The sequence below is a fragment of the Neofelis nebulosa genome, chromosome 7 (genome assembly GCF_028018385.1).
Source record: "Neofelis nebulosa isolate mNeoNeb1 chromosome 7, mNeoNeb1.pri, whole genome shotgun sequence".
NCBI lineage: Eukaryota > Metazoa > Chordata > Mammalia > Carnivora > Felidae > Neofelis > Neofelis nebulosa.
This window is the reverse complement of record NC_080788.1, coordinates 533,294-672,903: the sequence shown is the minus strand read 5'-3', so window position 1 is coordinate 672,903 and position 139,610 is coordinate 533,294. Positions and strand designations below refer to the sequence as shown.

The 139,610-nt window shown below is 50.1% G+C and overlaps 4 protein-coding genes and 3 long non-coding RNA genes across 10 annotated transcripts; 6 read left to right on the top strand and 1 right to left on the bottom strand.

Annotated features, from left to right (window-relative positions):
* Nucleotides 1–1,503: 1,503 nt before the first annotated feature.
* Nucleotides 1,504–7,814, top strand: CRABP1 (cellular retinoic acid binding protein 1). The gene is made up of 4 exons (XM_058736287.1): nt 1,504–1,638; nt 2,167–2,345; nt 4,284–4,397; nt 7,520–7,814. The coding sequence occupies exons 1-4, from the start codon at nt 1,569–1,571 to the stop codon at nt 7,568–7,570; spliced, it is 414 nt and encodes a 137-aa protein (XP_058592270.1). The 5' UTR covers nt 1,504–1,568; the 3' UTR covers nt 7,571–7,814.
* Nucleotides 7,815–10,496: 2,682 nt separating this feature from the next.
* On the top strand, nt 10,497–27,961 carry LOC131515878 (uncharacterized). Of its 2 annotated transcripts, none has more exons than XR_009263724.1 (3): nt 10,497–10,652; nt 22,486–22,564; nt 24,147–26,226. It is a non-coding gene; the product is annotated as an uncharacterized LOC131515878 (long non-coding RNA). The 2 variants fall into 2 exon arrangements; XR_009263723.1 differs by lacking the exon at nt 24,147–26,226 and adding an exon at nt 27,699–27,961 and having other exon boundaries at nt 10,547–10,652.
* A 183-nt stretch (nt 27,962–28,144) lies between these two features.
* LOC131515879 (uncharacterized) lies at nt 28,145–39,317 on the top strand. The gene is made up of 2 exons (XR_009263725.1): nt 28,145–29,255; nt 38,111–39,317. It is a non-coding gene; the product is annotated as an uncharacterized LOC131515879 (long non-coding RNA).
* A 20,698-nt stretch (nt 39,318–60,015) lies between these two features.
* On the top strand, nt 60,016–108,020 carry IREB2 (iron responsive element binding protein 2). Of its 2 annotated transcripts, XM_058736286.1 has the most exons (22): nt 60,016–60,153; nt 61,394–61,483; nt 74,956–75,121; nt 76,666–76,803; nt 77,740–77,958; nt 81,029–81,098; nt 81,540–81,723; nt 82,452–82,591; nt 86,036–86,207; nt 88,036–88,136; nt 92,374–92,490; nt 93,687–93,846; nt 94,855–94,990; nt 96,106–96,190; nt 96,565–96,721; nt 97,384–97,508; nt 98,568–98,672; nt 98,767–98,909; nt 101,402–101,549; nt 101,636–101,758; nt 103,721–103,906; nt 105,012–108,020. In XM_058736286.1, the coding sequence occupies exons 1-22, from the start codon at nt 60,135–60,137 to the stop codon at nt 105,120–105,122; spliced, it is 2,895 nt and encodes a 964-aa protein (XP_058592269.1). In that variant the 5' UTR covers nt 60,016–60,134; the 3' UTR covers nt 105,123–108,020. The 2 variants fall into 2 exon arrangements, 1 of the variants encoding a protein (XP_058592269.1); XR_009263722.1 differs by lacking the exons at nt 86,036–86,207; nt 93,687–93,846; nt 94,855–94,990; ... (7 more) ...; nt 103,721–103,906; nt 105,012–108,020.
* A 3,860-nt stretch (nt 108,021–111,880) lies between these two features.
* On the top strand, nt 111,881–127,197 carry HYKK (hydroxylysine kinase). 2 transcript variants are annotated; one of them, XM_058736285.1, is made up of 5 exons: nt 111,881–112,014; nt 115,517–115,867; nt 116,908–117,047; nt 122,360–122,543; nt 126,499–127,197. In XM_058736285.1, the coding sequence occupies exons 2-5, from the start codon at nt 115,522–115,524 to the stop codon at nt 126,957–126,959; spliced, it is 1,131 nt and encodes a 376-aa protein (XP_058592268.1). In that variant the 5' UTR covers nt 111,881–112,014; nt 115,517–115,521; the 3' UTR covers nt 126,960–127,197. The 2 variants fall into 2 exon arrangements, with proteins under 2 accessions (XP_058592268.1, XP_058592267.1); XM_058736284.1 differs by having other exon boundaries at nt 115,498–115,867.
* A 2,459-nt stretch (nt 127,198–129,656) lies between these two features.
* Nucleotides 129,657–130,829, bottom strand: LOC131515873 (uncharacterized). The gene is made up of 2 exons (XR_009263720.1): nt 130,131–130,829; nt 129,657–129,896 (listed from the first exon to the last, which is right to left on the bottom strand). It is a non-coding gene; the product is annotated as an uncharacterized LOC131515873 (long non-coding RNA).
* Nucleotides 130,830–131,964: 1,135 nt separating this feature from the next.
* PSMA4 (proteasome 20S subunit alpha 4) lies at nt 131,965–139,398 on the top strand. The gene is made up of 9 exons (XM_058736282.1): nt 131,965–132,097; nt 133,429–133,454; nt 133,697–133,739; nt 134,130–134,292; nt 135,806–135,883; nt 136,386–136,474; nt 136,918–137,048; nt 137,774–137,897; nt 139,009–139,398. The coding sequence occupies exons 2-9, from the start codon at nt 133,452–133,454 to the stop codon at nt 139,161–139,163; spliced, it is 786 nt and encodes a 261-aa protein (XP_058592265.1). The 5' UTR covers nt 131,965–132,097; nt 133,429–133,451; the 3' UTR covers nt 139,164–139,398.
* The last annotated feature ends 212 nt before the right edge of the window (nt 139,399–139,610 follow it).

The following is a 139,610-nucleotide window of genomic DNA, read 5'->3' as shown; positions in this document are numbered from 1 at the left end:
CGGGGATGGTCTCTTTCCCCTGTCCTACCCTCAGTGGGTTTCTAGGACAGCTCCTCAGGGCCTCAGGGCCTCAGGGCCTCAGGGCCTCAGGGCAGGAGCCCAACCCCAGCCACCTCCAGAGGTCCAGGGCCTGTTCAAGCAGGGAGTGGGCACAGATTCCTGCAGCCCTCTGGGGGACCCCTCCCCACTTCCTCAGGGCTATACAACACTTACACCCTCTTCCAACCAATGCTTATTTATGGAGCCCCACCTGGCTGAGCTTGAGTGAGAGAGGACAGGTTGATGAACGAACACTCGGTCACTGCAACGCACGAGCTCAGTTTATGGCGGGATGAACCTGAACAAGAGCAAAGCCAAACGAGGATCCTGTGGGTTGAGAGAAAAATCATCACATCTGATTGGGAACGTGAATATCACAAAAGAGACGGCACGAGGATGGATTTTAGTGACCTGGAGAGGAGAGGAGAGGAGAGGAGAGGAGAGGAGAGGAGAGGAGAGGGGAGGAGAGGAGAAGGGCATTTCCAGGACAGGGTTCAGGAACAGAGGCATGGCGGCTTCTAGAACCCCAAGTCATGCAGGCTGGCTGAGGCACAGGCACGAAGGAACAGCGGACAGAGACCGGAAGGAAACCTCGGCGTCTGGCGTGGAGGCTCACAGGGCTGGTGGAGTGTCTGTGCCCCTTGCTGGAGACACTACGGGGACTTAGACGTGGTTGGTGTGTATTTGGGAGCAAAGGGAGAAGGGGGACTTCCTTTGTACTGTGCAGAGCCACACTTCTGGACAGAACAGGCTGCTCCTGCCTAGGGCTCCGGGGTCATTGTGTCCAGCCCTGGCGACCGCAGTCCGGTGGCGCTGCGGCCTGAGCCGCCTCCTGCCCTGGGCACGCCGACGGTGAGGGCCAGCAACCCCGCGGGACCCCGGGTTCCGCGCAGGGCCTGGGCCGCGCGGGGCCGGGCCTTTCCCGCCACTCGCTCCCATTGGTCCTGCGCCAGTGTTGTGTGGGGGTGGGGGTGGGGGGGTGCGGAATAGGACCCCGCACCGGAGCGGTAGGAAACCGGCTGCGCACACCCCGAAGGCACGACCGGGAGTGGGGAGGGCGCGGCTCCCAACCCAGACAGCCCTACCACGCACTTTATTTCAACTTTATATCATAGTTACTCTCAAGCATGCACACAAGTACACAGGCTGATGCAATGCTTCCCCCACGTCCCCACCGCCCGGCTGCGGCAACTGTCCGCTCCGGGGCCAGTGCTGTAGCGTCCGACGCGCCCCCAGGGCCCACCCCCGGCTGCAGGAGAGCGGGCTCCGGGGGCGCAGCACCGAGACCGGGGTGCCGACCGCGGCGCGAGGCCCCGCGGGCTGGGAGCGGGGGAGCGGGTAGGGCGGCGGGGGGCGGGGGCGGGGCAGGGGGCGGGGCGGGGGCGGGGCGGGGGGCGCTCTCCCTGGGACTTCGGGCGCGCGGGCTGGGCGCAGAGCGTCAGTCTCCGCCCTGCAGCTGGAGCGAGCCCGCCGCGCCGTCGCCGCCCGCAGCCGCCCGCAGCCGTCCGCAGCCGCCCGCAGCCCGCGCCATGCCCAACTTCGCCGGCACCTGGAAGATGCGCAGCAGCGAGAATTTCGACGAGCTCCTCAAGGCGCTGGGTAAGCCGCCGCGGTCGGTGCGCGCCTGCGAGGGCGAGCGGCCCCGAGGCGCTCCGGACCCGCGGGGGTGGGCTCCGGGACCGGCCCGGGCAGCGGGGAGTCCCCGGGGCGAGGGCGAGGGCGAGGGCGAGGGGAGCGTCCCAGGGCCACCCCGTGGGAGCTCTGGCGAGGGCAGCCCGGGAGCCGCGCGCCCCGCGGACGAGCGCTGGAGGCTGGGCGCCTTCCCCGACGGTTCGGCCTCGTCTCGTGCTGGAGCCGCGCAAGGTGGGGGGGGGATCCTCGCCGGAGTCCGGGACGGGTCAGGGCCTTTACACTGGGAGACTCGAGTTCACCGTGCTGCTCGGGAAAAGCCGCTTACCCCACCCCAACCCCCACCCCGAGCCTCAGCGTCTCATCTCGGAAATCCGGGCGAGGGTCGGGAGAGGAGTGGGTCCGTCCTGAGGTCCCTGTCTGTGGTCGGAGGGTTTGGAGAGTGCCGGGCCGGCCCTGGGACCTGAGCCCGCGGCGCGGCCCTCCGGTCCCGCGCAGGTGTGAACGCCATGCTGCGGAAAGTGGCGGTGGCGGCCGCGTCCAAGCCGCACGTGGAGATCCGCCAGGACGGGGATCAGTTCTACATCAAGACTTCCACCACGGTGCGCACCACCGAGATCAACTTCAAGGTCGGAGAAGGCTTCGAGGAGGAGACTGTGGACGGACGCAAATGCAGGGTGAGGCGCCGCAGCCGGGCGGCGTTCCGGATCCCCCCATCCCCACCCCCACCCCTACCCCCACCCCCGGGCCGCCGCAGCCTGTGGCGCGCTTTCCTTGCAGCGCGCGCACAGGCTGTTTGCAGGGAGGATTTGTGCGAGTGGGTTGCCCTGGGCTGGGGAGAGGGTCTGCCCTCACCCCGCCACGCCACCCCACCCCACCCCACCCCACCCCCGATCCGCCCCGCCCCGCCGCGCTCGCAGCCGCGCGGGAGCTGCCGGAGACCCCGGGCGGCGGCGCCCGCAGCGGGTGCGGGTGCGGGTGCGGGTGCGGGTGCGTGCCCAGGCGCTGGCGCTGCGGTGCGGAGATAGCTGCAGGGGCCGCAGGGCCGGGTTGTGCCGCCGCCACGTCTCCTGTCGCAGGTGGAGCTGCAGCGCTCGCCTCCCGCCACCCCCCCCCCCCCCGGGTCCCCGGGCCTCCCGGGGACGCTCCGGATCCAGCTTAGGCAGCTTTTTGGGCAGGCACCTCTCCCTCCGGCCCTCAGCTTGCTGTCTTAAAGGAAAGGCGGAATCCTTCCAAAAGCAAGGCAGATTCTGGCGGGAAGAAGGGCTTTCTTAATCCTCAACAGCAAGACTTTTGTATTTCTACGTATATCGGCCCCAGGGATGAACCAGCGGACTGAAGCTAGCGGTTGTACATTCCTTTTTTAGATGGGCAAAAATTGCGTATCATTAATCTCTGGAATAGAGTGGGGGGACAGATGGAAAGAAAAAATCGCCGCTGCTACCTTTTCTTTAAAAAGTCTCCCTCCTATTACAGTGTTAACAAAAAAAAAGTTGGGAGAAAGTGAGAAATTGATTTTCACCTTTCCTGAGTGTTGCCTATTTCGTCTGCAGAGTGGGACTCTCTGGGCACTGGGTTTGAGAGAAGGACCCAGAGACGCAGCCCCCAGGAGGTGACCCACGTGACAATATTTGGCCCACAGAATTGGCGCGGCCAGAAAACGATGTCCGGGGTTGGAGCTGCCAGGATCTGAGCCTCTAGTCACTGTACCGTTTGTAAAAAACAAAAGAGTGGGTAGAGGTAGTAACAGTGAAGGTCTGGGAGTCACTGGGAGACAGCCTGGCAGTCAGCAGGGCTCAGCTGGGGACATCGGTGGTGGCTACTGCCAGTGACAGTGATTCCTATAAAAACTCAAAGGCTCACGCAACAGCCTGGAAAGTTGGGGCTTTTTGTTCCCCAGATGCTAGTTAGAAAGTGAGTATGTGAAAGAGTATAGAAAGTGAGCACATTCCATATCCCCCCCCCCCCCCCCCCCCGCCCTACCCGGCTGTAGAGCATTTTGCTTTGTGCAGATACTGGGGAAACTGCAGGGCACGCCCCTTTCACCTCCCACCTCCAACATGATTCCATGTTCCTAGAGGGATGTAACCTGGAAAGTGGCACGTTTTACCCTCAGAGCCGGAGATCCCCGGGTTTATCAGAGCGATCTGAGGGCAAACAGAAAAGAAGATGTTATCCCAAAACCGTGCAGGGAGGAGCACCTGGCCTGTTCGTTCTGGGTGTGGTTATAAATATGGTGTCTCGGCAATTCTAAAATTGTATAGTTCGGATGTGAAGGTTCTTGTCCTTAATATCCCAATTGCTTGAAGGGCCAGTCCATTTTGACACAAATGAAACCCTGCATCCTCTAATTTTATTCCTGGAGATGTAAAGCATGGGTCAGTGGCATGTGAGTGTGAGTGCAGGGGTGGGATACAAGGTATATTTATACCCCATAAAATCCGTGACCAGCCCTCTGGATCTGGACTCCACAGAGTGCAGCACAGGGCTGTGTGCCCCGCTGACAGGGACCATGTGTTGCTTTTCTCCACAGCAGTGACTCTGGTGTTCATTGTTGTCTCTGCTCCTGCTGCCAAGACCGTAATTAATGTCACTAATGGTTTTCCCACCCGCAGAGTTTGGCCACTTGGGAGAATGAAAACAAGATCCACTGCACGCAAACTCTCCTCGAGGGCGACGGCCCGAAAACCTACTGGACCCGCGAGCTGGCCAACGACGAGCTCATCCTGGTGAGGCGCTTGGGCCCTAGATCGAGCCGGCAGTCCCCAGATGACGCCCACAGCGGGCCGTGAGAACGCGGTCCTCCCTCACCCAGAGGGACTCCGTTTGCCCTGGGTTAACATTGGAGCGGAAAGCTTGAGGTGACAGTTTAAGTCAGAGGAAATCATTGTTACGTGTGGGAGGAGCACAGTGCAGAGGCAGAGCAGGGCCAGAGGCGGGCTGCAGTGGCCGCACTGTGCATCCCCATGGCGACGCGGTGGCTCGCTCTGAGCCAGAGTGCTTGGGCTCTGGGAGGTCGCAGGGTGTTTCACTCTGCAAAAGAGTTGTTTTTTTTTTTTTTCCTTCCCCCTCCTCATCCCCCATTTTGCTGCCGAAGAAAGATTTCAGGAATTTTAATACGTCAGCACTGGGAGCCTTTGAGAGCATTTTTACCCCTAGACTTACTTACAAACTGCATTGGCCTTAGGGAGCCCCTGCACGTAATGCTAATTCGGGGAGTGTCCGAGTGTAAGTGTGACACAATGTGGCGGTGGGGCTTTAGAACTGGAAAAGGTGGGCTCAACTTAAAGATATTCAGATTAAAACAATTTAAACATTCCTGGCCACACAAAATGTACCTGGTGAGGCCAAGTTAGAAACCCCTGTAGTTTAATCACACACCTCCTTCTCCTTTACTTTCGGTGTTGGGGGCAAAGGAAGACAGGGAGGACAGGGCAATGCTCATGTCACTGTCTCTTTATGTTTCAGAAGAGACCAAGCTTTCCCTGAAATAACTCCACCCCCCACTGCCTCACACCCCCCCCCCCTTTGTTCTCTATCATGCAAATTGTTACCATCTCCCCTCTAAGACGGCTCCTCTGCTCCTCGGGCCCGTCTTAGCAAATGTCACCCTGTAGTCTCGGGTAAGGAGCCAGCAGAGTGGGACAGCACCCTGTGTGACCTGGGCGTGGTCCTTCCCTTCCCAAGCTGTAGAATGAGGCCTTACACTAACACGTGACCCCGGTGTCGCCCTCAGCCCTGAAATTGCATGTCGATCTTGTCTCTGCTACTTTCATCGAGGCTGCTTGAGCTGGCTTCTCCTGTCCTTCCCCCGCAACGATCCAAGTACTTTCTGCTTTTATGGAGAAGGCACTGGCTTCCTTTGCAACCTGGTTAATGCTGTTTCCAGGGAAGGAATACTTGATGGGGTTGGGGGAGCAATCTGAGGCTGACACATGGGAGTTTAGGAGAAGAAACAAAAGCGTCACCGGTACCAGAGCCAGCAAAGACCTCCAGAGTTCTGGAGCATGGCTGAGGGCCGGCCGGTTTGCTGTACAAGAAAGTGTGATTTTATTAACCTTGTAACATCCCAGCGGCCAGAGCACGGTCTGCTGGAAGGACTCCAGCACTCCCACCCCCGCCCCATTCCGCTGTGCGTCCTTCTCTGGCTCAGCCGACGACCATGAGCCTCAGAGGGAGCATGAATTCTTGGCATCTGAGACCTGAAATACGGGCTTTTGTTTCAAGGCCTGTTATCATTAATAAACCAAAATGCAGGGAGATGCTGTCTCTTTAACAAGAGGCAAATTATCCTAGTTAAGTTGAAATAAGCTTTTCCAGTGCCAACAGCAAATTGTCCCCTGGGGCTGTAAGCTGCCTTCTGTGAAACAGTATCTTCCCTCAGACCACTCCGGAACATTCTAGAGTTTCTTTCAGGAACCTTTCAGCATGGCTGCAGGCTGAGAAAGACATCCCAGATGTGATTGGAAATGTAATTTGCTTCTTGAATCATGAAGCCACTTGTTGGCCTGGGTGAGGTGTCAGATGCTAGGGTGGTCACAGCACACGGAAAGAGTCAAACCCCCAACCACTCCGTGGCCGTAGAGTTGAAAGGTCGGCACATGTAGAGGTGAATTTCGGTGGGCCCCCTGCCCTCCTTCCCCGGACAGAGAATTGTCTGCAGACAGAGGAGGTGTCAGAGCAGGGAGCACAGGACAGCTGTGCCCATGTGACCAGGAGCCCCTACTTGGAAAAGAAGTTGGTGATGGGCATTTGCTTCCTTAGTGTCACTCATAACTGGTATTTCCCTGAAATGCACATCAAGATAATGTCCTAGCACATGTTCCCTGAGAGCCATCTCACAGTCAGCTGATGGGCCCAGACCTCAAGGCCCGGGTTTATCCAGGCTCTCAGTCTCTCTGGGGCCTCAGGCCCCTCTGAGAATCTGAGAGATAGGAACCCCCCCCCCCCCCCCAAAAGTGTATGTCTGCAGACATGCCCACATCAGGTCTTCAGACTGGAGAAATTTGTTTTTTGGTTTTCTTTGTTAAAACATACTGCTTTCCCTGTTCTGACCGCTTGTGAGAGCCCAGGAGGCAGGCCTGTGAATAACTGCTACTTTGGGGGAGAGTTAAGATAAACTTAACTTATGGGTGATACCATCTCAGGGCCCAGAAGGAAAATCTCTGTCTGTGGAGCGATTTGTGCCCTCCCCATAGCAAACATAAACAAAGAGCCATAGAATTTTAGCTGGAAAGAGCCTCTGGGGTCATCTTGTTCTATTCCACCCCTCCCACTCCAAACCAGCAAAGGAGGCAGGGACGTGCGTGCCCGGCTTTCCCAGCCATGTGCTGCAGAGCGGGGTCTGGAATCCGCTGCTGCTCAGACCAGTTCTCTAGCTTGCAGGTGACTGAGTGTGGGCAGCCACTTCCTGGAAGCTTCTTTATACCCTCCAATGCTGTCCTGCCCAGCTGTCCCCCGTCTCCCCCCCGCCCCCCCACTGGCTACAGCTGTCCTGGCCCCTTGCTCTCCTGAGAAGACGGAACCACCCCTGAAACGTCCAATATGACTTCTCCCCGCTTTCAGTTTAATTTTTAAAACCAAAACATTTCTTAAGTCAGCATTCACAGGCTTCAGAAACAAAGGAAAACTGCGCACAATTCTGCTCCCCAGCTGCCTCTCTGCCAGCATGGAGCTTAAGAGAGAAAAACAGAAGAAAAAAAGACCTTGGCCGTTAGCATGAGCACATGGCACAGGAAATTGAATGTCTGTTACCAAGAGTTTTTAACAGGGCAGTAAGTGGCCTTATTAGCGATATGCTTTAAACAGTTTTTCACAGGCATCTGTTCTGATGGTTTTTCCTTTTCTGCAGACTTTTGGCGCCGATGACGTGGTCTGCACGAGGATTTACGTTCGGGAGTGAAGGTGGCCGGCTTCCTGCTGCTTTGGGGGTGGGGTGCATGTTTCCTGAGAAATGTCATAGGTCTGAGCTGCCAGTGGACCTTCCCTTACCCCATATCAACGTTAGGTGACCCCATGTTCCCTGCGACAGTGTGGTAGTGTTCCCCCCCCCCCCCCCCCACCCCGAGGCCTCTGTACCTCTGAGTCCCTGGCGCTCCGTAGTCTGGCATCGCATGGTTTGTCAGTCATTAAACTGGTTGGCCACATTTCAAGGCTTTTCCTGTCTCTGAACTGCCTCTTCAGTTTCAGCACGGCGTTACCGTGTACCTGCTGTCTTAGCACTACGTGTTCTGTGTCGTGGTTGCAGCCTCGGCCTGCCACCTAGTCCCGTGCCGGGTGCATACGGCAGGGGTGGAAGCTGGGCCCCCTCCACCTGGGTCCGGACTACAGGTCCAGGTGTGCTGGGACCTCATGGCATTGTTTTCTAATTGGATTAGTCTGTATACTGGTGGTTCCCAGCAGGAAAGGGGGAGCACATTCAAAAGGTTAATTGAGGGGAGCTCAGAATAAAGGGACTGTTTACACAGGCATCTACAAGGACAGGATGAAGGGAATCGACAAAGGACAGGGCAGCACTGAGATTGGAACTGGGGGAGCCATTACTCCCTTGCGCCTGGAACAGAGGGGTCCCAGACCAGAAGAGCTATAGCCTGGAAGGGAGACCACCATGTGGGAGCTGTGGCAGTGCACAGAAGAATGTAGTCACTGCCCAACCATGGCCCCCATGTATGGGGGTGGGGGATGGAGGGTGGAGGGTTCAGCTTGGCTTGGAGCTAGGGGGTTAAGTATCCTGACCTCCCAGCTTTCAGTCTCTGATCTGCCTATGCTACCCACTGGCCAAACACAAGTGGAGCCTAGGGGTGCTGAGGGGCTGTCCCCCCCCCTCCCAGGACAGAGTCAGGATATGTAGGTGGACAGCACTGCACAGCTGCCAACTCTTACATTGTAAAATCAGATTTCACATAAAACTCTGGGTTTCTATTTCCTGAAGAGAAATTTGGGAAAGCCTGACATTCCGGAACCAACATTCCCGCAGGGTCACAGCTGACAACTTCCCCCCCCCCTTTTAAGTGGAACTTGTACAGTCCACCACTCCGCGGACCCTGCCATCGTCGTCCCTGCCCTCACTTTGTTTTCCTGGCTTCTTGGGCATCTCTCCTTGCTGTCCTAGGTATGTGGGTCTTGGTGGAGCCAGGCTAGAGGTAGCTGACCAACAGGGCACAGGTATGGACGAGGCCAGAAGGTGACCCCCAAAGAGCTCACGTTCTCATGAGGCAGACCCTAAGGCCCAGGGGCCACTACCTGAGTGTAAATGAGGACAAATTTACCTAAAACCTCACACCTCCGAAGTCCAGGGCCCCACTTTGCAACAGGGGAGCTCAGCCCCTCCCTAATACTCTGCTGCTGACACGGAACTGTGTGGGGAGGGCTCGGTGGAGCTCACATCCGCAGCCTGCCTGTTGGCCCTCTGTGGACTTCCTCTGTCGTGCTGCCCTCCACGAAAGCACCAGTGGCTCCATTAACAGCCCTGCTTCCCAGGCCCTGAAGTATCAGAGCAAGGGCTGGCCTGGGGTCAGAGGAGAAAGACTGACACTGGGCCGTACACACTCCCGGGACCCGAAGCCACCTCTGCATGTCCCCAGAACTTCTCAAAGCCCTTCATGAAAACAGCCCCAGTGCCCCCTCGACAGTGGATGCAGACGCCAGGACACTCCTTCCATTTTGCTCTTTGGGGCTTAAGCACTTGCTAGAGTCGGCCAAGCGCACACTCAGTACCCTGCACAACACAGTGTCCTGTGCCAGAGAGCAAGCGCTAGAGACGTTGCTTGATGGCTTCCTGTGGAAAGAGGGTCTGGAGTGGGGCCTGTGAGGGTGGGGAGGGTGCCGGAACTGGTACGCAGTGGAGACGAAGGCCACGTGGAGGGCCAACCCGCCTGCGAGGGTGCTGGACTTGAGGGAAGTGAGGGGACCAAGCTGGCGGCGCGGACAAGGGCCGGCCCGTCTGGACTCCACCGGCGGGTACTGAGTGCTCCTCCCTACGGGCGGACTGGGCAAGGCCTGACATCCTGGTACACACACTTCCTGGCTCCTGCTGCAGCACCGGCTTCTCCAGACCTGGATTTGCTGCATGAGGGACACTGCCCCCGCCGTTCGGTGCCCTCCCGCGTCCTGGTTGACGGGAGCATCCATTTCCGTCCTGTTCTTTAGGACACGTCCCATAGGGCACGTGTGTTTCCTTCTGATTTGTCTTTTCGGGAGATGAAGCACAGGTACAGTGACGGAGGCTACCAGCTGTAACCCCCCCACGTCAGCCCACAGGCACGAGGGCACGTCCGTCCGGGTGATGACGTGCAGTCACAGCACCAGCGGTTCACTCAGAACATCGCTGTAGCCTCTTTCTCCTAAGTCCTGTTCCTTTCTCATTTTCCAGGAAAAAAAGGCACAGCGTTTCTCATTCCCTCTTGGCACACCCTGAGGGGACACTGGTGTTCCAGGGAACGCAATCCGGGAATTGTTGCTGCAGTCTTAAGCGTGTGCACACCTTGCGTAGGATACAGAGTTTACATACGTGTAGGATGAAAACCCACACAAAGATCACTGTCAGCGGACTCATCTCACTAAAAAAAAAACAACACTGCACGTGACACTCCGCCGCTCGGCAATCCCCGGGTCAAACAGCTGCCCGGCATTCAAGGCCTTCCCCGATTTGGCCTCACCCGGTAAAACAGAAAACACAAGGGCCGCCTCCTGGGCACACCTTCAGTTCGCAAGTGCCAGAAACCCCCCTGCAGCCAGTCTCAGCAGAAACGAACGTGCTCTGCCCAGACGTCGAAGACGCCGAGCAGGCGGGGCACACAGTGAAGCCAGCTCAATTTTGGCTTTCTGCCAGCGGTTCCGGTCACATGACCGCGTGGACCAATCACCGCTGGAGGCGGGGCGGGGCGATTGGCCAGGCTGCATCATGTGACCGCGCCAGGCGGGGCCGAGCCTGTCGGGGAGGCCGGAAGGCAGCGGCAAGTGGGCCGAAGTTGGCTGGACTTTGGGTAGGTTCTCCCCTGGGGCGGACGGGAAACCTGCCTGGGCTGGTTGGGGTGAAGGTTAGGTCAGTGGAGGTTCGCGGGGGGCCGAGGGCTTTACCTACACCAGTGAGCCTAGCCCTGCAGCCGCCAGGGTCCCAAACCCCTCCCGCGCCTGGGCCTCTCGCACCGTTCCGGTTTTAGTGTCCGCGATGGCCGCCCTCGGGGCCTCACCTCGCTGTCCCGGCCCCGCGCCAGCCTCGCCGTTATGGCCCGCCTGGGGCTCACAGGGCTCCTGCGGTGGTCCTGTGCCGTCACTGCACATTGCCGGGGTCTCTGTCCTGTTCTGCCCGCCTGTGTGGTCCCCGAGGCCAGGACGGCTGCTGAACCATCTCTCCGTTCCTGCAGCGCTTGGCGATGGGGGTGCTCTGTAAACATGTGCTGATTATCTGACTGATGGGAAGTCGGAATTTTCTGCAACATCCAGGCCTCCCTGAACGGATGTCCTCAAGGCAAGGCAGACGTGGGGGAGCACGTCTTTGACAACAAGGCTAGCCCTTCAGGTGGGCACAGCGCGCCGTTAGTATTCGGTCTCAAAGGCAGTCGGGCAGGGATTCCAAGCCCCATTTAAAAGAAAAGTGAAAATGTTGCCTGCCGGGTCTCTTCCTAGCCCCTCTCCCTTGCCCGCCTCCCCCAGGAGAGGCCCCAGAAAGTCCAGGCTTGTTTTTCCAAACTGCTCTGTAACTAGAGTTGACCATGCCACAGTATTTCGGCCAGTGAGATTTTCTGGGAAAAATGTTTTCTTCCTGAGAAGAGAGGAGAGCCCGAGAAGCTACCTGCTGCTTACTGCCTCTGAGCCTGGTGTGAGATCTCAATGCCTGGAGCTGATGCAGCTGTCTTGTACCCGTGAGGAAACGGCCAAGAGAATCTCGGAGATGCCAACCCAAAGTCGTTGGGATGATACAGTCCCTACCTCTCTGTGGAGGTATTGCTGTGATTAAAAAGAAAGAAAGAAAAAAAGCCCTTCTTTGTTTAAGCCAGTTATGCAGTGGCTTCCATTCTTGAAAGTAAAAGTGTTCCTAACTAATAAACCGAGTCATGGAAAGAGGGACAGAGGCCTGTCTTGCTTGCAGATTTCTAGGAAACCTTGTCTTCATGATGACGACCAGTGCGACGGAACACCGGCACAATGTGCCATCCTGCTCAAAGGAAAAAGTAATGTTGAAACATTTTATGCAAGATCCACTTCATTTTGTGACATCTTTCTCAGTCCCCTCTTACTTCAGCCTCTTATCACCATAATCGCCAGTGTGTGGGAGTAAACAAGGATGTGATCGGAGAAAATGTGGGGAAACAAGCCTGGAAATGCAGCCTTCACGCTGCCAACCTAGCCCACCACACCTTTCAGAGACATCAGCCCTGTACGAGTGCTCTCCAGGGATTTTCCTGCCTCCGTGGCACTGTTACCGTAACCGCGTAGACAGCAAAGCCCTCAGTTCTGTCAAAAACATCCCTTGCACCTATGTCTGCCCTCCCTACTGTCGAGGAAACACCGTGCCCCAGGGTGAAGGAAATGCAGTATGTCCTTGGTGAAAATGAGTCTTCGTGAAGTCCGCAAAGAGTTCATAACATGCAGCCCAGAGTGCGTTTGGAATCCCCTTTGACTGCAGACTCTTTAATTGGACAGACAGCTGTGCTTCTCCCCATCCATCAGAGCCCCTCTGCGTTTAAGCATCTCAGGTGTGGAGAGAGGGAACCCAGGAATTGAATCACCCAGGGTCGTTTCGGGTGCTTATCAAGATCCGTGGTGTCCCCCCTGCACTGCCCTGTCTTTTTATTATTATTATTATTTCTTTTAACTCATAGAAAACTTCGAGCATATGTAACAGTAGAGAGAATCATAGAATGATTCCCTATGCACCCACCACTCAGCTTCAACAACCTTCAAGGCCAATCTTGTTTCACTCTTTCCTCTCTTGAATTATTTTGAAGCAAATCCTAGACATTTTATGATTTCACCCAGAAATGTTTCAGCGTATGTCTCTAAATGTTGATAATTACCTTAAAAATAACTATAACGAGGGGCGCCTGGGTGGTTCAGTCGGTTAAGCATCCAACTTCCGCTCAGGTCGTGATCTTGCGGTCCGTGAGTTCGAGCCCTGCGTCTGGCTCTGTGCTGATAGCTCAGAGCCTGGAGCCTCTTCAGATTCTGTGTCTTTCTCTCTCTCTCTGACCCTCCCCCATTCATGCTCTGTCTCTCTCTGTCTCAAAAATAAATAAACGTTAAAAAAATTTTTTAAAAATTACAATGATCACACCTTAAAGATTAAAAATAATTCCTAATGTCATCAAATATCCTGCCAATATTCAAATTTTCCTGATTGTCTCATAACTTCCTTTGCCTGATTATTCAAATCAAGATTGGAAATAACCATATTTTGTGATCAGTTGATTTTCCTTTTAAGTCTCTTTTGGTCTATAAGTCCCCCTCTCCCTCATTTTGTTTTTTATGTATATTTTTAGAGAGACTGGTTGTCCCATAGAGTTGCTTGTAGTCTGGATCTTGATGATTACATTTCCACAGTGTTGTTCACTGTATTTTTGTAAATTGATAGTTAGGTCTAGGAGTCCAGTCAGATTCAGGTTGGATTTTTCCGGCAAGAGTATAGCAGGGCTGGTGTGCTATATTTCCTTGGAGGACCGTATGTCCAGCTCCTCTCTTTCTATGATGTTAGCAGCCGCTGGAGAGTAGATCCATGTGTTTGCTAGAGGTTAAAACATGGGGATAGGGGCGCCTGGGTGGCTCAGTCGGTTGAGCGCTGACTTCGGCTCAGGTCACGATCTCGCGGTCCGTGAGTTCGAGCCCCGCATCGGGCCCCTGTGCTGACAGCTCAGAGCCCGGAGCCTGTTTCAATTCTGTGTCTCCCTCTCTCTGACCCTCCCCCATTCATGCTCTGTCTCTCTCTGTCTCAAAAATAAATAAACGTTAAAAAAAAAAAATAAAAACAAAAAAAACAAAAAAAAAAACATGGGGATATTCTATCATTTCTTCATTTATGAGCTACAATACTTCCATAAGAAGTTACTCACCCTCATCTACTGTGTGGTAATCCTGAGGTGTAGTTTAATAAGAAAAGCACAATAGATGTTTGATTCTTTCCTGTATCGACTGGTTTTCAAAGTAATAAGTTGGTTCTCCTGGCATTCTTCACAGGTGACCAATGTGTTTTGGGTTTTCTTTTTAATCTTTTTCTTTGGATATCACTATGAATTTGTAGGTTGAAACCTACCTGACGCAATTCACTTCACTACAGTTATTATCCTAGCGGGTGTGAGAGGTGGTCCGTATTGGCCAGTGGGAGCCTCTTCGAATTCACTCTTCAGCCTTCTGGTAGGACCGTAGTTTTCTTTGATGACTTCCTTGCCACTTGAGTGACAAGATGCCCCGAGTTCATCTGGTACGTTTCCTGCTTCGGACCTGGTACCAGCCATTTGTCCTAGGAGCCCTGCTTTTAGGAGGCACAATCGAGGGACCAGGAGAGGGGTCTACTTTTGATTCTAAGACCGAAGCCAGAGTTTTAGGACCCAAGAGGCAGCTCACCAACAAAAGAGCCACTCCATAGTCCTCTGTTCCCTTTGTCTTTTGCCCAGGACGATGCTAAACAACATTCAGATGTTACCAACACTGGCCGGCCAGCTCCTTTCCTTTTTACTCAGAAATCTGAGCGGTTTCTGAGCAGCCCCTCTGTGACGGGATGGGGTGGAGGCAGGAGACTTGGACACATTTGCAGGCGGCTCAGCACGGAGCTCTGAGGGCAGTTGCGTCAGAGGGTGTGACTTGACGGACAGTGGTCGCTTCCAATCAAACTCTCTACCTCATGGGAGGTGGGGTTACTGTTCCATTTCTTGCTAGGAATATTAAGCACAATTTCTGGGCAAAGAGCAAATTCTCACAAGAATTCTGCATACATTATGTGTTCTATCTCTGCCAACTGGGTAATTTATCTTTCTGGAAAAGATACCGACAGGACTTGGAGAAATTTACATAATGAAAAAATAGATGACAGTCACAACTTTTTAATTCCATTTGTTCCACAAGAGAGGAAACTCCTCACTTACGGTGAATGAAGGGCAGGGACTTGGGGTGTTCCTGAAGTGGACTTTGGCTCGGTCTCAGAACAGTCACACTCAGCGGAAGGGGGATTTTGGGATGCCAGCATAAAAAAAAATTAGCTTCAGAAACAATGGGAAATATTTATTGACTCACGAACTCTTGCAAGGAATATAATGAAAAATGAAAACTCTGAGAAAGTTCGAGCAAAAATTCAATTCTCAAAGATACATGGAATAATGTTAACATTGGTTGTTGTTTTTTTTCTCTTCCCTAGTATCAGGAGTAGGTTCAGAAAAATATTAAGTTCCCTGTGACCATTTAAAAAAAAAATAAACCAGTGGTGTGATTCAACGCCAAGAGCACATCAGAGACCAGAGCTGTAAACCCGGCTCACTGACCTGCTGTGTGATCCTGGCTGGTCCACATCCCTCCTTGGGCCTCTGACTGCCCCTCTGTGCCATACAGAGGACAGAGGCTGGACTGGCCGCGTGGGATCCGCCAACGAGAGCCCGCGGTGTCCACCCATAAGGAAATGGTTAAGTCAACCACGATAAGCCCAATCATGGAATTCTCTCCAGCTGTTAAACAGAATGAGGTAGTCATATGTGTGCTGGTGTGGAAAGATGTCCAAGCTATGTTAAGTTTAAGAAGAAAATGAGTGATGATCTAGTTTTATGGGAAAAAATAAAAACTATATGCTTAGCCCTTTCCAGGAAAAACAAAACCCTAGATGAGACACACCAAACCGTTAATAGCAGTTACCTCGGAGGACTGGCCTTTTTTACTCATTATTTCTGTATCATTGGAATTCATTTAGAATGGGCATGTATCACTTTTGAAATTTTAAACACATTTTTCATTTAAAAAGTGAGAGAGTCGGACCCTCTACGTGTGGGTTGGAACCCATGAATCTGAATTTTTATGAATTTTTTGTTTTCTAAGTGATTTCAGATAGAATGACTGAACCAATGTCCTCGAGTTCTGTTGCAGCTCCAAGACTTGACCCCCGCCCCCCCAAGTTCATTTGACTTGTGACCTTGGAAATAGGAAGAGAAGGACCAAACAAGTAAAGGAGACAGCAAGACAGAAGGCATAGTATTGGAAGCACGAACAATGACAGCACTGTTTCAGCTCCCCGTTTCCAGCGCCCCCTTCACACAGGTGCCCCGTGTGACACACACAGCAGTCCTGGGGCAGGACCGGCATTACCGGTGTCCCCGTTTGCATGAAGACACTCAGGCTCAGAGTGGTTAAGTCGCCCAGCTGATAAATGGCGACCATTTACAACCTCAGGCTGTCTGGCCCCGGAGCCAGTGCGTTTTCCACTGCATCCGCCATCAGGGACGTGAAATATTTTCCTTACTATGGTCATCAAGGATTGCGTTTGCGGTTTAATGGTATCGATGGGAAAAGGGGGGAAAGGAGGGAGGAAGAAGGCATAGCATAACTGACGTTTACTAAGGGCTCTCTGTGTTCCAGGTCCTGTGCTAAGCACTTTTCATAGCATCCCTTTTTAATCCTACAGTAGGCAGCCAGGAAGGTACTGTTTTCACCCCCATTTTACAGATGACCAAACTGAGGCTCAGATTAAATAAGTTTGCCCTAACTGAATAAAAGTAGGTTAGTGGGACTGAACCCAGGTCTATCAGCTGAAGGCAAGCCAAGAGCAGGGAGGTGGGGAGAAGGAAAAGTGGAAACGTTCCTCAGGCTCCACGGGGGCGCCTGTGTCTCAGGGCTGTCATCGCCCCACACAGCAAGGAGTCCCGGGGGCAGCCTTACCGCCCGGCTCAGCCGTGCCGGGACGCGAGCCAGCCTCCCTCCCTCTCGTGGTGGATTTCCTTTGCCTACAATGATAGGTATCCAGTTTCACCAAGGGCCCCCAGCTCCGGGATCTGGTTTTAATCAGGAGCTGCAGCTGAGCCCTAGCGCGGTTGTCCTCGGTGAGGCCCAGATGGAGCCCAGCCACCTTCTCGTCCCCAGAGGTCTCCTGGAGAAAGAGCTTTGGCCTCGGGTAGTGGCCCTCTGGAGGCGCCGTTCAAGGCCCCTTCCTCTGGGCAGTGTCTCCAGCGGCTGGGCAAAGGGACACGGACAGAAGATCCAGGGGATCCAGCCAACAGCCTCTCGTGACCAAAACGGAGGGCTCACATTCCTCTGTGATCGTCGCACTGTTGTGCTCTCCCCTGCACGTCCTCCGCCAGCCTGGAAGGGCAGCTTGGCCAGACCTGCTGCTCTGGTGGAGTCTGTCTCAGGCCAGATGACACAGACGAGGAATCACATCGGGACAGCTGTGTGGCCGTGTCTGAGGCAGAAGCCATGAACCTGTGGGCACACGAATAACTTCTGACGTATGGCCGCCAGTTCACGGAGAAGTAGGCTTTTGAACTAGGAGATAAAGGGTAAGGAGGGTTCACGCAGTACTGAAGCGCCAGGTCAAGGGAAGTGTGGTAGACTTGGTGGCACCCCAGCAGTAGTCCACACGGCCGCCTCCACTTGAATTAGATAGAGGGGCCCCTTCTGGGCAGACACAGAAGGCATCCCGTCCCCTGACTGTGCAGTGCGCGAAGTGTGCAACTGGGCCATGACAGCTAAATTTTGTCTTCCTCTCACGTTTTCTTTTCCCCTTCTGGTTGTGGAATCCCCCCCCCCCCTTTTTTTTAAATGAAGTGATTCTGTGTGGCTACAGTGAGGCTAACTCTTAACCCCGACCTGGGGTCAGCATTTGATCCCGTCAAAGTCAGTCAGAATACCGCATCTTCATGGGCGGGGTGACTGGTTCTGGGAAGGGCATGTGATCTAAGTTAGGCCAATTAGAACCCTCTTTGGGGCTGCAGTCCAAGCCTTCAGGAAAGAGATGCCCTCTTTTGACTTTTTTGGTTTGCCGGCTCTGCGTGTTAGTTAAGCCTGGAGCTTTCGAGCCGTCGGGTGTTACTTTTGGGGAGACGCTGTCTGAGAATGAAGCCAACACAGAAAAATACACAGCTGAGAAACTGAGAGAAAGAGAGAATTCTGGTATTGTTTGATACTCTTTAAACTAGCTCCTAGAACATTCCAGTTACAAGAACCAGTAATTTCTCTTTTTTGTTTAATCTAGTTTGAGTTTTTATGCCTACAATCAGAAGAACTAACCATTATGGAAAGAATTGCTGGGATTCAAGCCAGTGGACCCAGAGCCTTTAGTGCTTTGAAAACCCAAACCAAGAAAGCTCTGGCTGGGGGCCTCGAGGCTTTCTACGTTGAGAGCCGGGGATGAGAACATAGGGGTGGGGACCGGATGGGGCTCCACTCACAGCCCTGCCCAGGTGGCGACTCCCTGTGCGCTCACTGCCGCCCCAGAGCCAGGGGAGGGGGGCAGGCAGCTGGGACGTGGGCTGGCTACTCCACCCACGATGGGGCTGAGCCTCAGCTGAGGGGCTGGTGTCTGAGCTTGGGGCGCAGCAGGGCCCCGGTGTCTGGGGAGGACCAGGGGCAGACAGCTGCCTAGTGAGTCAGCAGGAAGACGGTGTTTGGTGAGCTCCTGGGAAATCTGATGCTCTCGTTTCGTGTAAGGCAGTCCACTCTCATGCCCCGGGGCCTTTGTATGTGCCCATCCCTCCGCCTGGGACACCTTCCCCGCTTTGTCATCTGACAGACCTCTAGTCTGCCTTCGAAATTCAGCTTGAGGGACACCTGGGGCAGTGTGAAACCACAGGTGCAAACTGCCAGCCTCCTCCCGTCAGGAGGCGCGCGTATGTCCTCATGCCTTGGTCGGGTTGGTCTTCTGACACTGACTTTGACCACTTCTAAGTGTGCGAGGTGATGCTGTGTCTCCTGAGGCTGAGTCCGTAAAGGCCATGCGTCAACCACCGTGCTCACTCGGGGCACTTGTTCTGGAGTCCCGGAGACGCCATGTCCGAAGCCTGAGACCATGCTGAGGAGCCCACACGGGCCCCTGTGGTTGACACTTGCAGCCGGGCCCACTCTTCACACAGCTTCATCTTGCCCAGACATCACAGAGCAGGGTGGGCACAGCCCCACGGCGCCCGGTCCGGATTCCTAAGCCACAGAATCTGCAAGCACACGGAGGCTGCTCTGGAGCAAGAGGTGACTGGAAATTGAGCCTTGACTCGTCCAGGAAAACTTCAGTGTGTTTTCCTCGGTTTTTCTTCTCTCCCCGGAGTTCCTCACGCGTTGCTCTGGCAGAGCCTTGACCACATCAGCTGCAATTGTTTCATTACGTGCCTGTCTCTTCTGCTGGACCGCGAAGTCCCAGGGAGGTCAGGGACCAGGGGATAGGAGGTAGGCACGTGTGTCCGTCTCCATGCCCGGGGGCTGCACTTAGGAAGCACTAGCAGAGGGAGAGGGAGACAGGGTGGCTTGGGGAAGCTCTGTGCAGGCCCCGCCGACCCAGGCAGCAGGACACACGCAGGCAGGGGAGCGCTACGGGACCCTACCGGCACCTAGAGGTGACACTCTGTACTGGGGGTCACGGTGAGGCCCACGGCAGGATAACCTGAAGCCGGCGAGGTAAGCGCCAGCCGCAGGCTCCCGTCTGCACGACCGTGGGCGGCATCAGCCCCACGGGGGTGGAGTGGCCTCCGGCATGTGGTGAGGAGAGATCTGGGGCCAGGAGCCCTGCCTGGGTCATCTCCTGGACTCCCCTTAGAAACAAAGGCATGAGGGGCACCATTCGGTCGTGGATCTGGTTGTCGTGATCCTGCAGGGCACCCAGTGACTGGACTGCTGAGCAGAGGCTGTGCCAACAGCTCATCTGCCGACAGACTGGAGAGCCCCGCCTCGAAGGAGCTGCAGGCTCAGGCCCAGGGAGCTTGTCAGTTTCTTCTCTCCGGACTCGGAATTCAGCCGGAAAGGAGTCCCGTGAACGTGGTAGCGGACGGTTCACCCCACTGTGCACCTGCCTTGAGTTCGGAGGGAGCTGGCCAGGCAGGTCTCCACCCGGATCTCGAGACAGAAGGGCTGGCCCCGCGGAGCCCACGTCCCAGGCCGGCCCCGGCCAGACACGTGGGCGCCCTCATTGGAGCCTTGAGTGGCCGGTGAGGTTTCAGGACGGGGACACTTGAAGACGAGGAAGAGGGGACTCGTATTTGAGCCAGAAGCTGTTTTACAGTTGTCGGCACTTAACCCTCATTGCAACTGATGAGATATTCGCGGTCCTGCTTGTAGCCAACCAAGCTGCGGTGGACGGGGTTTCAGTAAGGGGTGCTGCAGTCCATTTGGGGTCCCCTGCGGGGCAGGGGGGGTGGGCAGTGTGGATGGGCAGAGACCCCTGGGCCGGTGGCCCCGCTGCTCCTGTCCCCCAGTGAGAGACCTGGGTGAGCCTGACTCTGTGGCCCACAAGCTGCACCCTGGCGCTCCCGGAGCCCATCCGGGAAACAAGGGTTTCAGGTGGACCTTCCACTGCCCCCCATGCGGAGTGGTGAATACACAGCGTGTCTGCGGGCCACCCGAGGCTCTGGGCTGCGAGCAGGTCTCTGTGAAACGGGCTGTGAGATGGTGGGGCAGGATGCGTCCCCTCCAGCTCGTGCTCCCCCCTCTGCCCTCACCCAGCCCGGCGGGGAGAGGGGCGGTTTGAGGAGGACACTGGCGGAAGAGGCCACAAGAACTGCCGCGCTGTCCCCCGGGGGCCGTGACGGGAAGTGCGGGGGGAGATTTAGCAGGCGGGATATTTTCCAGTGAGAAAATACAACAGCCTTGCCCTTTCCAGTGGACCCACTGTGAATGTCAGGCAAGCATCTTGCTTCAAATAGGCCGTATGTGCTCATGGTGCAAAATTCAAAAGCCCCAAGGGGGCCCTAACATGAACTAGGTCTCCCTCCAGATCCCTGACTCCTGGAAGCAAGCCCTGTTGGCACCTCTTATGTGGCCCCGGGGAGGTTCTTTGCATTTCCTGAAGACACTTGTCATGCCGCAAGCAAGGTCGGTGGTGCTGCCTCCCAGCTGCACTCCGCGCCCCCTCCTGCTCTTCTCCGTACCCCAAGAGGCCGATGCTTACAGGCCCCCGTTTCCCAGGGTCCTGGGGCAGCCGCTTGGGCTTGGGCTCAGCGGAGGGAGGCGAGGCACGGCGGGAGGTCTGGGGTAGGGGGGAAAAGCCCTCACTTCCCCTTCTGTCCGCGTTGGGCGGCCTCTCCAGCTGCAGCGGTGTGTCCTCCAGGGATGGGGGACGGCTCTGCAGCCCCTCAGCTCTGCCAGCAGCCTGTTCTGCCTGGTCCTCCGTTTAGGGTACAGCGGCTTCCTCGGTGGCCCGTGCCGGGGCTGCCCCCCGCCCCCGGCTGGCCTCCTCAACTCTGGTGTCACTTGCCCAACCCAGTTTCCTGAATTAAATTCTCTCAGCCCGAAAAACCTTGAATGCAATCTGTTTTCCTAATCAGACCGATTCCCTCTTTCCTAAAGCTCCCGGTTAACTGCGAACTCTCACGGAGTCACCTAAGTATTTCCCTTTTTTTCCACCCAAATTGTGACTTTTAAACATGGTTCTGCATCTTCCTTCTGTGCTTACTGATGCACCTTGTGGGGTTGTTGTTACTTTTTTGTATCAACATAGACAGCGCTCCCTGTGTTTTTTAATGGCCACATAGGGTTCCTTTTGTTTGAGCAGTCCCCATGATGAACGTGGAGACTTTTTCTAGGTTTTGCTATTAAAAATAACTTCTGGGTGAACATCCTTGGGCACAAGTCATGTCATCCGTGCGGAGGTCTCTCCTCAGGACACATATCTAGGAGTAGAAGTGCTGAGTGGGCACATTTGGGATTTTGACAGATGCCAGCTTAGCTTGCCCCACAGAAAAACCGTGTGCACGCACAGCCCCCCCAGGCGACGTGCCAGCCCGAGCAGGCCCTGCGCTGAGAGATTTGTGAGCCCCTGGTGTGTAAGTGTCTCGAATACTTGTCACGTGAAATCAGTACATGGAGAAGTGCCACGGGCGGCTCTGCCACCGACAGGCTGGATAGCCTCGACCAAAGTCCCTTGGATTCCATGATCTTGGAGACCCTCCCCCTCCTACCACCTGGGATCACGGCTTCCACACCTGGCAGAGCATCAGAATCATTGGGAGAGCTTTAAAGATGACGGACCCTGGACTCCATCCAGGGATTCAGCTGCAGTAGGCCCAGGGTGGGAGCTGTGGTGGACTGTGAGCCACCACCCTGAGCCACGGCAGGGACAAGTGAGTCTCCCCCAGCTGCTGGGAGGTGGGGTGCACTGCCGTTGGCCCAATATGGGAAATAGCTCTGCTGGAGAGAGCAGCCCTGCCCAAGGTCATGTCCCTTTCCTGGGCTGATTGCACCCACTAACCAGTCCACATGGGGTGGACCCCATTACGCCAAGGGGACCTGGCCCCCTTATGCCAGCTCGGGACAGCTCAGAATGGCACATGGGATCAGGGAGGCCTCCGCGGAGCTCAGTCTTCGCCCTCTGCCCAACCCTGATTCCCTCCTGGCTCTTCCACGAGTACTGATCCCAAAGGCACTTCCCTGCACTCCATCTTAGAGCAGGCTACCCTGTGACGAGGCCCCGGAACCTGTAGTTCAAAACTACAAAGCCCTCTGCGCCCGCCCGGGTGACATGACCTGTCACTTCTGCCCGCTGTGAAGGTTACTGTGGGTGTCTGAGATCTTCACGTTGTTACTTTCTTGGTGCTATAGACACCTTCTCAGAATGTTCGTAAATGTGCGAAATATATGGGTTATGGATTTTGAAATACGGTTATCGGCATTATTTTTTTTAATTGCAATGTGGTATCTCTTTATTAGCCCATCAGCTGAGGTCCAGCAGTGTGTCTGACGGCTACCATCGCGGTGAAGCCGCAAAGAGCAGAAGCCGCATCTTAAGGTACCTACAGCAACTGTAGCATGATACGAACCCTCGGTGATTTCTGTGGGGACAGAACCCAGGGCTGCTAGTGCGGCTGGCTTGTTGGCCGCGTTCATAATGAAGGGAAATGCTCCATTCGTCTAGAGGTTCAGGGAGATAAAGGCGTCCTTGTTTGTTGTGATCTAAGTCCACACCCCCCCGAAATTCTGTCTGCGAATCCCTGCTCCTGTCGGTGACCTCCAGGAAGCCAGTGGGTCCCTTGGCCTAGCATGTGTCTTGCCGTAAATCTCCAGGTGGGTTCTGCTGCCGGCCTGAGGGCAGGTTTACAAACAAGGAGTGGGTGGGATGTCCAGGGGCCTCTGCGGAGCAAGGGCACCGCTGAGCGGCCAGTTACACCCAAGTGAGGCACCGTATTGTTTTCCAGACCATCCAGAGGGAATGCCCCTTCCTCCTGCTGGGGGTTGAGCCTCCCGTACTTCTGGCTCTGATGCTCCGTGAAAGGCCGGCCATTTCCCGCCCTGGAGGGACGGCCCTCAGTCTAGGCCCACAGCAAAGGCACTGGCTGTAAATTAAGGGCAGAATCCATTCAGGGTGTGCTAACTCCTTCACTCCTCTAAGTACTTGATCCTGATCGTGGCTTATCTGCCCTGAGCTGTAACTCAGAAGCTGTGTAATTAGGGGGTGGGAGTGTTTGCTGAGTGTCTTCACAAGGGACAGAAGAGGCAGAGCCCTGAGGGCGGCTGCAGGTGCCCTTCCTGGCTGAAGCGCATGCCCATCCCCCCAGGGCCACCTTGCTCTGAGCAGTGTCATGAGAAGGACATGTCTCCCTCCAGCCCCATCGCCTACTAGGCAGTGACACTAGGAAATCATTCACGTCTTTTAGCCTCGGTGTTCTCACTTCTTTAAAAACATTTTTTTTACCCTTTATTTACTTTTGAGAGAGACAAAGACAGAGTGTGAGCGGGGGAGGGGCAGAGAGAGAGGCAGACACAGAATCCGAAGCAGGCTCCGGGCTCCCGGCTGTCAGCACAGAGCCTGACATGGGGGTCCAAACCCACGAACTGTGAGATCATGACCTGAGCCGAAGTCGGAGGCTCAACCGACTGAGCCCTTCAGGCGCCCCCTCAGTGTTCTCACTTCCACAACAGGACAACAGTGCGCTGTGGCCCGTCTCACGGGGTTGTTGTGGGGCCTGAGTGAGAGCAGGTGAACACTGGCCTCTCGTGAAGTGAATTCACACAGACGGGAGGATACAGATGCTTCTGGGAAAGCAGGGCCACGGTGTACGGATGCGCATGTTGTCAGCGTTCAAAGGGATCTGGCCTCCCGACCCCACTCGCCGGTGTCCAGCCTCCGTCGAGCCATTCCGCTTGGCACAGGGCTGCGGAAAGCGTGCCTTTTTATAGTGTGCACGGTGTCCCTGCCTGCCCTTGCAAACAGGCCACGTTCAGCCGGAGGGTGGGAAATGAGCCTTCTGTTCTGTAATGGGCTCTCATAGCTCTTAGACCATAATGGGGACATGGCTGCGACCATCTCATTCCTATTATCCACAGAGATGACTTTTCAAAAACAGCAGATGGGCATTTTTTCTTTCTAACAGCTTACTACACGGTGAGTGCAGCTGCAGCCCAGAGGGCAGACTGTCTGCCAATGAAGCGGCCATGGCCTGGCTGCGTGGCAGAGGGATGTCCACACTTGCCCTGTGGTACGCTTGCAGGCTCGAAGTCTTTCTCCTGACTCCGTGGGTCCTGAATATCCTGCTACTTTCTGCACAAAAACCCTGGTCTCTCTGACACCCGACACGGAGGACAGTCACCCAGCGTAGTTACTGGGACGTGGGGGTTGGGGTAGATAGCGGTAAGCTCTCCGCAGGGGCCGATGCCTCGGAGCCCACGTCTTCTGCACCAAATGGGCGTCCTTCAGACTCAACCCCCTTGAAATCCACCGCAGTTTGGAGACCAGCAGAGGCAGGGCTGGAGAAGGCGTCAGCAGGGGAGGCCCCTTCTTCCAGCTCCACCCCCGGAGCCAGAGGCCAGGCCGGGGCCTAGAGGGGGCCTTCTCCCCAACGTGGGACACACAGCTCAGCCCCCCACCCCCACCAGGCACTCCTTTCCAAGCCATCCTGGTGCAGGGCATGTGGTTCAGAGTACCAGTGCTGGGGTCAGGGTGGATCAGGGTTCGCCACCCCGTCCCTCCAGGAGCTCTGGTCCCATCTCATCGGCTGTACGATGAGGTGACAACCACGCCTCCTTCCGGGGCTGGCATAGGACCGCCTGGCTGGGTGCAGGAGAACCCACAGCGCCCAGCTGCCACACCGCGCGTGCTCAGGCTGGGGTGGCGTTAGTGACAAGCCCACCTGCTCCTGGAGGCCTTTGCCTTTGTGGGTTTTGGATGGAGACCCAGCGGGGACACCTGGTTACTAGTCTTTGTGGGTTTTGGGACCCAGCGGGGACACCTGGTTACTAGTCTTTGTGGGTTTTGGGACCCAGCGGGGACACCTGGTTACTAGTCTTTGTGGGTTTTGGGACCCAGCGGGGACACCTGGTTACTAGTCTTTGTGGGTTTTGGGACCCAGCGGGGACACCTGGTTACTAGTCTTTGTGGGTTTTGGGACCCAGCGGGGACACCTGGTTAACAGTCTTTGTGGGTTTTGGGACCCAGCGGGGACACCTGGTTAACAGTCTTTGTGGGTTTTGGGACCCAGCGGGGACACCTGGTTACTAGTCTTTGTGGGTTTTGGGACCCAGCGGGGACACCTGGTTACTAGTCTTTGTGGGTTTTGGGACCCAGCGGGGACACCTGGTTACTAGTCTTTGTGGGTTTTGGGACCCAGCGGGGACACCTGATTACTAGTCTTTGTGGGTTTTGGGACCCAGCGGGGACACCTGGTTACTAGTCTTTGTGGGTTTTGGGACCCAGCGGGGACACCTGGTTACTAGTCTTTGTGGGTAAGAGGCTGCAGTTTCTCCTTGGGGTCAGCCTCTTCCTTTGTGAGTTGCTGGGGCACATGTGGGTGGCCTGGGTTGGGCCCTGCTATCCCTGGGCCTCTTCTGCCTCTGGGTTCATTTTTTCACACCTGCACTTCTCTGGCCCCTCAGCAAGTCCTTATTGAGCCCCTACCACACCAGGCCCTGCACTGGGCAAGGAGACAGCACAGAACAAGAGGATATGGTCTGTGCCCACAAGGGCCCGGTCAGGGCCCCCTCGAAGGCCACATGTCCTCTCTCAATCGAGCCTCTGGGCAGGCCCAGCTGTGGACACCCCAGGCAGGTTGCCAACAAGTAGGAGTTCAGCTCTGCGCCAGGCCCAGTGCTGGGTGCTGAGGCTGCACAGGCAGGGCCCCCGCCCGGGAGATGGGGGGTGGGGTAGGTACACCCTGCTGAGGGAGCCCCGAGGAATCATGCCTCACCCAGATGGGCTGAGCCCTGAAGAAGGGGTGGTTTTCCAGGGGAAGCCTGAGGGCGGTCCAGGCAGAAGGAACAGCAGACCCAAGGGGCTGGAGGTGTCCAGGCTGCATGCGGGGGGATCCAGAGAGCAGTGAACAGAGATGGGCGGAGAACCTTCAAGGGCCTGTGCTGTGAATTTGGACTTTATCCTGGAAACTGTGAGGCTCAGAGACATTGGAGGAGTGTCAGGTGACCAGTGTTACATTTTGGGATGGTCACTCTGGCTGCAGCGTGGAGGGGGTGGAGGCAGGGGTAGGGGAAGGGCGGAGACGGGGAGCCACAGACCAAGGAGGGTGGTGGGGGGGGGGGAGGAAGAGGAGGTCAGGACCTGGGGGTGGGTGGATGCAGTGGGGGGGGGGCGGGGTGCCCCCAGGATGCTGGCTGGACCACAGGGCGGTCGGGCCCCCTGGCAGGTGATGGGGGCACAGGACCCCAGGCCGGGGGACCAGCGGGCCGCAGAGGAGCTGGCTGTGTGGCGTTGGCAGCCGACCGGTAAAGTGGAAACATCAGGTTTAGGAAAGATACTGGGAATGACAAGGACAGAGGACTGAGGCAGGACACCACTTAGGAAGCCTGTGTTCTTCCCGTTGGAGGGTGGTGCATGCTCATGGTACAAACCGTGCCTGGTGTTTCAGGGCCCGCCTGGTTGGCAAGGAGACTATTCACTTACCAATTATTTATTGAGGATTTGCTATGTGCCGGGCCTGACGCTGGGGCATTCTTTCATTTTCCCCGCAATTTTATTGAGGCATAATTTCCATATCATAAGATTTGTCCACTTCAGGAATACAATTCAGTGGTTTTTAATATAGTGAGTTATAGAACCATCGCCTTTGGGGACACTTCTGTGACCCCAAAGGGCGAGGTTGCTCCTAATCCCCAGTCCCACCGCTAGCCCGGGCAAGCACTGGTCTGTCGTGTCTCTGCGGTGAAGCCCGGCTTCACTGTGCCCCTCTAATCACCCAGTCTGGGTGGTTCCTCACAGTGCGAGCCCTCTTGTCCCTCAGGGCCACTCACGCTCTGCGCACCCCTAGCAACCCCTGGCCCTTCAACAGCCCGGTGCCAACGCCCAACACCCACCTGCTCTCACTGCCAACCAGTGCCAACGTCTGAAGCCAGCACCCCAAATCCACATCCGTCCCATCACCCCATCACCAACAGCTCCTCCGAGAACCAGCCAGGCCTTTGCTACCAGGCACTGCTCTAAATGCCTGGTAGTTGCAGCTCTGTCCCACCCACACGTCTCCGTCCTCCCAACCCTCACCACCAACCAGCACCCAGGAGCCAAAGGAGCACGGGTCACGCGCTCTCTCTGCTGAAGAAGAATCGGGGCAGACCCCCACGTGCAGGCGGGCCCAAGAGAGAGAAGCGACCACCTCCCTTTCTCCCAGAGCCGCCCTCTCCCCCAGTAATCACACTTCAGTCTTGTGACCCCAGATGTCCAGCGGGCCCTCAGTGTCACCAAGTAAACGTTTCCCTGCGGCCCTAGGACATCTGCAGCTCCCTGGACGCCCGTCACACGTTCCTTCCTCCCGACCCCCCCAGCGTCTTCTCCCACAGGCGCTCCTGCCCCCGAGATGAGCCGCCTCCTGGCTCCCGTCCCGCCGTCCCGCAACTGTCCGCTCTCATCCTGCACTACCATTTCCCATCTCGGCCGGGCTGCTCTCCTCGACGCCACATCAAGCCATTTGTCTCCCCTCTCCCAGCAAAACGTCCCCAGAGCTCATCTAGATTTGATGTCCCCGCTCTTGCGTTTTACCGCCCACTCCGTCCTGGACCAGCTGCAGCGTTCTGAATCGGTGCCGTAACCAGATGCCCAAACTGTGGCCTCCGTGGGGCCAAAGGCCAGCTTTCTCAAAGACTCAGCAGTGGCTGTGCCACTGCCGTCGTCGGTCTTATCCCTGCAGCCCCCAAACACCCTCCGTGTGCCGATGTGCTGATGACCACCTTTGCAGAACCAACTTTGCAGAGCTCCAAGAGCCCCGGACCCTACCCGCCTTCCTAAATGATGTTCGTCTTGCCTACTGAAGCGGCATCTCCAACTTGCAGAAATACCGATTACAGAACTACCGCTAAATCTCCTTCAGCCTGCCCGGCCCTGACCCTCCTCCTTCACGGGTCACCGGTGGCTCCAACAACAGAGCTCCACTTCGTGTCTGCTCCCTCTCTTACCTCCCCTCTGACCCCCTCCCTGCCTCCATCGTCCGGCCTCTGGGAGACCACAGCCTCCTCCCCAAAGCTGCTGTCCTTCCTCCGCGTGGCGGCCAGAGTGAGCCTTGGAAAAGACCCCTCTTCAGGAGACACGAGCGGTCACTGGTTTCCTGCTTTGCTTGGAATAAAACCCCACCACCCCACCACGCCAGCCCCCTGCTTCTCCTTGGAATTCCTTCCTGGGGCCTTCAGGACCTGCCTCCTCACTCACTCATCTCACTCCTCCAGGAAGCCCTCTCTGACCACTGCCACACCTCTCTGCTCACTCTGGAAGTTCCTAGTGTGCAGTTTTAAGCCCCGCTGGGACCCAGGCTCCTTGAGGGCAAGCCCTCCGATTTGGTTTGTACTTTTCAATCCCCCAGCACCTAGAACAATGCCCAGCACACAGAGCTCAACCGTTGTTTGCCGACAGGATCCTGAAGTGATGGAGCAAGTTTATCAGTGAAGGATACGTTTGTGAGCACTGGGAACCCTCCCCAGCACAGCCAGACCTGCCCGTGGTCTCTTGACAGTTTTAAAAAAAATTCTCGAATGCTGCCCTCCCCATCAGTCAACCTCATGAGCTGGTCCTGTTTAACTCCCTTCTCTGCTAGCCTGCCACAGGCTGAGAGACAAACACCTCCCTCGTCCCCATTCGTCCCCTGCGATGTCAGACCTGCAGGAGTGGGAAGGGCTTGTGTGCTAACTCATCTCTGCAGGGAGACGTAAAATTTGCCCATAAATAAAACCTTCTGTCGTTCAGCTCGAACGTTAAATTTCATCGGTCTGTAGCATGTGTTTCATTATAGCAGACACCAACGCGTCCTTAAAATCGGAATTCTGGAACGCTGCCCTGGCTTGCAGAATTCCCACAAGGAGACTCCAGTGCGGCCTTGGAGACAGGCTCTGGACCTCACCTTCCAAAGTGGTGCTGGCAGCCACGTTTTTACTTCACGTGGCACTTCGTGCTGATTGAATAAGTGGCATCAGACGCTCTCATCGGCATCCAGCTGCTTCCAGTCTGCAGGCTGGAAGCCAGTCCCGCAGCCAAAGCAGCTGGAATTGGGTCCACAGTAAGTACCTGCAAGCCCGACAGACCTCCTCCGTGAGGTAGGAGGGCTCAGGAGAGCTGTTTCCCACAACCCCCCCCCCCACCCCAGCTGGCTCCTTGCCTCCCTTCCCTCCCTTCCCTCCCTTCCCTCCCTCCTTTGTTCTTGGCTGTACTCCAGAGATCACTTCTCAAAGGTTAAAATCTGCATAGCAATCACCTGGGACCTTGTTAAACTGCACTTCTAATTCAATAGGTCTGGGGTTCTGGGGGCGCGGGGGAATGCTGATTTGTGGTCCCGGGACCACACCTCGAGTAACTCCAGACCTGCCCTGTCCAACACGACAGCCACTAGCTACTGGTGGGTATTTAAATTAAATTAGGGGCACCAGGATGGCTCAGCCAAGTTAAGCGTCCGACTCTCGATTTGGCCTCCTGTCCTGATCTCTCAGTGAGTTCGAGCCGCACATCGGGCTCTGCGCTGACAGCTCGGAGCCTGGAGCCTGCTTCGGATTCTGTGTCTCCCTCTCTGCCCCTCCCCTGCTCTCGCTCTGTCTCTCTCAAAATAATTAAGTAAACTTAACATTTTTAAATACATTAAATGAAATAAAAAATTCCGTTCCTCAGTCGCACTGGCCACATTTCCAGGGCTCAGCAGCCACGTGTGGCCAGGGTCTGTGGCAGAGGGAACATGGGTCCAGAACATCATCCCAGGAAGCTTCATGGACTGCTGCCGTCCGGGGTGAAGGTGTGGGAATCTAACCCCCGAAGTGTGGTGTGTTCGGTCCCAGCTCCCCTGCGGTGGTCGAGGGCGGACAAAACTCTGCGAGGCAGCAAATGCTTGAGGACCATGTGTGTTCTGTGCAGGTGGAGTCCTCGGTCTTGCATGGGTTTATTCCTCTTCCGCAAGGCCAGGCTCACTGCTGTATGTGCATCTGGCTGAGTTGTGCCTGTGGGAAGTGTGGGAGGCAGGGGGGGGGAAGCAGTGTGTGGGGATGCGACCGCCTTCCCCTCCCCCTCTCTTTTGCTAGGGGGTCTGGAATACGGAGGGGAGCTCGCAGGCCCTTTGCTGCTTCCACTGCTCTGACCGTCTTAATTCCCGAGGAGGTGGGGAGAAGGGAAATTCTTCTTCAGAGTTGATTCTGCACACATTGGACAAATAAAGCAGAGAACCCCGGCCCCCTCCTCCCCACGAACCCTGCACAGCACAAAGAGCTCCGGCAGGGGAAGGAGGGGGGGGGGAGGTTTTCCAAGAATGCCTTTCATGTGGACCCGGAGCTGTCGTTTTCCCCGGCAGTTCTGTGAACCAGGACCTGGGGCGATTTCCCAACGTGCAGTTGGCGAATGTGGGGCCAGCTGTAGCAATCACAGGGAGAGGCACGGAACCCGCACGGAGCCCAGGGCCCAGGAAGCTCCCTCCCGGCCGCCTCAGAGCTCAGGGCCCCTCCCTGTCCAGCTGAGCAGTGAGGGGCTGGCCTGAGGCTGCAGACTAGCAGCCTCCTTTCTCGGGCGGGCGGAGACTCTGCAGACACATTGGCACAAGAGCCTGATGTCTGTGGATTCCCGTGCAAGGTCCATGCCGTCTGTTCCCCACCGTAAGGTTAACCCTTCCACTAACCAGTAGGTATGCAGCTGGTGCCCACGTCAGAAGAGCCTGACTCTGGCCCTTCCCACGCTCAGAGCCCTGTGGCTTTGAGCAAGGCTCCTCTCCTCTCTGGGCCTCAGTTGACTGCCAAAGGAGGATAATGCCTATTTTTCAGGGTGGTTCAGCGTTTGGTACACAGTAGCAGGTGCCCGATGAATGTCAGTCCCCCGGCTCCATACTTGTAAGGCAGTGGTGCTGACAGTGTGCAGAGGGGGACAGACATTCACATGAAAAAGTATGAAATGACCACTGTGACAGAGGAAACAAGGAGAGCTTTGGAGAATAATGAGAATCTGTCCTGGGGCTGATGAGTCAGGGAGGGCCCACTTCCCCAAGGGATGTGCCGACTGGGCTGAGAAGTTAACCAGGCAAACGCAGGAGGAGGGAAGACCAGCTAAGCTGAGGGAACAGCGTGTGCAAAGATCCTGTGGCAGGACAGTACTTGGCAGTCCACGGGGGCAGAGGAAGGACCAGGGTGGCTGAATGGCAGAGTCAGGGGCACAGAGAAGGAAGGGAGATGAGGGGAGACTGTGTGTCTGCCCCCCGATGCCCCTGTGCTACCTGGTGGAGGCCAACGCTCAATGCCCCTGCCTCTGGGAGTTCACACCTACTGAAACAGGGTGGTAACTGTCAAAGTTCCCTTCCAATATTCCTTGATGTGTCAAATGTGTCCTTGCGTCTGTGGCCGTGCCCTGTAAGAAATAAATATGGCTGGGGCGCCTGGGGGGCTCAGTCGGTTAAGCGTCCAACCTCAGCTCAGGTCATGATCTCACAGTTCTTGGGTTCAAGCCCCGCGTCAGGCTCTGCACTGACGGCTCGGAGCCTGGAGCCTGCTTCCGATTCTGTGTCTCCCTGTCTCTGCCCCTCCCCTGCTCACGCTCTCTCTCTCTCAAACATAAACATTAAAAAAAGAAAAAGAAAAAAGGAATGAAGGTGGCATCCAAGTCATCCCGTTGGAATTTCTAAAACCACTGAGCTGACACACACGGCCCATCTGCAGGGAGCTGAGGGTCCCGGGGAGGTCCAGGGATGGTGACGGGAGAATGAATGAATCCGGCCTGCGCGGAAATGCCCCTTTTCTGCAAGTGATCTGCTCTCTCCAGACTGGCCACTGGCCTCTTGCACGAGAAGTGGAATGTCCGTAAAGGTCATGCCCGTTTCCTTCTGATTGCACAAAGGGTTTGCATCAGGCGACCTGAGTTCTCTGCTGCCTTCATTCCTTCCAGATGAGAGCGTACGACAGGCCGGGCTGGGTCAGCGAGCGGGGTGTTGATGCCCGCAGCCGTTCTGACGGGGCCTTACCCATGGGAATGGCTCAATCTGGGAGCTGGAAACCCTTGACTGGGGAAGAGGAAGCCACGTGCCCAGTCGTGGGTCCATCTTTGTTTTTTACCCCTGGACGGTGACGCACTTTCCTGGCACATCTCATGGCCAGTGGCCCAATGGTGGTGACTGTGGTGGGAGCAGCAGCATAGCAGGAAGTAGCACGTAAGTACTGGGTGGCTGTTTCAACAAGAATGACCCTTAGTGTACCAAGTCTTCATTAATCTACAGCTGAACTAAATCTCACTGAGGAGCCTCCTTCTGGCAGGCGATGGAAGCATAATCTCGGTCAGTTTGGGATCTCCCGTCCCTGTGTTGTCCGACCGCACCGAAGCAGAGGAAGCGTCTGGAGAGCCACGGGGCTGGGGTGCAACACGCAGTCTGGCCCTCAGGACGGTCAAGGGTCCACGTGGGCATCATCTCCATGGCAGCCTGGCCTTGGCAACACGGCGGGAAGCAGGGTGGGGAGGAGAGCGGGTCCTGAAGCCAGGCTGCCTGGGTTCGGCTCCCAGCGTCCCCTTCCTGGCCCTGGGACCTTGAGCGAGTAAGTTAGCCTCCTGCAGGCTCAGTTTCCTCGTCTGTAAGAGGGTTAACAGTCGTGTCTGCCCGACCGGGCTGCCGTGAGGGCTCGACGAGCCGGTGCGCGTGCAGTGCTTCGGGACAAATGCTGCGTGTGACCCACACTCACTACTCTGTGTGCCCGGGTTTGATGGGGTCACCCCCACCTGCACCCTTTCCCAGTGGCCTGGCCATTCGGTTCCCAGACGCCAGGTCCTGTTCAGGTCACCTGTAGGCACGCGGGACAGTGGGGCGGCGGCCGCAGCGAGTGTGGGGAAGGCTCTCCCGGACCCCAGTCGGGACGCACCCAGTCCCCGCTGGGCACTTGACCTGGAAGGGGCAGAGCACGGGCTCCCGTCTGTGGGCCCCCAGTGCCCAGTTTTCATTTCCCTCTGCCTCCCACCCACCCCGCTGCTGTGATGTCTTTTCTCCTCCGGGGAGCTGAGACCACCCCTCAGTCACCCCCCGGGGTCTCGCCCTCTTTGTCCCCAGGGCTCTGGTGCGTCATCTCTCCCCTGGAGCAGCACAGGACACATCCTCCCCGCGGTGGAACGGAGTGGGGGTCAAGGGGCAGAAGGAAATGTCGGGAACGGGGGACACGGGGACCCAGTTAAGACGTCTGATGTTCTCCCCGCACACTGTCGCGCCACCTTGCTGAGGATTCGACCCCAGGGTGGTGGCCTGGTCACGGGAATGGAGGTATGAGGGCTATAGCCCCCACTCCCCCCCGCCCACCCCAGAGACACCGGCAGAGCCCTCTGGGTCAGAGGCAGGGGCACCTGAGAACCCCCACGGTGTGTCAGGAAGCAGGCTCTCAGGCTTAGCCAGCTGGTCCGGCCAAGCCCTGCCTGCAGGTGCACCTGGCACCCTAGGCCCTCGGCCAGATGGTGATGGCGGCATTGAATGTGCTTCCTGCTAAGCAGCCTAATCAAGCTGTTTCTGGCCACACAATGGGACTCAGCCCTGGCGGAAAGGCCAGCTTCATACATCCTTCTGGAGCCAGTTTCCGTGGAGACCCCCTGCTCTTCCTTTCCATTCCAGCCATGTGGTTCTCCTCACGGGGCCTTGAACACACCATGCTCGCAAGCACCCCGGGGCCTTTGCACTCCCTAGTCCTTCTGTGCAGACAGCCCTTCCCCCAGGTACCTGCATGGCTCCACGTCTACCTCCTTCAGGTCTTGGCTCACTTGTCATCTTAGCAGTGAGGCCTTCCCCGATCTCCTGTTTTAAACTGTCTCCTCTCCCTTCCTTAGGGTGAGGGTTGAGGTCCCCCTGCACAGGAGCAGGGACTTTGTCTTGTTCACTGCTCTACAAATGAAGGACCTCGCAGGGGCTTTCTGCCTTCTTTGCGTTGTAAACCCGAAGCAAGAAAGCCCAGAGAACTTAAGCGACTTGCCCAAGACCACACAGCTGTTAAGAAAAGGAGAATCTGTCCTGGTTAATTCGTATCGAACTTGTTCCTTGATCACATCCTGTTCCCTCGCATTGTCACTACCTATCCTTCCCTCCTTTTGATCTCCAGCTGCAGAAACCTCCACCCTTCCAGGCACCCTGGGGCTTCTGGGGAGGACCCTTGGTGCCCTCACCGGGAGGGACGAGCCCCTGCTTGGTGCTCTGTACCTTGTGGGGGCACTTAGCAAAGACCCTCACAGTTGTGTGCTGGGCCTTGTGTGGCCCCAGGGCGGAGGCTGTTTCCCATCCGTGAGCACCAGCCTGCAGGAGGGAGTAGGAGCACGACAGCCCTCCTCAGCCTCAGCCCTCCCACGTGCCCCCCCCCCCGCCCCCACCAGATACCCATTTCTATCCAGAACTTGAGGGCAGGAGGAGGGGCTCGGAGCCAGGACAGAGGGAACAGAGGGAAGGAACAGAGGATGACATTTGCCAACCTCTCTAGGTTGTCTTTCTTTCTGGGCGGGATTCTTTGAACCCCCCACAGACCTGCTTCTGTGTTTGCAGGAGCTGTTTGGTGCTTCTTTCTAGAAGGGATGGTGGGATGCTGTCTACACCCATTTCAAGTTCATTTCTGGTCCTGTGAGCAAGCTGTTAACTACTCCTCCCCGGATGGATCCCCTCTTCTGCCCCACAGTCCCCACCCACAATGGGAGGGTCAGGCCCAAGTCAAACTCTCCACCCTGTAGCCGGGAGGCTGGCAGGTGCACCAGAGGGCAGACCCCAGCGGGGCAGGATGGGGAGAGGCCTCAGGCCTCCCAGCCCCAGAACAATTCAAGCCCCCGCTGACAGCCCAGATAGGGGAAGAAAACCCGCTGGGCCCTCCAGCTTGGATTTCACATAATGAGCCTTTGGAATCCGGGAAGTGATTAAAAGCCCACTGGGGAGGGACCACCTACCGGTTCTGGAAGGTGTGGCTGCTCTGACTTCGTGGGGCTCACCAGGAAGCTGCACTTAGACGAGAAAGAGGAAAAGCACAGATTCCGAAATAGCCCAGTTCAGAAGTGTAGGGCCAGAGAGTTGTGTGATGGAGACGGGGCAGGAACAGTGGCCCTGGGGTGAGATGGGTCAGGCCGGGGAGTCGTGTGATGGAGACTCGGAGGCCCTGGGGTGAGACCTGTTGGGCCCTTGCGGGGGCAGGCGGGGAGGGGGGCGGGGAGGGCAGGGACTCAGGGGCCTCCACAGGCCGCAGCAGCCCCGCTGTGCTTACTGAGTCAATCAGGTGCCTGCTCTAAAACCAGAGGGCTGTAGAGAACCTGAGCGTCACAGTCAAGCTGTCTCTTACTGGTGCGACCACCGGGGCAGAGAAAGGGAGGGTGGGCTGCCTGGTGTCACATGGGCTGGGGGGGATTCGGCCAGGCCTAGGTCTCAGGCCCCCTGCCACCCCCTCAGATTAGAGTGACGGGAGAACTAAGCCAGCCTGGAACCCCACGCGCTCACTCCCCATCTCAAGAGCTGAGCCATTCAAAGCCCCTTGCTGGGTGTTGGGTCAGATGGGGGTAACCGGTAAGAGCCCTAAGTGCGGTCACTGTCCTGGGGCCATTATCTCTCACCCCCTAGACTAGTCCTAGGAACCGTGTTCTTTATTTTGCAGGTGAGGCAACTGTGGCTCAGAGAGGTTAAGTCACTTGCCCAAAGTAACAAAGCTAGAAAGCAGTGGAGCTGTGATCTGTACCCAGGCCAGCCAGACACCAAGCCTCAGCCCTCCCAGCGTGCGGGGCTCGGGGAAGGTGATGCGGGACAGTTGAGGCAGGAGTTGTCGTACAAGGTTAGGAGGAACTTTGGGAACTCTAGCAAGGATGGGAGAATATTTCGTCTTTGAGGCAAAGCTTCCTCTTAGTCACAGAAGTATGGTCACCAGGCCCTCAGGCGGTCCCTTCATCTTGCTGGGCAGGGCCCTGAAAAGCCTGCTCCTTTCTGCTCAAACTATACAAACAGAGTTTCCGGGCAGGAAGACCCAGTTTGTAAAACAGAAAGCTTCTCAGAGATGGGGCTCCAGAGGAAGGTCCGAGGGATTGCCCCTGGGTTTGTCAGGGGAGGCGAAGGAGTTCGGGGCAGCTGGCGACAAGATGCCAGCCTGGGGCGTCCGGGGGGCCCTGGCCAGCGTGAGGCTCAAGGAACGGGCGGGCTGGGGCCGGAGTCCAGCGGGGTCTTGGGCTGGGGCCAGAAGCCAATCGTGCTAAACAAAGCATTACACAACCGGCTCAGTAACTGCCTCAGTCGAGTGGGTCAAACTAATTCCTTCCAGCTCGGGAGCTCTACTTGGGGGCGGCGGGAGCGGGCAGGCCCCTGAGTTCCGGGACCCTGTGTCCATGTGGGTTTAATTAGTTCCATGGTCACTGCCTCCCTCGGGTATAGCCTTGCATGCCAGGCCCCCGGCAGCTGCCTGGTGCCCTTAGAGGAACCAGGAAAAGAGGAGGGTCCCCCAGGGAAGTGGGCCAGCATGCAGGCAGGACTGGACTGCTCGCCCAGGGCAGCCACGGCCGGGAGTCTGGGGCCAGCAGAGCGGTGACACAGATCCGAAGACCCGAGCGGGAGGTGTGTGGTGGGCCCGGGTCAGGACCAGGAGAGGCTGCGCGTGGGAAAAGGAGGCCAGCAACTTTCAGGGTGTGAGGCAAGTCAAGCCAGAGTGTAAGGGACACAAGGGTGTGTTTGGCCAAATTTGGGGCCCTGCCAGCATCACAGACAATGGAACAGAGGCTCCCGGCAGGACTGAACTATGGCAGGCAGTTGGGACTGGAGGCCTCTGGGAAAAGTCACAGAGCTCGGAGAATCCCAGTACCGGCTCCGCAGCATTAGTAAAAATGCAGATTCCCTGGCCCCACCTGAGGCTTACAGGATGAGAAATTCTGAGGGTGGGACCCAGCGATACGTGTTTCACACAGACCAGCAGGTGATGCTGACATGCGATAATGTTGGAGAACCGACGGACGATTCACAGTGTGGGCCACAGCCCAGCAACGTCAGACCACCCGAGAGCTTGTTGGAGATGCAGGATCCCAGGCCTGGCCCCAGACCTACTGAATCAGACTCTGCAGTTTGACAAGACCTCGGGGCATTTGCATGTGCCTTCTGGTCGGACAAGGCCCGCCCCTGAGCTCCGGCCCTGGGCTTCCTTGGTCTGAGCGTGACTGGAACACGAGGACGAACGAGAAGGAGACCATGCCTCTCCAGACGCAGGCGAGAGCTGTCCTCGGATCTTCACGAATCCAGTTCACTCCCAGAAAGGGTCACCAAAAAAAAACCCCACCACCACCACCACCACCACCACCACCAACCAAAAACCCTGATGGCTTCTGAGCCTGCAAAGATGCCCAACGCAGACGCTGTGCAGAAAGCAGGTCGCGGTAAGACAAACAGCCCAACGGGTGCTACTCCCCTTCCACGGGGGCCAGCTGGGCCGGCTGGGGGGGTTGCTCTCAGCCCTCACCACGGGGGTGATTTAAGGGGACGCTGGGCAGGCCGGAGTGCCCCCTGCGGAGACGCTCATGAGGAGACAAAGCTGCAGAGACGGGCGGCCCGGCCCGTCGTCAGGTGTGCCCAGGGTGACCCAGGGTCCCATTCTTTCTGGGGGAAACCGCAGAACAGCGGAGATGAATTACAGGAGAGGTGTCCCGGCACATAGGAACGTCTCACCCTCACGACACCAGAGGGAATCTCTTTCGTCCCTATCCCCCTCCGAGCTGGGGATTCTACCAGACTGGCCTTTCCACCCCCTTTAACAGGGGCCGCGGATTGGTATTTGTCTGTGGGGGTCGATATGTGCTGGGCTCCGGGCTGAGTGCCCCGTATGTGCGTTTTCATTGAATTCGTCCCACAGTTCCCTTAGGTAGGTACCGCCGTTTTAGGTTTCCACTAATATTTTGGTATTTACTGAACACTGATAGATATTTACTATTCTACAGGTGGAAAAAATAAGGCTAGAAGCGGGTGGCTCTCCAAAGTCAGCTGAGGGGAAGGAAGAGGCCGCCATCGACGCCAGGCTCTCCGGCCGGCGTTACACCTTTGCTACTCAGAGTACGGGACCAGCCGCCTCAGCATCATTTGAGAGCTTGCTGTGCAGAAATCTCTGGCTTCACCCAGATTTACAAACTCGGACTCTGCATCTTAACAAGGCCTGCAGGATTGGTACGCGCACCACGGGCCGCGGGTTCCCCCTCACGTGAGGAACACAGCTGATCTGAGTCGGAGGCCCTTCTCGGGTCCTTTCCGGGAAGCAGGGTGTGAGGACCCCGGTGGCAGTCACCAGCTTCCACCGCGACACAAGAGAGCGAGAGAGAGAGGAAGGGAAGTGTGTGCCCTTGCAATGGCCGTCTTCACGGACGGGTCGGCCCTGCCTTCCCAAGGTGAAGTACCACCCGCGCTATCTCTGCAGACTCCGGAGAACAGCGTCCCGCAGGCGCCCCTGGACTACAGTGGCAAGAAGGTACTTCTGAGTTTCTGTCTCCCTGGGGCCCAGCAACCTCTCGTGGGTGACGGTAATCCTGCCCGCTCCCTCGTGGGCGTGCGTTTAGGACCATCAGGGTGGGAAGCAGTTTGCCGGCTCAGAGCGGGACACAGCGTAGGATGCGATCCTCGCGTCACGTAGGCCAGGTGCCTGATGCCTCCGCCCTGCGAGGTCACCTCATGTCGCCCCTCGCTGGGAGGCCCCATCGGGGTCCCCCCCGCCACCGCCGTGTTTTCTGCTCCCTCTACTCCCACACTAACCTGAGGGCCTCATGGGCCTGCTGTCCTGCCTTGCGATACAAGTACCCACATATGGTTCTGCCCTTTCTAATAGGACAGGGTACTTCCCAGGCCTTATGTCCCTCGTGGGCACTGAATCACAGCCTGATTCTAAAGGGACCTGAGAGGGCAGGGTTACCTGTGTTTAAGTGTTCAGGGTCACCAGGGCTTAGGCCCAACTCCACGATTTATTAGCTATGTGGTTCTGCGTGAGCCGCTTAACTGTGACTCCGTTTCCCCGTTTGCAAAGCAGGGATAACGGTAGTCCCTAACTGACGGGATCCCTGGGAATAGTAAATAAAAACATGTTAAATATTTTGTACCAGCATCTACATTAGCTGACATACATTAGCTGTTATTAAACCGTATTTCAAAGCCGCTAAGATACATCAATTGTGAGACGTATCCTTGATTTCGGAGACGTTAAAATGGTATTCATTCCACAGAAAAAGGGTTCCAAAGCCAAAGATGTTTGGGAAATACCGAGGGTCTTTCCTGCAAGGTGGCTCAGAACCCTTAAATGCTACCTTTGATGGGGCCTCCAGGGCCATATGGGTGTCCATGTTCAGGGTCTCCCGGGCGTGGGCAACGGAGCCCTTTTGCCGTGGAGCACGCTGAGCATCTGTGGACACGGTTTAGGAATGCCAGTCAAGTCCAAAGCTCTAATTCACAGATGGCGAGACTGAGGCCCAGAGCCGGGAGGAGACTTCCTGAAGTCACCCAGCTGGTTAAGTGGTGGAGACTAGGCCACTGAACAGCCAGACTGGAGCCTCCCCCACTGAGCCACACTGCCCCCCACCTAACCTGCCGCCTACAGCACTTGATAGTTTTTGCAAGGTCCTGCCCTGACACCAACCTCAGGAGGCATCAGATCCTGGGCCAGGGGTGGAACCAGCCCCAACCTTTGTGACTCTGGGGTGGGGGGCAGTGAGCCAGGAAGGTCTGAAAGACCCAGGGCAGGAGGCTGTCCCGAAACAGGGCCAAGCCTGGCTTCTTCCCAGTGGGCTGGGACGCAGGCCATCGCCCACCTGCCCTCCCCCATAGGCAGCGCCGCGTAGAGGACGGCAGACCCCCGGGTTCACTGTTACTCCGTCGCCAGGGCAACCCGCAGGGACCTGCTGGGCAGGCTGCGGACCACAGTTATGGAATCCGCTGGAAACTGCTTTCATCGCAGTGGTTGATGTGACCGCTTTGCTTTAAGAGCACTTTGTGTTTCACTGGCTAAGGTGAATTACAGTGAGGGCTCGTTAAACAATTCGTCGACTTTTTTTTTTTTTAGCAATTTTTTTTTTTCAACATTTTTTTATTTATTTTTGGGACAGAGAGAGACAGAGCATGAACGGGGGAGGGGCAGAGAGAGAGGGAGACACAGAATCGGAAACAGGCTCCAGGCTCCGAGCCATCAGCCCAGAGCCTGACGCGGGGCTCGAACTCACGGACCGCGAGATCGTGACCTGGCTGAAGCCGGACGCTTAACCGACTGCGCCACCCAGGCGCCCCAATTCGTCGACTTTTAACCTGAGTGTGATGTTCGAGGTCAGACGGGGCTGTTCTCATGGACCCATTGACTCTCAGCCTCTTCGTCTCCGAGACGTGTGATGCGCGATGCCTGTCCCCATGCTTGGCCTGCCCCCAGTGGGAACGGCCCCCCTCCCAGGGGGGCAAAAACGGTGGAGGCTGGCAGGATGACGGTTGGTAAGGACGCGGAGAAGGCTGACTGGCCGTGTGTTGATGGGCCCGTAAACGGCTACGGACCCAACAGAGAAGGGCTTGGCGGCACCTGGGCAGCCGGAGCACGTGGTCCCTGTGGTCTTCCCTGTGGGCCTGCGGGTCCGTCCGTGAGGTGAGCTAAGAGCTCAGCTCGCACACACAGCAAACCTCTGTGCGCAGGGTCCCCACCGAGGGTTGGTCATCACACAAAACTGGAAACGAACCAATAGGAAAATGGCCAAGTGGGATAAAGCCATACAATAGAATACGTCATAGCAGTTAAAAGGAATGAATTAAAGCTATCTGTATCTTTATGGAGGGATCTCTAAAATATACCGAGTGAAAACAAAATTGCTGTAGGACACAAAATTAAAATCCTATCTGTATAGGTTTACAAGTAGAGAAAGCTGTACTACATACTTACCATAGTTGCGTATAGATTTTTTCAGGTTTATTTATTTATTTTGAGAGAGAGAACGTGCCCGTGAGTGGGGCAGAGAGGGAGAGAATCCCAAGCAGGCTCCGTGCTGTCGGCACAGAGCCCGACACGGGTTTGAGCTCACAGACCGTGAGATCGTGACCTGAGCCGATATCAAGAGTCGGACGCTTAACCGACCGAGCCACCCAGGCACCCCTGGTGCGTGTAAGTTTATGAATGCAAGAGGGTAAAAAGCTGATGAAAGGATTGTGCCTCCCTGCCCGCCGTCGTCCCCGAGAAGGAGGAGGGGTCGGAAGGACGAGGGGGTCACCTTCTCCAGAAGGCTGCTGCCTCACTTGGATCTAGTGCACCCTCGGATTCTCTGCACTTCCCTTGTCCCGAGTACTGACCATTTGCTCTGCCTCGGACACCGCGGCACCTGGCCGTCTGCAGGCCTGTGCTCTGTGCGGTGCACAGGAGACTGAGCAGAGTGTGCCCGGAATCTCGGCCTCTCCTGCTATCTCAGGACTTGAGGGGAAGGCCCTGCAGCGGCCTGGGGTCTGGCTTCCTCAGTGGCCGCCGGAAAGGGCCGGCTGTAGTGCGGTGCTTCTCCACTGGGATGATTTTGCCCCCAAGAGACTCTCGGCAGCGTCTAAGACACGGTTGCTTCTATACCTGGGTGGACGCGGGGTGCCACCGGCATCCAGAGCCTAAGCAGCCTGCGATACACAGACAGCTCCCCCGCCCCCCGCAATATTTGTCTGGTCCAGTGTCAGTAGGGCCCAAATGGAGAAACCCTGGTGTAGTCGCTAAGAACGAAGACTCCAGGGGCGCCTGAGTGGCCCAGTCGGTTGGGCGTCCAACTTCGGCTCAGGTGGTGATCTCACGGTTCGTGGGTTCAAGCCCCGCGTCGGGCTCTGTGCTGACAGCTCAGAGCCTGGGGCCTGCTTCGGATTCTGCGTCTCCCTCTCTCTCTGGCCCTCCCCTGCTCACACTCTGTCTCTCTCTGCCTCTCAAAAATAAATAAAAATGTAAAAAAAAAAAAATTTTTTTAATAAAAAATAAATTAAAAAAAAGCACGAAGACTCCAGAAACAGACTAGCTGTGTGACCTCAAGCAAATGACTTCACCTCTCTGTGCTTCAGCCTCCTCATCTGCGAAATGAGCATAATAATTACATCTACCTCATTTGGTTGTCGTGAGGAGTAAACGTGTTGGTAATTTACACCAGTGAAGGACACCTAGAGACTGTGTCCTGGTAGGAACAGTAACTCTGAAGAAGAGGAACGTCATACCCAGAGCAGGGAGGCCGTTCACGGACTCCAAAGCCCTAATTATTGCTAGTTACAAATGTCTCCCAATGCACTTCATGACTGATTGTAACACACTGGTAAGGCCACGTGTTGTGGATTCTCAATGCACACTTTCCCCACTTTGAACCTGTGGACTCAGGCTGCCCCTTGAAGTCACGATTGGCGGGTGGCCCCCAGACTCGGCCTTGGGGGTGCCAACTGGTGGCTGGGAAGGAGATTCTGGGTATGGTAGAGAAGACCCCTTTTGTGACGGGGCGTGTCAGGGCTCCTGGCTGGCTCGGGGGGGAGCGTGTGACTCTTGATCTCAGAGTTGCAAGTTTGAGCCCATGTTGGGTGTAGAGATTACTTAAAAGTTAAAATCTTGGGGCGCCTGGGTGGCTCAGTCGGTTGAGCGTCCGACTTCGGCTCAGGTCATGATCTCACAGGTCATGGGTTTGAGCCCCGAGTCCGGCTCTGCGCTGACAGCTCAGAGCCTGGAGCCTGCTTCCGATTCTGTGTCTCCCTCTTTCTCTGCTCTTCCCCTGCTCACACTCTGTCTCTCTCTCTCAAAAAGAAATAAAGATTTAGAAAAAAAAAAAAAAGTTAAAATCTTAAAAAAAAAAAAAAGGAAGCACATGATACTCATACCGTTATGTGAAAATATGGTCGTTAGTCCTGCTGAATGGAAAACTGACTCTGGAGAATTGTACCCTTCTGAAGTGAATTCGTTATGCTTACATTTGTTTATATGTGTATAAAAGTGATATATCGTCAGACACTGATGTCTGCATAACTGTGACTGGTTTTTCACGAGTACACGATAAAAATTCCTCATGAGAAAGCCTTGTGCCATAGTTAAATTGGTAATTTCTTGTGTGTGGTATATAAAATGACAGTGCCTCTCACAACCGATCGCATCGTAGATCTGGTGAACGTGTGTAATAACCACACTATCGCTCACTGAGTTTCATACTGTGCTAATCCGATTATATATGTCACCACATTTAATCCTCTCAACGGCCCCGCAATGTCCGCACTGTTATGGTTCATGTTTTGCTAACCCACAAAATGAGACTCAGAAGCGAAGCGATTTGCCCGAGGTCGACAGCTGCTGGCAGAACTGGGATTCGAACCAGGTTCACGTGGACTCCAAAGCTGTGGGACTCAGCCTCTGTGTCTGGTTCGGTCGAGGCCAAACCCTTGTTCCCGGGGTCAGCAGCCCGGGGCCCCGGAGAGCGGGGACGGGGGCGGCTGAGCCGGTGCACAGCAGCACGTGGGCAGCGGAGCACGGCCCCGTCTGTGACCCACCAGGGGCACGCGGCCGAGAGTTTGCTGCTCGCCACGCTTCCCTAACGAGACAAAGTGCAGGTGCTGCCGCGGATGAGAGGGGCTTGAAGGGAAGGAGGGATGTTCTCCAAGCTTCGGGTAAAAATCATGTGTTCCAGGCTGAACCACATCTTTGGAATTTTCCATTTTTCCCCTTTATAGCAAAGCTCTGTGTCTGCAGATTCCAGCAAATTGTGGAGCAAAACAGTCATTGTAGCTGAACGTCCAGAGTTAATGTTCGCAACGACATCTTCAATGTGCAAGTAATAAAAGGCCAGTCATGAGGCCTGGCAGAGGTATTAGCAAGACTCGAATGTCTCCTCCCCGGCGGTTTGGGCGTTCCCAAGCCTCCCTGTCTGGTGGGCTGGTGGGCAAAGCAGACTGGCCGGTTGCAGGGGCGTGGGGAGACGGGGAGCGGTGACACCGAACGGAGAGACCTGCGTTCAAGTCTTAAAGCTTCTGTGACCTGGAGCAAGACACTCGAGTGTCCACGCCTCGTTCTCCTGCCTCTAAAATGCACCTCCCCACCCCCCCCCCCCCTCCCTGGGATCTGAGACTACACAGCAGCCCGAAAGCCTGCAGAGTCTGGTTCTCATTCTCACCCCCTCTCAGGGCCTCTGAACGAGTTCCTGTGCCCCGTTTCTCTCAACAAGGATAACCACTTCCACCTGCCTTTGCAATGTGTTCCTGGGATGAGGGACGCCTCCTGACAAGGCTGGGCTGCCTTGCACCCGCTGGATGAACACTTGAAAATGGACCCACCCCCCTCACCTCCCACTCCCCGGGGCTCGGACCTGCGCCATCTTGCGGCTGCCTCGTTCTGGGGAGGGGGGTCCTGCTTTGCCCACGTTTTGCTTCACTCGTTCTCAAGGGCAGTGACGAGATCGGGGTCTGCTCAGTCTGGGTTATTTCCTGCCCCTTCTTCCACCCAGGCCGTTGAAATTAGCAACTCCAGCCATTCATCGCACGGAGGCCCAGAGAGGGGAAGGGGTTTGCTCAATGTCTCAGAGCAACTCATGGCAGCTGGGGTGCAAATCCTGGTGGTCTGGCTCCAAGTCTGGAAAGCCAGACCTGGGAGTCAGAAGATTAGGGGCCATGGGCTCAAAAGACCAGGATTCTTTAATTATTTATTGATTTTATTTCATTTTTGAGAGAGAGAGAGAGAGAGAGACAGAGCATGAATGGGGGAGGGTCACAGAGAGAGAGGGAGACACAGAATCCGAAGCAGCCTCCAGGCTTTGAGCTGTCAGCACAGAGCCTGACCCGGAGCTCGATCCCACAAACTGCAAGATCATGACCTGAGCCGAAGTCAGATGCCCAACCAACTGAGCCACCCGTGTGCCCTGAGAGAATCTTTTTTTTTTTTTTTTTTTTTAACGTTTATTTTTGAGACAGAGAGAGACAGAGCATGAATGGGGGAGGGTCACAGAGAGAGAGGGAGACCCAGAATCCAAAACAGGCTCCAGGCTCTGAGCTGTCAGCACAGAGCCCGATGCAGGGCTCGAACTCACGGACTGCAAGATCATGACCTGAGCTGAAGTTGGACGCTTAACCTACTGAGCCACCCAGGCGCCCCTAGAGAGACTCTTAAGCAGGCTCTATGCTCAGTGCAGAGCCCAGTGACCCTGGAATCACGACCCCGGCCAAAACCAAGAGGTGGATGCCACTGGCTCGCTGTGTCTTCTGCTTCTTTACCCCTGTAATGGAGACAGTTACGACCACCTCGTGGGACTGTGGGCACTGGACAGGATGACGGACAGGAAGCGCGTGCAGTCTCGGCCTCAGAACCAGTAAAGACCCAAGTGACAACTGCTGGGCCTTAACAGGGATAGAGAAGGAGCACAAACGCAGCACGTGCGACGGTCAGATATCGAGCAGGACACACAACTCTTTGAAGGACCTAACATCATCCCATCATATAAACGTATTAGGTAGAGGAGCGCCTGCGTGGCTCAGTCGGTTGAGCATCTGACTCTTGATTTGGGCTCAGATCGTGACCCCAGGGTTGTGAGATCGGGCCCTGAGATGGGCTCCTCGCTGAGCACAGAGACCCTCCCTCCCTCTCTGCTCCTCTCACCCTAGCGTGTGCGCGCGCTCTCAAAACAACAGAGAGCAAAAACGAACAAAACATATCAAATAGGGCCCCCCTTGTTAAAGGGGAAAGTGTGACTCAAGCCACCCTAGTGTCCTGTGTAAATTATACCAGCTCGATAATCTGATTTTCTAGAAACGACCCCGAGATCGCAGAAGTGGGAACACCCAGTGTGCTCGCAGAGGGCCGTTTGGGCAGGATTCATCAAAATTAGTGACGCACCTGCCCCTGGGTCCAGACATGGCAGCAGCGGCCGGGCTGGGCCGGGCTGGCGGGTCCCGCGGTACAGGACGCGCAGCTCACAGCTTGCGTAGGATGGGTGAGGTGGCCTGATGAGCGTCTCTGGGACCTTGCGGGGACACTTCGACTAGACCTGTGGGGACGGGGGCTGGGGGGGTGCGGCTCCTGGTGGCTCAGAGTCCCGGAGACCCACACGCTCCCCCCAGCCCTGCCCTCCTCGCCCCCGCTTCTGAAGCTGCTTGACTCTTGCCTCAGGCCCCGGACTTCCCCCACTTCCCCGCACGGCCCCCCGTCCCCCGTGGTTCGGGTCTAACTGACACGTCTGGTGTTGGCTTCCTCCTTTCCCGCTCACTCCCCTTAGGAGGGGAGACGGGAATTCAGACGCTGACTCCTTTAGTAATAGCAACCGCAATGAGCTTTTTTTTTTTTTTTTAATTTTTTTTTTCAACGTTTTTTATTTATTTTTGGGACAGAGAGAGACAGAGCATGAACGGGGGAGGTGCAGAGAGAGGGAGACACAGAATCGGAAACAGGCTCCAGGCTCCGAGCCATCAGCCCAGAGCCCGACGCGGGGCTCGAACTCACAGACCGCGAGATCGTGACCTGGCTGAAGTCGGACGCTTAACCGACTGCGCCACCCAGGCGCCCCCGCAATGAGCTTTTAAAAAACAAAACGAAAAACTTTTGCTCTCTTTTTTTAACGTTTATTTTTGAGACAATGCGAGAGACAGAGGGAGACACGGAAGCAGGCTCCAGGCTCCCAGCTGTCAGCACAGAGCCCGACGCGGGGCTCGAACTCACGAGCTGCAAGATCACGACCTGACCGGAAGTCGGACGCTCAACTGACTGAGCCACTCAGGCGCCCCAAAAAACTTTTGCTTTCGAATAACTACAGATGTACAGAAGTTTGGGGAACGATACGGGGAGGTTCTACCCAGCTTCCCCCTAGGGCGACAGTGTATACCACAGCAGGATACTTTTTAAATGTGTAGCCATCGGGGCAAGGGCCTCGTATAAAAGGAAAATTTGGAGGCTCACACCTGGTCATTGCAAATCTGCTCCATTGTTCCCTGAAGGGCCTGGTCTTTCTCCGGGACTTTGCTCACTCAGAAAGTTCTCTTCATCAGTCAGAGCTCACTCAGGTGAGCTTAAGCCAAGATGGAATTTACCAGAAGGACACGGGGCTGCCCGAGTCTGCGGGGAGGCAGGGGAGAAGAGCCAGAGCCGGCACAAGGAGCAGGGCCTCCAGGACTCCGGGCCGGGCCGGTCCCTCAGGGTTGCTCCCAGGGTGAGGAATGAATGCCCACTCCTTTGTTTTGTTTTTCCTGTCCCTCAGCGCCCTGCCCTTCCAGAACGGCTCTCTCCTCCTCTGGCCCGCGCATTCGGCCCTGCCCAGCTGGACTGTTTGGTTCTTGGGGTCAAGCTCTCAGTCGCTGTATTGTCCATAATACTTACCCAACGTAGGAAATCAAGAAGTATTATGAATAAATAAATTCTGCCAAAGGCAGTTAATCTATTTTGACCAAACTCTCTGACAGTCATACAAAACAAAAATGCGGGGAACCTGCCTCTTTTCTGACCCCCTCTCCTTAATGGCAGTGTCACAGCAGTCAGTGAGCGAGTTGGGCTTTTAGAGTCACTGACTCGGCTTCCCGGGAGCCCATGGACTTGCGGGGGGGGGGGGGGGGGAACAGCCACAGAGGGTTTTAATTAGCGGGATGTAAAAAAAAGTCACTTGACCTCTCGGTGCCCTTCTCCGAAAGGTGGGATAACGAGCCGGGCCACCTGCTGGCTCCTGAGGCACTTGTCCTTAATGAGGCGGTGGGGGGTGGTGACAAGGGGCCTGTTGGGCTCCGGGGGAAGAGGAGGAAAAGGCCGGTGGAAGGCACTGTCGTCCTGGCGGTTCTTGTCTCCGGACTCCCCCTGGCGACCAGTTTCGTGGACTGTTTCTAGTACATTTTGAATGGATCGCTTTCCACAGCCGCCTGGGGGTTGCCTTTGCTAAGACACCGAACACGGTCCTCCCGAGGCAGGCGGTGGGTCCCTGCTGCCCCTTGGGCCCTGGCTTCTGCGGTTGTACCTCGGAGCCTGCACGTCCTCAGCAGTTTCCGTGGGGAAGCCTGGGCAACACGGCCGAGCACGGTTCTGGGGGCGTCTCCTTCAGCGTCCCTAGATCCCTGAAGGGCACGCAGGGGGACACGGGAGCCAACTGGTTCTGCCGGGTCCCCGAACGCAGAGCGGCAAGGACACAGCTTCAGCTCAACGGAGAAGCGAAGGTGCCCCAGTCGGACTGTCCCGTGCCGGACAGGCACCTGCCCAAGGCAGACGGCCTGCCACCAGCGATAGGAGCTGTGGGCCAGGGTTCTCGGTCGTAGACGCCTGACCCCTGAATCTGTCCCAGGTGGTTTGGGTGGGAAGGGCGTGGATGGTGGACGGTGCTTAGCGTCGGGTTCCCCCTTCCTCCAAAGCTGGCGCCAGGGTCTCCCAGGCTCCCCGGGAGCAGGGCGGCTGGGTGTGAGGCGCGGGGGAGCCTGGGTCCCTGCACCTGCTGGCCTGTCCGCCGCCCTCGCAGAGGTCCCAGCGTCCAGCCACGAGGTTCAGGAGTGCAGGGGAGCCACGCCCCTGGCTCCCGCTGGCGTCCACCGAAGCAGGCCCCGCGCGACCCCAGAGTGCCAGCCACGGTTGCGTTTTCTGACCAAGGTGGCATCCTGATTGCGAGGGCTGGATAATCCTAGAAGCTTCCGGATGGCGGCAGCCTGGGTGTCCTCTGGGGCCCCAGCAGCCTGGTCAGCAGCCCCCTTGGGCCTTGGGGAGTCGCTCCCACGGGGGGCTGGGCTCCTGCTTGGACGCGGGCTGTGCTGCCGCCCTGGCCGATACCGCTGGGACTTGGGGAACCGTTCACGCAACCACCCTGCACAGCTGGGCCACCGAGGCAGCTGTATGTGGCCGTCTCGAGGCTCTCCTCGCTGGAAGTCTCCGGAGCCGTGCCGCCCCCGTCCCATGCCGTGCCAGCAAACGGATGCCCGTTTCCCACAAAATTCAGCTCCGAGTCAGAGTTTCAAAATAGAAATCACAACCAGATCCCAGCCGGCAAGGGAGTCTTGGAAATGTGGCCGTTAGTGGTCCAGCCTGCGTGGTTCAGGAAGGTATTACGGGAGCCTGTCCGCGGGGTTTCCTGCAGAGTCACTGACTTTTAGCCTGGGAGGGATTCTACAGGGCAGGTACGCCAACCTTCAGGACGGGTGAACTGGGTTGTGCATTCGGAGCAAAATCATAGCCGGTTAGAGGCAAACCCACGTGTATGTGTTCGGCTTCCTCCCTCTGAACGTCCTACTCTGAGGACCGAATTCCTGGATTTGCTTCCGTTTTAGCAGAATCCCTCGGGAGGCTGTTTTGAGACTGGAGGCCACTGTAGATCAGGGCGACACATGGGAAGTTTGTAGGGGCCAAGGCCCAGGGCGCCTGGGGTTTGGGGAGGGAAGGCCAGAGGTTAACGTATGAGCCTCAGATGAAAGGCTCCCAAAGCAAACGCTCGCCCCTAAGCCTGACCCGTCTGGTGCAGCCCAGGCTGCGGTGTTGTGAGCTGGGCAGACCCCGTGCCTGGCAGGATGGCTGCGCTGAAAGGGCCCTTTGGGTGTCTTAAGAGTGAAAAAAAAAAATCTGTTTTTATTACCATGTTAGAGGGTGCGACTGGGAGCCTCGCTGCCTTACTCCTCCTTTCCTGTGTAACCACCGGTGCCCAGCAGGAGCTCCGTCCTCAGCGGCTCCGCTTCCTCCGCTGGGAGGGACAGAGGCCCCGCTGCTGCCCCCCAGAGGCTCCGCGTCGCGTCGCACCCACGCCGTCCCTCCCCAAAACCTCGCTGGGGTTTTTGGGCGCAAACGGCGTTCTTCGGGCAGAACTGAGGGGTGGTCCTGAAGGTTCTGTCGTGACCCGGCGGTGCCTGCGTTGGAGGAAGGGTGTGGGCGGGCCCGGCCCTCCCGTCTGGCGGGATAACTCACCGCGGAGCCTGGAGAGAAAGCCCAACACTGGAGGGGTTCCAAGCCCCCTTCTTGCTGACAGTTTAGAGCTGATGAAATCCCAAGTGGAGTGTAGTTTCTGCGTCAGATCCCCTTACTCTCCCCGGATAGCTCTCCTGGGCTGTCCTCCGCCGTCCCCTTCTGGGCCTTTCCTGACTCCCCCCCCCCCCCCCCCCCCGGGGCCTCCCACCTTGTGTTTTCTTTTGCCCTGGTCAAATCCTCTCCACCCTGCCAGCCAGCGAGGGATCATAGAGCCCCCATCTCTGAACCTCAGGGTTTCAATCTGAGAAACAGGGCTATATTACTGTATTTAACTTCACTTATGTATCTGGAATTCAGTTTGAATCTACTGAAGATTGCAAAGACTTCATGCAAACTGTCGGGCACCGTGTCTGAGGTATTTGATCAATGGCAGACGTTATTTTAAAGTGGACTCAACTTAGGCATCATTTTCCCTCAGAAACTTTGTCCCCTCAAGTGGGTTCATCTGTGCTTCAGACTCTGTGGGAATAATTCAGGGAGTACTGGGTATGTGTCCACACGGGGGAGACTCCTGGGGTGCAGAACAGTCCCCTCTGACTCCCCCGCAAAGATGTCTGTGTCCTAATCCCTGGACCCGTGCGTACCTCAGGGCAAGGGGATTAAGGTTGCTAATCATCTGACCTTGAGAAGGAGTGATTATCCGGGCTGATCCAGGCGGCCCTGGGGAATCATAATCTCCTTCCAAGTGAGAGAGGGAGGCAGGAGGAATCCAGGAGATGTAAGGCTGGAAGCAGAGGCCCCGGGGACCCCTGGGCCTTCAGGGTGCATGCCGAGAAAGTAAGAACGGCCTTTAGAAGTTGGAAAAGCCAAGGAAATGGGTTCTCCCTTGGAGCCTCCGGAAACGAACGTAGTCCTGCCGACACCTCCGTTTTAGCTGGGTGAGGCCTGTGTCAGAACTCTGGCCTCTGCAGCTACAAGATAATGAAATCGTGTTGTCTTAAACCACTAAATTTGTGGTTGTTACAGCCACTGCTGAAAACTAACACAACCCTCACACACATTTGACAGCACGAATTGATCTACATTGCCATTGTTACTGTTCCGACTTTACCACTGAGGAAAGTGCAGCTCAGAGAAGTTAAGTAATTTGCCCTAAATTGCACAGCCAGTAAGTAGTGTTAGATCTTTTGACGCAAATTACCAAGAACAAATTAAAACACCAATTGGCTTAAACTATAAAGGGGCTTATTGGCTCACATAACTAAAAAAAAAACTTTAGAGGAAGTTCTTGTGGAGAACAGGAAAGGCTTGATCCACAAGCTAAAAGGATTAACACGCAGGACCCAGTTTTTCTCCATCTATTCTGTTTTCCACACTCTTGTTTTCATTCTTAGTTTCTGCACAGTGGACCCCATGGCTCTGGGCTCACCACCATGGTGGTAAAATGGCTGCAGCAGCTCCAGATGTCACAACCTTACTCCCCACGACTTCTAGAGGAGAAAAGGAAACTTCCCTTGTCAGCAAAAGTGTTGTGCTTTGTTGCTTTGATTCCTGAGCCAGATAATGAGTCCAGTGGTGGGTCTGTGAATGAAGAGTGGGAAAGGATTGACTTGCCCAAAGGAAAATCATAGTAGTTGGGGCAGAAGGAACAGAAAATGGATAACAGATGTGCACGGTGCTGGCTGAGAAATACCCTATCCACAAGGTTTCGGAGTTTAAACACTTTTGCCTCCTGGTACCACTGTTTTCTGGCTCTTTGGACACATTGTCAAAGGGCCTGTGTCCTGTCTAGACTAAGAGATCAGCCTGGAGCTGTCCTAACCTGCTCTGTGTGCCCAGCCCCAGCGCGGGGCCAGGCTGAGATCAGCCTCAGAGAAACGTTTGCTGTCCTGGGGCTGCTCTTTCCAGGAATACTACTCAAGCTGTACCTGCCTCTGATTCTGGAAGGGAGCTGCCCTGATACCCATGCTCCTGAGAAAATATAAGTACTTCAATAAGTACCTGACTTCGGCTCAGGTCAAGATGTCATGGCTGGTGAGTTTGAGCCCCATGTCGAGCTCTGTGCTGACAGCTCAGAACCTGGAGCCTGCTTCAGATTCTGTGTCTCCCTCTCTCTCTGCCCTCCCCTGCTCACCAACACTCTCTCTCTCTCTCTCTCTCTTTCTCGAAAATAAATAAAAACATTAGAAAATAATAAATACATAAAGCCAGTCTGAGCTGCATATTTCCTGTAGCTAGAAACACCCTAACTAGTGCCTTAGGGGGCTGCTACAAAGGTCTCAATGAGATAAGGCGTGTAAAGCACTTCACTAGTTTGGACAGGTGTTAGCCATTATGATTTTTATTGGCATCTGTATTTGCACATCTATTTATGAGCTCCTCAAATGCGGGTACTTTCCGCTTCGCTATTCTGGAACGTGACAGATGATATTTAAATGGTGGTTGAACCGAACTGAAGTGTCCAAGGAACCAACCGTCCAAGAGTCAAGTTTCTATCAATTGCATTTTTAAATTCAAGTCATCTTTTGCAATTCACTAGGATAACTTGCTGTTTACAGAATTCCTGTAGAAAGTTATTTTTTTTAATTTTATTTATTTATTTAATTTTATTTTATTTTTTTTAACGTTTATTTATTTTTGATACAGAGAGAATGGGGGAGGGTCACAGAGAGAGGGAGACACAGAATCTGAAACAGGCTCCAGGCTCTGAGCCGTCAGCACAGAGCCCGACGCGGGGCTCGAACTCACAGACCGTGAGATTGTGACCTGAGCCGGTCAGACGCTCAACTGACTGAGCCACCCAGGCGCCCCTAGAAAGTTATTTTTTAAAGAGTAATCCTGGGGCGCCTGGGTGGCGCAGTCGGTTAAGCGTCCGACTTCAGCCAGGTCACGATCTCGCGCTCCGTGAGTTCGAGCCCCGCGTCAGGCTCTGGGCTGACGGCTCGGAGCCTGGAGCCTGTTTCCGATTCTGTGTCTCCCTCTCTCTCTGCGCCTCCCCCGTTCATGCTCTGTCTCTCTGTCCCAAAAATAAATAAAAAACGTTGAAAAAAAAAATTTTAAAGAGTAATCCTTTCGCAATTTGAATCATTTATGTCTAACTTGCCTGTTGCACAAGTTTGGGAACCGTTACAGATGCACGATCGGGTTTCTTTCATTCATTCACGCATCCATTTGCTTACTCGAGGGGACTTTCTGGAGCTGCCGCCATGTGCCAGGCCCTGTGCCAGGAGAAAGGGAGGGAGAGTAAAAACCTGGTCCTTGTGTTCAGGGAGTCACAGTGCAGCGAGTGAACAGACAGTAAACCCGGAATTACAGCCCGGTGAGCTGGGTGCTATGAGGGGCAAGCCCTAGGGGCTAGGAGGGCACGAAAGCAGGAGCCCAAGGCTGGGGAGCGGGACGCAGAGGCGAGCAGTGAATGCTTCACAAACAGGAGCCTCTACTGTTCCGAAAGGCCGGCCAGACGTCAGCCGGTCAATGTGCACGGATCCAGGTCAGATGCAGCTTGTTTCCAGGGAAACCCAGGGAAGCTCGTTCTGTATGGGAACGGTGTTGTGAGGACGGGACTTGTGTCAGGAGATAAGACTGCAGAGTGGGGGAGGGTCAGGTCCAGAAGGACCTCAACTGCTGTGGAGGAGATTCAGATTTTTATCTTGCAGGTACTGGGGGAGACTTTGAAGGATTTTCAGCCGACATGATCAGACTTGCCTTTCAGAAGAATATTCTGAGGGCTGTAAAGGGTGATCAGGGCAGCAGGGCAAGAAGACCCACTAGGAAATGACTATTGGGTTGAACCATATAAAACCCTTTTTGTTTAGGTCAGAACATGGCCAAATGTCATCAATTTGGTCCGGGTAAGAGATGACCCCAGCCCAAGCGGAGGCAGCAGTAAAGGAGGTATTTAGGGATTCTGACGCAGTAGGACCTTATGGTTTCTTTGATGACGGAGGAAAGAACAGAGCCTGTGCCTGGAGTAGGAACAGGTATGAAGTGGATTTGGGAACGAGAAGATTTCCTTCAACCATAAATCCGCAGCTGAGCCTAGTGGAGTCACTCCTTTGGGGACGGTGACACGGTGAGTTTGGGGCTGGCTGGGTTGACCACTGGGCCGCATCATCTTCACCACACTGTGGATACTCCAAGAAGGTTTCTACCAGTTGCCTGACGTGGCCCCAAAACAGAGCACCACAGGGCGGGGGGCCTCCCGGAGGCCGGACATCGGACTCCAAGGGGTGGGCAGGGCTGCGTCCTCCGGGGGGCTGGGAGGGACAGCCTGCTCCTGCCCCTGGTCTCCTGGGTGTGTCGAGGCACCACCCCAATCCCGCCTTCATGCTCACGCGGTGTTCTCGGTGTGTGAGTCCCGCTTTTTCACGTGGCCGCCTGCCTCTGTGTGTCCGTGTGCCTACGTTCTCTCCTTAGGACCCCAGCCATTGGACTAGGGCGCACCCTACTCTGATGGGATCTCTTCTTAGATAATTCCACCCGCAGAGACTCCGTTCCCCCATAAGTTCACATTCTGAGGCACCGGGGGCTGGGACCTCAACGTATGCACTTGGGAGGGACACAATTTAACCCATAACAGTATTTATGAGGGTTATGCTCCTCCTCATTTTACTGATGGTAATTCTGTCTTTTCCTTTAGGAGATATAGTCACCTTTCCTATTTATTTTATATCTTATCACAGTTGCAAGGAATAGTGTTCTGCAAGACTTCACTGACCGTCTTTACCACATACTGGCAATAGACGGGGGCTTTTGTGAGTTTCTAAAACGTTTTAATGTGTGGTCTAACCTTAGCAGCTAAGGGGAGAAGCCCTTCACTGCATCCCACTTGGCCACATGGGCAGAACACACAGTGACCGGCCCCCGTGTACAACGGCCCCTTCTGATCTCATGGGCTGCGGCCGGCAGTCAGACTCAGCACCGGCTTCCAAGGTGAGCCACGGATGACAGGTGTTCTTGCGCATCATGGCTTTGGTTTCTCAAGATACGGCATTTGTTTTGGAACTCTGGAGAACCGAAGAGGCTCTCCGTGTGTGGAATTAAAACGTAGGTTGGAAGAGCAAGCAGGACTCAGGACTCAGGGACTGAGAGGCCATCCTGAGAAGATTCAGAAAGGCGTGGGGGCCTCCACTCCCCCCCCCTCACAATAAGTGAAACTGTGCCAAGCCACAAAGCTGCAGATGGGTAAAAACCTGGGCTCTAGAACCTCACAGACTCACAGTTGATAGGTGACCTGGTTTTAGATAAGAGATGGCTTGGTTACTAAACGGGAACTAAACGAAATCAGGTGCCTTGTGATATGCTGCGGTAAAATGGACACATCACTCATGCAGCCTTCCTGCCAAAGGCACATGGGCGACATTTAATCCTAAAGAAACAGCTGGGCGAGCCCACGGGGGGCCGTTACTGTTCAACTGTGTCGGTGCCGTAAAGTGAAACAGAGGGAAAGTTCCAGATTACGGGAGACAAAAGAGATGTGACATCGAAATGCAATGCTTGAGCTTAGATTGGATCCTGGATTATTAAAAGAAGTTTCTAGAAAGGACAATATTGGGACAGCTGGCAAATTTTGAATATGTGTTATCAGTTAGAGAATAGCGTTATAAAATGTTAACTTGCCTGAAGGTGATCATGTCTCTGTGGCTGCGTAAGAGACTTCCTTGCTTTTAGTAGATACATGGTGCAGTTTTTAGGGCTGAGGGCTTGTCATCTGTGTAATTTACTCTCGGGTGGTTCAGGAAGAATGAGAATAAGAAATCACGAGGGTGGGTGACTATACTTAGCAATACTCTATTGTTACTTGAAAGTTGCTAAGAGAATAGATCTTAAAATTTCTCACACAAAAAAGGTAACTATGCGAAGTGATGGATGTGTTAATGAACTTTACAGTAGTGATCATTTCCAAATATATATGTGTATCAAATCGTCGCATTGTACACCTTACATTTTCACAGTGTTATACGTCAATTACACCTCAAGCTGAAAAATAAACAAGTGTCCCAAATATTGGGGATCTTATTGTGCAATATATAAATACATAGAGAGAGGTAGAGCAAACGTAACGAATGTTAGCACTAAATAAATCTAGGTGACGTGTGCAAGAAAGTCTATTGTAACTTTCTCATAACTCCTGTGTCCTTGAATTATTTTTTCTCAAATAAAAAGTTTAATTAAAGAAAAAAACGGATGATCCTGCCCAGGACACCGATGTAGCGCCAGACATCTTCGTAGAACGGAAACTTGAAAAAAATGTGTTGTGCAAAATTGTCTTTGAAGAATATGGATGTGGTTGGAAAAAATGCTTGGACTGATGCAGAGAGGTGAGGTTCCCACGGGCCGGCTGAAGGATCAACGGACAGTTCCTGTCAGCGTTTGGCCTGTTAGGGGAGGCCCTCTTCTCTTTCCCTTCAACTTCTTCATCTCTCTTCTAAATAAAAACTGAATACATATTTTCTAAATGTTGAAAGAAGAACCAAATTACTAGCTTTTCTTTTTAATCTGGTACTGCCCGTTGTACAACCTTGAACAAGTCATTTCATTCATTCCACAAATATTTATTTGGTACCTACTCTGTGCCAGGCACTATTTTAGATGCTGGGGACGTAGCGAGAAATAACACGGATAAGGCATGTGCCCTCGTGGAGGGTATAGGCTAGTGCTATGTGCCGGACACTGGGGGTTCCCAGTCTTATGGTTATTTCCTCTTCTTCCTTGCTAATGAAAACTCCAATTCTGTCCAAAAAGCAGTGTGTGAGGGAGAAAAAGCAACGAACATTACTACAGATTGGGAGAAAATATTTTCAAACCACATGTCTGACAAAAGACCACATTTTGTTTTAAATTTTTTTTTTCAACATTTTTTATTTATTTTTGGGACAGAGAGAGACAGAGCATGAACGGGGGAGGGGCAGAGAGAGAGGGAGACACAGAATCAGAAACAGGCTCCAGGCTCCGAGCCATCAGCCCAGAGCCTGACGCGGGGCTCGAACTCACGGACCGCGAGATCGTGACCTGGCTGAAGTCGGACGCCTAACCGACTGCGCCACCCAGGCGCCCCCAAAAGACCACATTTTGACTTTACATTTAGAATGTATAAAGAACTCTCAAAAGTCAATAGAAAAAAAACAAAAGAAAAAAAATCACTCTAATTACAAAGTGGGCAAAAGACATGAACAGGCATTTCACCAAAGAAGATACAGAGATGTCAAATAAGCACATGAAAAGGTATTCAGTTTCACTAGACCTTAGGGAAATACCGATTAAAGGCACGTGAGCTATCACTTCACACCTATCAGAATGGCTAAAATAAAAAATAGCGACATCACCAAACACTGGCAAGAACATAGAACTGGATCACTCATATGTGGCTGGTAGGAATGTAAAATGGTACAGTCACTTCAGGAAAGTTTGGCAGTGTCTTTAAACACAAAATATGCAATTACAACTCCACAGTTGTATTCTTAGGCATTTATTACAGAGAAATAGAAACGTACGTTTATACAAAAACTTGCACATAGGTGCTCACGGCAGCTTTATTCATAATAGCCCCAAATGGGAGACAGCCCAAATGTTTCTCAACGAGGGATGGATAAATTGTGGAACAGTCGTACGAGGGAATACTACTCAGCGATCAAAAGGAACAAGTTAATGATACAACAACCTGGATGGACCTCTAGGGAATGATGCTGAGTGGAAGAAAAAAAAAAAGCCTAGGGTGCCTGGGTGGCTCAGTTGGTTGAGCATCCAACTCTTGATTTCCACTCAGGTCATGATCTCACAGTTCGTGAGTTCAAGCCCTTCGTCGGGCTCTGCACCGACAGCATGGAGGCTGCTTGGGATTCTCTGTTTCCTTCTTTGTCTCTGGCCCTCCCCCGTTTGCATTGTCTCTCTCTCAAAATAAATAAACTTAAAAAAAAAAAAGTCAATCCCAAAAGGTTATATGCAGTACGGTTCCGTTAGTATAACATTCTTGAAATGTCAAAATTATAGAAATGGAGAACAGATTCGTGGTTGAGCAGGGGCTCAGGAATGACGGGAGTGCAGCCTAGATGGAGAATGGGTGTGATTATAAAAGGGCAACAAGAGAGATCCTTGGAAGCATTCTGTATCTTCAGTATGGCCATGGTCATACGAGTCTACACGGGTGATAAAACCACGTACACCTGGCAAAGGAGTGGACGATGCAAGACTGCTGAGATCTGAATGAGGTCAAAGGAATGTATCAATGTCAATTTCCTATTTTGATTTTGTACTGTTACATTGGGGAAGACTGGGTGAAGACTATGAGGGTCTCTATTACTTCTTACAACTGCATTTAAATCTATAATTATCACAAAGGTTTTAAAGTGGGTGAATTGAATCTCAATAATTTTTTTTTTTTTTTTTTTTTTAAGAAAGGCAGTGTGTCCAGCCACAAACACATGGTGATTGATCTAAGTTAGTTCTTCTCAGCAAGACATTCAGAAAATGGGAGTGTGTTCCTGGTTGTTACCATGGTGGAGGCACACTTTTGGCAATTAATGAATGTTAGATTACCTGCGCTCCACAGGACAGAATTGCACAAGAATCAGACAACCTCCCCCACTGAACACACTCCCAGATGTTTAGGATGGGACACACACACACACACACACACACAAATAATAACACATTTGCTACAATTATCTGAGGCTAAAAGTTAACCCCATTTACAAATAAAAGTAATTTGGGTATAGTTTTAATGTACCCTGAATTATTGCAGTGACAGAGAAGTGACTCTGCCTAAATCAGCTCCCTGAAAAAGGGTATGAACAATAGGTATGAGATACCAACCAGATCATGAAGGACTAAGTTAAACATGTAGACTTGTTCCTCCATTTGAACTGAGTCCAAGTCCTGAGGCACTTGGCGGCTGGATAATGTTGGGTAAGTTACTTAACTCTGAGTTTATCATCATGAAAAGGGAGATTACAATAGCACTCATGTCCTGGGTTCTTTTTGAGAAGATTGTCACAGTCATCCAGACAGGAAACGTTCAAATCTAGCCCCCAGTGGTAGCAGGGGAGTCTGGTTGGAGAGGTGAATAAACTCATGGCCAGGTCTTGGGTCATGGATCAAAGGTACAGAGGTCAAGGATGACAGGCGGGTTTCTGGCTTGGGCAGCTGGGTGGATGGTGGTACGTTTAGTGAGACAGGCAGTACAAAAACAATAGTGGGTTTTAGGGGGGAAATGAGTTCAGTTTTGGAGATTTTGTCTGGGGTGTCTGTGGACGAGTCCAGTAGGTACTAGTATACACACCTCTGGGCTTAGGAGATGTGTTTGGGTTATAGGTGGACTGGGAAGCATCAGCATGGAAGGGAAACGGTGAGGTGGGTCAGGGAGCTCAGAGAAGGGGCGCAAGAGCAGGGCCCTGTTTATTCCCCGACGTTCAGTAGCTGGGCGGAGAAAGGGCACCCCTCAGGACAGGAAGGCTGGAGAACCGAGGTCAGCACGTGCAGCCACGCGACCTGGACCCGGCAGTTCCGGGGGTGGGGGCCGTAGCGGGGGGGGGGGGGGGCGAGGGAGGCAGGACGAGCCCATGCAGCCCTTTCCGGGGCCCTGGCTGCCACAGGCTGGTACGGCGGCCGAGGGGGCCAAGAGCCCGAGGAGCGGAGGCGGAGGGACGCAGGGAGAGACCTCGCTCCGCAGTCGGCCGGGCCGGGGCTCCTGGAAGGCGCGCGGGCTCCACCTGAGCGCCCAGGTGAAGCCAGGCCAGTGTGCAGGGCAAGGCGGCTTTCCTGCGCCTGGTGTCCCGGGGTTTCCCGGGATTCCCCACGGGAACCCGCATGCCGCTCGACCCCACAAGCCCAGTAGGACACCCGAGGCGGCCACAAGCCTGTAACTCCAGCTCCGGGGCCAGGAGAACCGCCTTCCGGGAGCCCCGCCCCCTTGTCTTTCTTTGTTTCCTCGTCCGAAGATCTCGCGACAGTTGGGCGGCAAATCCCGCGAGCGCTGGCCGGCCCGGCGCTGCGGCTCTCGCGGTGTTTGCGCGAGACTGCCCCTTTCCTGCTCCCCCGCCGGCCCGCCCGCCTTCCTCCCTCTCCCCGCCCGGCCTCCCCCGCCTTCCCCCGCGGGCCCCCTCCCCGCAGGGATACTATGGTCTCCGGCGATGGACGCCCCAGCTGCAGGTCAGTTTCCGCCCGCGGCCGCGCTTCCCCGCTCCGCTCGCCCGGGCCTGGCCGGCGGGCCGCGCGCCCTGGGCCCGCTGCCTTCGCCCCGGCCGGCCGGCCGGCCTGCGCGGGGCCCGCCGCTTGCCCGAGGCCGCTGCTCGGCGGCTCCGGGGCCGGGAGGGGCCGCCTGCCTCCCGGCCGCCCCCGTCCGCGGAGCCGGGGTGGGGGCGGGGTCTCCCTGCCGGGGGCTCGCGCCTCAGCGGGTGGACCCCCGCCGCTCGGCTGAGCCCCTCCCTGTGCCGCGGGCTCCGGCCCGGAGTGGTGGTGGGGGGAGGGGGAAGCGGTCAAGGCCGGGCTCCGGTCGGCCGGTCCCGGAGCACCCACTGCGGCGCGGGTCCCCCCCTCCCCCCCCCCCCCCCGTCTTCGTCCTCCACGGGGGAGGACGCGCTCCCGCTCCCACAGTGGGCCGGGGTGCTAACGCCGAGGGTCCTGCCCACCCACTGCGATGAGTCTGCACAAAAGATCCGCAGGCTCTGCTCCCGGGAACGGTGCGAGCTGGGAACGCTCCGCGGAGACCCCCGGGTCTCTGACTTCTTGGTTCGCTTCACTCTCCTTTAAGGGGAAATTCTGTTGTTCGTTTGTACTTTGGGTCTGCAGACCTGGCAGGGTCTTACCGGACAAGTTTCTTGTTTTCGTGTGGTTTTGATTTTATCCATGTTGCCCCACACTCTGTAAAAATCTCTTTCGATTATTTGAAAAAAGCAACAACAACAAGAAAACAACCAAAAAACCCCAACCCTTGTCATTGTGGCGTTCTCAGAGTGTTCTATCTGTACTTAGCATTTTTCAGGACAGGGCCTCCCCCAAACAAACGCCTGTACATCATTTAAATCATTCTTATTTCTCCTCTCTGGATATTCTTTGTTGCCACCTTTCAGGAGTTCGTTACTTCACCTGTTTTTATGTGACAAGAATCATGCTTTGAACTTTGTTGTCCAATACAGTGGACCCTAGCCGTGCGTGATTATTTAGGTTGAAATTAATTAAAATTAAGTTTTAAAATTCATTTCCTCCATGGCTATGGCTGCATTTCAGGTAGCCACATGTGGCTGATTGGCTCCCTTATTGGACACTGCAAATATGGAACGTTTCCACCATTGCAGAAGATTTTAATGGACAAAGCTGGTTTCTGTTTGTTTTCACTTTGCATTAAGGTACTTAGCAGCTGTGTTTCATGAAACTATAATTTTTTTTTCAGGATACGCCTTTGAGTACCTTATCGAAACATTAAATGACAGCTCACGTAAGAAGTTCTTCAATGTACCTAGACTTGGAGGCACCAAGTATGGTAATGTTGCTTAAATTTTCGGGGTGGGGGGGAGGGATTTAGTTTCCAATAATAAAACTGCATTTGTTAAGCTCAGCTGAAATTTTAAATTTACTCCCACCATGTTGTAACAGGTAAGCCTACACATACCTGTAACATTTTAAAATCTCCTGTTGGGACTTTTGTTTGAGGGAGGGTATAAGTCCATACCTTAACTTCTCATTTAAAAATGTAAGTTCATTTAGCAGTGGGTTTTTTTTCCGCAGAGAAACTATTTAAAAAAACAAAAAAAACAAAACCTGACTGATGATATTCTATACCTATCATACCCATGCTTTAGTTTTTCGCGTGAACAGTGCCTACCATTCTTTACCTGCTGTACTTGAATCGGAACCGTCAACAGGGCCCGCTGATGTGAGTTGTTCTCCAGGGCATGGCTTGCCCTGGCCTGTGCACCAGCACCGTTGCCAGACCTTTGCAGGTGCCTGACCACGGTCAGACCCTTCACTGAGAGCTCAGAAGACTGAATTTGCCTCAACCCTAGGGTATCTGATGGAAGTCTTGACTCTGTGGACAATTGAAAACTGAACCAGCCAATGAAGAGAAGACCTGTTTGGAAGAGTGGTTTTTGTTTGTTTGGATTTTTCAGTGAAAACTACTGAAAAGATAAATGCGAAATCTATTGTAGTGCATTTTGGAGGGAGCTTTTCTTTTAATCTTTTCTTCTTATAGTCTTTAAGAAGATTGCTTTTGTGATTTTCCTGTAGATTTTGATGTGTCTAAATATTGTAGACTGCCACTGGCAGTTTTTCGTGTACATCATGAGAATATTTCAATTTTTGGAGAAGAAACCTGTCTTAGAACCAGGTTGCCTTTTAAAAATAAAAGGTTCTCCAAAATGGGAGCAGTACCCTTTACCTTACATCTTTGGGTGCGGTGGTTTGTATTAGGAGAGGCTGGTGGTTTTCTTAGTGTCGTATGTCTTTAATTCACATTTCTTTTATTCTTTCAGTGATGGTGAATTTTTAAATCTTGAACAGGGAACAGCTAAAGTGCTTATGTATAAGAAAGATCTTCTATTTCCCTTTACTTTCAAATATCTAGTGATTCTGGCCTGGAAGTTTCTTAACCCATATTTTATAGCTTAATGATTGAAAGAACATATGTGCGGATATTTTAAAAATTAAGTATGAATTCTTTCTGTGGATAATTTGTGGAAATGTGCCCATTTGAAAACGGCCTGTATTTCCAAAATGCAAACAATCAGTAGGAAACTATCAAAAATAACTAAAATGCTTTGAAAGAGAATGGTTAATAACACAAGAGCTAAATTTTCTCTGGAAAATAAGTTTTCGTGGCCATCCGGATAACTGAGTTCCAGAACACCGAGGTGTTTATAACCATGAAAAAAATAATAAAACACCTGTAAATACAAATGCCTTCAAAACAGAAATTTGGTTTTTATTTCCATGGGATTAAAGCTCTGTTTTATTCATGGAGTGGTTATTAGGAAAGGTTTATTAATAATTAGTACCTTCTTAGTCCTCACTTGGGGGAATAAAATCGGAAAGAAGTGACTTGGGAAGAGAGGAGTCGCTTCAGTGGAGGGTTGTTTTGCTTGTTTATCATCAGAACAAAGAGGCTTTGTTGCACTTCTGGAGGGACCATGTTGGATGGCCTTCCAGAGATGTGCTTAGGGGACCCCGCTTCGTAGTCACCGGGGTTTGGGACCACGGTCTTCTCTGCTCCTGTCCCTCATTCTGATGCCTGCCAGGTGGAGAATGACAGCTGTAATGACTTGACTCTTGCGAGCCCCTCTCCTGAGCTCCCTGCATGCTGTGTCAGGAATGCCTGCGTCGAGCTGAGAACCTGCTGTACAGTGACTTCAGCAGACAGGTGGTTTCTCCCGTGTGGCAGGAACTCTAGATTTGGGCAGACGGGGACCTTACGGCACCAGTGCCGGCAAGGATCCAGGCTTCTTTTTTTTTCTGTTTTGCCTTCGTTGTTTTGGTCACAAAGAGCCACCGCACCTCCAGACATTGTCCATGTCCTCGGCAGCTTGAATCAAGGGCAGCGGAGGGAGAAAAGCCCTCTGCTTTCGCCCGTGTCTCCTTGGCCAGGCCGGTGGCCGCTGTCCACTTCGGGGAGGCCAAAGGTCAGAACAGGTGGCTTTCCAGCTTTTACAGTAGATGCGGCAAGGGAGAAAGGGTTGAAGTGGTTGGGGAGTGAGCCAGCCTGGTTCCTTCCTTACTAGGTCTGTCTTTCCATAGAGCACAACATAAATGACTTCACTTCTGTGGGGTTTTTTTTGTTTTATTGCCGTTTGATCTTTTTGCTTCCCGGGTTTATACTCAACTCATGGTGTCTTTATGGAAGTGGACACATCCTGCACATTGATTTCACTTCGATCTTCTATAAGTTCCTTGGCAAATCGCCTTTTTAGTGATTGGGAGCTGCCTGTCAGGCGCTCCAATGCCTACAGCCTTCGAGATTTTGAGTAACTCTGTTACATAGATCTCTGGATGTTTCCAAGGAGGGGAGAAATCACTGTTCCCTGGGACAGTCAGACTGCTTTCTGAAGGAACTAGGACTTGAATTAATACTGAACAGACAGGTCATGCAGGACAGTCAGCACATAGGGAGTGAGAACGGTCAGCAGTTAATAGAACAAACGGAAGGGGAAGTGTTGAGGAAGGGGGAGGACAGTGCAAAGACTGGTCTGGCGGTGGTGAGCGTTTCAGAGCGGCCGTCGCTGAGCACGGGGTGTTTGGCTGGAGTAGAGCCCCGGGCCCCTTCTTTATTTCAGGCCAGCTCATTCACCCTCTTTCCCTTCCTGACTGCTTCACTACTGTCCTGTATAGTAGAGCCGAGGCTTACTTTGCCACATCCTAACCTAGCCTCTGAAAAAGCCTATTTTTTAGGAGAGTTTTTATTGTTTATAAGAAACTAGATTGGGTATGAGAAACGCAAGAAGACAACACTTCAGGCAGTGCAGAAACTGTCATTTTAACGTGCGGGTACAGATACATATAAATGTGCTACTTTTTTTTTTTTTTTAATTTTTTTTTTTTTTTTTTAACGTTTATTTATTTTTGAGACAGAGAGAGACAGAGCATGAACAGGGCAGGGGCAGAGAGAGAGGGAGACACAGAATCTGAAACAGGCTCCAGGCTCTGAACTGTCAGCACAGAGCCCGACGCGGGGCTCGAACTCACGGACTGCGAGATCGTGACCTGAGCTGAAGTCGGCCGCTTAACCGACTGAGCCACCCAGGCGCCCCTAAATGTGCTACTTTTAAGAGAAATACGGTGTGTGTGGTTTCGTAACCTTTTTTGTTTGTTTACTTGCTGTATCACGAGCATCTTTCCATGCCTTGGAATATACGAGTATCCCTTGCTATCTGATCCTCTGGTTTCTGAGTCTGGGAGCGTGAGTTCAGGTAGCAAGGATACCTATACTCTTCAGCAGCCTCCGGCGGCTGCACCGTACTGCCTGTGTGAATGCATAATAGTTTGGTGAGCTTCTCACCCACCAGCTCTTCCCTGTTTATAAATAAAGCTGCTGTGTGTGTGTGTGATATTTAAATTTTGATGCAAGCTTGTCATTAGCTTCATTGGTTTGAAAGCGTGCCATTCCCTTCACCTTCATCAGCATTTTTCTTTTTCACTGTGTACTGCGTGTTCCAGGCTTTACCCTTGACTTAAGGAACAAAAACTCAAGGAAAGATGTGGTTTCCACACATCCAAAGACGAAGGAAGAAAGCCGTCAGTCCTCATGGGAACCAGGGTTTCTAAAGCCAGAGGCTGTTCTTGTCACTTGAAGGCTGCCAGTCTTTTTATCTGTGTTTCTTTTTGAATGTGTACCCTCTAGTCGTCTGTCTCTGTAGCCCACTTACTCATTTTATGTGATGCCCAGTGTGGCCGCGGCTGGTCGTTACGTGACGATTGTTTTACCAGCCAGTTAAGACTGTACCTGTGGCTGACTTTTTCCGCCTATAGTTTTAACCTAGCTTGGCTGGCTTGTCACAGGTCTGTTGCTGGAGTAGTTCTCTTGCTAGAAGGGACACAAGTCCGTGTTTTCTGATCTTGTCTCTGCACTGGACTCTGGAAAGGGCTGTGAGTTGGGTTAGCAAAATAGTTTGCTTGTAAAGTTTACACACGGTGCGGAACTTTCTGAGGGTTACTTTTACCTAACGTGACTCTGTTGTTCAGGTCCAGCTGCATATTCACTCCCCCTCCACATTTTGTCCAAGGGCCTGTTGATTTTAACTTTGCTTTTGTTGACGTTTTGTGTTCTAGATTTGGCCTTTTGGGTGGCACAGAACAGACCCCTGCTACCTCAAGTGAAGAAAGATTTATCGTAATAGTGCAGAGCTCCCTGGCCGGTGAAAGGTGGCTGTATCTGAAGAAAATGCACATGGGCCAGAATTGAGGAAGTTCTTTATTTATCTCCAATCTTCTGCCCCCTCTGCTTCATTGCAACCCAGCATCCTTTGCCCGCTAACTTGAGATGTGGCCCCAAATGGCAGCCTCAGTCTCTAGCTTAGCTCTTAACACCTTTCTGGTCACTCTATGTCCTGATTGCAAATTCCTGGGACAGGGACATCATTGTCCTAGGGTCTTTTTTTCTCCTCAGGCTGTGGGTCACTGACCTGTCCGGCCCTGGCTCTCGCTTGCGTGCGGCAGCCAGGGAGGTCCTGGGACACAGGGCTGTCCGCGCCACGGGTGGCGGCTTGCACAGTGTCACAGAGCGTGTCTGTTAGGTTAGCAGCTGGTGCCAGGTTGTGTGCCTGCCAGGGGTGCCTGAGGACAGTGCGCGTGTGTGCGTTTTCCTCCATAATAGGTGCTGCTTTTCTTATTTTCTCCACCTTGTCAGTTAGTGGGCGAAAATAGTCTCGAAGAAGCAGGAATCTTCTCTCTGCCTTCTTAAATTTCATTCATGGCAGTAGTGTGTGCATGTGTTTTAAAAGTCACAGTTCTTTATTGGAAATCTGTCCAGCCTAGTACTAGTTAGAGACAGAAACGATACCTTGACTCTAATCAGACACAGATAGGAGTTAATCCTGTTGCCAGATCTGAGGGGGTTACAAGACTTCGTAGAACTGGTCCAGGCCTCTGGCCTTGACCAGGGTTTTTAGGTCCAGCCCCTAGCTACTCCAGTGGGTTCTCCACCCCCTTAGCCCTCTTTCTCAGTCTGGACTGCAGTCTGAGGTACTGGGGCCTGGCTGGCTCAGCGAATAGAGCGTGTGACTCTTTTAAAGTTTATTTGCTTATTCAGAGAGAGAGAGAATCCCTCTGTCAGCGCAGAGCCTGACGCGGGTCTCGATCCCGTGAATCACGAGATCACAACCTGAGCCGAGATCACGAGTTGGACGCTTACCCGACTGAGCCCCCCAGGCCCCCCAGGCATGTGACTCTTGTTCTCAGGGTTGTCAGTTTGAGCTCCATGTTGGTACCCAGAGCTTGCTTTGCATGCATGTATATATATATATATATATATATTATGTATATATATCAGGCAGAGGAGTAGAGTCTGGCCAGGAAACCCAGACAGTCCTGCCAGAAGGTGTTAAGGACTGGAAAGGATCTAAAATTTACCCTCCTTTCAAGTTAACAAGTTAGCCTGACGTACTTTCATAGATGCTGACGGAAGACACGAGACTCAGAGACAACAGGTGGCTCATTACCCACAGCAAAGCGGGATCCGTAGTACCAGCATGCAGGCGACTGTTCTTACAGGTGACTCTGAAGAGGGCCAGGTGATGGCGCGCACACGGAATGGTTGTGTTACAGAAAGGGAGCTCGGACTTAGGGAACCCAGGTCTGTTGTTATGGAGAGTAGGCGTGCCTGCCCTTTGCTCCAGAAGGAGGCGCTGTCTGTCTTCCAGGGCTATTCACTGTTTCACCGTTGTTTAAAGAATAGTCTGGAACTATTACTGCGTGTGCTCGGGAGTCATGCTGAAATGTGAGGCGGGAGACACGGAGACGAGCGGAATGGTGTTGTGGGAACTAGTCGGGGAGAGTTTCAGGAGGGAGGGATGAGTGGCCCTGTTGAGTGTTTCTGACAGGGGCTGTTTTATCGGCGTTTGAGGATAGGAATCGGATTGGCGTGGGCTGAACAGTGTGGAAGTCTAGAGAAGTGGACGTTGGGAATCTAAGTGACTCTCAGAAAGCTTCACTGAGAGTTTGAAGAAGGAAGTACTTGGAGGCCGTGTGTGTGTGACCTGGAGCTAGAGGCTGTTCATTGGAAGAACCCGAAAGAAAGGGCCAGATCGCAGGCGAAGGAGACAGGGTGACGGATGACTCAGGGTGCTGAGGTGTGCCCACAGGGACGGGAGGCAGAGCTCCTCCAGAGAGGTTGGCACTTAGTGGGAGCTGTGCAGCCATCTTCTTGGGATTCTCTCTTTCTCCCTCTCGGGAGGGAGGAATAACCCCGAGGTGGCCGTGCCCGTGGGTGTAGCGGGACGGGTTGCGGTGGGGTGTGGGGCTGGGTCTTGGACGAGGAAAGTGGAGAGTAGATGTAAGGAGAGTGGACGACGTGCGGATTATTGGGGAGATCGGGGAGATAGGCATGAGAGACCCGGCAGAACCTCTGGGTGAACAGGGAGGACCCAGCCGAGGCTGCAGCACATATTCACGCAGCTTCCAGTTTATCCCGTTACTGTGGGTTTCTTTTTCTCTCCCTCCTTCACGTGTCACCGCCATTAAAACCACCTCGAGCTGTTTCACACCCCCTGGAATGGGTATTCCATAAAAAATAGATTAAGGACCTTCGTACGTTGCTGGAACGTACAGTGGTGCAGCCCCTTTGGAAAACCACTTGGCAGTTTCTTAAAACGTTGAACATACATTTACCATATGACCGAGCAATTCTATTCTTAGGAATCTTCTCAAGAGAAATAAAAACAGTTATCCACACAAAGATCTGCAAATGATCCGAGTGGCGTTATTCATGATGGCTAAAAATTGCAAACAATGTTAACTGTCCTTCAGTGCGTGAACGGATGGACAAAATTCGGCATGTACACCTTGAATACTCTTCAGCAGTTAAAAGAAATTGTCTCCAGATACGTGCTACTGCGTGGACGCGCTCGGGAGCACGCTCAGTGAAGGAAGCCGGACACCCTGAGAGACCTGATTGTATGATTCTGTCAATATGAAGTGAGCCAGAGACAACAGAGCTAGAGACAGAAGTGGCTGTGTGGTTTCCTGAGGTGGGAGAGGAGAGGACAGGGACTGCCAGTGGGTGGGAGGGGCCGATGGAGTGATGAAACGTTCTAGAACAGGTGCTGATTGTACAACTCAGTAAATCTAGGATTGAATTTTGTGCTTGGAGAGGGTGATTTTCACGATGGGCAAAATATGCCTCAGTAACATTATTTTTTTTAAGTTTATTTTGAGAGAGTGTGAGCAGGGGAGGGGCCGAGAGGGAGAAAGAGAGAATCCCAAACAGCCTGCGCTGTGAGCGCAGAGCCGGATACGGGGCTCGAACTCAACAGACTCTGAGATCATGACCTGAGCCGAGATCAAGCGTAGGACGCTCAACCGACTGGACGAACCACCCAGGAGCCCCAACGGTGATGTTATGTTTGAAACAGAAAGAAGAGTTCTTAGGAAGTGGTGTGGGGTTCGCTGCCCGAAGGACACGTTGGTGTTTTGGCGGCCGCTAGGATGAAAGAACGAAGGGGCGAGTGAGTGGGGGTCTGGGAAGCGAGTAGGGCCTGAAGTGCGGAGGTGAGGGGGTCCGTGGGTGGGCGGCGCGGGGGACAGAGAAGGTGAAGTTCCCCGGTGTTGGAGAACCGCCCGGGTGAGTGGGGATCAGAAAGGCCCTGAGGTGCGCGGACTTTAATTAAAGATGGTTTGGTCGGAGCAGGAGTGTGCGCGTGGAGGGGGTAGGGAGAAAGGGAAGGAGACCCTGGGGGCCTTCCTGAACTTTGCACCTGTTTCAGAGGGGGGTGTGGGGTTAACTAGAGCGTCTGCACCCGGCTTTCCACACCAGCTAGGCTACCCGCTGTGGCTGTGGCTGTGGCTGTGGCTCTGGCTCTGGGCTGTCTACCTAGAGGCTTGCTTTGAGGATTGAACGAGACGACGTAGGCAGAGGGCCTCAGCCTCTCCTGAGTGGGTCCTGAGTAAATAGCTGCATGTGCCATTGTGAGAGTAGTTGAGCAAGAGAATTGTAGGACTTTTTACTGCCTAACAGCCTGAAAGCGTCGTGCCTAAAGGACGACGTGCGTAAACACGCGTTAACCTCTCCTGGCTCCTGTGGGTCAGGACCCGAGGGTGGCTCGGTTGAATGGTTGGGGCCGGAGGGTTTGCCCCCGGGGCAGTGCAGCCCCACTCGCACGCTGGCCCCGGGCCCCGGGCCCCGGGCCCCGGTTTTATCCCTCACGGGCCCCTCCTCGCTGCCGCTGCCGCGGGACTGCCCTCGGAACGGGCTTTGGCTTCCCCCGGAGTGAGTCCGGGAGAGCAAGGCCAAGGCTGGAGAACTTTCGTAGGTGGCCTTTGAAGTGCGTGCTGTGGCCTCCGCCACGGCTCACACGACAGCCGGTCTCCGGTGTGGAATCCGGTGTGGAGGTGGCGCGACAGTGGATGCCGGCGGGGGGGGGCGGGGATCCTAGTACTGTCTTGGGGACCAGCTGGAAGTGAGGCCGGAGAGAAATGAGCAGTTGTTTCTGTCGGAGGGACGGGTGGGACGCGTCTGTCTTTCTCACAGTCGGCCGCTGGTACTTAACTACAGATTCGGGCAAATTTGCAAGTTAGTGCTTGTTAGTGACAGTTGTCCAGTTGACGTTTGTGACTCCTTTTGTTTTTAAAGCACTCTTATTTGACAGCTGCTTTTAAATTTAATGTTAACGTTCAAATGATAGAATTAAAAACCTGGAGGTCACTAAGATTAGGACTAAACAGTAGCCCCTTGCGCCGCCCTCCATTTCTGCTCTGCAGAGATCTTTCGTTCCCATGGTTATTTCTTAGGATGATCTCCTCCGCGTTACTAAATCGCCTTGCTTGTATAGCTGTTTTCTTTTTCTTTTTTTTCTAAAGTTTTTTTTTTTTTAAGTAATTTCTACACTCGACGTGGGGCTCAAACTCACAAGCGTGCGATCAAGAGTCACTCTACCAACTGAGCCACCAGGTGCCCCTGTTTTTTGATTTTCCAATTTTAGACTTCACTAACTTTCTGTTGTGGAAAATAAGAAGTTGGCACTTTTCTTTTCCATATATCCCATGTACTTCTTAGTTATTACAGTTACAGTTTTTGGCCAAGTCTGTAGTCCACACTTAGGTTATCACAGCTGTAAGTGTTCCGGCCAGGCCACGTAGCAGGCGATGACTGCGTCTCGTCTCTTGCGACTTTGTATTTTTTCCTGGAAGTAATGATGGTCTTTTTTTGTTCACTGAGTTTTCGGAGTCTTTGTCAATAATTCCTCTCCACAACTTCCAGAAGAACTCTACCCTCTACCCTACCCTTAGGTGGTCTGGCAGTTAATTTTTCCCCTTCTCTCTCTCTTGTTTTTTAAATTTTTTTATTATTTTTTTTTTATTTTTGAGAGAGAAAGCATGAGCAAGGTAGGGGCAGAGAGACAGAGAGACTCAGACTCTGAAACAGGCACAGAGCCTGATGTGGGGCTCAAGCCCACAAATTGTGAGATCATGGTCTGAGCTGAAGTCGGACACTTCACCGACTGAACCACCCAGGCTCCCCAGTTTTCCCCTCCTCTTGGCAGCGTCCCGCCTGGCCTTGCTCTTTGCCCCACGGGACACTGACCGCAAGTCAGGTGACTTGCACGGCCACAGCCTGGCCCGGAAGGGTCCCCATTCTTGCCTGTGCTACAGACCCATGTCCCGGACTGTGTGCTTTTGTGTTCCCCTGGGGAGGATGGCGTCTGCCGCCTGCACACTTGATTGAGGGCTGGCCTGCGCAGAGAGCTCTAGGTCGGAGACCATCTTCACTGGGAGCTCGGAAGGCTCTGTCCCATTGCCTCTGAGCCCCTCACGCTGCCCCTGGGAAGGCCCGGGCTGCCTGCGGCCCAGTGCTCACCTTGCCCCTCCTCTGGATCTGTCCATCGTGCCCGCGCTGTCTTCATAAATTTGTTCGGTTCTGCTTCTCTCTTTGTTCCTGTTCATAATTTTATCTCTTTATTATTATCTCAATGGGTTTCAAAGGAAATGGAGATACTTGCTGGAGTTTGTCATATGTTATTACAAATGTGATTAAATGCTTTCTATGAAGATCTTCAAACAAAAAATATTCCTGATACTGTTTTTCCAGAATAATTAGCTGTATCCAAGACTGATCTTGTGTATTGGCTTTTGTGATGTTTCCCTTCTCATTATTTCCAAATGTTCTAATAGAAAATTTTCTCCCCTGCAGTTCCTCTTGATTTGGGGGACTTTGTTCTGTTTCTGACTGAGGTAGGATGAGAACTAACATTTCTCCAGAACTACTCTTTGTTGTAGGGTTGAGGGCTGCACGTGAGCCTGATGCCCACATCTCTGTTAGGTGTCTGGTGTTCCATTGTCAGGCAGAACACGAATCTGCTCAAGTCCCTGTCCTCAGGTCAGACCTATAGTAAGAGCGGATACAGGCTCTCAGTCTTGTGTTTCTGGCTGTGTGGCCCTTGTCTCTTCCCTTACAACTTCATTATCTCTAACTTGTGGAGTTAAAATCTCAGTCCTAAAAGTAGGGAGAAAACAGTAACCCAGTATGTATTTGTCAGCTCCCTATTAACATTTTGCCGATCTTTTGTTTAAAATATTTCACCATTTGGGGCGCCTGGGTGGCTTAGTCGGTTAAGCGGCCGACTTCGGCTCAGGTCATGATCTCACGGTCCGTGAGTTCGAGCCCCGCGTCGGGCTCTGTGCTGACAGCTTAGAGCCTGGAGCCTGTTTCAGATTCTGTGTCTCCCTCTCTCTCTGCCCCTCCCCTGTTCATGCTCTGTCTCTCTCTGTCTCAAAAATAAATAAATGTTAAAAAAAAAAAAAAAATTAAAAAAAAAAATTTCACCATTTGTGTAACCTATATCTCTGACCTTTGAAAAGGACCTTAAAAGGTAATACTCTCAGTAGGGTTCCTGGGTGACTCAGTTGGTTAAACGTCTGACGTCAGCTCAGGTCATGATCTCATGATTCATGAGTTTGAGCCCCATGTCAGGCTCAGCCTGGAGCCTGCTTCAGATTCTGTGTCTCCCTCTCTCTCTCTGCCCCTCCCCTGCTCACACTCTCTCTCTCAAAAATAAACATTACATTTTTTTTTAAATAACACTCAGCGCCTTCATTATACCTAACAAAATTAACAGAAATTTCTTAATATGACGTAAAACCTGGTCCGTATTCAGGTTTTCCTGATTATCTCAAAAATAAACTTGTACAGTTGATTTGTTCACACGGTGTCCAAATCGGAGCCACATACAGCATTTGGTTATTCCATCTCTTAAATCTCCTTTGGTCTATAATTTTCCTCTTTCCTTTTTCCACGCCATCTTTATGTGGAAGAAACCATGTTTGTTCCTCTGTAGAAGGTACTGCGTTCTGGATTTGGCTGATGGCTTCTTCATGGTTTCACTTCACTGTGGCGCCACGTCTGTGTCTCCCGTTGGCTGGAAGTGAGGGCTGGCTGGCTGATTGGACCAGGCTTGTGTACGTATGCATTTTCGCGAGAACCCTTGTCACTTGGGGCTTGTGTTTTCTCATCAGGAGGCAGGTGATGTCTCTCTCTAACGTCCTGCTTTCGGTGATGCTAAGCAGTCATAGTTGACATGCACTTGCTTGGTTCCTTGTGAGTTCCGCTCACGTATCCCCGAGCACTGGAGCCTTGTCCAGATTGCTCGTTAGGCGTTGTCGAATTCTGTCACTCCCCTTCTGTTTTTATTAGCTTTACTTCTGCATGGAGGGACTTGGTCTTCGTGAACTATTTGGTTACTTGAAATCAGGAAGGACGAGCTTAATGAGTGATTTTCTCCCTTTTGTGAGTTTTCAGGGTAATGACTTCTCTAGCAGCTTGCACGGCTGAAGAGTCATTATGAACTAAGGGCTGTTTTTGTATTTGATGCAGTTTCTGTCATTGTTCATTTTGGTTATCAAACTGACTCATCAGTTTCCTTTGCTTCCTTTGGTTCTGACACAGGACGTCCTGGGCCCGCGTTGTCCGTGCCCTTTCCCAAACGCGGGACTGACCGTTTCTCCAAGGAACTCGGGTGTCTTCTTCCAATTGGGAAAATAGCATTTAGTGTACAGCAGGCTGAATGGTTGGGGGTGCATTACTATTGGATCATCGTTGTTGGGGGCATTTGCACTGAGCAGAGCTAGGAAATACATATTTTTCTAGAAAGAGAAAAAGATGAGTTCCAATTGAAATGTAAGGTGTTTTTTTTTTTTTTTTTTAACTTAGCTACTCTGATTTTAAATTTTTTTTTTTTTTTCAACATTTTTTATTTATTTTTGGGACAGAGAGAGACAGAGCATGAACGGGGGAGGGGCAGAGAGAGAGGGAGACACAGAATCGGAAACAGGCTCCAGGCTCCGAGCCATCGGCCCAGAGCCTGACGCGGGGCTCGAACTCACGGACCGCGAGATCGTGACCTGGCTGAAGTCGGACGCTTAACCGACTGCGCCACCCAGGCGCCCCTACTACTCTGATTTTATACTTCTGTATCATTACTCTTGAAAATTTTGGTTTCTAACCATAGTAACAAAAGTACTTTCTACATTATTTTTTTAAATGTTTATTTATTTTGAGAGCGAGAGAGAGGATCTCAAGCAGGTTCCACACTGTCAGCACAGAGCCTGCCCTGGGGCTCAAGAACTGTGAGATCACAACCTGAGTCAAGATAAGAGTCAGAGGGGCCCCTGGGTGGCTCAGTCGGTTAAGCGTCCGACTTCAGCTCAGGTCACGATCTCGCGGTCCGTGAGTTCGAGCCCCGCGTCGGGCTCTGGGCTGATGGCTCAGAGCCTGGAGCCTGCTTCCGATTCTGGGTCTCCCTCTCTCTCTGCCCCTCCCCCGTTCATGCTCTGTCTCTCTCTGTCTCAAAAATAAATAAAACGTTAAAAAAAAAATTAAAAAAAAAAAAAAAGATAAGAGTCAGATACTTAACCCACTGAGCCACCCTGGTGCCCCTCAATGGGAATTTTTAAAAATTTGTTAAAAGACTTTTACACCGTTTAGGGATGTTTTAATTATTGTATTTAATTCTCATTTTCTGTGCTTTTCAGTTTTTCTTGGTCTTCCCTGAATATTAGATACTTGTCTGGCTCGTGTACCCAAATCAGTGCAACTCTTGTATGAAGAGTTTCTTCAGAGCCTTGGCTTACATATAGGAAAGTTGAATTTATAGAAAGCCTGGTATTAACATGAACAGTGTTTTCCTCCGTGTTTACTCAGTTTTTTTTAATTGAGAAAACAGCGCATCCCTGTCTTTAACTTTTTGCTGTTGTGATTTTTACAGTACGTAGGTAAGACTGTTCCCTCGTTAATAGTGATCTTCTCTCCTGAATCAGATGTCCTGCCTTACTCAATACGGGTCCTGTTGGAAGCTGCTGTGCGGAACTGTGACGGCTTTCTGATGAAAGAACAGGATGTCATGAACATCTTAGACTGGAAAACCAAACAACGCAATGTTGAAGTGCCCTTTTTCCCAGCCCGTGTTCTTCTTCAAGATTTTACGTGAGTGGTAGAGCATTTCCTTTTTATTTATTTATAAAGTATTTATTTATTTAAAGGGAGAGAGAGAGCATGCGCTGGGAGGGGGGTTGGAGAGGGGGAGAGAGACAGAGAATCCCAAGCAGATTCTGAGCTGACAGTGCAGAGCCTGATGTGGGGCTCGAGCCCATGAACCATGAGATCAGGACGTGAGCTGAAATCAAGAGTTGGACGCTCAACCGACTGAGCCATCCAGGCCTTCTGAACATTTCCTTCTTAAAATTCAAACTCCGTGATGGTTGGCTCTGCAGTTTTTAATTCTGAAGATCAGTCTATAAATTTAAAGAATTGTCCTTTCTAAACTAAATAAATTCATTAAAAAGTAGGCACTTGTTTCTTACACACTCTGTCGAAAAACTCTTTTTGCTGAACTGCCTGCTTGTCTTTAGCTAGTGAGTGGCTTGTCAGACTTAGCACATCCAGAGATTGATTGCCCAGCAGCCACGCCTGTCCCTTTCCAGGTCTCTTCTGTCACAGGAAATGCCCTATAGCCTCCATGCATGTAGGGCAGAGACCCAGGGGTTGACCTTGACCCCTCTCTTCCCACTGTGTGTAATCCAGGCTGTCCACAAGTTCCATGGACTCTACTTTTCAGATGTGTCCTCTTACCATTTCCACCACTATCCTGGTCCTGGCCCCGTTCTCTCTCACCTGGACTACAGCTGTTACAGTCTCTAGCCTGTGTCCCTGCTTGCACACTTCCGAGTCTGTAGTTGTCTTTGCACAGCATATTGTGATTTAATTAAAAATGTTAACTAGGGTCGCGTCATGCCCCCATATACTAGTGGGTTTCCGTCACACTTAGAATTCAAGCGAAAACGTTTGACCCCGGCTTGAAAGACTTTGCCTGATCTGGGTGTCCAGGGATTAGTAACTGGAAGAGTTAACCTTCAACTGAGTTTCAAGGGAGGTATAGAAGTTAGCTAGATAATTAAGAACATCTCCTTCACCCCCACCCAAGTCTGGTTCGTGTGCCACTGCTTTGTACCCTCTGTTTGCTGCCATATTGGTCCTTGTGTTACTGTTGAGCGGATTCCTGAGAGGAGGCGCTGTCTCTGACCAGCCTGTGTCGTTGGTGTCTGGCACACTGAAGGCATGCGGTGAATGCTTGTTGTGTGGTCAGCCGGAGATACGTATGTCTCGTGGAGAGCTTTGGAGTAGTAGACAGGCACTGAGAGGAAGGGCATGGGGCCAGGGCGAAGGGAGGGAGCAGGGTGTCAGAATTTAAAACAGGGAGAGAATTCTATAGACAGTTCTTGAAATTGCCTTATGCCTCTAAAAATCACGTCTTCTTATTTTTGGTGTGTCTGCCCCCAAGCACTCAAGTTCTCAGGTAATGTTTAATTCTCATTAAACAGGGTACGTCTAACTTTGGGTAACAAGTACATGATCTAACACGAATGCAAACCAGAAAGGGATACTTTCAAATGTAAAAGTGAATAGATGTGTATTATTTGAGCGTATGAAAGAAGAGCGTGAGCCATAATTTTCATTTCTTTACTTTGTAGTGGAATACCAGCAATGGTGGACTTTGCTGCTATGAGGGAGGCAGTGAAAGTTCTTGGAGGCGACCCTAAGAAAGTCCACCCTGCCCGTCCGACAGATCTCACAGTTGACCATTCTTTACAGATCGACTTCAATAAATGGTAAGAGCAGATACTTGTGCGGACAGCCGTGCGAGTTAATCGACAGCCAGCCCGGTGGGGCTGTGCGGTGAGAAGAAGGGGAGTAGAGACAGTTAAGCCTGAGTACGGGGCTCGAGGTAGTATCCACTCATGTATGAAAGGAAAAGCTGGTGAAGTGTACATACTGGTGAATTTTTTTTTAACTCAGTCTGAATTTCAAATGATATTCATGTTTGTAGAATTCTGCCATTTTTGATAGAAACGTTTGAGCCTAGAACCTGCTTTGTGGAGTGCCCATCTGAATTCGTCTTCATTTTCTTTTGTTTTTTAACCTACTTGGCCTTCGAGAGAGAATCTAAAGATGTGAGCCATGAATGTCTTTAGATAATTGGTGGTTAGAATCACAGAGCTTGCTAAAACTCTGTTTTCCTTCCCCTGAAATACATATGTTCTGTGTGAAAGGTCCCTGTGACCAGGGTCAAACTAGAGAAGACCTGATTGTGTTGCGATGTGCTGGCTTTTGCTTTCTCACCCCCTGGAGCCTGGTAGCGAGACGGGATTATCCCAGCCCCTGAGTGCTCTCGCCCTTGAGATTAGCACTGTGGCTCTGTGCTGCTCTTGAGTTGATAGATGGGAAAAGGACCTAGTTAGGTGTTTGCTAGAAGCTCGATTATTATGGAAGTGTGTGAAATGATTTTATTGGGCATGCAGAGTTGTGCTGTCATCTCCGTAAACTTAAATGACCTATTTGAGTTTTTTGTTTTTGTTTTATTTTATTATTATTATTATATTTTTGCAAGCTGAGATTTGCTTTTGAAACCTGAATTAAATGCTGTGTTAACATTGAACAACATTTAGTTAATTCCACATACCATTGGCAAACTGTGTGCGTTTTGAAAAGCTACATTTGTGTCACTTTCTGATGGTTGTATTCTGTTTCCTCTTTTGGAATGCTAGTGTAATACAGAATGCTCCAAATCCTGGAGGTGGTGAGCCGCAGAAAGCAGGAAAGCTCTCTCCACTCAAAGCGCAGCCTAAGAAGGCTCCCTGCAGAGGCCAGACCGCCTGCCGAGGATCCTGTGATTCTGGAGAACCAGGCCGGAGCTCAGGAAAATTTTCTTCGCAGATTGAGAACACACCCATCCTATGTCCTTTTCATTTGCAACCAGTGCCTGAGTATGGGATTTTCTAAACATACTGATCCGAGCCAGGTTATGTTTTAGTTAAGGAAATCTCACCAGTCTCCTTCCCTTCTGTCCCTGTTATGTAGCCTCGCTTCCATACGTGTGTTTCCTGTCGTGCTGAGAGAAGCAAAGTTAATTAAAATGGTAGTCTCTAAAGACTAGTACCTACTTCCCCTTAGGAAGAACAGAACCTTTCTGAAGGTTTTTCTGTAAATACATTTAATTTTTGTGAGTAATGTAGGCAGAAAAATGGGATCTCATCTTAAACTTTGAATTTCTTATTTTAGTGAATTTGTACCATTCGTGTGCTCACTATACGTTCATGTTTCTTTTGTGAATTCCCTATTTATAGTTTCAGACCTCTTGCTTTTTCCAATCGCATAAAGAGCTCGGTGTTAAGAATATTAGGATTGTTGTAGATTACAAACTTAATGAGCCTTCTGAGGTAAATAATTGCCTATATGGTGCCATGGGAAGTAGTGGACCTGCCCAGGAAAGAATTCTGTTCTTAGGAGTTGATAAAATTTCCTAATAGGTAATTTTTAAAAAAAAACTATACCTCAGTTTTTATATGCTATGAAATTTTCAAAGCTTAACTCTTACTTTTAAGAGTTGTTTTACCCCATTGTCAAGAGACTGTCAAAATTTTTTTAATTTATGGGGCACCTGGGTAGCTCAGTTGGTTAAGTGTCTGACTCTTGATCTCAGCTCAGGTCTTGATCTCAGGGTCGTGAGTTCAAGCTCTGCGTTGGGCTCCGCACGGGGCTTGAAGCCTACTTGAAAAAAAAAATTTTTTTTTTTTTTTAGTTAAAAAAAATGACATACTTTTTCAAATTTTAAAAATTTTAACACATTTAAGATTTAGAATAGCTAAGAATAATATCCACACATACTTTATCCTAAGCACCACTAATACGTTAAATTGGATCTTTCAAATTCTTGGTAGTTGTACAAGCTGGCGCTCAATATTTAATGAGGCCTCCAGTCAATAGTGACCTCTTCCTTGCTAAGAATTCAGGATGATCTCTGGGTCCTTTACCATCAGGTTATGACAGTTTTACGTAATCAGTTCTTGTTCCTGCTACCTAGTTGTCCTGATGGTGAGATACAGGTTGACTTTTGAGATTAACATCTCTTCTTACACAGAAATCAGTTTCCTGAAAAGGAAGACTTCCTGATTCAAACACCATTGATTTTTTTTGGACTGCCTTTTTGTAATTGGCACAGTGCAAAGTGCTGAGATGGTCTGTTTTTAATTAAAAATCCAATCTGTTGTAACATTTCCCGTCAGTTTTGAGTCCAGATTACACAGCATTCGGATGGGCTGACTCTGGTCCCTGGCCGTATGAACATAGTGGCTCTTGTGTGCACGTCGGTGTCCCAGGGAGGTGTTTCTCACAGGCCCAGCCAGAGAGCTGAGAGTGTACACTTGGCCCTTGAAACTGCCGCCTAACTTGAAGTCTGGCTCCGAGCTAACGAGGGGGGTGCTCTGGAGCCTTGCTCGCTGTGGGAACTGAGCTGTGCTCCCTGAGCCCTGAGAAGAAGCGCATAGACATGCACTGTGGCTTCGAGTGACCATGCAGCAACATGACCTTTGTTTTATTTTACTTATTTTTGTTTATTTTTATTAATTTAAAATGTTTATTTTGAGAGAGCGTGGTCAGAGGAGAGTCAGAGAGAGAGAGAATCCTGAGCAGGCTCCGCAGTGTCAGCACAGAGCCCGGCGCAGAGCTCGATCTCATGAACTGCAAGACCGTGACCTGAGCCGAGATCAAGAGTCGAATGCTGAACGGACTGAGCTACCAGGCGCCCGTCTGTTTTTTTGGTTTTAATGTTTACTCATTTTTTTATTAAAAAATTTTTTTAAAGTTTGTTTATTTTTGAGAGAGACAGAGTGTGAGCAGGGGAGGGGCAGAGAGAGAGGGAGACACAGAATCCAAAGCAGGCTCCAGGCTCTGAGCTGCCAGCACAGAGCCTGACGTGGGGTTCGAACCCATGAACCGTGAGATCATGACCTGAGCCGCAGTTGGACACCCAACTGACTGAGCCACTCAGGAGCCCTGTTTCTTTTTGTTTGTTTGTTTTTTAAGTTGACAAACAACTGTAATTTTCTGGACCCTGGAGAACGTGTATAATTTAAGTCATATTGATACTCTAGTTAACAATCGCCAGCTGGCAGGTGAAGTAACTTAACACTGCTAGAAATCATTTAAAAAAAAATTTTTTTTTTTAATGTTTATTTTTGAGAGAGACAGAGACAGAATGTGAGTAGGTTAGGGGCAGAGAGAGAGGGAGACACAGAAGCAGAAGCAGGCCCCAGGCTCTGAGCTGTCAACACAGAGCCCGACGCGGGGCTCAAACTCACGAGCCGTGAGATCATGACCTGAGCCGAAGTCGGACGCTCAACTGACTGAGCCACCCAGGCGCCCTGAGAGATCATTTTTTAAATGTCCGTTAGATAAAAATAGCTTTCTAAAAGTGGCACAGTGTTTACTGTTTGGAGGTGGATTGTTTTTATCTCTTAGTTTAAATATGATTTATGTAAGATATGTTTATAGTCCATATACTTCTACATAAGATAGAACTTTCCAATTTGGGTGAGTTGAATACAAGGTTTTTGCTGAAAGTTTCTTAGGCACGAAGTGGCATCGCACCATGGTCACCACTGTGCCACACTAGTCCATGCCGCCCGGCCGTGCTGGCACCGGGGCCCAGCGGGGGGAAGGGAAGTGCACGTGCTGGGTGCAGGCCACACCACTGCCCTCCCTCTTCCTGCTGAGGGGAATCCAGCAAAGTTTGCTCTGTTCTATTTGATACGTTGAGCCAGCTCACACAGTGAGTCAGTATGGTTCGGGACACTGGGATGGAATAGCTTGCTGGTGTGGTGTTAAAAACTGAACTTCTGTGTTGCGAGAAAGCAGCTGATTCTGAGAAGTCTCTCCGGTAAATTGTTGTTCGAGGAGTTTTTAAGATGTGTGTGTGCTCGTGAGAATGAATTCTTAGAAACAAGGTGAGTCTTCTGTGTAATACATACGTGTAATGCTGGCTTTTCTTCTTTTTAGACCTGAAACAGTGTTAAAAAACCAAGAAGTAGAATTTGGCAGAAATCGAGAGAGGCTTCAATTTTTCAAGGTACACATGATTTGAGGAAATTTTTATATTTAAGTTTATAAAATAGTGATGAGTACGGTTTTTATGTCCTTTAGTAGTTCTTAAATGCTTTGTAGCAGTGGATCCCTTTTCCTCCTTCAAATAAGATCTTGTTGGAAACCCCAGTGTATAAAACAAGATAAAAACTAAGTGACTGTAATTCACTGTGGTTCCTAGGACACAGAAAACTACCATTTATCTGGACTTACTAGATCATTTTTCTTTGACCTAATTTTGATTTAATAATCTGCAAAATGAATATGTTTAGGGTTAGTATTTGCATATTTGTTTTTACGTGTATGCTATCAACTTTGACCATATTGAATGTCGGTAAAGTATTTTTTGTGTCAATATTGCATTTTGATTGTGAGCACAAGGTGATATACTAACGCTTGGATTTTTTAAAATGCAAACATAATATAGTGGAGTTCAAGAGTTTTTAAGAATGTGGCTGTAATCCCTCCCGGAACTGGGATGGCTCATCAAGTTAACTTAGAGTATTTGTCAAGAGTGGTTTTCGAAGAAAAAGACCTCCTCTTCCCGGACAGCGTCGTCGGCACAGACTCTCATATAACCATGGTGAATGGATTGGGGATTCTGGGGTGGGGTAAGTAGATGACTGAATATATTTAATTTGGGGGTGGGGGGAGATGATTTAGGAACACTGCAAAAGAGCATACGTAGCAGGTCGGCGGGCTCTGTGGCCTCTTCGAGGCTGTTTCTTCATCTGTCATAGCAACAAAAACGAGTGTTAGCCTTTGCGGACAGTGTGGCGTGAGGGAGGGTTTATGAACACGGTGTGCGGCGCCCGGCCGGGCACTGCTGTTGTGGAGCAGCCATGGTGGAACGTTGTCTGTGAAGGCGATGCAGCCTAGGCCTGTGCTCTAGGCCTGTGTGACTGCTCCCGGCCGTTCGTGCACGCGTGTCTTGCACACGAGTGTTTACTGCCCAGCGTGGGCTGTGCTTTTACTGGACGCCTCGTGGCTTTGCCCAGGCTGTCCCTCTGGCAGGGCACATGCCCTCCTTACCGGGTTGAGAAGTCTTTGTCATTGAACGGAGCCTCTTGAGGTTGGCGGTTCTGGGTTCCGTTCATGTCTATGTCTTGAGCCTAGCGCGGTACTTAGCGTAATAAAGACTGTTTACTGAATTTAATAGGAAGGTGAACACCAATATTTTTCAACCACGTGAGTGGAGTCATTCCTTAGCACTTGGGTCCACATGCACAGTAAGAGCAAGTATGGTCAGACCAGCTCCTCAAGCACTCAGAGCGCTTGGTGCCCCAGAGAGAACCACAGTTGAACTGTGCCACGCTAACGTCTGTCTTTGTCACTTCAGGGGTCGGAGGCATCGAGACAGAAGCAGTTATGCTTGGCTTGCCCGTTTCTCTTACGTTACCGGAGGTGGTGGGATGTGAGCTAACTGGCTCCTCAAACCCGTTTGTTACGTCCATAGATGTTGTTCTTGGCATCACGAAGGTAATTGTGGCACCTGTGTGACTCAGTGGGCGTGAAGCACAGGGGCCCCTCGAGAGCAGGGTTGCGGTTGCTGCCACATCCTCAGGGCTCTGGCCTCCCTGGCCGTGGCCTTGCAGCTGTCCTCACAATCACGGCAGCGGTCGGGGACCCTCGCTTTGTCTAGGGTGTTGGACCATTGTTCACGTGACACGTTGACTCGCGTGTTCCTCATTACAAGCCTGTGGCATCGGTCCTAGGACTGTCCCCATTTCCATTCTGAGAAAATGGACATACCCTTGGGCTCAGTGACTCGTGGAAGGGACACTGGGCCAAGCAGTGGGAGGTGGAGCAAGGTCCCTACCAGGCGGGCCAGGCCCTCGGCCCTGGGCTCTCAGCCATGTTGCCTCAGTAAGCGCTTGTTGCCTCTGGATTAGAAAATTGTATTTAGGAAAATAATTGCATCTCCTCGAATGCTGCTTTTAAAAATTTTATTTATTTCTTAATGGTTGAGAGAGAGTGACAGAGCGCACGTGTGTGAGCGGGGAAGGGGCAGGGAGAGAGGCATACGGAGACTCCCCAGTAGGCTCTGTGCTGACATCAGAGAGCCCAGTGCAGGGCTTGAACTCATGAACTGTGAGATCATCACCTGTGCTGCGGTAGGACGCCCAACCGACTGCGCCACCCAGGTGCCCCCCGCATCTCTTTTAGTACTTAAATGAATCATTTGCCCTTGAGAAACTATTCTACTGGATAATACAGACTGTAGAAGATTTTCTCTTGGCTGTTTAAACACTTTAGAAGGATTTTATAAAAACTTCATTTGCATTCTAAAAATATCGGCTGCGTGCATTTAGTACGTGTACTCTAGAGTTTCTTAGTGAACAGCGGTTTGTAACTGTCCATCCTAAATCTCTGATTTTGAAAAAAAAATTTCTTTTTTTTCAACGTTTAGAGACAAAGCGTGAACAGGGGAGAGGCAGAGAGACAGGGAGACACAGAATGAGAAGCAGGCTCCAGGCTCCAAACTATCAGCACAGAGCCCCATGCAGGGCTCAAACTCATGAACCGTGAGATCATGACCTGAGCTAAAGTTGGACACTTGACCAACTGAGCCACCCAGGCAGTGCCCCCTAAATTTCTGGTTTTGACTAGTTACATTTTATTTTATTAAAAAATCGTTTCTTCAACGTTTATTTTTGAGAGTGAGTGCGAGCAGGAGAGGAGCAGAGAGAGAGGGAGACACAGAATCTGAAGCAGGCTCCAGGCTGAGCTGTCAGCACAGAGCCTGATGAGGGGCTCGAACCCATGAACTGTGAGATCATGACCTGAGCCGAGGTGGGACGCTGAACTGACTGAGCCACCCAGATGCCCCTTGACTAATTCTATTTTATTTTTTTATTTTTATTTTATTTTATTTTATTTTTTTCAACGTTTTTTATTTATTTTTGGGACAGAGAGAGACATAGCATGAACGGGGGAGGGGCAGAGAGAGAGGGAGACACAGAATCGGAAACAGGCTCCAGGCTCCGAGCCGTCAGCCCAGAGCCTGACGCGGGGCTCGAACTCACGGACCGCGAGATCGTGACCTGGCTGAAGTCGGACGCTCAACCGACTGCGCCACCCAGGCGCCCCTGACTAATTCTATTTTAATGATTAAGTCCATTCTGTTAAATAAATGCACATGGGAAATATCCCACCTATGGCTCCAATTCAGATCCTGGAGCCTCCACTTGTCTGGTTAGATTGTTGGTCTGAAGGCTTTCGGAATTCTCTGCAGAGGAAGAAAATGGTCCTGCTTCCTTCTTAGCATTTAGTGTTGATCCTTCTTCCCTAATTAGGAAAAATCTGACGCCTTGCAGAAATGATTGATTCAGTGTATGGCCCCAGAAGATCAAGAAGTTAAATTGAGAATTGCAGGGTCATTTCTAAAGAAAAAGGAATATCTCATTATGGGTTTAGAGAAATCCACACTCTCCTGTGGACATCCTGAAAATAAATGCCACTTTTTAGACCCCTCTGGCTTTGTTTTTTGTTTTTTTTAATTTAATGTTTATATTTATTTTTGAGAGAGACAGCATGAGTGGGGTAGGGGAAGAGAGAGAGGGAAAAACAGAATGTGAAGCAGACTCCAGGCTCCGAGCTGTCAGCACAGACCCCAACACGGGGCTCAAACCCACGAACCGTGAGATCATGACCCGAGCCAAAGTTGGATACTTAACCGACTGAGCCACCCAGGTGCCCCTGGCTTTGTTCCTTGTAACGGTATTATATGTTTTTAAATTTGGGTATATTGATACAAGAATTAAATCTTTCATGTATGTTTCATTTATTAAATACTTTATTTCTCTTTTGAGGTTCTGTTCTATTCGTGATTTTTATAGGATGAGTTGTGTATTGTTTTCCACATGTATATTGTTGTGCCTCATTGACTTGGTGACATAGCGTTTGCCTTGGTGTATCTTCCCTGTGTTGCTCGGATCCTCACAACTGTAGCCAGCAACGTAAAGAAACATCTTAGCCTTTTATGAAAGAGTCTGGATTCAGTGGCCCCCAGCACCTCTAGACCGTTAGGACTGAGTATCACTCACGGGTTGAAGGTTGTCCCCAGTTCCCTCCCTGGGCGCTGTCCTCGTCCAGGCTGAGGCTGCTGCTGTTTGGTGATAACTCACAAACATGGCTTGACAAGGAACGAAGTCTGAAGCCACATGTGTGACGTCCTGTCAGAATGAGACTTACCAATAATTAATGAAGCTGTAAATATTTGGACCAAGGTTAGAATTTGAAGAATTTTTATAGCCAGTACATATTTTTGTATTTAATTTAATATTTTTAACGTTTATTTATTTTTGAGACAGGGAGAGACAGCATGAACGGGGGAGGGTCAGAGAGAGAGGGAGACACAGAATCTGAAACGGGCTCCAGGCTCTGGGCTGTCAGCACAGAGCCCGACGCGGGGCTCGAACTCACGGACCGCGAGATCGTGACCTGAGCCGAAGTCGGCCGCTTAACCGACTGAGCCACCCAGGCGCCCCCATATTTTTGTATTTAAATACACAGTTTTATCAGGTGTTAGTGTTCCGTTAAATGCGAGATGCCATCCGCACTTAGAAGCACCACGGTTTTACGTGCTGCTGTGAAAGAAAGAGGGCTGCCAAGCTGACAGCCGCGCCGAGTCCAGAGTGCACCTCCGTTTCAGGGACGTGCACGTGTGGATCTTAGCCATGTTCAGCTTGTAAGACCTTTTGACCCTGCCTGACAGTGACACTGGGCCACTCTTCTGTTGACCTTTTGCTTAAAATACCTGCAAACCCAGAACGAGTTGATGTTTGGTGAGAACAACAGAGAACCTCTTTCATTCACTGTCACTGGTAGGGGTTAAACATTCGATTTTGCAGTTTTCAGAGAATCCTTGCCAGTCTTCTCATTACTAATTTTGTGTGCGTTTCTGTGTATCCCTTTACACAGCACCTCAGGCAAGTAGGAGTGGCCGGGAAGTTTGTTGAGTTTTTTGGAAGTGGAGTTTCACAGTTATCTATAGTGGATCGGACTACAATAGCAAACATGTGTCCAGAGTACGGTGCTACCCTCAGCTTTTTCCCTGTTGACAATGTGACATTAAAACATTTAGAACATACAGGTAAGATGACATATCAGCAGGGCAAGCGTGTTACTGTCTCCAGCGTGTTTGTCTGAAATAACTTGTAACAAACAACTACCTTGTGCAGGTTATTGAATATTCAGGAAATTGTTATGTTGCAACTGGCTTTCAAATAAACCGCCTCACATTCTTGAAAGAGTATTGTGTTCTCAAAACCTGGTCCCCTGTGGCCCGTCTACGGTATTTTAAAGGAATTACTCAAACTGCAGATCCTCACCTCACTTGTTCCAGGAATGACGGCTACCACACCCTTCTTAGGGACAAAGGCTGCAGTTTAGTGGAAGTCAGGCTGGCGCATGTGTGCAGCTGTCCCCTTAACAGGAACAGAGGAGCCACCACACAAAGGCCGGGGACCGGTGCCCTGTCTGAAGACTAAAGCACATAATCTTGTGAAAAGCAGCCTAGGATTACAGGCCCCGAATCTTTTTTATTGCTTGATTAGCAAGACGTTTGACCGTCTTCTATTGACGGTTTAATGTAGAAATACCTGTAAGACCAGGACGTGCTCATGTTTCTTAAGACCCCGGCTCTCCTTTTTATGTGGTCCACTTCCCTTTTTAAGAGGCCATTGCTGAACTAATCTCTCGTCATAAGTGTATTTGGGGGGGTGAGGTCTAGTATTCTTCAGTTGGGGGGAAGATTTTATAAATTCGTAAGTCAAATGGCAAAATGGACACTTGGTCACTTGGAACGTTGGAGGGAACGATTCTCACTGAATGCGGAGCTTTCTCTAAACTGGGTTTGTTTGTTAGAACGTTTGAAAGCGAAATGGTCGAGATGTCTCCTTCCTACATGTTAATATGAGTTGTGTAGTAATGACGTGTTGCTGCGTAAGAAATTATCCTAAAGCTTAGTGGCTCAAACCGGCAATAATCACATGTGGCCGCGTGGTTTCAGCAAGTCCGTGGTTTAGACGGAGAGACCGCCTGTCTCTGCTCCATGGGGTCCAGGGTGTCAGACGCAGAGCTTGGCGGCTCAGGCCTGCAGTCCTGACAACTGCGAGCTCGCGTGTCTGGCACTGAATGCTGGCCATCAGCGGGTGCTTAGCGGGGACTGTCAGCCACAGCCTCCATGTGTGCTCTCTCCACGTAACCTGGGCTCGCTTACGTGGCGGCATTCCCAGGGTGGCTGACCTGGGAGAGAGCGTTTGCCCACCGGTCGAGAGTCCCGTGGCTCGGTTTGAAGGGCGATCTCTGCCTCTTGATGGACGGCTGTCAGTGGCACATTGTGAGAACACAGTTTGGGTGTGTGCTGTTGTGTCAGCCGTTGGAAATACAGTCGGCCACAGTTACTTCTAGTCATGCTGGCTGAGAGCTGCCCAAAGGTGTAACTGGAGCTCTTACTGCTAGCCATCTGATGGTTTTGATTTCTCGAAGATCCTGTTAGATCTCTCTCACTGCTCTGTGAACCCTTTCTTACCATTCACTTATTTTTTCATGTTGACTATTCGTATTTTTTTTTTAGGAAGAGTAATGAGTGTCCTTCGTGGTGGGTGATAATTTGTTATATTCAGTGTAGTTACCGATTTATCCTCTGCAAACTGTTTTTTTGTGAGTTTTCTAGAATCGGCTCCGTATTTCTTGTCTCTGAGTAACTTTTAAAGGGGGACTGGTGTGTATTTTATAAAGCAGAGTTTTCACCAAGGGCAAAATTTTTACTGCTCTTGAGAACAGCATCAAGTGGTAGTTTGTAAAGAAATCTGTTCTGAGTAGTAATGTGTAATGTCTGTTTCTTGCTCATCATTGGAATTCAGCACCTCCAAAGATTTCTCTTACTGTATGTTTGTTGTTCTTAATCTTCATTTTAGGTTTTGACAAAGCCAAACTCGAGTCGATGGAAACATACCTTAAAGCTGTGAAGCTGTTTCGAAATGACCAGAAGAACTCAGGAGAACCTGAGTACTCCCAGGTGTGTGCAGAGAGGCCCCTCGTCGCCGTCAGGGTGTGTGTTCTGCAGCTTAGCCACCGGGTTTGAGTACCAGCTCTGGGACTTACCGGCAGGACGGCTGTGGGCGTGTTATCTAGCCTTTCTGCCTCAGCTTCCTCATCTCTAAAATAGGAAGGTATTCTTAAGGGATTAAATAGGAATGTATTCGAACGGTTTTAGGGACCCAGAAAGTGCTTAGTGTCAGCTATCATTATTTAACATTTAACGAGTAAATGTTGTTTATGTCCCTGCTTAGATTTTACTCAGTAGTTTTACAAAATTTTATCAAATTAATTTTTTTTCTACTTTATGAAAAGAGCCAGATATCCTCGGAAAATATCAATTCTGATGGGGCCTGCATCTGGTTAATGTCTGTATTTATAAAAATATGTTATGAAAGGGGTATACAGTTATATGGTCTTACATGTTAAAGATATTTTATAATCAATCTAAGCCAATATTTCTTACCTTTTGGAAATTTATATTGAAGTAAGTAAAATTCACTTTCAGGGAAGTCTGAATTTTAATACAACTCATTTTCTAGGAGCGTGTTAAGCATCTAAAAGCACTTGGTGTTGTCATAGGTCTGGTTGTCCACTTTCTCAACCCAGCTTTATTTTTCTTCATAGCATGTGTCCTTGCCTGAAATATATTAATTTCTATACGTGTCTGCCTGCCTCCCCTGCCAGAATGCCAGTAAGAGGAGAGGAACGCTCAGTTTTGTGTGGTGCCGTGCCCCCCGCCCTGGTGCGCCTGGCACAGTGCTGACTGTTGGGTGCATATGTGAGCCCACCTAGGTGTGTGGAGGGCCAGAGTAGATCATAGGGAGCGCACTTGTGTGAGCTCCTCGTTTTCTGGTCCCTTTCAGCTCTGTTTATTGTAGTGCCGTGTTTTGTTTTGTTTTGTTTTTTAAGACATAAAGGGAAAGAATAAGAAAAATTAAATGAAAAACCTTGCATTGTATAATAAAAAAGAATAATTTGACCTATTAAAGACGACCAAATTTTTTTTTTTTAAGTTTTTTTTTTTTTTAACGTTTTTATTTATTTTTGAGACAGGGAGAGACAGAGCATGAACAGGGGAGGGTCAGAGAGAGGGAGACACAGAATCTGAAACAGGCTCCAGGCTCCGAGCTGTCAGCACAGAGCCCGACGCGGGGCTCGAACTCACGGACTGTGAGATCATGACCTGAGCCGAAGTCGGCCGCTTAACCAACTGAGCCACCCAGGCGCCCCAAGACTTGACCAAATTTAAGAAATAAAACTTGGCACAAAAACAGACACTCAGATCAATGGAACAGAATAGAGAACCCAGAAATAGATCCCCAAACGTGTGGCCAACTCATCTTTGACAAAGCAGGAAAGAATATCCAGTGGAATAAAGACAGTCTCCTCAGCAAATGGCACTGGGAAAACTGGACAGTGACAGGCAGAAAAATGAACGTGGACCACTTTCTTTTTTTTTTTTTTTTTTTTTTTTTTGAGGGTTTTACTTTATTTTTTTATTTTTTTTAACATTTATTTTTGAGACAGAGAGAGCATGAACAGGGGAGGGTCAGAGAAAGAGGGAGACACAGAATCTGAAACAGGCTCCAGGCTCTGAGCTTGTCAGCACAGAGCCTGATGCGGGGCTCGAACCCACGGACTGTGAGATCATGACCTGAGCCGAAGTCAGACACTTAACCGACTGAGCCACCCAGGCGCCCCTGGACCACTTTCTTTTTTTTTTTTTTTCTTTTTCAACGTTTTTTTTTTTTTTTTTTTTTTTCTTTATTTTTGGGACAGAGAGAGACAGAGCATGAACGGGGAAGGGGCAGAGAGAGAGGGAGACACAGAATCGGAAACAGGCTTCAGGCTCCGAGCCATCAGCCCAGAGCCTGACGCAGGGCTCGAACTCACGGACCGCGAGATCGTGACCTGGCTGAAGTCGGACGCTTAACCGACTGCGCCATCCAGGCGCCCCTGGACCACTTTCTTACACCATACACAAAAAAAAACTCAAAATGGATGAAAGACCTAAACGTAAGACAGGAAACCATCAAAATCCTCGAGGAGAAAGCAGGCAAAAACCTCTTTGACCTTGGCCGCAGCAACTTCTTACTCAACATGTCTCCGGAGGCAAGGGAAACAAAAGCAAAAATGAACTACTGGGACCTCATCAAAATAAAAAGCTTCTGTACAGCAAAGGAAACAATCAGCAAAACTAAAAGGCAACCGGCAGAATGGGAGAAGATATTTGCAAATGACATATCAGATAAAGGGTTAGTATCCAAAATTTACAAAGAACTTAATCAAACCCAACACCCAAAAAACAAATAATCCAGTGAAGAAATGGGCAAAAGACATGAACAATAGACACTTCTCCAAGGAAGACATCCAGATGGCCAACCGACACATGCAAAAATGCTCAACATCACTCATCATCAGGGAAATACAAATCAAAACCACAGTGAGATACCACCTCACACCTGTCATAATGGCTCACATTAGCAACTCAGGCAACAACAGATGTTGGCGAAGATGGAAGATGCGGAGAAAGAGAGTTCCTTTTGCATTGTTGGTGGGAGTGCAAGCTGGTGCAGCCACTCTGGGAAACAGTATGGAGGTTCCTCAGAAAACTAAAAATAGAACTACCCTACGACCCAGCAACTGCACTACTAGGCATTTATCCACGGGATACAGGTGTGCTGTTTCGAAGGGACACACGCACCCCCATGTTTATAGCAGCACTATCGACAATAGCCAAAGTATGGAAAGAGCCCAAGTGTCCATCGATGGATGGATGGATAAAGATGTGGTAGATGTATATACAATGGAGTATTACTCTGCGATCAAAAAGAATGAAATCTTGCCGTTTGCAACTACGTGGATGCAACTAGATGGTGTTATGCTAAGTGAAATTAGTCCGAGAACTTCATGTGACTTCATTCATATGAGGCCTTTAAGAGACAAAACAGATGAACATAAGGGAAGGGAAACAAAAATAATATAAAGGCAGGGAGGGGGACAAAACAGAAGAGACTCTTAAATACGGAGAACAAACTGAGGGTTACTGGAGGGGTTTGTGCGAGGGGGGATGGGCTAAATGGGTAAAGGCATTAAGGAAACTACTCCTGAAATCATTGTTGCACTATATGCTAACTAACTTAGATGTAAACTGAAAAATAAATTAATTAAAAAAATAAAACTAAAACCCATTAGCATGTTGATTTCAAGGTAAACTTGCTAAGTATGTAAAGATGAGAATCACTGGGTCCATGAAGTGATGTACAAGCAAAGCGGCGTAGCAGTTACGATTGATTAGGGTAAGCAGGGCGGTTAAATCTTGGTGAAAGGCATAGTGTAGGCAAACTTCATTTAAACTGATAAGACCCAAACGGACAGAGGAAAATGGTAGAAATGCCAGAAGAAACACACAGGAACCTAGTTGGGAGGTTGGGTTTTAAGAAAATACCATTTTTTTTTTTCAACGTTTTGTTTTTTTTGTTTTTTTGTTTTTTTTTGGAACAGAGAGAGACATAGCATGAACGGGGGAGGGGCAGAGAGAGAGGGAGACACAGAATCGGAAACAGGCTCCAGGCTCCGAGCCATCAGCCCAGAGCCTGACGCGGGGCTCGAACTCACGGACCGCGAGATCGTGACCTGGCTGAAGTCGGACGCTTTAACCGACTGCGCCACCCAGGCGCCCCGAAAATACCATTTTTTAACCCAAGCAATGAAAGCATGGTCTCACAGGAGCCTGCCCAGCTAGATACTTGGGGACCAGGAAGAGAGAAGTCCCGCTGTGTCCCTCCAGCAGCCTGTGTTGAGCACATTGAGGAAGGAGCAGTGTTTCCTGAGCCACCTTCATCGTCACAGAGCAAGGAAGGGTGCGTGTGGAGCTTGGAGGCCGCAGATCAGTGGCTGGCACAGGCATTGTCTTAATCATCAGGCATCTGGATGACAGAGGAGAGAGATGGGGAGGGACGCCGTAGTCTGTGTAGACCGGCTGATTTCGTGTTGGGGTGGTTTGCGTACCGATCTGCTACTCTTGCTTTTAGCAGATGCTTGTGTGTTCCGTTTCATAAATTGGGTTGTTTTCAAATCTTTATTTCTGGAGGTGTGTGTCCTGTTACAGCAAACGTGAACGGACTTGTTGCGCTTCAGAAAGTAGTGCTGAATTGCAGTCTGTACTGAACAGATTCTAATTCCTCGTCTTCCTCTTCTCTCTCGTTCCCTAGGTGATCCAGATTAATCTGAATTCAATAGTTCCGTCCGTCAGCGGTCCAAAGAGACCTCAGGACAGAGTTGCCGTGGCGGATATGAAACGTGACTTCCAGGCTTGCTTGAATGAAAAGGCAGGTCTCCTCGCCACTGTCTTTGTCTGTGTGTCTTGTGCTCAGGGGTAAAGATCCGCCCGGTGGCCTGGAACCACCGTCGGCCACTGCGTTCTCGCATGTTGGCACTGGCAGCCCCCTCGGTTTCCTGGCGTCCCATGTGCGAGTTGGTCATTTGATTAGCTCGGTCCCAGGCCTGCTGTGATGATCAGACCCTGAATCTGTTATTTCGAGTTAAGGATGGAGTTTCTTGGTCGCCTCACTTCAAGCGCTGATTAGCCACCTGTGGTCATGGTGCTCTAGTGTTAGCTCAGATCGTGAGTGTGTCCGTCCTCACAGAAAGTTCTGTTGGACACACTGTTCTCGACTTCTGAACTGTGTAGTTATTCTCATAAAATCTGGTAAATGTAACTGAATGGCACGTGACCTCTTTGACTTTCTGGGTTTGTACTTTCTGTCTGAAAAGTGTGGCTAAAATGTTAACACTTTCTCTATTCTAAGAACTAGTGTCTGACTTTCTTCCCAGAGCCTTTTCATCGTTTCTTTTTTTACAATTTATTCTGAGAGCGCACCTGTGTGAATGGGGAGAGGGGCAGAGAGAGAGAGGGAGAGAGGGAATCCCAAGCAGGCTCAATGTCAGCACAGAGCCCAACGCGGGGCTTGAACCCACAAACTGAGATCATGACCTGAGCCTAAATCAAGAGTCAGATGCTTAACCGACTGAGCCCCCCAGGCGCCCCTCTTTTTATAATTTCTTAAATTATGTTGTTGTTTTATTGCGGAAAATGTCATACTTGTGCAGGAATAAAGTAGTCTAACGGATTCCCACATACCTGCTTCAGCAGTTACCAAGTCATAGTCAGTCTTGTCTCATCTATTCCACACACATTCTCACCCAGAGGATCATGTTGAATCCAGTTGTCAGGGCCATTTTAACAGAGACCTCGCATCATCTCTTGAGGATTATCGTAAGTGGGAGGAGTAGAGAAAAACAGAGCTGGATCCCAGGTGGTTACGAGTGCCAGCAGACTTCCATCATGACTGTCACATTCATGCTTCAGCTGAATTACAACTACTGAACGTCAGCTTCAACACCACTCACACGTAGTCAGAACTTAAAGTGTTAAATGTCATTTGTCAAGAATCTGTTGTAGTTTCTACCAGTCTTTTTTCTATACATACCCAGAGTATTTGTATTTATGTGCACATTTGTGTAGGTCGGATTTAAAGGCTTCCAGATTGCAGCTGAAAAGCAGAATGATACTGTGTGTATTCAGTACGAAGGAAGCGAGTTCAGGCTGTGCCATGGGTCTGTGGTCGTTGCCGCGGTCATCAGTTGCACCAATAACTGCAACCCGTCCGTCATGCTCGCTGCAGGTAGGCCTCGCTTACGGCCATTTGTTCCTTTCCTGTGACGCTTTGTGTCGTAGATTATGCATGTATATCAGTGTCTGTGTTTGATATTGAGAGATTTTCTGAGATGAAAAAAAAATTTTTTTTTAACATTTATTTTTTGAGAGACAGAGTTTGAGCAGGGGAGGGGCAGGGAGAGAGGGAGACACAGAATCTGAAGCAGCTCCAGGCTCCAAGCTCTCAGCACAGAGCCCGACTTGGGGCTCGAACTCATGAACCCTGAGATCATGACCTGAGCCCAAGTAGGACACTCAACCGACTTCCTGAGATTTTAATTGGGTCTTAAGGAGCCTGACCTTATGGAAACCAATTTGACAATAAATTTCATATTAAAAAAAAAAAAAAGGAGCCTGACTTTGACTTATGCTATTAGTTTTATTACACAGAAGGTAAATTCTTATTATTACTTACATGTCTGTTAGTTTTAGGTTGTATCTGCTTCTTCTGTTAATTTAGAAGTATAGCTAATTAACAAATCTCTTGATAATCTACTAGAAGTTTACCATAGCACTGTGCTAGAGTCCACTGAGAATGTAAAGGAAGTAAAAGATTATTGACAAGGATTGTAAATGAAATTAGTTGTATGTTCATAAAACAATTCATTAATTGTACAGATTCCTGTATAATAAATGTGAAATTTTAATTTCTTACGGGGGAATTTAAAATGGTTCATTTACTAGAAAGTAAACAAATGGTTCAGCTAGTGATAGGTATTACCTGTGTGTGTCATGTTAATTATGTATCCTGTTTTTCCATGTGTGTGTGTGTGTGTATGTGTGTGTAGGATGCCATGATATCAGGCTGTACCTTAATAATTTACAGTGTTAAGGTTTTTTATTTGTTTTAAATGAAACAAATCAACATAATAGGATGGGCAAAATAATGACAGCGAATTGATGAATTCGGACTTTTACCTTCACACGAATTGGAGGTTGTGGGTGCTGCCCTGATACGCCATTGTTTACCGTGCAGGTCTTCTGGCTAAAAAGGCCGTAGATGCTGGTCTGCGTGTTAACCCTTACATAAGAACAAGTTTATCTCCAGGCAGTGGGATGGTCACACATTACCTCAGTTCAAGCGGAGTATTACCATATCTCAGTAAGCTTGGGTAAGTGACGGTCTGCTATTTATATCGACCTTGTGTTCAGCAGTGATCGGAGCCACTTGTTAGAACCTTTCATAGGCAAAGAGAAGATAGAAAAAATACGCTTTGTTCTACCTGTTACCTTGCCGATCCAACACAGTCTTTGATGCCTTCTCCCTCGGCAGAAATTTGCTGGGCAGACTCCAGGAACAAGGCAGCGTGTCGGCTGCCAAGAGGTCGGAGGCGTGGTCTCTAGCTCCTTGAAGGGTGGGAAGACAAACGTGAGACCAAGTAACGGGTGGTTTGAGGAATGGCACCGAGTGTGCATAGTTTCTGCGAGGGGCAGGTCAGTTTCGGAAAGAGTGAAATATACCAGCTGCATTATTACTGGGGCAAGTTGTCTTAGTTGGCGTTTTGTGAGGCTATTGGCCCTGTGAAGCACAGGTTCGTCTGTCCCTGAACTTCGTAGAGAACTCGTTCATTTCTTACATACTCGAAAAAAAAAAAAATAACGGAGGCCTCCTCTGTTTTCAGGGTGTATTTTGGAACCTGTTAACTTACAGAGATCAATTCCTTTGCAAGAGTGATAAATTTAAAAATTGCGCTTTTAGAAGAGTGGCTAAGAGTAATTTTGAGGGTTTTGCTTGTAAGTTTTTAGTTCTGTCATCTTGGGATTTTTGTCAGAGACTTTCTTTGAGTTTGGTTGGTTGAGAATCAAGCGGTTTACTGTTTGGGGTTCCCGTCACGGTGTTCCTTCCGAGGCCTTGCTGCACTCCTCCCACCAGTCCCTCTTAGGACTTGGGATAGAAGTACAGTATCAGTTTTTAAACGGTCAACTTAGAGCCCTGACGGTGATATTTGGGTAATTGTCTTGTGCAGGGTGCAGGTGTTGTGGCGGATTTAGGTCACCAGATCTCGGGAATGTTCTAAATATCGGGGTTCGGGCGTCCAGTACAGGTGGCATGCCTGAGGGTCAGGTTGGATTGCTCAGAAGCCGTGAAACAGGTAGACACGGGGTGATCCGAGGGTCAGGAACGTTCTCTCAGGTGATCTCATTACAGTGATGGAGATGAAGACCTGTGCTTTCGGTACAAGTGTTGGAATGTTCTCTTCAATAACATCTATTTTTTGAAATGCAGATTTGAAATAGTTGGCTATGGATGTTCAACATGTGTGGGGAATACAGCACCCTTATCAGAAGCAGTTTTAAATGCAATAAAACAGGTAAAATTATCCATGGGTCAGTAAGACACGGAGAGGGGTTTTCATAACTATCTTTTATTATTAAATTATAAAATATATATATTGATGTATTTGTATTTCTGCAGTCCTTGCACCTCTTGGGAAGAGTCCATCTTAAAATGATTGAAAAAATCATTTTTAGGTCCTTGAAATAATCCCTTAGTAATGTAAGCAATTATTTTAGTTCAATTACAGGATTCGGTAGTTCTGTACATAACAGTTGTGGTAATACGCTTTTGGTTATCTTGCCCTCACACGTACAATATTTCGATTGCTTCTGTACATAGATCATCCAAAACATAGATTACCATGTCTTGAGTTGAATATATATTTGTTTACATACATTTCTTTTTCAGGGTGATTTGGTCACTTGCGGAGTTTTATCTGGAAACAGACATTTCGAAGGTCGGCTTTGTGATTGTGTGCGTGCCAATTACCTCGCCTCCCCACCCCTAGTGGTGGCATACGCCATCGCCGGCACGGTGAATATAGATTTCCAGACGGAGCCCTTAGGTATCTTTTTGCCTTTACGTACATACCTGCGTACACTTTTCTCCACAAGTTGTATTTCTGAAATGCTCCTTAGACCGTCCACTCTGAATTATTTCAGGAAATCTTATCATGCAACTCTTCATTTCTGTACTCATGAAGAGTACAAAATGTGGAAGTAGGGGTGCCTGGCTGGCTCAGTGGGTCGAGTGTGCCACTCTTGATCTCAGAGTCATGGGTTCAAGCCCCACATTGGGCGTGGAGCTTACTTTTTAAAAAAATGAATAAATAATAAAATGTGCAAGTAATTAGTTTTTTTAGCTGCTTATGTCTGAAGCACTCACTCTGGTGTTGAATAATTTACTTGGTTTCTATGATAGATTGGTGAGAAGATGTGAACACCTTGAGGGAATTGCTTTTCTGTTTTTTTTTAAATTTTTTTAATGTTTGTTTATTTTTGAGAGACAGAGCGCAAGCCGGGGAGGGGTTGAGAGAGAGAGAGACACAGAATCCGAAGCAGGCTCCACGCTCTGAGCTGTCAGCACAGAGCCCGACGCGGGGCTCAATCCCATGAACCACGAGATCATGACCTGAGTTGAAGTCAGACACCCAACCCACTGAGGCACCCAGGTGCCCTGAGGGAATTGCTTTTTATACCAAATTTCGTATTACAATTTCTTCACCAGGGACTGACGCTACCGGCAGGAACATTTACCTGCAGGATATTTGGCCCAGTCGAGAGGAAGTTCATCAGATGGAGGAAGAGCGTGTTATATTGCCCATGTTTAAAACATTGAAAGAGAAAATAGAGGTAAGAGGCTCATCTGTTTCTTAAATAGTTTAATAAATGGCAGTATTTCTTTATTTCATGTGTCTTTCTGAATTTAATAAAAACTCAAATTATGAGGTGCCTGGGTGGCTCAGTTGGTTGAGCATCCAACTCTTAGTTTCTCCTCAGGTCATGATTTTACAGTCGTGGGTTTGAGCCCTGCGTTGGGCTCCACACTGTCAGCACGTAGCCTGCTTGGGATTCCCTCCCTCCCTCCCTCCCTCCCTCCCTCCCTCCCTCCCTCCCTTCCTCCCTCCCTTCCTCCTCCTCCTCCTCCTCCTCCTCCTCCTCCTCCTCCTTCTCTCTCTCTCCCTCTCTCTCTCCCATCTTTCTCTCTCTCTCTGTCCTCTCTCCTCTCTCTCTCTGCCCCTGCCCCTCCTTGTTTCCTGTTCACTCACTCACTGTGCTTTCTCTCTCAAATATTTTTAAAAAAATTAAAATTACATGATTTTGAACATACAGTTTTCATTGTTAATTTTGGAGAGAGAGAGAACATGTGAGAATGGGGAAGGGGCAGAGAGAGAGAGGGGTGGGGGGTGGAGGGAATCCCAAGCAGGCTCCATACTGTCAGCAAAGAGCCCCACTCGGGGCTCCAACCCACGAACTGCGAGATCATGACCTGAGCTGAAGTCGGACGCTTCACGGACTGAGCCCCCCTAGGCCTTCCTGTGATGACGTTCTTAAAGACCAGCAGTGTGCCCACCACAGTCTCTCTTTAGCTGCACATAGGACTCTTTCTAAATCCTCTACCTTTGTTTGGATTCTGTAAACGATGTCCAGTTTATATTAAAACTTAGTCTTCAGGGACTCATGAAAATCCAGAGTGCTAGAATTCATTGAGCAGATTTTCATTCATTCTGTCCGAAAATGTCTTAATTTTATAGAATGCACTATCTTAGCTTCCTTTCCAAATGAATAAGGCCTTTTTTTGGTCATTCTAACGTAAGTGCCTTTTAATTCTCTCAGTCATTTTCATAAACCTCTTTTCTGTGACTCCATTTTCGCTCTGCTCTTCGTTCACCCGCCAAACCACGTTCACAGGTGGGAAACAAGCGGTGGAACTGCTTAGAGGCACCGGATTCCACTCTGTTTCCGTGGGACTCGAAGTCTACTTATATCAGATGTCCTTCATTTTTCGACAAGCTTGTGAGTACGATTTTACCATTTGATCTTTCCAGGGTTGTTACGAACTAAAAGACCTCATCAGGAGTAAATGCCTTGAACTGTTTTCACCTTTTAGACCAAAGAGCCAGCTGCCCTCCAGCCTATTGAAAATGCCCACGTCCTCCTGTATCTGGGAGACTCCGTGACAACAGATCACATCTCACCCGCGGGCAGCATCGCCAGGAGCAGCTCGGCGGCCAAGTACTTGACCCACAGAGGGTAGGTGTGTGGCCGCGGGCGCGCACTCAGCCGCCTCGCTGACGAAGAGCGCTTACGTACTGGGCCCGTTCCTTTGCCCGGTAGACACAGTTGACCCTTGAACAGCTCCGATTGGTTTTGATAAACATGGTTCAGCACCGTAAGTCTCTTTTTCTTGCTTGTGATGCTCTGAGTAGCACTTCCTGTTCTCTAGCTGCCTTGTAAGAATGTGGAGAGAAAGCATCCAACACAGAACAGGTGTTCATCGACTCTCTGTTACGGGTAAGGTTTCCGGTCCACAGAAGGGTGTTAAGTTTTGGGGAACCAGACTTTTGACTTTGTGCAGGGTCGGTTCCCCAGCCCCCCTGTTGTCCAGGGCTCAGCTGCACAGGCATCACCACAGACCGTGTCTTGTCGCTGTATCTGACTTCAGCAGTAACTGGCCTGTTCTTGCTTTTAACTTTAGGAATGGAAATTGCTGTTTTAAATTAAGCCCTTGTAGTCTAAATTAACACCTGATTGGAAACAAGAATTGTCTTTTCAGTTCTACTTTGCCAGACAGTCAGCTTGGTTTGACCCACCACACGAAGCCTAATGGTTTGGTTGGAACACCCTCCCGTTGCTGGAGTGCAGAATTTTTAAGTGTGTGTTTTGTGGACTCTGAAACCTGCGTGCGTGAAGCTAGGCTTGGTCTGTGTCAGATCAAAAGACAATGAATTTCTGCTCCTTGAGCTTATATTTTTACTAAAAGTGGATGTAAACATCACTGATAGAGGAAATAGAAATCTAAACCTAGAAAAATTTTATTTCATTTCTACATGATTAATAATACAGTGTTGCTCTTATCCAGAACCGTTTAGACACCAGAGACAAAGTTTTGGTGAGGGCAGAATTTCCTGTACTGGTGCCTGATTAGCTTTAGAAGCCTGAGCTGTTCAAGAGCCGACTTTTTGTCAAAGTATCGTGTAAACGTCAGTGCCGTATAGCTTGGTTGCACGTGTAGTGATGCTGCATAGCTCCTACTCTAATCTCACCAGTGCTATTTTGAAATTTGTGTTTAAATTTTTTTGTGTTTAAGTTTTTTCTGATTAACTAAGTTTGGTATGAATTAAAATGCATTTTGTGGGGGCGCCTGGGTGCCTCAGTCAGTTGAGCATCTGCCTCTTGATTTCGGCTCAGGTCATGATCTCACAGTCGTGAGATCGAGCCCCCGTGTTGGGCTCTGCACTGAGTATGGAGCCGGCTTGGGATTCTCTCTGTCTCCCTCTCCCTCTGCCCCTCCCAATAAAAAAAAATAAAAATAATGTTTTTAAAAAGCCACTTTTTGGTAGGAGTTGTTAAGTCCATTTGATATAACTTGATCAAGGTGAATCTGTTTGTTATACACATGGCTTTTATTTATAGTGGTGTGAAATACAAGTTTTTAAATATTTTTTGGTCGTCATTTCTGTCTTGGTCACAATTGTGACATAGCATCCACCAAAAGAAAGTCCCCACTCTTCGCAGATACATAACTTTTACGTGTTTTTTAGTTTCTGGTATGAGTTTGTCAGTATATTTAATTCAATAGTTCTCGTCAGTTAGAGTTGTTTTTAAGATCCTTCAAAACTCTCATCATCTCTATTTTGAAGTAAGAAATTTAAATGTACGGGTTTACAAAACGTTTCGCCTTTACATAAGAAACCAGGTTAGAGACTCCTAAAAGTCGGTTGTTGGTTGTTCCTTATACTGAGTCGTTTCTTGTGTCTAGAAGGTCACGTGTGTTGTGACCAGTCCAGCAGCAATGAAAACCCATAGCGACCAGGTTACGGTGTCTGCTGCTTCCTAGTGTCGCTGTCCCCGCTGCCTGCAAGCTGGCGTTGCACTTCGCTTGTGTGAAGGACCGATGGTAGTACCGGTTTTCTCTAACTGAAAGAAATCTAAAGGTTTTTGCTTTTACGGGGAAAGGCCGTTACCACCCACATACCATGTAGGTCTTTGGTAAAACCAGAGCAGCACAATGTGAATTTCTGGAAGGAGGTGGATAATCTTCCTTTACACCATTTCGACTTAGGCGAGGTTTCATAGGACTGCTCTGTTCTCAGCAGGGAAGCCAATACAAGCCACCGTTTTTTGGAGAAATGGTTGATTCCAGATTTGGAGGCATTTGGAATATTGACTGGCTGTTTGATTGATATTAAGAAATTGTGCTATTTTTTTTGGTATTGAGTAATATTTTTTGAGAGTTCATATATTTTAAAGAAAAATAGTGAGGTATATAGTGTTAATACACGTTACGTGAGTTTGCTTCAAAATAGTCTAATAGGGGATGATCATAGAGGAGACGGGGAGAGTGGGTTGGTTGCTATAGTTTGATGATGGGCAGCTGGGCATTCACCATGCTGTTTTCTCTACTTGTGCACACGCTTGAAATTTTCCATCATAAAAGAAGTGTTTTTGAGTAAGTTTTAAAAATCAGTAACGTGTGATTATTTCCCATCTGGAATGAAACCCACTTCACGACTCTCTTGTAGCCTTACTCCTCGTGAGTTCAACTCCTATGGAGCCCGGAGGGGCAATGACGCGGTCATGACGAGAGGCACTTTTGCAAACATCAAGCTGTTCAATAAGTTCATTGGGAAACCGGCTCCCAAAACAGTTCATTTTCCATCGGGACAGACGGTAAGGACGTTTACAAAGCATCTAGGCAGCTGCTTGCTAACTAGATCCGAATTTGTGTTACAGATTTTTGTGTTTGTTCTAAACAGCTAGATGTGTTTGAGGCGGCAGAGCTGTACCAGAAAGAAGGTGTCCCGCTGATTATTTTAGCAGGAAAGAAATATGGTTCAGGAAATTCAAGAGACTGGGCTGCCAAAGGACCATATTTGCTGGTATTGATTCTTACTTTTATCTTTTTTTTTTTTTTTTTTTTAAGTTTATTTATTTATTTTTGAAGACAGAGTGCAAGCGGGGGAGGGACGGAGGGTGGGAGAATCCCAAGCAGGCTCTGAGCTGTCAGCACAGAGCCTGACGTGGGGCTTGAACCAACGAACCGTGAGATCATGACCTGCGCTGAAGTTGGACGCTTGACCAACTGAGCCACCCAGGCGCCCCTTAAGTTTTATTTTCTTAAACTTGAGTTTCAGATGTTCCCTTTTATCAGTAACATACTATCAAAGTATATTTTGCTCATTTGGATTTCTCATGCTTATTTGGATCTCATATTCATGGGGTTTTTTAAGTAATCACTTTGTACTCAACCTGGTTGCATTGTAATACTCCTGTATCAAGCTTACTGAAGAAGTCGGTGTGGTAGAGGGAAAGGAGATGCGGTCTGAAACTGGTGGGTGCTCTGTAACGGATTACGTGTGCCCACTGCTAGTTTACGGGCCCCCTTTCCATTTACAGACTCAGACAGTGGGCCAAGTGGCCCGGTTTTACTAGTAGGAGATGATGGCACCTGGCTGCCTGCCAGGAGGGCATTTCTCATGCACCTGTGTCTTTGCCGAAGCACAGATGGGGGTCCGCTGGAGAGGATGGTCCGGACAGGTGCTTTCTACCCGGCTCTCGCGCACAGAGGCGGTCAGGACAGCCCTCATAGCTGTCATGGTCACGCGCACTTCATTCTTCTTGGATCTTTACTTTCCCCCCTAAAAATGTGAATACTCATAGTTGTAGGAATGAGCCCAATTGTCTTATCTTTCTGAGATACTAATTATAACTAATATGAATATTAATTATAAGCACAGGTTCCTTTTTTTCAGAAATCTTTTATCATCATTTTCTTTGTTGGAGGCTTTCCTCGTATTTGATCCTAGGCTGTCTCTTCGGTCAGACATTGAAACACTGATTACAAGCTGGGGGTGCGGGCTGGGTTTTGTCAGTTGTCGGGCCTTGGCGTAGATGGTTGGATTCCTTGGGAGAGCCTCATATGTCCGTACCTGCAGGTGTTCTCTCTGAGGCCAGTTTTCCCGAAGAAGGAGCAGCACTCTGGGCACAGACTTCCAGCTAATTCCCGTTTCTGATGCTGTTCTCACCCCTGCCCCGGTGCCTGGTGCCCCTCAGTCCAGGACACCTGTTCTCCACAGGGTGACAGCAGCCACAGAGGGGTGGGAACTGTACTCCTCCTGTGTGGAAAGCCCCGGTGTACACATGGTTCTTAAACAGATCCACGGGCTGTGATTGTGGCATTCAAGCCACGGCGGCGAGGAGGAGGTCACGGCTGGGGGTGGGCATCCGTGAGGCGCTCCTTAGGAGGACAGCGGTGGAAAAGTTGGGCAACTTGGAGCTAGAGCCTCTCCGGCTTATTTTCTCCAGAGAATAGGTTTTTAGTTGTTGAAAATGGACTGGAGCCTTATCAATGTCACTCTCTAAATGTTACACTTGATGATTTCTGTGGTTTCAACGAGTCACTTACCTGTAACTTCTAAGCATGTTCAGAATTTACGCACCCGGTTTCCTTGTTGCTGTGGGGACGTCCTTGTGTACCCCTGTGTTCTAGGGGCCGTTTAAGAGCCAGTGCTGGGGAGCGTGCACGTGGGGTCTGCCAGGATCAAACAGACCCTCCTGAGCCCTGTCGGAGTCCCAGCAGCCGCCCCGCTGCAGGGCTCTCGCTCTGGTTGATGATGGCCGAGCTCAGCCCTGGAGAGGCAGAGGGGTGGGTAGAAGTTAGGGAGCTACTTAAAGAGACAGAAAAATCTGTAAATACTTTCGTACATTACTGGCCTTTAGTATGCAGTGTTCAGTTAAAAAAGTTTCATAGGCTACAGGTAGAATTTTTTTCCCTTTAAAATGCTCCAAGAAGGCAATGTTCAAGAGATGATTGGAAGAAATAAAATGCACATTTGTTACAGGGTGTGAAAGCTGTTTTGGCTGAAAGTTATGAAAAAATTCACAAAGACCACTTGATTGGAGTTGGCATAGCTCCGCTTCAGTTCCTTCCGGGAGAAAATGCAGATTCCTTGGGCCTCTCTGGCAGAGAAACATTTTCTTTAACGTTTCCTGAAGAACTATCTCCTGGAGTTACGTTAAATATAAAGGTATCTCTAAGATCCTCAAGTATGTGATTACATGGTGTATATGTAACTAGATGGTTGTAAATTGAATAAAAACAATCATTGTGTATTGAATGCTAATGTCAGCATAAATTGTAGTTTAAGATGACTGTTTCCTGTTTATTCAGACCCACGCTAATGTAGTTGATACTCTATGAGGAAAAGTAGAAAGCACTAGACGGTCCAGAAAAAAAAGAGACACATGGGCTTCCAGTTATACGTGCCCGCTCCCTTTTCTTGGTTGTCCGCTCTTTCTGTCTTGATCTGTTTTTTTAATTGTTTTCAAGTTTGTTTATTTATTTTGAGAGAGAGTGTGTGAATGGGGATGGGGCAGAGAGAGAAGGAAAGAGAATCCCAAGCAGGCTCCTCACAGAGCAGAGCCTGACACGGGGCTTGAACTCATGAACCGTGAGATCATGACCTGAGCCAAAGTCAAGAGTCAGACGCTTAACTGAGCCACCCAGGCGCCCCTGTCCTGATCTGCTTTTAATCCAGGCTTATACGTGGCTGCAGGAGAAGCCAGAGTTGAGTGTTCAGGGTTAGAGAAACACAGACCTTACAAGTAAGAAAAAAAGAAAAGTGGCCGATGTAACATGCAACGAATATTCAATAGAAAATGTCGATGAATGGGGCACCTGGGGGGGCTCAGTCAGTTAAGTAGCCACTCAAGTCATGATCTCGAGGCTCGTGAGTTCGAGCCCCACGTCGGGCTCTGTGCTGACAGCTCGGAGCCTGGAGCCTGCTTCGGGTTCTGTGTCTCCCTCTCTCTCTGCCCCTCCCCTGCTCACATTCTGTTTCTGTCTCTCTCTCAAAAATAAAATAAACAGTAACATTTCTCGAGTTATAAGTCAAAATCTATGTCATTTGGGTGTTCTGGATGATACGGTAACTGTCATTTAGAAATATGGGTAAGATGACCTGATTTTCTACTTGGCCATGAAGCCCGTGGCTAGGTATGTCAGGTCTTTTCCAGGCAGGAGGTTTCTCAGACAGAGTCTGGCAGGTATAGTCATTGAATGTGAGGACAGCTGGTCTGAGGGACACGTGGAAGGTTTTACCGCTCATATGAGATGTTTCTGTTTGTTTAAAGACAAGCACTGGAAAAGTATTCGGCGTGATTGCTTCGTTTGAAAATGATGTGGAAGTAACCTTATACAAACATGGAGGATTATTAAACTTTGTGGCACGAAAATTCTCATAGTATCTACTCAACACAGATACCTTTCCGAACTGGTAACTGCAAATACAAAAAGCCTTTTGTGCTGGATCCAGGAATCCTGGCCGTGGAGCCGCAGACGGTCCCGTGCGCTCCCCGATCTCACCGTGGGTGTAAATGATTATGAATCAACATAGTGACTGAAATGAAATCTTTCTGATTTTAAATAATATACGAATGGTGCTATTAACATTGCTAAAATCAACGTGTGAGGTGTGCTGTGGGAGAGGCTGTAAGTACGGGGGTATTTTATCAGACCATTTTGTAAATAAAGGCAGAATTTGAATTTGTGTTGAAGATTCTTCTATGAATAACCTTCCTGAAGTTGTTTGTTTAGTTTTGCACCTACAAAACTGTGTACTACTGTTTGTTGGTTTAAGACCAGCGGGTTGAAATGTAAGAAGCCAGATTAGACTCTAAAATTGTGGAAATTGGAATCTGATCATAAATGGACTTTCAGATATATTAATTCCTTTTCAGAATTGAACTGGACATAGTTGGCATTCATGTTTGTACTATAAGCCAGGGTTATCCTAGTCCCAGTCAAACCACAAGGGACAGAACCTGTCCCTGACCAGATCACCCTGTCCGGTGTTACCAAGGGTTCCTCCAGGCCCGGAGACAGAGCTGGTTGTATAGCATCACGTGTTACCGGTGAAAATACAGATCACATACCGTTCAGTAATTTGCTCCTGTGACCCTCTGGCCGGCCTCAGATGGTATTATATTAATTGGATTAGATTATTTCGCTCACTTTATGTGATACTGTTACTTCCTATAACCTATTATTTTAGGTATCATTAACCAAAATTCCACACTCTTGTAGTTGTTAAAGAGAACTTTACTTAATCGTTAAATGCTGAAATTATTTCCTCTAGACTTTTAAATTATCCACCCTAAATTATATGGTTGCTCAACTCTTAAGAATATTTTAAATGTTGGTTATTTCTTAATTATTTAAATTGGTTTTGTGTCTTTTTGAATCCTTATTTTATCTGGGATGCATGATTCTATTAATTATGTTTTTGTTTTAACCAAAGCTGACTATCAGGATAAAACACTTAAATTGTTGCTGTCTGAATATCCCGTTTTCTCTCTGTACGTGTCTGTTTGCCACAGCAAGTGTTCTGTCAACAAGACATTTGGCCACTTTTAAGAAAAATGTTGGGTAATTAATTCTAGAAAGTCCTATGCCTTTTTTTAAATTAAGAAACTGAACCTAGCAGGCGAAAGTTTAATTGTAGAGGTGTTTTTTTACATGGGGCTCTTCTTCTGACCCAGTGAGGCCGCTGGGGCTCGGGGGCGGCTCCTGTCAGACGGGAGGAGCCGTGTTAATAGGGTGCCGAAACCACCAGGCTGGGTGTGACCATGGAGAGCTTTGCACACGAACAATCACACAGTCGAAATCTTTTCAAAATATTCTGCAAATTGTCTGTAGACAATTACATGGACTGGAGTCCGACAGAATGATTTTTCTTCTTTATTTAAATTTTTATAACTGTTTTTCTTTGGTACTTTCATACTGTGTTCGTGATATTTTATTATGCCTGTGTATCTGTCGGTGCATGTGTTTTTAATTTACCTGAAAACATGAATTAGGAAGGGAGGGTTTACACGTCGAATGTTAAAGTACCTGTTACATGCTTGGAAGAAGTGGTGACTCCAGACCGTGGAGACACCTCTGTGTCATTTTTCAGCCGTGCTGTATCACGTAGCTGTGGGCAGAGGCCTGGATGTTATCGGCAGCAGCCGAGACACAAGGTCACGATGACACAGGTGGTCACTGTGAACCGAGCGGTCACTTTCCAGCCCGCCTAGTCCGGGCTCTCAGCCCCTCGCCAGCGTGCGGTGGGCAGAAGGCTCTGGAGCGCGGCCACCTTCAGCGCAGAGTCCGGCTCTGCGCCCCGTGGTCCTGCCTCTGGCCACATCCTCTGTTGGCGAAGATGTGACATCTATTGGCTTTTGTTGTTTCATTTACCTCCTTTGTTGACTATCTTTGAGTAATTTTGTTTAAAAAAATGCACAGTGTTGTGGAAAGGAAGTATAATAGGCACACGAGAGCAGCAAATTAATGTTGTAAGTTAAAGTACAATTTCAAAGGTATTGCCAATAGCAGCATTGTTTTCATCTTTTAAAAAATGACGCCACCTGCCATTGCCATACTTCCTGCCTTCAGTGGTCGTTGTTCCTGTGCAGCAAAGTGCGTGGGGGTTCCCGTCCAGCCATGGAGTTGGCCATTATCACAGCTGGAAAGGTTCCAGGGTGACGGTGGTTGCTGTTACCTCTTTTGCCTCTAGGCTGACACTTGAATGAGAGGGATGCCAGTTGCCTCGGCGACTCAGTGTTTGCTGGGCAGCTGACCTCCTGGCTCCAAAGGCAGAGTGCGCGTAGCTAAGAGGAAGCCAGAGCAGAGGGTGCCGGCACATGGTGACCGTGTCGCGTGAATTCGCCTTCCCGGTGGTGGGTGACAGGATGACGCGACTCTAGGACCTGATGTCTTACTGTGGTTTTAAAAGACATCTGTCTTTTGCCTTTAGGTTTAGGAGAAGGTACTGAGATGCTGGGTGTTGACTCTGTCTTAGTTTGACTTGGAGTAATAAAGAGGGGGAGAGATTTAGGCTCTGTTAGTGGCTTTTTCCCCTGAAGTGTGATAGTGCCGATGTTTCTATCAATTTTACATATATGGCTATGAAACCACGTATCTCAAGTAACTATAAATCATTGTCTATTATTTAAAGCCAACAAAACAGTGTAACAGTTTTAAATTCAATAATGTTAAGTATTGTATAAAAATATATTGGAGGCAAAGTTCAGTTGATGACAATTGTGTATATGTTATTGATGCTGTAAATTATTTTTAATAAAGAAAATTGTATTATCACATCTCGTTATAAAATGTTTTGTGGTGATTAAAACTAAAACACCATAACTTAAATAGGATGGCATCCAGAAATTCCTCTTTGAGGATGTTCCCTAAACGTTAGTCATTCCCAGTATGGCTGCCAGAGCGTGAGCCACGGTCGTCCTTGTCCCTCTGTCCAGCCTTCCTTTCTAGTCTGGGGCCAAGGAGAATGAAAAGGTGACAAGTGTGCGGTGGGCATAGCCCGCCAGTGGGAACAATCGGTGAAGTTGAACTCGATCTGGGGGTTGTTCAACAGGTACATAAGTTCATGGAATCCCATTTTATACTTGAGAAGCCTGCACTCTGAGTGGCAGCAGGATCCCTTCTACAAGTGACAGCCAGCTGGGCAACCTGTTCTTGAACATTCATGAGGTGGAGACTGTCCGCTGTGCTAAGCAACCCTGTCCTGTTGACTGAGTCTTGATATCAAGCTGAAAATGTAACTTAAACCTACCGATTCTGGTTCTCCCTGATTCGTCTATGCCTCATAAAGCACTTTATGTATAAAGTAAACATTAAATACGTAGCAGTGAAGGAGTTGGACCTCTGCACATAACTTTCATGCTATACATCTTTCATTATGGAGGTATTTTATGTTAAAGTGAACGCTTAGGACTGAATTGGTGGTCTCATGCTATAAACTGTATTATAGGAGGAAATGGCTTTTTTTTTTTTAATGTTTATTTTTCAGAGAGTGCAAGCAGGGCAGGGGCAGAGAGGAAGGGGGACAGAGAATCTGAAGCAGGTTCCAGGCTCTGAGCTGTCAGCACAGAGCCCACCGCGGGGCTCAAACCCACGAACCGTGAAATCGTGACCTGAGCCAAAGTCGGACCCTTAACAGACTGAACCACCCAGGTGCCCCAGAAATGGCTTTCTCTTTTTTTTTAAATTTTTTTTTCAACGTTTTTTATTTATTTTTGGGACAGAGAGAGACAGAGCATGAACGGGGGAGGGGCAGAGAGAGAGGGAGACACAGAATCAGAAACAGGCTCCAGGCTCCGAGCCATCAGCCCAGAGCCCGACGCGGGGCTCGAACTCACAGACCGTGAGATCATGACCTGAGCCGAAGTCGGACGCTTAACCGACTGAGCCACCCAGGCGCCCCCAGAAATGGCTTTCTCTTGATGCGGGATGGAGATGCTGTGTTTTCATCGGCTTCTTTGTTAGGGTCAGCGGACGGTGACACCTCTTCCCTCTGCTGGCCGCTCGTTAGTGACCCGTGAATCGGGTCATCCAGAGCTGGGAGCCAGGGCCGTGGGCCTCTGTCCCGGAGCCATGTTTTGTAAATATGGTCAGCTGCCCACTGGTCTAAAAATACCTGCCCTTACACATGCACCCCCATGTTTATAGCAGCACTATCAACAATAGCTGAAGTATGGAAAGAGCCCAAATATCCATCGAGGGATGAACGGATAAAGATGTGGTATATATATACCATGGAGTATTACTTGGCAGTCAAAAAGAATGAAATCTTGCTATTTGCAACCACGTGGATGGAACTGGAGGGTATTGTGCTAAGCAAAATTAGTCGGAGAAAGACAAATATATGACTTCACTCATATGAGGACTTTAAGACAGAACAGATGAACATAAGGGAAGGGAAACAAAAATAATATAAAAACAGGGAGTGGGACAAAACAGAAGAGACTCAAATACGGAGAATAAACAGGGTTGCTGGAGGGGTGGTGGGAGGGGGGATGGGCTAAATGGGGAAGGGGCATTAAGGAATCTGCTCCTGAAATCATTGCTGCCCTAGATGCTAACTAATTTGGATGTAAATTTTAAAAAATGAAAAAAAAAAATGAAAAAAAATAAAAATAACCTGCCCTTGCTACCACTCTTAATACAGCAACCCAAGTGAGTGAGTCAACTTTATTAAGATCTGGTGTTCGGGAACCAAGATTGGCACATGATCAGAGATGTTCTCAAGATTCCAATTCAGCGTTCTGTGAAGTTTGCATTACAAAGGCTCATCCCACACAGGCACGGGCTGGAGGTTTGGATACTAGAGCACAAAGGGAGTCTCACAGTGTGCCTCTGTTGCCAGTTTCCACTTGGTGCCAGTCCAGGTTTTAAATTATAAATTAGTGTAGCTCCAGCCTATTTGTTTTGGTTTGATGTGAGTTGTTTGATAATTTTTCAAAATCCCAAACCGTTAGGCTTGTGTTCAGTGTACTTCAAAATTGGAACATGTATTGCAAAAGCAGCTGTATTACGTAATCCCCACAAAATGTGACTGTGTGGTGACGATTGTGGGGTCACTGAGTTTTGAACATTTTTAACAACCTGCAATATACTGTAAAGAAAGTTTCATAAACGGCTATTATGTGTGACAGGACATCTTATGATACAAAATCGTGGCTGCAATCTCAGCCTACAGATTGTTCATTCTGTTCCTTCCAAGTTTTGATCACTGAACTCTAAGAGCCACTACGTAAGTGTCCCAGGTGGCCAGGTGGAGACGAAAAACATTGTTCATCCAACATTGACATGACATTTAGTAGACTGGTGGAGATTTTTACATTATGGTATCCAGTACTGGCATTTTGAGGACAAACATGACTTGGCAGCATATATGAAAAGCCTTAGAAATGTTCATTCTCTTAGACCCAGTGATAGGACCGAGCAGGGTATTTTAAGGACATAAATGGAAATGCACAAAAGATTTATGTATGAGGATTTATTAAAGACAAAGATGCTCATTTAAAATGAAAGGCGGGGGCACCTGCCTGGCTCAGTCCCTAGAGCATGCAACTTTTGATCCTGGGGTTGTGAGTTCAAGCCCCCAAATGAAAGGGCAAATGACAAAATAACAGTGTTTCTAAAGAAGACACTGTGGGTGGAAAGGAGGCCATTGTGGAGCTAGTAGCCCTGACTCTAAATCTGTCCCCATTTTCTGGCGGTTCAGTCTTCATCCCCATCCCTCATCCCACACGGGGTGGGGGCGGGGTGCTGTACCCGCACAGGGCAGCGGTGCATTACCTGCACGGGGGATGCTGTAGGCGCACAGAGGAGAGGTGCTGTACCCAAAGTGGGGGTGCAGTACCTACACGGGGGAGGGGGGATGATGCTGTACCCGCACGGGGAGGGGTGCGGTACCCGCAGGGAGCAAGAGGGGGCATAGAACCACGGAGGCCGCGCCGCAGGCCAGAGCTCTGACCCACCGAGAAGTCCCGCCTGGCGCCCCCGACCACCGGGATCCCCACTCCGCGGGCACACGGCGGTTTCTTGCAGGGGATTCAGGCCCGACCTGGGCCCAGCCGCGGGAAGCCGGGGACCGCCCTCTCGCCCCCTCCATCTGCTGCTCGGCCCGCCGGCCTGGGAGCGAGTGCAAGTTGGAGCCGCGGCCCGAGTCCAGCCGGAGGTGAGGTCGGCGCGCGGCGGAGGGGCGCGTGGGCCCGCGGCACTAGGGAGGTAACTTCGGGCCGCGCGGGAACGGACTCCGGCGGCAGCTGGACGGAGGCCGAGGCGAGGGAAAGCAGATTACCCCGAAGTCTGGTGGAAACGGCGCTCTGAGCCGCGGAGGGACTCGACCCAACCGCGAGGTGCTCTTCCGGGGCAGAAAGGGGGCGGGGCGGAATCCACAAAAGCCAATCAGAAACAAGAGATGCCGTTCTGTGAGAGGTAGACGGATTCTGAGTGGGGTCACCACCGAAGGAAGGCGGGACAGAGCTGCGGAGAGCCAATCCAGAAGCCGAATCTCGCGGGCCGGGGCGGTGCGGACGGCGGCCGAGCCTCGCCCCCCAGCACTCTCCGCTGACTGGCGGAGGGGGATCGCGAGGGGCCAATCAGAAGCCGGATCTCGCGGGCCGGGGCGTGGCGGACCCGCCCCCCAGCACTGTGTAGTGACTGGCGGAGGGGGATGGCGAGGCGCCAATCAGAAGTTGGGGCTTGCAGGCTCGCGCTGGCCGGGGCCGCCTCCGGACTGCTGGGTGCGGGTCAGCTGTGTCCTCTCGGGACCCGGGGTCGCTGCGGGTGAGCCGACCGGGGAGAGCAGGGGTCTGGGCCGAGGCACCGGCCTGGGGGTGCACTGGGGGCTCCGGGGGCCCCCTGGCGGAGGGGCGGGGTCCGGGGCTGCAGCCCCTTCCTCCTCGTCCCCTCCGCGTCCTCGGCGCCCCCCCACCAGTCCCCTGCCGCAGCGGGAAGACCACCGGAATCCCTGGCGGCGCGCTGTGGGGCTGGGCTGGGAGCTGGGGTGCAGACCTGCACGGGGCCTGGCGCGAGGACAGCGCAGAAGGAATCGGAGGGGGTGTGTGCAGGGCGCGCTGGGGTAACGTCTGGAGAGGAGGGAAAATGCAGAATAACTCCCCTGTTTCGTCCGGAATTTCAAAATCTCATGTAGTTTTAAGGCTCAAATGCAGTGTGGTAGGATATATTGGTTCCCAGAGGTTTCAGGTGCAAAGATTAAGTTTCGAAACCCCATTCAGGAGTTTTTACAACATCTTTAGTGAACAAAATCTGAAAGCAAATATTCTGGTCAGAAAGTAAACATGAGAAGTGATTAGCAAGACCGTAGGAACTGTAACAGGTGGTGGAAACTGAGCAGCTGGGGCAGGCTTGGAGGTGGGAGAAATCAGTGCGGGAAAGAGGGTCGAGGAAGGCGGGGACGCGGAGGGGAATGGCATGTTAGACGAATATTCCTGTTATCGCTGGAGTCATCAGGCAACAGTGTTGGGCTGAGGCAGGAAGGGGTCACATCCTGTGTGTGCCTCCCTGAATCTTACCTCGCTGTCCTCACTGCGGTGGGCTGGGCTTTGGGTTTCATAGATCTGAAGTGATTGCACACTAACAGGCGTACGGTGATTTGGGGACTCTGAGAAAGCTCTAAGACGCCCCTTCAACCCTCTTCCTAGCCAGTTTCTCACACAGGCTTTTTTTTTTTTTTTTAATGTAAATTTACATTTGGTGAGATTCACAGATCTTACGCTCACTTAAGTTTTAAGCTAAGTTTTGACAAATGTATACACCCATGTAACCAAAGCACAGTAAAAATATAGACATTTTCCTCCAGAAAGTTTTCTCCTGCCACCTCCCTGCCAGAAGCAACAGCTTCTTATTTCTATCAATAAGAGCTAACTGTTCATGAGATTCTTTTTATGTGACACTACATCCCTTGAACAAGTCAGAATCGTGCCCTAAAATGCAACCTACCCCAATATGTTATTAATTATTTACAACTTAGTACGAAGGGAGGATTGAAATAAAACTATTTTATAAAAAGAGGGGAATGAGGATACAAGGACCCTAACTACTTGGCCCTTGAAGTGTGTTCAGAAGCCCCACATCGCTGTATCTGTGTCACTAGATGCTTTGGGGATGCCGGGCGTGTGAGCAGAGGGCCGTGTCACCAAGGAGAAGAAAACACTCTCCCCCATCCTGTCTGCCCAAGTCATACTCAGTAGCTCAGTTCAGATCCCTATTGTCAAGAATATCTTCCTCAGGCTGTATCAGTTCTCTCTCCTCCGAATCTCTATCATATATTAATTTCATACACCATTTTAGAGACTCAGTTGTAACTTCATTTTACGTAACTGCCCATAATTTTTTTTAGAATTTAAAGGATTTTTTTTTTATTTTTTAAAAATGTTTATTGATTTTTGAGAGAGAGAGAGAGAGAGAGAGAGAGAGAGAGACAGAGCATGAACGGGAGAAGGGCAGAGAGAGAGGGAGACACAGAATCTGAAGCAGGCTCCAGGCTCTGAGCTGTCAGCACAGAGCACGATGTGGGGCTCGAACCCACAAACTATATCATGACCTGAGCCAAAGCCGGCTACTTAACCGACTGAGCCACCTAGGCATCCCAGGATTTTTTTTTTTTTTAAGTTTTATTTATTTATTTTGAGAGAGACAGAGACATTGAGAGTTGGGGAGGGGCAGAGAGAGAGGGAAGGAGGGAGAATCCCAACCAGGTCCAAACTGTCAGCACAGTGCTTGATGTGGGGCTCAAACTCATGAAACGTAAGATCATGACCTGAGCCAGAATCAGGATTGGACAGTCAACCGACAGCCACCCAGGTGCCCCAAGATTTTATTTTATTTTTTAAGTAAAAAATATTTTTTTAATGTTTATTTATTTTTGAGAGAGACAGAGTGCAAGCAGGGGAGGGGCAGAGAGAGGGAAACACAGAATCCAAAGCAGGCACCTGGGTCTGAACTGTCAGCACAGAGCCCGAAGCGGGGCTGGAACCCAACAGACCGTGAGATCGTGACCTGAGCCGAAGTCTGACGCTTAACAGACTGAGCCACCCAGGCGCCCCCACTCTAGATTTTATTTTTAAGTGATCTCTACTCACCTCCCCCCTCAATGTGGGGCTCAAACCTATAACCCCGAGATCAAGAGTCACACGCGCCACTGACAGAGCCAGCCGGGTGGCCCACGTAACATTTTTATTTCAAGCCCTTATTCCTCTTAGCCGTAGAAAATGTATTCTTTATGAGTTAAGGTAAATGGAGTCATTCAGTGTTAATTCAGACACGTCAGGTTTGTACTTAACCCAGGGTTTCTTTGGCACCCTCCGTTTATTACTTACTGCCTTATAACCTGCTCTTTTGAATAGCTCTTAAGTTTTTTATTGTTCAGATATTTGTAAGCCAGAGTTAACTTTTCTGGGGTTACAGAGCCCGCTAGGCGCGCTTTCACATCGCCACCTGTGCCTCCCATGATGCTCTGCGCGCCAGCCCACACTTGCGTACCGGGAGCATGCGTGGTAAGCTGGAGGGTGAGCCTTAGAATTCAAAGTGGGGCTAGGAGAGTAAGACCACCGTGTTTCAGTTTATATTTTAGCCCCAAACTGATGGTAACATAGTCAAAGGGACAAAACCCTGGCTTAGGAGTGTCAAGAGCCGAGTCCTTACTGTTACATCGTATGTCACTTTGGGTGAGGCCTCTCACCTCCCAGGACCCAAATCTCCCCATAAATAAAGTGGGGGAGCAGAGCAGGAATTGGATGAGGTGATACCAGGCGCTTTCCTCATCTGTATTCTGTCCCTGGAAACATACCTTCTGTTTGCAAGGTGAGTTTAAAAGTAATTTGTGGTGCAAGGAAATTTATTCACCTGCCAAAACACCCACTTCTTTATCTCATTTGCTGATGTGATTTTTTAACTTTATGAGTGAAAATTAATAATAAGAACTATATTGAAGCACCTGGGTGACTCAGTCGGTTAAGCATCCGACTTTGGCTCAGGTCATGATCTCACGGTTTGTGGGTTCAAGCCCCGCGTCGGGCTCTGTGCTGACAGCTCGGAGCCTGGAGCCTGCTTCGGATTCTGTGTCTTCCTATCTCTCTGCCCCTCCCCTGCTCACACTCTGTTTCTCTCTCTCTCTCAAAAATAAATAAACATCAAAATAAAATTTTTTAAATAATAAGAACTATAGAATCAATATTGAGCAACATTATTGGTCTGTCTTAAGAAACATCACTTCATTAAATATATTCATTATATGTCTCTTTCTAGTTTTTTTTGTTTTCTCTAGACATAATGTCACGTGGAGATGATCTTCAGTCACAGGCTCTCACCAAGCCCGCTTTCAGTGAAACCCAAGCCTCTGCATTAGTGGAATCGGTATTTGGGTTAAAAGTTTCCAAGATCCAGCCACTTCCTAGCTACGATGACCAAAACTTTCACGTATGCGTTTCAAGAACCAAAGACACTACAGATGGCCCGACTGAGTATGTCCTCAAAATAAGCAACACTGAGTCGAGCAAAACTCCAGAGCTGATTGAAGTTCAGAGTCACATCATCATGTTTCTGAGAGCCGCTGGGTTCCCAACAGCCTCTGTGTGTCGCACTAAAGGAGACAACCTAACCTCTCTTGTGTCCATAGGTAAAAAATTACCACGTCACTCGTCATCGCCTGTGCATGTACATTACTGCATTTTGGCTACAGGTGGGAATATCAAGAACAGGTTTATAGCTCCCAGTGTGGATGTGGTTATTTGTTCAGTGGCTGGGGGAGGCCACAGCATCACCCAAGTGCAGATCAGGAGCTCTGATTCCGGAGTGGTTAGAGCTGGGATCTGGTGTAACGCCTCCCCTTAGGAAGGACTTGATGGATGAGGCACTAAGGACACGTGGAGTTAGGGGAAATTTTTTTTAACAGAAAAATAATGAAAGATTTTTATTCATCAGACCAGCTGTGTATCTTGGTGCTGTGGTGTGGAAGAAAGAACACAGGACTAGAAATCAGGGATTTTAGATCCCAGCTCTGTCATTTCTGTTTATGTAACCTGGGACCCACTGCTTGATATTCCTACGACTGGAGTCCTCGTCTGTGAGACTCTGGCCCATTTCCCTCTAATTTTGCCAAAATTCTAAGCTGAACCTGTAGAGTTCTCTAAGCAGCAGCCTGAAATCAGCTCAGCCCTGGAATTTGTTAAAGGTTAAATCTTGACCATTATTTCCCTCTTATACGATCACCCATTCTGTCATAATCTGCATGGCTCCAAACAAGTGAGGCCCCATCCAAGCCCCGACACACAGGCTTTCCCCCCCGTTTGCCCCTGAAGAAGCCTCTGAAACTGTCATTTCTCTATATCACACTTTCCTCAATTATAAACTTATGAAAACATGTTTTAGGTCCATTTGCCAGACCAGGCAATTTATGTTTAGTGCTAAGGCCGGCAAAGCTGGGGCTGGAGCACTGCTGGTGTGTAAGTGCCTGGTTCCGGGGCTGTGAGGTTTGTTTGTTCTGTTTGCACCGATCTGCTCAGTCCTGCTTCATAAAATCCTGCTGGCTGGTTTTAGGTTAGCTCATGCATTTCTCTTCTTCTGTGATTTCTGTTATTCTCTATGATAATAATTACAAAGCCAGAAAGTCCATTTTCTGGAGAATAGTTGACAGGATATAACCTTCCATCCCTCTAGATAGTGGCTCCGAAATCGCAAGCTACTTGGTGAGGCTGCTGACTTACCTCCCAGGAAGGCCTATAGCTGAGATTCCCATCAGCCCCCAGCTACTGTATGAAATTGGAAGGCTAGCTGGCAAATTGGATAAGACACTGGAGGTAAGATTTGGGGTTTTATCTTATTTATAAGAATTTTTTGTTTAGTTTTGATTTTTTTTTTTTTTTTTTTTAAGATAGAGAGCACAAGTGAGGGAGGGGCAGAGAGAGAGAGAGGGAGACACAGAATCTGAAGCAGGGTCCAGGCTCTGAGCTGTTAGCACAGGGCCTGACACAGGACTCAAACTCATGAACTGTGAGATCATGACCTGAGCCAAAGTCAGATGCTTAACCAACTGAGCCACCCAGGCGCCCCTAGTTTTGATTTATTTTACTTAAAAGATAGACCCAGTGTCAGACTCCCTTTTTATGTGTGGTGCCTCCTAAGGTTTGTGATGAAGGAAATAGGGTCTTAGATGCATGAATTTTATGACAGTAAGGCTCCTTTCTGCCCAGGTCTGTGAAATCTCCCCTGACCTTTTCTCTTCCCGTGCTGTGCATAATTGACCACTTCCTTCTCTTGCTACTTCTGAACTTGGACATCCTTCTATCACTGTACTTATTGGCTATGTTCCAGTCAGCTAGTGCTGTGTAACAAGTCATCCCCAAACTTACTGGCTTGAAAGAATAATGACTTATTTGTCATGTTTCCATGGGTTGACTGAGTGGATCTCCTGCTCTACGTGGTATTGATTGGGGTCACTCATGCAGCTGTACCCAGCTGGGAGCTCAGTCCTCCATGGGGCCTCTGCTTGTCACATGGTGTCTCATCCTTCAGGATGGCTGAGCGTCTTTACAACATGGCTGCTGGTTTCCGAGAGAGTGCTCCGAGGGGACAAATCCCAGTTCACAGACAGTTATTGAGCCTGTTATTGAGTTATTGAGACAGTTTGAATCACGCTAGCTAGTGCCCCATTGGCCAAAGCAAGTGACGTGTCTAATCCCAAAGTCAACTGGGAGAAGCTACATAGGGTGTGAATAAAGGAAGCATGATTCATAGGGGACATCAGAACAACAGTCTACCACATATGGTATCGTAATTATTGCATATTTGCACTTCCTGTTACATATGGTTCATGGGAAGCAGTGAGCTTCTCTTTTTATTATTATTGTTAGAGAGAGAGAGAGAGCACAGGTGAGCAGGGGGTGGGGCAGAGAGAGAGAGAGAAGAAGAGAGAGAGAATCCCAAGCAGGGTCCATGCTTAGTATGCAGCCCAACGCAGGGCTCTATCCTATGACGCTGGGATCATGACCTGAGCTGAAATCAGTCAGACACTCAACCGACTGAGCCACGCAGACGCCCCAGAAGCAGTGAGCTTCTTAAGAGATGGTTTATGCTTTAATTGTTTTTTTTTTTAATTTTTTTTAATGTTTATTTATTTTTGAGGTAGGGGGTGGGCAGAGAGACAGGGAGACACAGAATCCAAAGCAGGCTCCAGGCTCTGAGCTGTCAGCCCAGAGCCCGACGTGGGGCTCGAACCCAGAACCACGGGATCATGACCTGAGCCGAAGTCGGACACTCAACCGACTGAACCACCAGGGTGCCTCTGTTTTATGCCTTAGTCATCTTTTTCCCTTGCTGTCTAACAGTGTGAAACACATAGCAGGTATTCAAGGAGGACTGGATTAAAAAAAAAAGAAGCAATTTATGAGCTGGTTCTTTAAAGTTAGGAACCCATCAGTCAGAGAAGAAGGAGGGAGGGCTTTCTAGCTAGAGGAAAGAGCATGCGAACAGCCATGCCGGTACAATGATCATGTTCCAGAACTTCTGGTAATTCGTTATGCTTGGAATACAGGGGTTAAGCCTGAGGGAGACAGAAGATAAAGTTGGAAACATCCCGTGGTCAGATTATAAGATACATCAGCATATACGATACTGAGGAGCTTAGGGACTTTGGAGGGTTTTTAAACAGGCAAAGAATTCTAGTTTATAGCACTCTGTGGATCAGTGTGGTGGATGGATTGGCAGAAGGCCAGAATGGAGGCAGGCAGTGCATCTAGGAAGCTAATGAATAATCAGATAAACGCGGATTGAGAGCTTGAAGGTCTCCTCAAGCTTGAAGGAAAGGTTCAAGATATATTTTGGAGACAGAGCCAAGTTGGTGATTGATTTAATGTGAAGCCTGTGGGAGAGGGAGGGGCTGAGCGAGACGTGGGTTTGCACCTGTGTCTGCTGGGTCACAGCCCCGCGCACAACTAGGCAGCATTCTCCCCTGACATCAGTCACGAGGTGGCCTTTGTAGCCCGGAGCAGAGGACAGGAGGGATGAAGAGGGGGAGAACTAGGAGAACTATCAGAGATGGGGGCTGGTGGGTGCTGAGATCTGTGCCGGCAAAGGCTTCTTGCCGTAGACGAAGCAGAGCAGCCTCCACTGAGCTCACATTGTGCCCCTCTTGTGGCTACTGTGGTCAGCCTGCCCGAGTCACTCCTTGCTTCTGCCCACAGTTTCTTTCCATCCGGCTGGTGCTTTAGCGAGAAGAGTAAGGTGGAGACTTAGCAGGAGCTAAGAGATGGGACGGGGCTGGGAACACCCCAACAATAAGACTTAGGGGATTTTTATGCCCTCTGTCCCAGAGACTTGATATTTACAATCTCCTGAGACTGAGTGGAAAAAATTCTTGGCTGCTTTATGCCCACAGCCTCTATATTACAAGTCCTTCTTGCAAGCAGTGTGTACGTGGGTCTTGCTATTTTATCCAGTCTAACCATCTGTGCCCTTCAGTCGGGATGTTTACATTTAATGCAGTAGTGATGAAACCCTCAGGAGCTCGGCGTGGTGCACCGAGGAGCCAGGAGAGAAAGCCCAGAGAAGTCGGGCGCATTGGCTGCAACATTCATGTTCAACAAACCTTTGCTGAGCACCCGCTACGTGTGAGGTCTTGATTTGTTTCGCGTCTTAGTTTATCGGAGACGATTGGGAGGCTGGTGTTGATACTCTCTCTGAGTTCACCGTCAAGGAAGCAGATCCGAGATATTAAGTGGCAGAGCCTGTTGAAACCCAGCCGTGTGTGACTGACTCCTGGCCTGGATTCCGGGTGGTCTCCCACTTCTCCTGCCGGAGCCGAGAGGGTCTCCTGTGGGCTGCATGGCTAACAGTGCCACCGTTTCAGGAGCCGACTCAGAGCCTTCCCGAGTGGACCGTTGCTCCATTGGAAGCCCAGCAAGAGTGTTATATTTTACTTTCTTTAAAAATGGAAGTTAGAGGGCCGCCTGAGGGGCTCAGTCAGTTGGGCGTCCAACTCTTGGTTTCGGCTCAGGTCATGGTCTCATGGCTCGTGGATTCGAGCCCCACGTCAGGTTCTAAGCTGACAGCACAGAGCCTGCTTGGGATTCTCTCTCTCTCCTCTTTCCCTCTGCCCTTCCCATGCTTGCGCTTCTCTCTCTCTCTCTCTCTCTCTCTCTCTCTCTCAAAATAAATAAACTTAAAAAAATGAAAGTAAGAAATATGCATGGTTGAAATTTCCGGCAGTACTGAAAGGCATAAAAGGAACATTTGTTTCTCTTTCTTATCATCTCCATTCTTAGTTCCAGTTCTACCCCCCAGAAGGCACAGCTTCTGCAGCGATTCAGTGCTGACCATGCAGCGCGTGATCTGCAGTGGCACTTAACACACCAGTGGTCAGGAATTCAAAACCCTGTCATGTGAGGACTCACGGAAGGAGCCAGAAAGGTTGACTCTGCAGAAGAGAAGGCTCTGAGGGGGAGGAGCCCTGTCCGGGAGTACATGGAAGACAGTCATGTGGGAGAAGCACTGACCGTGTTCCAGACGGCCCAGCGAGACCCCACGGCAGGGACACTATTGCTGAGACAGTTTAGCTCAGCAGAAGGAAGAGGGCAGAACCGCTCAAGGGTAAAAAGTACCTCCTGTGCGAGGTATTGAAACCGAGGCTACTTCAAGGACGTGGTGGCGAAAGCGGGGACATCAGGGGAAGGATTTGGAACCCCAGGGCTCAAGAGTGGATGTTAGAATGAATTTAGAGGGACATTTTTAGAGAAATAGAATAGAATGGAGAAACACCAGAATATCTCACACATAGTAGTCTATGTATTGTTTATGGACTTTTTTTCCCCTCTCTATGTGTTGGCAGTATCCTGGGTTGTCATGTAAAGTGTATTTCTCACAGGAGAAACACTATTCCACCGGTGATCCCCCCACTCTGGGACAGGTCAGCCCTCCCTCAGCCCCCCACTAGTAACTCATTATCCTGCTCCAAACCTCAGTTTCCCCTTTTGTGCAACGATGGTCAAAGCCATTTCAAACCTCAGATAGAGTGGTCAAAATCTAAAGGCCCTGGCAGTTCTAGAATTTTCTATTGTAAGAATGCTCATTTATTCGGCAAATACTGCTTGAGCAGTGTCTTTTGTGCACCAGGCACCGTTCCAGGCATGGGGACCAAGCACAAAACTCCTCTCTGTGGAGCTTACGTTCTAGGGAGGACAGGCAGGCGCGAGGGTGGAGTATGGTGGATGTTAGCAATATGTGCCACACCTTAAGAAGAAAAACCAAGGGGCGCCCGGGTGGCTCGGTCGGTTGAGCGTCCGACTTCGGCTCAGGTCATGATCTCACGGTCCGTGAGTTCGAGCCCCGCGTCGGGCTCTGTGCGGACAGCTCAGAGCCTGGAGCCCGTTTCGGATTCTGTGTCTCCCTCTCTCTCTGCCCCTCCCCTGTTCATGCTCTGTCTCTCTCTGTCTCAAAAATAAATAAACGTTAAAATTTAAAAAAAAAGAAGAAGAAGAAGAAGAAGAAGAAGAAGAAGAAGAAGAAGAAGAAGAAGAAAAAACAAGCAGAGAAGAGGGATCTGAAGCATCGGAGAGAGGGCTGACATTTTAGATGGAGTGGTCAGGGTGCCTTCCACAGAAGGTGGTTTTTGAGTAAGGAGCTGGTAGCAATGAAGACCCTGGACCAACGGAGGTCTGGGCAAGAGTATCCCACGAGGAGGGAACAGCACACGCAGAGGCCGCGAGGTGGAGCCGTGCTTGGCGTGTTCTCCAACCGCAGGGAGGCCAGGGTGGTTGGAGGACAGTCAGCAAAAGCAGCAGAAGGTGAAGTCAGAGAGGTGATGAGGGGCCAGCAGGTCATGTGGGGAGAATAGGGTTCTCTGTAACCACCTCTGGCCCTGCCGTAGGCTGTGGCTAATCCCTGACACACCATCATGGGCGCGAAGCGAGATGGGCACGTGCCCTCAGAGCTACAAGGTCCTGTGCAAATATGCAGTCATTGTTTTGTGGGGGGATTAAATGGGGCGAGTTGGTGAGTGTGGCACCCCTCCCGTGTGCTGCTGGGACCAGCACTGGGCAGGGGGTGGGTTGTGGAGCTCGAGGTAGCGGTCGCTCCGACTGTCCAGACTCTAAAGAGTTTCTTGCCTTTGATTTAGAAATTCCATCACCCAAAGTTAAGTTGCCTTCGTCGAGAAAACTTCATTTGGAATCTGAAAAACGTTCCTCTTCTGGAGAAGTACCTGTATGCCTTGGGCCAGAGCCGAAACCGAGAGATCGTCACACAGGTCATTCAGCTGTTCAAGGGCGAGGTCCTGACCAAGTTAGGTGATTTTCGAGAATGTGAGTATTCCTCTGATCAAATAAGTATTTTTTTTTTTTGCTATTTATATTATTTATCTTTAAAGTTTATTTTTTTAATTATTTTTTTTAATGTTTATTCATTTTTGAGAGAGAGGGAGACAGTATGAGCAGGGGAGGGGCAGAGAGAGAGGGAGACAGAGCATGAGCAGGGGAGGGGGAGGGGCAGAGAGAGAGGGAGACACAGAATCTGAAGCAGGCTTTAGGCTCTGAGTTGTCAGCACAGAGCCCGACGCGGGGCTCAAACCCACGAACTGCGAGATCAGGACCTGAGCCGAAGTCTGATGCTTAACCGACGAGCCACCCAGGTGCCCCTGCAACCTGCGTTTCTTATTCAGTGTTGTCTCTGGATTGATCCACTTGACACCTGTAGTTCCAGTTCATTTAGTTCACCGTTGTTAACTGCTGAATAGTATTCCAGAGTATGTACATACCACCATTTATTTCAATGTACTGTAATTTTTACTTAGTTATTTTTGAGGGAGGGTGAGTGTGAGCAGGGGAGGGGCCGAGCGAGAGGAGAGAGGCTCGACACTGTCAGCTCAGAGCCTGACGCGGGGCTCCATCTCATGAACCGTGAGATCACGGCCTGAACCAAAATCGAGACGCCAAACCAACTGAGCCACCAGGCTCCCCGAACATACTGTAATTTTTTTAGCCTGGTTTGTTCTTTCGTTAATAGAATTTTGTGTGGGTTCCCTTTTTTTTTTTTCCTGCTACATCACGGGGCTCTGGTGAGCACGCTAGTCCATATCTCCTCATAGACACGGAGAACAGTTTCTCTAGGGTGTAACCAGCCTCTTGACTGAGCGTGAAGCCTTAGTCAAAGGACAAGAAAGTAAGGGGCATTTCTAGCAAGCCTAACCTAGGCAGTATGTGTCCCTTGTGGCCTCTGCTTGGGCTGCGTTAACAAAGTACCAGGGGGCGTAGATAACAGAAATTTTTTCCTCACCGTCCTGGAGGCTGGAAATCTGAGGTGCCGTCATGGGCAGTTTCTTTCCTGGCTCACAGCCACCTTTTCTCTGTGTCAAGCATGCTCTGTGGTGTCTCTTCTTATCAGGGCATAAATCCCATCATGAGGGCCCCACCCTCATGACCTCATCTCACCCCTGTCAACCTCCTGAAGACCCCATCTCCAAATACCACCACACTGGGGGGTAGGGCTTCAACATGTGAATTGTTGGAGCGGCGGGGCAGTCACATTTCAATCCACAGCATTTACTTTATGTAAACATAATGCAAGGGGGTGGGGCGCCTGTGTGTCTCAGTCAGTTAAACATCTGACTCTTGATCTCAGCACAGGTCTTGATCTCAGGGTCATGAGTTCAAGCCCCATGATGGGCTCCATGCTGGGCGTGCAGCCTACTTAAAAAAAAAGTCAAACATGCAATGCAAGGTGGTAGCAAGAAAACAGAGTTGATTTGCCCTCAAATCTGTCCCCACAACTCATACTTGTCTCATTTAAATGTACCCACCACTCACTAGTTGGTCTGACCACAACCCTAGGACTTGGCAGCCTTGACTTTGTTCTTTCTCTCACGCCTCACATCCAATCAAATTCTACCAGCTCTAACTTCAAATGTGCCCCATTTTTACCTACTTTACCCCACCTTAACTACTACCACTTGTTCCAAGCTACCCTCATTTCTCATCTGGATTACTGAGCGTGTGACGTCATGGGTCCTGGGGTAGGACTGCTGGGTCATAGGACATGTCTATATGCAGCTTTACGAGATAATGTCAAACTGTTTTCCAAAGTGGTTGTATGTCGACTTTATGCTACTGCCGGCAGAGGATGAAAATTTTCATGGCTCTACACCCTTGGTATCATCAGATGTTTTACTTTTTGCCCATCTGATATGAATGTAATGATTTTTTTTTTTTTTTTAGGTAGGTTCCACGCCCAGTGTGGGGCTTGAACTCACGACCCAAGATCAAGAGTCGCAGGCTCTACGAACTAAGCCACCCAGGCACCCCTGTGATGATTTCCTGTTGGGGTTTTACTATACATTTCCCTATTTATTGGCCGTTTGGGTAAACCCTTTTGTGAAGTGTCTATGCAAGTCTTTTGCCAGTTTTTCTACTGGGATTTTTTTCTCATTGATTTCTGGATACAAATCCTTCAGTGGTTATATGTGTTACAAATATTTTGTCCCATTCTGTTGCCTTTTCACTTTCTTTATGATATATTTTGATGAACAATCCTTAATTTATTGGTTTCAAATACATCAATCTTTTACTCTATGTTTAGTGTTGTGTGTCTTGTGTAGAAAATTTTCTCTACCCTGTGGTCATGAAGATATTCTCCTATATGATCTTACTAAAATGTCATAGCTTTTGCATTTCATAATAGGTCTGTAAATCATCGGGAATTTACATATGGTGTGAATTTTTCCCATGGCTGATATTTTTTTCCACCAACATTTATTAAAAAGCCATCTTTGGGGCGCCTGCGTGGCTTGGTCGGTTAAGTGTCTGACTTCGGCTCAGGTCATGATCTCACGGTCCGTGAGTTCGAGCCCCGTGTCGGGCTCTGTGCGGACAGCTCAGAGCCTGGAGCCTGTTTCAGATTGTGTCTCTCTCTCTCTCTCTCTCTGCCCCTCCCCTGTTCATGCTCTGTCTCAAAAATAAATAAATGTTTTTTTAAAAAAAATCCATCTTTCTGGGGGCACCTGGGTGGCTCAATTGGTTAAGTGTCTGACTTCTGCTCAGGTCATGATGTCATGGTTCATGAGCTTGAGCCCTGCATGGGGTGATCATGAGCCCCATTTTGGGTAAACACGAGCCCTGCCTCAGGTGAGTCCCGCTTCTCTCTCTTTTTCTCTCTGCCCCTCACTCACTTGTACCCTTTCTCTCTCTTTCTCTCAAAAAAAAAGCCATCTTTCCTCTCTTTGTTTTGCAGTACACCTCTGCTATAAACTAAATATTTTGGGGCTCCATTTTATTCCCCTGTTCTATTTGCCTGGGTCTCCTCCCATACCACACTGTGTATCAGCTATGCAAGGCTATGCTGCAGTAACAAATAGCCCCCAAATCATGTGGACTACAAAAACAAAGGTTTAGTTCTAACTCAGGCTGCATTCCTATCATGGGTTGGCTACAGTTCTGTTCTACTATTCTCACTTTGGGATTTAGATGGATGGGATTGTCACCAATTGGACTATTGCTATAGTATGGGGAACAAGAATGTAGGGCACTGTACACTGGCCCTTAAATCTCTGCCCTAAAGTGACATCACTTCTGTTCATATGTCAATGACCAAAAAGTCACATGGCCATACACCGACATCTTGAGGAGCAGGGAAGTGCAACTCAGCACATTCCTGGAAGGAACATGAACTGTGAGATCGTGACCTGAGCCAAAATCAAGAGTCAGATGCTTAACCAACTGAGCCATCCAGGTGCCCCGTCATGAGAAATTTTTTTGGAAATCCTAAGTTAAAATAGACACATCTAGTTCATTCTAGGACTCTTGGTGGCGGCTTCTCCTCCTCCTCCTCGCTTCCCCCCCCCACCTTCTTCTTCTCCAATATTGTTTAATCTCTCCACCCAATGTGGGGCTTCAACTCACAACCCCAAGATCAAGAGTTGCATGCTCTACTGACTGAGCCATCCAGGCACCCCTAGACTCCTCTTATAATAATACAAACATACATATATTGTTTTTAAACATTTCTGGTTTGGGGTGGTTCTGCCTGTCCCTTTATGCTAACAGTCAGAACCAGGTGTTCGCAGTGACTATAACCTCCATCGTCTGGCCTTGTACTGATCAGAAGCAAAGGCAAGTTCAACCACCGAATTTAGCTGCTTTTTTCCTTTTCAGAGGAAATTATTTTATTTCAGGGAAAATAGGATTCAGCTCCGAGAAAGGAGAAGTGGGAAGAATGAACTGGGGGTTAAATACCTGTTTTCACGTGGCTTAATGTTTCTCCTTTCAGGTGTCAATCACGGAGACCTTAATGACCATAACATTTTAGTGGAGGCCGTCAAGTCAGCCCCTGAAGGTGCCACGTATCACGTGTCTGGGATTTTAGACTTCGGTGACATGAGCTACGGCTACTATGTGTTTGAGGTGGCCATCACCATCATGTACATGATGATTGAGAGCAAGAGTCCCCTACACGTGGGAGGCCATGTCCTTGCCGGATTTGAGAGCGTCATCCCACTGACACCTGTGGAGAGGGGCGCCTTGTTCCTCCTCGTGTGCGGTCGCTTTTGTCAGTCGCTCGTCATGGCTGCACACTCTTGCCAGCTACACCCGGAGAACAAAGAATATCTCATGATCACTGCCAAAACTGGATGGAAGCACCTGCAGCAGATGTTCGACATGGGCCAGGAAGCTGTAGAAGAAATCTGGTTTCAAACTGCCAGGTCCTACGACCCTGGGATCGCCATGTGACTAGGCGAAATTTCACATTAGCTTCGATGGTGAAGAACCCAGAAGGACCAAATCTAATTCTGTGAAGGATTTCTCTGCACAGCGAAAAATGAATTGATAGAACTGATCGGTGCACATGAACCCTCCGAGCACTCTCACGACCGCTTTTTAAATCTAAGAAAGTGCCCCCTGAGCAAGCGTGTCTTTCTGTGGGTCTCACTTGCCTCATGTATAAAACACAGAGTGATGTTTTGACTCAGTCAATCTCTCAAGGTGTATGTATTCCAGCCCCAAGATCAATGACTGTTTTACACTTTGAAAGTAACACAAACGGGGGCGCCTGGGTGGCTTGGTCGGTTGAGCGTCCGACTTCGGCTCAGGTCATGATCTCACGGTCCGTGAGTTCGAGCCCCGCGTCAGGCTCTGTGCTGACAGCTCAGAGCCTGGAGCCTGTTTCGGATTCTGTGTCTCCCTCTCTCTCTGACCCTCCCCCGTTCATGCTCTGTCTCTCTCTGTCTCAAAAATAAATAAACGTTAAAAAAAAAAAAAAGAAAAAAGAAAAAAAAAAGAAAGTAACACAAACGTAGACATGTTCACGCACTTTAAATTACCGAGTGTAGCACAGAGGCCTCACTGTCATATCACCAATTCTGCGAAGACTTCTCCTATTGCTCTGTGTCTCTAGAACCCTGTACTGTCTTTTCCATGGCACATCACTCGGTATCACAGATGATGGCTGCGTAGTCATGTGGCCCAAGAGCTATTTGAGGGCAGAGACTGTGAAACAATTTTTTGTCTCCCGTCTTTTTTTCTTTTGCACCCGATACAGTGCTTTCCCATGGTTTCAAAAAAGATTTGCAAAATTCATGTATGCTAAAAGAAAGGTTGGAGGAGATAAGGCAGAGACTAAGATGCCTTAGGAGGAAACACAGATGGTGTTCCTGAGAAAAAGTCTGCATTTGAGAGGACACTTGAAGCTGGAACTCTATAGAGATCGATGCTGGAAGATACTGGACCTGCAAGGAGGTGAGAGGACACGCAGGCAGGGCCATGACTCCCGAGGCACAAACACAACGGTCAGTTTTCGACTGATACTAAGAAAGTCTCTAAGATGTCCCCCAAACCTGTCTCATTTGTGGCTCTTTACATATGAAAATGTGATGTTGGTGGGGCGCCTGGAGGGCTCAGTCAGTTGAGCGTCCGACTTTGGCTCAGGTCATGAGGGTTCGAGCCCCGTGTCGGGCTCTGTGCTGACGCCTGGCGCCCGCTTTGGATTCTGTGTCTCCCTCTTTCTCTCTGCCCCTCCCTGACTCATGCTCTGTCTCACTCTCAAAATTAAAATTAAAAAATTAAAAAAACATTAAAAAAAAAAAAAGAGAAAATGTGATGTTGGTGAACAGTGGTTCACTGTATACTTGATGTTAATACCACTGTTTCCTTCACTGATTTCTCTGCACATCTCCTTCAGTGTGATTTATTAAGTGTCTGTTTACTTATTCTTGTGGGTCTAACCATCCGTTCTCTAAGACGACTCAAGTCTACAACCCTTGCCATGCAAAAACCCCCGTTCAATAGCTGTCCCTTTCAGTCTATACGAATAGCTGTTGCTTCCCTGCCTCTGCAGTCGCCCTATTAGTGTGTAGTTGATAGGGGTTTATCCCCTACCATTCCGGAGATTACAAGGGTTCTAGAAGCTTTGTGCCAGAACCTGGACAAAGACTAAACCTGTGTTTCTTACTATGTCATATTATTTTACATGCATTATCTCATTTTATCTCCATAACAAACCCATGAGAGAAGTAGTGCTATGATTAATCCCCATTAAAAAAATTTTTTTTAAGTTTATATTTGAGAGAGACACACACACACACACAGAGTGTAAGCAGGGGAGGTGCAGAGAGAGAGGGAGACACAGAATCCGAAGCAGGCTCCAGGCTCGGAGCTGTCGGAACAGAGCCCAGCACGGGGCTGGAACTCACGAATTGTGAGATCATGACCTGAGCAAAAGTCAGTGCTAAACCGACTAAGCCATCCAGGCGCCTCTAATCCCCATTTTCAGATGAGGGATTTGCTCAGAGACATCGAGGGCCAGGGTCCCAACCCTCTCCTCCTACCCCCCACGCAAGCGCATGCGCGTGAACACGACTGTGTTGGGATCAAATGAGATCACTTACGTGAAAGCACTCACACTTCCCAATTTAAGGCATTGTATTTTTCTTAAAGATTTTGTTTTATTTATTTTTTAAAGTAATCTGTACTCCCAAAGTGAGGCTCGAGCTTAAGACCCTGAGATCAAACTGACTGAATCAGACTGGCACTGCCATTTTTTGTTTGTTTGTTAATCAAGCTTGACATTCAGGAAATTAGGGACCAGAAAAAATGAACTGAATCTTGAATTTCACCCTCAGAGCACACCCTTAATAAACGGCTGGAGTGAGTGCATTTCTACAAGTGCCAGTCTCTGGTCCTTTCAACCCATGAGGAGAAAACCCATTCCTAGATTTGGGGATCAGCACCACATGCACAAGAGAGACTCTGCTCTTGCCAGTGTCTTTTTCTGTCCAGGCGCTTAAACCCTCTTGTACTGCAAGAGAACCCTACGTTCCGATATTCCTATCCTTAATCTCTCCAACCTACAGCCACCGTCCTAGAGGCAGATAACAACTCTAGCTACATATACTACCGTGTGACAATTTAACCAAGAACTTACCCTAATCGTAGGCTTAAATCTCAATCATTTTATTATCTCATGGATTCTGCAGGTATAAATTCAGACAGGCACTGGGATGGCTTGTCTCTGCTCTACGAATGCTTGGCCCTCAGTCGGGAAGACTTGAGCACTAAGGGAGATTTGATGGTTGAGGGAAATTCACGGGGGACTAAAACTTTCTGGAGCAATCTTCACTCACATACCTGGCAGGTAATCCTGGGACCTCGTCTCGGCTTGTGGCGGAATACCTCTCTGCATTCTTTTTTTTTTAAGAATTTTTTTTTAATGTTTACTTATTTTTGAGAGAGACAGAGCGTGAGAGGAGGAGGGGCAGAGAGAGGGAGACACAGAATCTGAAACAGGCTCCAGGCTCTGAGCTGTCAGCACAGAGCCCGACGCGGGGCTCGAACTCACGGACCACGAGATCATGACCTGAGCCGAAGTCGGCCACTTAACCGACTGAGCCACCCAGGCGCCCCTACCTCTCTGCATTCTAAGAATGACCATCCCAAGAGGACAAGGCAGAAATATATCATCTTTTATGACCAACCACTGTAAGTCACAGGCCTACCCAGATTCAAGGCAAGGAGACACAGGACCTCTGAATGGGAAGCATTCACACCACGCTGTAAGAGGAACACGTGGGCTGGGAGATTGTGGGGCCTCACCATCCTAAAACATCACTTTGATCCTCTTACTGACGAAAAAAATTCTGGCATTGAAGGCCTCTTATAAATTGACCTCAGATGCCTTTCTGCCTTCACTTCCTTTTTGGTCCTATTTATTCTGGCCAGACTGAACTGGTCCATCCCAAACTTGTCAGGCTCATCCTTTCTTCTGCCTTTTTATCTCAACCGATCTGTCTTCTGTTGACCTGAGATTCTGCCTCTCACTTAAAACTCTGAGCTAACACTGGCTTAATTCTACAGAATGAACTAAAGTGGCAGGAATCCTCGGTGGTTCTGAGTTAGTTAACATCACCTGAGGATGCCCTCAGAGCACCACCGGTCTGGGTGGGGCCTTTTGTCATTTTGGCTCCTGTCCTCGTGTGCCCAGGAAGCAGAAATGACAGGAAAGGCCTCAAAATACAACTCATTCCCAGGCAGCCTCCTCTTCAAAGTGCAGATCCCCCCAGGGGCGCCTGGGTGGCTCAGTCGGCTAAGCGGCCGTCTTCGGCTCAGGTCATGATCTCATGGTTTGTGAGTTCGAGCCCCGCGTCGGGCTCTGTGCTGACAGCTCAGAGCCTGGAGCCTGTTTCAGATTCTGTGTCTCCCTCTCTCTGACCCTCCCCTGTTCATGCTCTGTCTCTTCCTGTCTCAAAAATAAATGTTAAAAAAAATAAATAAATAAAAGTGAAGATCCCCCCAGTAATAACTTTTCACCCAACAGGAAGAGGACAAAATCGCTGTCCTCTGGGCCTCTTCCTGGAGGAGACTAAGAGCACATGACTACATGTGAACCCAGGTCTGGTCAACCCGGTAACACAAAGAAACTTAAAGCGTGAAGCAGTGGTTTACAGAGGGGCTGAAGTGAAGCTGGATGGGGAAAAGGGCAGGGAGGAGAGACGGGTAACGAACACACGGACAGGACAGCGTCAGTAAAGACAAATGCATGTTGATGTAGGTATTGCCTTAACTAGGGTGGTCCAGCGGATCCTTTTCGACGAGGAAGAAGGTTGAGGAGACCAAGGTAAAGTTCCCCCCAAAGGTGTGAATCCTATCAGAACTTGCTCTGTGTCCAGAAATACCTGTGCCAGCAGTAAGACGACAGATTCAGGAAGGAAGACCGGGAGGTGGGACGCAGCGTCAAGTCTTACGAACGTGGCACCATTTGAGAACAGGGCAGGAATAGTTAAGCAATTAACAGGTCCGCACGATTGCTACTGTGACCTTAAAAGCAAAACAGCCAGTTATTTTCCCAACACGCTGTTAGTTAGGGAACCAGCACAGAGTCACAGAGACCGAGGAAGCCGGCAGGACGGGCGAGTCCGCCCCGGGCCCCCCACGCCCCGAGCAGAGCCCCCCACCCCGCCCCGCGACCTCTCCGTCCCGAGGGTGCGCGGCCGCCCGGGAGGGGCGCTCCCCGGGGCTCCCGGCGCCGTTCAGCGCACGTCCCAGGCCTGCGGCGGATCTCGCGGAACTGGAACCCACGGTCACACGGCAAACAGGGCGCCGGGCTCCGAGAGGGGAATTCGCGACGACCACGCTTCCTCCTGTCGGGGCCGCGGCGCCCCGCCCGGCCGCGCGCCTAGCAGCCTGGACCCCGCTCCCGCCCCTGCCGCCAGCGCCCGCCCCGCTCCCGGGACTTCCGGGTCTCGGGGCGCTCTGCGCACGCGCGAGCGCCATATTGGCAGCGGCCACTCGGAGTTGGTAGTGGTGGCGGCGGCGGCGGGTTGTGTCCTGCGAGGAGAGTGTCCTTGTAGGTCTCCACTCTTCCGCGTGTCCCTCTGGTGAGCCTTTGCCCCTGGGTGAGCCTTTGTCCGCGGAAGCCTGGCCGCTCTCCCTGCGGGCAGGGACCACGAGCGACGCGGCGGAGCGCTCTCGGCCTGCAGCCGGCACCGAGGCGCCCTGGTGCCATGACTCTGCACCCGCCTCCTCGGCGACCGGCCGGCCGCCGTGGGGCTCGGCTGCGGGGGGGCGCGCGTCCGGGCAGGGGTCCTGCTGGGGTCCATACTTGGATCTCACGCGCACGTCGGGGCCGGGGTCCGGGCTGGGGTCGTAGTCGCGCAGGCGGGATGGAGGTGTCGCTTGGGAGGGTCAGTACTCGAAAGTTGTCGCGCCTGGAGGCTGTGTTCAGGGCCGTCCTTACCTTTCACCTGCCTGTTGTAACAGCCTCGTAACTGGTTACCTTTTCTTCAGTCTCTCTTCAGCCGCCGTGATATTTCTAAATGCCAGTCAGCTCCTGTGCCTCTTAAGCCCACAGTCTTTCACTTGAGCCCCATTGCTTGGGAGATAAAATTCACAGTTTTTACTTGGGCCCGTGGACCCTTCAGGACTTGATCCCAGCATATTTTGCCAGTCTCGATTCCCGATGCTCCGGGATTTGGGAAAATGGACTTTGCAATCTCAAGTTTGGCATTTCCATTAACTCGCGCCGAGCCCCAATTTTGACTTTTGCAGGAATAGTAATGGGGAATCTAAGATTACCACCCCCACCTGCTCTAAGTTGGGGCTCTGAATCACTCTGGAGAAAGCGTCAGCCTCTTAACCTTGGCATTCAAGGCTCTGCATCTGTATACTTAGCTCTCTAGCTTCTTCAGATTCTTTTAACTTGAGCAGTTTGTCTCTTGCCCATGGAGCTGTCCTGCCTCGGTGCCCTTAGAGCAGGCTTTCTCCTCTGCCTGGACTGCTCTTCCCTTCTCCCTTCTCCTACTTTTTCTCTTAGGCCTAATGGTTCTTAGCCTTATTTCTGCCTCTCCCATGTCTCTCTAACTTGGGTTCATTTTTTTTTGTATTTGTTCCTCAAAGTATACTTTCTTGATTTTTTTCTCCCCATCCTGCTTCCTACTGTGCTCTTAGCACCTGTTTCCTCATTGCCTTATAATTGTCTGTGTCTGCCTCCCTCACCTGAATACCAGACTGTAAACTCTTCAGGAAAGGGATTGGCCTCACCCTTTCTGGTATTCCAAAATTTGGTATGCATCTAGCATAGTGCCTGGTACACTGAAAATGTTAGATGATGGAAGGGAGTGAACAAAACGGATTTTTTTTTTTTAAGTTACAAAATGCTCTTTAAATTGTAAACTTCATTTTTAATAATGATCTTATTTTCTTTTTACAGGAATTTTACAAAGTTCAGAAAACATGGTGAGTTGATACACATGCCAGCAAGTTGTTGCCTCATAAATCCTAGTGCTTGCACCCGTAGACGTGCATGAGAAAATTGGAATGGAAGGAAAAAGAGCTGGAGTGGTGTCTTCTTCCTTATCGCTTTCTTTCCATACCCTGAGCCCTGCCTGCCAGCATCTGTTTCATAAGATGGTTTGTGGGCTTGCAGGGATCGGCTTACTTTCGGCGGCAGGAGTCAACTGTATGTTTTTCCTTTGCAGTCTCGAAGATATGACTCCCGGACCACTATATTTTCTCCGGAAGGTAAAAATGGGAATTGTTTAATCTATTTCAAATAAAAAATGTCTTTAAAGAGTTTGACCTGAAAGGAGAAAAAAAATCTACAGACTTTTTTTTTTTTTTTTTTTTTTTTTTTTTAAGTGCTTTCTACAGCCCACGTGGGGCTCGAACCCACCACCCTGAGATCAGGAGTTGCATGCTTTTCCAACGGAGCCAGCCAGGGGCCCCTACAAACTTCTTTTTAATCCTTGCTAAGTTGTTTGTCCTTTTTGTGCTTAGGACTGATTATGGCCACCAGGTTGGCTTCGTGCCTCACAGAGGGGTCACAGTGGGCCTCTCGTTTGCAACCTGCAGGGTTGTTGCTGATTCTCTGGGACCAGTGGTGCTTCACTACTCACTGCCTGTGTCTTGTAGGTCGCTTGTACCAAGTTGAGTATGCCATGGAGGCTATTGGACATGCAGGCACCTGCTTGGGGATTTTAGCCAACGATGGTGTTTTGCTTGCTGCAGAGAGGCGCAACATCCACAAGCTTCTGGATGAAGTTTTTTTCTCTGAAAAAATTTACAAACTAAATGAGTAAGTGAGATCTTCGGGAAGGGAATGTAAAATGTCTCCCTTTCTCACTTAAGTGACATTGCACATATTTTGGGAGGCATTCCATGTGACATAGTAAAATTGAACAGTTGTTTTTATCTCTGAGAATTTTTGTTTTTAATTTACCTTGTTTAAAACCTCCTTGAGGCCCAGGACGATGTGTTATTCTTTTTAAATGCAGAGCCAAGCCCTTAGTGGAGAAACCACATTGTGTAGTGATAAGAGCACAGGCTTGGTAGTCACACAAATTTGGGTTAGTTAGTTAATTTATTCTTCTCTTCTCTTCTCTTCTCTTCTCTTCTCTTCTCTTCTCTTCTCTTCTCTTCTCTTCTCCTTCGTTTGTTTATTTTTTGAGAGAAAGAGAGAGAGAGACAGAGCGTGAGTGGGGAAGGGGCAGTGAGAGGAGAGGGAGGCACAGAATCCGAAGCAGGTTCCAGGCTCTGAGCTGTCAACACAGAGCCTGACATGGGGCTTGAACCCATGAACAGTGATATCATGTCCTGAGACGAAGTTGGGCATTTAACTGACTGAGCCACCCATGCGCCCCAAATTTTCGTTAAACTCTGTGTGACCCTACACTGATGTTTAACTTCTCTAGGTCTCAGCCTACTAGAGTGGTTATGGCCGTTGAGTGAATAAAATAAATCTAAGTAAACTAGCAGAGTGTCTGGCTTATAGCAGACTCTCAAAGCGTTGTTCAGAGTGACTGCTCAGGAGTTTTGTTGAGTTATATGGACTGTTACCAAACAGCAGCCCTCCTGGAGGTCTGGGAACAGTTTAGCCAAGCCCTGTACATTAGTGAGATTCCGGTACACTTGGGTGTGCGGGGCTTTGCAGCTGGCAGAGAGCAGACCTTCCCTTCGGTGATGGGCCAGATGATCGCTGGTGCAAGGCCTTTCTGATACGCTCATCGAAGGAGTGTTCTCCCCCCGCGGAATCACTGTCTGCAGGTTTGCCGGGTATGACCGAGGGTGTGGAGGCTATAGGAGAGTCAGGGCAGACCTCAGGGAATGGGGACAGAGAAAGGAAGTGCACCCTCAGGGTGAGCATAGTCCTGGGTCTCCTAGGCAGGCTTATAAAATACCCTTCCCGCCGGTCCCCTCTCCTTCACCTCCATCAAGCCAGGCCTAGAGGAAAGCACACTGCTACCCGAGGGCGTGAAGTAGCCTGTCTTCCTGTCTGGCCAAACCTTTGTTGTCTTTGTGGATGAGTCTTCTTGAGATTTACTTCAGCTTCTTAGTGTTACTCTTGCCCTGTTCACGGAGCAGTGATGGTAACTACGTCTGTAGAAAAATTTAAGGGCGTATTTATTTTTTATGTTGAATGACATCAGTTGAAAGTCTATAAAGATGAAATGTAAGTGGCTTTTGTTGGAAGTGTAGTGGCTGTGGAGCCAGCATGGTGAATTTCTAACAGAACTTCACTTCTCAGTACTTGTGAATACCCCTCCCAGACATTTCCCTGCTCACACATCAATGTCTTTCTTTTCCTCAAGGGACATGGCTTGCAGTGTGGCAGGCATAACTTCTGATGCTAATGTTCTGACTAATGAACTGAGGCTCATTGCACAGAGGTATGGTCATAAATAGGGTAATTGATGGTACGTAAATTAGTCTTGATGTTTGCAAGGAGAACTCTTACTTGCAAAGGTGGAAGACGTTAAAAAATCTATTAACTGAAAATTACAAAAAAAAAATTTTAATGTTTCTTTATTTTTGAGAGAGAGAGACAGCACGAGTCGGGGAGGGGCAGAGAGGGAGGGAGACACAGAATCTGAGGCAGGTTCCAGGCTCTGTCAGCGCAGAATCTGATGTGGGACTCAAACCCGTGAACTGCGAGATCATGACCTGAGCCGAAGTCGGATGCTTGACTGACTGAGCCACCCTGGCGCCCCAAAAATTACAAAATTTTTAAAGCAAGGGTGTAAAATGTTACTTACCATGCTCTCCTCCCTGCTTCAAATTACGTGGACTCTTAGTGTCCTTGTGCCACAGATTTCTTTTCAGAGGGTATTTTGGTTAGAGTGTATCTGTGTTTTAGGGAAAGTTGTTAATATGCCAATTTCTTTATTCTAGGTATTTGTTACAGTATCAGGAGCCAATTCCTTGTGAGCAGTTGGTCACGGCACTTTGTGATATCAAACAAGCTTATACACAGTTTGGAGGTACTGAATTTTTTGGAAGTCGTGTTCCAGAAAGTTAAACCATTTTATGAGTAATGACCTTTTTGAGGTAGTAAAAAGAAATTGAACTAAGAAAACACTTTTCATACATCCCTGCTTCGTGAACTAATTGGCTTCCACTATGTAGATTGTTATATATTTTGTTAATAGACCACTGAAAGGCCGTGATGCCATTTTCAAATCTGGAAACAAATTGCTTTTTACGTAATAATGAAATTCAGCATCGCTCCTCTGTTCTTTATTCCCTTTCTTGGCTGTGTCCAAATCCCGGAAACGAAAGTGGAAGTTTGGACAGAGCTTATCACCAGCGTTCAGAAAACAAAGCAGTTTATGAACGCTTAACTTCCCAGAGCAGGGCCAGTGCCACTTGCTGGGCTCAGGTAGCAGCAGTGCTGATCTAGATGTTGTTTGTTGTGCTGTTAAAGGAAAACGTCCCTTCGGCGTGTCCCTGCTTTACATCGGCTGGGATAAGCACTACGGTTTTCAGCTCTACCAGAGTGACCCCAGTGGGAATTACGGAGGTTGGAAAGCCACATGCATTGGAAATAATAGTGCTGTGAGTATTTTTGTGTTGCTGTAAAATCTAGCAAAAGATCTAATAACCACCACAATTTTGTAGTAGCAGTGAACATAATCTGTTTGAAAATAGCTGCCACAACCTTATGTGATGTGCAAATACCTTCAATTTCTATTGGTAATGAAGTCGCAGGTAGTGCTACTACTTGGACTTACTGTCTGCGTTTATAATGGAAGGAAATGCTAATTTTTTTCTTAAGTTTATTGTTCTGAGAGAGAGGGCACGCACGGGGGAGGCGCAGATAAGGAGGGAGGGAGGGAGGGAGAGAGAATCCCAAGCAGGCTCTGTGCTGTCAGCAAGCAGCCCGATGCGGGGCTCGATCTCAAACTGTGAGACCAAGACCTGAGCCGAAATCAAGAATCAGACGCTTAACCAGCTGAGCCACCCAGGTGCCTGGAAATGCTAATTTTCAGTTAGAAGGCGTGAAAATAAGGTGTAATTTTTTCCACGTCCTAGTTCTCAGATCCTGTGAATTCTATCACAAGTCCCTTGGAGGTCCTGGGAGTCCTGGCTAAAGATCCCATTCATACAGCACCAACGGCCCTGTTCACCTGTTCCGGGTCTGCCCTCCTGCCATTGAAATTGTGTGTGTTGCTTATAACGCCCGTAATAATTCAGCCATTATTATTCTGACTAATTCATATTCCTAAAAAATGTGAGAATTTAAAGAAAATTCTTTGTTGATTCTCCATTATGTTTTATAGGCAGCTGTGTCAATGTTAAAACAAGACTACAAAGAAGGAGAAATGACTTTGAAGTCAGCACTTGCTTTAGCTATCAAAGTCCTAAATAAGACCATGGATGTGAGTAAACTCTCTGCTGAAAAAGGTAATCGATGTCCACGCCTCTGATTGGTTCGCTTGTGTGAGAGAAGCAGTTGAGCGGCTCCTGTGTTAGGCCACCTTGTCAGAGTTCTTTGAAACCTCAACCTTACGAATTGGGTGGCCTTATACCTGTGTCCTAAGGGAGGACACTAGGGCTTAGTGAGGTTAAGTGACTCGACCAAGGTCAAGACCACTGGGAAGTTGTGGGGCCGTAATCCCCCAGTACATCCTGAGCCTGAATGTTCTCAGTGTTCATAGCTAGAGATCTGAGTTGTGCTACTTTTAGTTGATAATTGTCTTACCAGCTTCTTGACAGCGATACCTGTGTGTGCGTACATATGATGAAGAACATGCATGCAATTAGGTATTTATCCATATGTATCTTATGCTTTTTTTTTTTTTTTTTTAATGTATCTTATGCTTTATCCAAGGGATGACTCTTGCAGGAGCTGTGGTAATCTCTGCTCTTTTGAATCTCCTGATCTGTCATGTGATGCCATATTTGCAATTTTAAATACTTTATGTAGCTTAAATCATATAGCCGCAGAAGACAACATTTCTAAGTAATGGTCTGCAAAAACTATGGTGACTTAATGTATTGGTTCTGTTTAGGATAATTTAGCTCCTCTTGTTCCTTAGAAAGTGCAGTTTCCTTGCAGGCTGCCCCCTTTTTGTCTAGTTCTACCAACTTCAAGGAGGTCGTATTCCATTTCGTCTGCTCTCAAAACTCCTTCCTTGGTATCAGTTTACTTTTCTCATCTGTGCTCATGGAAACTGCTTTTCGTGCCTTTGTTTTAAAAAGAGGTTTCAAAAGTCCATGAAAAATGAGTATAATCACTGGTTAGAGATTCTCTGCACCTTCAGAGGTTCCAACAGGGAGGCTGTGGTTCCATCTGGTCGTCACAGCTAATAGGCCAGAGGGGGACACTTAAGTGAAAGGGTTGATAGGAACTTCACAAGATGGGAGGTATTTTATTGCTGTCAGAGTACCCGTGAATCGTACACAGCACACGGCATGGAGAGTGGGGGCCTCGGCTCCAGGGAAGAGCTGGGACTGTTGAGTTTGTTTGCCGAGTGTGCCCGCCTGTAACACAAGTGCGTGTGCTCACTTCCAGTGGAAATCGCCACCCTAACAAGAGAGAATGGGAAGACGGTCATCAGAGTCCTCAAACAGAAAGAGGTGGAGCAGTTGATCAAAAACCATGAAGAAGAAGAAGCTAAAGCTGAGCGCGAGAAGAAAGAAAAAGAACAGAAAGAAAAGGAAAAATAGAAGGAAGGACCACGGGTTTTGTAACCTGGGGCCATTTCAGTGTCCGTGCCGTCCTTTTCACCCTGCGAAAGCTCTGACTTGTTTCGGCTTGTGTGGTGGGAGACCAGGATGGCACCAGCTCGCGTGGGTCCTTGCTGTCTCTGTCCACTCAGATCTTGTATTGACGATCACTCGTCACGGACGCCCCAGTCCCTCCACCCTTGTTTTGGGGAATAAAACTTGGAAAGAATGGAAATGGTGAAGGAAGATATTCTCCGTAGCCGTGATCCCTGAAGGTCCGGGGATCACGAGTGAAATGTACTCTGGCGGCCTTTGCAGTCCCTTCTAGTGAGATGTCACAACTGACGGCGTGTAAACTTCATGCAAAGAGAAAGGCGGGATTGTGCACTCAGGATTTCCTTAGTTGTCCCCCTGCTATTTGGAGACCCTGTAGCCCAACTTGAGCAA

Excerpts from the sequence above, each read along its gene's own strand:
- HYKK (XM_058736285.1), top strand. The coding sequence starts at position 115,522 with ATGTCACGTGGAGATGATCTTCAGTCACAGGCTCTCACCAAGCCCGCT. Across the intron at positions 115,868-116,907 it reads AACCTCTCTTGTGTCCATAG|ATAGTGGCTCCGAAATCGCA; the intron begins GTAAAAAATTAC and ends CCATCCCTCTAG. Across the intron at positions 117,048-122,359 it reads AATTGGATAAGACACTGGAG|AAATTCCATCACCCAAAGTT; the intron begins GTAAGATTTGGG and ends CCTTTGATTTAG.
- CRABP1 (XM_058736287.1), top strand. The coding sequence starts at position 1,569 with ATGCCCAACTTCGCCGGCACCTGGAAGATGCGCAGCAGCGAGAATTTC. Across the intron at positions 1,639-2,166 it reads CGAGCTCCTCAAGGCGCTGG|GTGTGAACGCCATGCTGCGG; the intron begins GTAAGCCGCCGC and ends GGTCCCGCGCAG. Across the intron at positions 4,398-7,519 it reads CCAACGACGAGCTCATCCTG|ACTTTTGGCGCCGATGACGT; the intron begins GTGAGGCGCTTG and ends CCTTTTCTGCAG.
- IREB2 (XM_058736286.1), top strand. Across the intron at positions 86,208-88,035 it reads AAAACATTTAGAACATACAG|GTTTTGACAAAGCCAAACTC; the intron begins GTAAGATGACAT and ends TCTTCATTTTAG. Across the intron at positions 103,907-105,011 it reads GAGTTACGTTAAATATAAAG|ACAAGCACTGGAAAAGTATT; the intron begins GTATCTCTAAGA and ends GTTTGTTTAAAG.
- PSMA4 (XM_058736282.1), top strand. Across the intron at positions 134,293-135,805 it reads AAAATTTACAAACTAAATGA|GGACATGGCTTGCAGTGTGG; the intron begins GTAAGTGAGATC and ends CTTTTCCTCAAG. Across the intron at positions 135,884-136,385 it reads CTGAGGCTCATTGCACAGAG|GTATTTGTTACAGTATCAGG; the intron begins GTATGGTCATAA and ends TCTTTATTCTAG.